Source organism: Scomber scombrus, chromosome 11 (genome assembly GCF_963691925.1).
Source record: "Scomber scombrus chromosome 11, fScoSco1.1, whole genome shotgun sequence".
NCBI lineage: Eukaryota > Metazoa > Chordata > Actinopteri > Scombriformes > Scombridae > Scomber > Scomber scombrus.
This window is the reverse complement of record NC_084980.1, coordinates 5,917,069-6,028,417: the sequence shown is the minus strand read 5'-3', so window position 1 is coordinate 6,028,417 and position 111,349 is coordinate 5,917,069. Positions and strand designations below refer to the sequence as shown.

Below are 111,349 nucleotides of genomic sequence, written 5' to 3'. Positions count from 1 at the left end.
CTATGTGACAGCTGAAGGTCTGTGTTTTCTGGGTTGACGTGTTGACGTCACTCCTGCTTACGTGTAACGTGCACCGGAAATACACATGACATAAATTACATACATTTTTGTTTTCAATGTTTTTTAAATAGTTTGCACGCAAGTTTACCATCAGGTTAGTTGTCTCATTTGGAATCACAGATATAACTGATAGACTGTCAGTATCGCACAAGTGCATCGTACAAGGCAGCTCTCGTGAACTGCTCCTTGTTACTCTGTTGATTTCTAATCCCAACACTCTTTTATCAAGCTTTGGCATTGTCAATTTTTAAACTGTAATGTTAATGTATACACACATCTATATCTGATTCTGTACCATTGTGTGTTAGGGAAGATTAATAGGCCTTCATTGGGCGCGCAAATAGTCGAGTGGTTAGAGCGCATGCCACATACGCAGCCGACCCCGGTTCGATTCCTGACCGTGGGTCCTTTGCTGCATGTCACAACCCACTCTCTCTCCCATGTTTCCTGTCTGTCTACTGCTAAATAAAGGTGTCTATGCCAGACAAAATCTTCACATATATGTAGCTTAAGACTCTAAACCTACCTGGTATCTCTTGTACAGTTTCCGAGTATTAAAAAGTAAGTCCGATATTGTTGCTTAAACTTCCTGTTAGTTGCTTCCATCGAAATTCCTTTTTTAGTAGATCTTAACTGTGTGTGATTTACGTATGGAAGAAGTATATAAAAACTGTCAAAGACTTTCCACAGTTTTCACTCTCTGGTTCCAATGAAGATGCAAAGCGATCCAGACAAGTAATCCAGGACATTGTGTTCTTTAATACTTCAGAGACTGGCAGTATCCACTTTTGTAGTCCAGTATCTGGCCCCATCTGGTAGAAAAGGAAGAAAACATAATTAGAAGTGAGTTTGAATAGGAAATTGTATTTTACTTACTTATTTCTAAAGCTGTCATGCCTGAAAATTTGAAATGATTTACCTTAGAGAAATCACATTGATAATGGCGCCGCATGTCTGACAAACAGTTGACTTTGGCTCAGTGAGGATAGTCAGTACAGATGCAGTACAGTTTTTGTAGTCCCAGGTGTTTCGACAACATGATTTCCTAAACAAATCCATGGGTGGGCTAGTCAGCAGGATGTTAGCCTGAAAATGACCGTAGACCATACAATGCTGATAAAGTGTCTTAATAAAGCTGATAAAGTCCCAGCTGTAACTTCCTGAGTTTCCTTGTTTGTCTGTCTTGTCTCTTCCCCTTGTGCTCCTCCCCTTGTGCTCCTCCCGTTTGTCTGTGTTTCATTGGCAGAGGCAGGGCTCAGTGGTGGAGGTTTGGCACACCTGAAATCAATCTCAATCAACAGCTGCAGCATAAAGACCTGGTTCACACTTCCATCCCCTGCCAGATAGTTCCGCTACTCATGTGGTAACGCTGGGCCGAATCTTTAGTGTTTGCTTGGTGAAGTTTATTGTTTTGTAACCGCTCTCTCCTGTTCCCTCTACAGTTTTTGTCTTCCCCACCTGCTGGTGCCCTGCCTCTGTCCCCTGGATCCCTCTCCCTGTGCACTGCCTTCCCGTCATGGACCTCACCTCACTTACCTTCCCTGGAACCCTACCCCAGACCCAGCCACTGCTCCCTCACTGCCCCACTCACCCTGTCATTAAAACCCTGCTTTTTGAGTTGCCTCCTGTGTGTTCGCTCATCTCTGGTCTGCTCTGGGGTCCTATTATTTCTGGTCGTGACATAAAGTTCATAATGCTTTATAATGCCTACAAAAATGTACTAATAAAGTAACATTTATATGGTGATTTGTCTGTAGTAGCTATTTGTTGGCTGATGTTGGTATTTATCCAGTTTGGATTATAAAAATTACAATCAAGCACACAACATTTATTCTATAAACTTCATAATAGATAGAATCAGAATCTTTACAAAAAATGAAGGCTTTCCATGAAACGCTGTGTTGTTGATCTGACACCTGAGCCAATCAGGTCTTTGATCAAAAGTGACAGCCAGGTGTCAAATCTAACCAGCCTGCATTGCCTTCCATTAGAGCCTTCCTGCCACAAATTATAGTCTCACACCCCTAATTTGTAACACCAGTTTTCTGTTGAGTGCAGACCGCACAGGATACGGCAGTCTTGGTAAAGGCAGTAACGAGGGTCAAAGAGAACCATTCGATAGATGAAGGGAAACACAGTTATTTTTTGTCAAAAGAGCTCATAGTGATCAGGGAAAAGTTAGTCCAGAGGGACTAGCGTGTCTTTGTGGTTTTGTCTTTTGTGTTGATCTCAGGCCTAAAGTAAGACAAGTAAAGTACAAACAAAATTGAAACAAACTAAATGTTCAATTAACAAGAGCTGAAGTAATAAAAGAAAATAACAAACCCAGCTGGGAATAAATAGAAATAGCATAAATAACAATGAAAAGAAATACATAAACAAAATTACTCCGTGCACACAAATTTGAATCAACCAATATAAATGATCAATTTCAAGACAGTGTTATAATTTTGTTCCAACAGTGTGAGAATGAAGGGGTATAAATGCTTTCTGTAATAAACAGTATGACTGTCTGCGGGCTGCTGTGTGACTGATGTGTATGAAAGTCTCTAGGCAAATCGCCAAGAGCACTGAGCGATGTGTGCGTAATCTTTAGTCGTAAAGCCAAGAGCACTGAGCAAAAGTGAAAAAGAGTTAACCCTTAGATAGCATCACACTAATGTCATAAAAGTTCTCATATATATAATAAGTGTGTAGGAAAAAGTGAGGAAAGTAAGATTTGTGATCAAAACTGAAGACGAGAGTTAGAAAAAGTGTTTTTTGTTGTGTAAAAAAGAGCTAAGCTTGTGTGAAAAGAAGTTGCAAAAATTGAAAAGAAGAACTAACCAACAGCTGTGAAACAACAGTGAGTCACAGGAAGTGGGATCGGGGCAGTGTAGGGGGAGGAGCCAAGGACAGAAGCCATTCTAAAAATAACTAGGTGCAGCTATAGTCCCTCCCAGCCCCTCCTTTCGAGCGCACAAAAAGAAGAGAGTGAAGTTTTCATTTTTTTCAAATCACAGTGGAGTTGTTTTTTCAAATTTCTAAAACGTAAGGGGCAACATTAAGGAGCTACAGAGCAACAATAAAAGAAAACACTTGAATCTGAACTAAACAAAAAAAAAACACTAGCTATAAAGCGACAATCTGAAACAATGCTTCCAACGCCGATAAGTACTGTGGGAAATAAGTATACCAAAGTACTAACAGACATTCAGAATACCTCAAAGAAATCTGAAAAACACACCATAAATCTGCAATATACAGTTTTGGCTGTCAGGTGAAAGGTAATGAGCTTGGAGTCTCTTTCCCTGTTGCCGGTGCTCTCTAATGTTTTGTAAATGGTCATTTAGGATACTGTCATACAGTGTCAGAAAACTGTCAGAAAATTTCCATTGTCTGGCTCATCTAGTGTACTTGTGCTGCCCCTGAATGGCAGATTCCTGAAGGCTAAGTACAGTGTTACATCCAGCAGCCGCTTCAGTAGTGCTTTGTTTTTTTCGGTTTCTGTCTCCATCAATTTCTGTTGTTGGCTGTCAATTCCAGCAGTCTGTAGGACAGAATGTTGTAGGTTCTTCCATTTCCAATAACAATGTTTGTGTGCACGGTTTCTTTCATGTTCTGTAAATCTCTCATAAAGCTTTCTATATTTTATATTCGATATTTTCATCCCACCTGTGGAATTTAGTGCACTAGTTGACTTTTTCTCTACTTCAAAGGAGAACAGCAAGCATGGTAGGCAAAATAAGGCCTTTTTTGAGCTGCTATATACTATGCAGTCCCTATCGATTTTTTCCCTTCCATTGTGGGATGTGGAATATGTCAAATAGTTTGGGAATTCCCTGCCCTCTGCATCTGCTGGCAATTCCTTTGCCCTCTCTGAGAAAGGCGTTCGTTTTGCCATCACACGTACAAGGTTCACTTTATCAGAGTCGGTCATTCTAGTTGGCCATAATGCAGGATCGCTGAAATGAAGTGTGTGATCAGTCTATGATCCATCCTGCTCAGACTCTCCGACGGGCAGCGGACACCTCTCGCTCCACTGTGACTCTCTCTCTCTCTCTTCTCTCCCTTCTCTCTCTCTTGATCGCCGTCTGCTTTCTTTCTCTCTTCCTCTTACTAACCACACATATTAACATCCCATACCACTCATAGGATACAAGCTAAGCTACATCCTAGCCTCATTCCCCACGTGTGCTGTTGAGCCGGTGTGTTTTGGAGCTTTGACCACGAGTGGGCTCTCTCGCCACTTTGTCCAGTGGAAGCAGTTCCCCGGACCTACTTCCTGTTCTTGTGTGACAACTGTGGAGTCAGTCACCTCCCCCCACGTTCCTGAACACCCCCTCTCACACACACTACGGATGGAACTGTTCACAAAATTCACGGTTTTGGGGTCACGGTTTTCGGTTAGGTTCGGTTTATGTTTTCTTTTCTTAGGGGGTTTTTACACTTCATTTCTCATATTTTTAGACTGGAAGACATCAAGGCAAGAGTGCAATACAGATTAATATCAGGTGCGATTTAAAAAGTGCATTTATTTATTTACAGCCACTGCATGTCTCCTGTTCAAACGAACCAATTTACCTCACAATGCTAAAATACAACAAGCCAACTCTAAAATAAAACGTGTAACTTATCCCAGGCTATATTATGTAGCCTATTTAAATAAGCACATTGCAGGATAAAAGAGAAAAACACAGAAGGAAACTATGGCACGTGGAATAATAATAATAATAATAATAATAATAATAATAATAATATCCTTAGGAGATCAAGGTCACACGTCAACATAAAATGAGATCATTCCTGTTCATACTTCCCACTGGGAGCACTAAACCACTGTGTCTCATATGCTCAGAAACCGAGCCACTTATTAAAAGTGCCAATGTTAAACACCATTATGAGACAAAACATAAAGGTTTTGAACAAACATACCCACTCAAGTCTGAAGTGAGATTACACAAAATAAGTAGTCTCAGAGTTCAATAAAACCAGTCCACCAGGATCCTGAGCCACACATTCACTGCCCAACAACATGCTCATGAGTGTTCCCTCAGAGTTGCTTGGATTTTGGGTCAACACAAAAAGCCATTTACTGATGGAGGGGTTGTCAAAGAATGCATGAGTGCAGTAGCTGAAACACTACTTGAGGGAAAACAAAAGCAAGAGCTTTGTGATAAAATAAAGCAAATACCCATGTCAGCATCATCTGCCACAAAGAAAAGTGAAATATTGACTGAGGACGTGCTAACCCAGCTAGATGAAGCCATGCATAATGCACCATGTGTAGGGTTAGCTGTGGATGAGTCCACTGACATGTGTGACAGTGGTCAGCTTTTAGTGTATGTCAGGTTTTTCAACACAGACCAGAAAGCATTCTGTGAAGACCTGTTAGGTGTCACTCCCCTTCAGACAAGTACAAGAGGAGAAGACATCTACCTGGCCATTAAGGAGATGTTATCAAAAAGAGGAATAGAGCCACAAAAAATGGGTTTCAATAACCACAGATGGAGCCCCTGCTATGATAGGGAGAGAGAAAGGAGCTGTAGCAAGACTGAAAGAGGACCATCCTGAGCTCATATCTTACCATTGCATCATTCATCAATCTGTCATCTGCGCCTCCCTGTCAGATGAGCATGCTGAGGTAATGAATACAATGATGAAAATGATCAATTTTCTCAGGGCATCCTCTTCCTACCAGCATCGCTTGCTTAGGGAATTCCTCAGAGAAGTTGATGCCAATGCTGATGATCTTTTGCTGCACAACAATGTGAGATGGCTCAGCAAAGGCAGGGTGCACATTTGGACCACTAGGAGGAAGGTAACAAGGAAGACCTGCAGGAAGATTGTGCACACTTCCCAGCAGTGCAGGAACAGGTTCAGGGACAGCTTTTTTTGTTGACTTTATTGATAAGCTGATTGTAAACTTCAGCAACCATTTTGACAGCTTCAGCTTTGGACAGAAGCTCACCATCTTCAATCAGAACCCATTTCTCATCACAGATATCAGGGGGTTCTCAAAGGAAGTGACACAGCACTTTAAATGGGTAAATGCTGGGCCTCTCCAGATGCAATTACTTGATCTCCAAGCAAATATGGCCCTGAAAGAGCAGTTTGTAAGAACTGACCCTTCCAAATGGTCACACATTTAAGCTGTTCTAGTGAACTGTTTTTGATGAGTAATGTAATAACTAGCTTTGAAAACCTCTGCTGTACATTGTTCGCTTTTTTCTAACCTAAACGATTGCATTGCCGTTCAAATGCATTTCAGTACATAGGCTACAGCACATCATTGAGCAAACACATCAGTGCTGATCGTGAGTGCATTTAGTTCAGTAGTAACTCAAGTCTCTTGCTGGTTCAAACTGTTACTCTCATTTCAGAAAAAAACAAACGGACTGTAACCAGGATTTTTATGTGGTTAACTGATTAGCAGCCAACTATTTGTGAGTATTTTGTGAGTAATTACATCATGATTGTTTCTGTCAATTAGGCAGTGTTTAAATATTCCCTCCACACATATTTTAAGACATATTTTTGAATAACAATCTGTATCTGATATGGTTTTCCATTCAAATAAGTTGAATTATTTCATTCAAATTTTGAAAAATAACATCTCCTCATTCTACCTAGTTGAAAATCCAGAGCCCATTACTATGCAAATATTGTTAATTTCAAAAGATGAAGTAAATGAGCACTGGAGGATTCAAGTTTGCATGTTGGACTAGTTGGCTTCAAACTAATTGTGATGTCACAACTCATGCTTGTAATCCCACCCCTTAAACTCCAGTTTTCAGTGAGCACAGGGAAACTTTCCACTTTCAGCAGATGGATATGAAAACAACCTTCTAGCGTCAAAATTTGCACATATATCATTCTGTACAGTGAAGCTCAAATATCTGGCTGTAAGAAGAAAAGAAAAAAAACATTTTTGAGTAGAAGGGGGCTTTATTAACTACACAAGCCAAAAATAGTGTTGTGTTTTCCTCTCTTTAAAGGTGCAAGTGTGTAGAATGTTGTAGCATCTAGCAAAACAGACTTAGCGGAAATGAAATATAATATTCATAAGTATGTTTTAATCAGTGTATGATCACCTGAAAATAAGAATAATTGTGTTTTTGTTACCATAGAATAAGCCCTTTATATCTACATATGGAACAGGTCCTTTTACATGGAGCCCACCATGTTGCACCGCCATGTTTCTACAGTAGCCCAGAATGGACAAACCAAACACTGGCTCTAGTGAAGAACTTTCATGAATTTTGCAACCACTGTACATTCTCTTACACACTTGGAACAGAGGGGGCGGGGGGATATTCAGTTGGCTGCAATCTATAAAGTCACCACGAGATACCATTAAATCTTACACACAGGTCCTTTAATGTTACAAACCATCTTCTTCTTTGTCAGCCATTTGGAAACAACTCTGTCAGTGTAGAAAGAATCATTTAATGTCACATATACATGGTATAAACAATACAACTTGCAATGTAACTTTCAAGACTTAATCAAGTTCTTCAATCATTCATGGCCGGTTCCCTTTTCCTATAAGGAATTTAAGCATCTTAAAACACATGTCAAATATGAAATATGTACCATCTTTCAACCCACATCTGCAGACATGGAGGAGGCTGTATTCTTCTCATCACAACCAGTGCTAGAGTCAATCAGGTACAATGTCTTGCCACATTTAACCTTACACTTGCAAGCTGACGTGTACTATTTATCTGTACATTTCCATAAAAAACATACAACTTTGAGATGCTTCAGGTCCACTCCTGGTCCAGAAAAGAAACAGCATGGATTTCAAATGTCAGTTCCTCCCCAGACTACAGTGTGTGATCACAAGAACTGTTAACCACACCTTAGTGTGTCTATTTATGTGTGTAAATTTGGCATGTCCCCATGTTCCGATGTTGTCTTCTATGTTGTTCCGTGTTGCTGGTCTGATTTAAATGTCTTGGCATCGTACACCCACACAGTGTCTATGCCCTCTCCGGCAGTGTGTTCAGGTACCCAGGTGGGGAAGGGAAATCGGCAGGCCACCACCTTGGCTGTGCTCGGTAACTCGCTTGCCAGCTTCAGCTCCAGCTGGTCCATCTGTACATACAACCAGACAGCAACAATTATGAGTGATACTGTTTACCAAATATAAATTAAGGCTTTCAGGTGGAGGTCGACAGCTCTTGATGCATATATGATCAGTCATACATGTATCTATTGTATGATTTGATCCTGTCCATTTTTAGCAGACATTGATTAAAACAGGAGTTAATAGTGCTACGACTACTGCTACAAGATGTTGTTGGCCAAACAGCAGAACTCACCATTTGAGGGACTCCAAAAATGACAACATTGGAATACTGTGCAAAACTGACCTGGGGAAAGATTGAGAAATATTGGGAATGAGACAGAGAAATGACACTTAGTTAACCAGTCACTGCTGCACATGAAGGTTAATATAAGGTTTAGCAAAATACTTCACTATCTTGTTGACAAGGGCAATGCATTTAACATTTTCTTATACTATGTGATGCCTGATTTTGTCTATAATGAGTAGAAGACATTGGGTGCAGTGTTTCATTCATTAAATCTTTCTCAGTTCCTAAAAACTGGGCTTGCTGTCACTGACCTTCCACAAGTCCGAGATGTGGAAGGAGGTGGAGTGGTGGACGCCCTCTCTCCAGGCCTTGTAGCGGGAGTAGCACACCAGCCAGGGGTTCAGCTCGAAGCCAGAGGCCTTAAAGCCGTGCTTTGCTGCTGCTATCACCTGCGAGAGGAGGACAGAAACAAAATACAATGTTTTAACAGTACGGAAGCAACTACAGCAACAAGTGGATGTAAAGCAAGTTTGGTAACACTTTTGAGTTTTTTCCAGTTGTGTTTCTCGCACATCTAGAAAAGATATCAAACTAATAATGAGAACATGTTAGAAGAAAAAGCGAAATTCAAAAAGGATGTTCATTTGTACAAGGTTTAGATAAAGTGACAATAACCTGCAGTATCAGTTTGGTACAATGTAAAGTAACAGTGTCAGTCACTCTCACAGAGCACACTGTCGTTGGGTTTTGTTGGCAGCTCAGTAACAATAAACACAGTTTCTAACTTATTGTTCCTCAAGGTCTGAAAAGCAACACTGAAGCTGAACCAAGACCCAGGATAACTCTGTATATACACACACATCAAGAAATAATTAGATAATAAACCATTCAGTATTATGAGTAGTATCAATGAATTTGGGGATTCAATTTGAAGATGTTGCTAAGCGATGATGGTAGAGGTAAGAACATACACATATATATGATGGATATTTATACTGATATGAGACTAGATATCGTCTTAGATTCTGAAAATCGTAATATCGCGACATTTCATCAGAGTTGTCTTTTCCTGGTTTTAAAGGCTGCATTACAGTTAAGTATATAATTTTCTTAACTTACCAGACTGTTCTAGCTGTTCTGTTATATACCTTTTTATCCACATTACTGATGATTATTTATAAAAAAATGTCATAGTGTAAATATTTTTGTGAAAGCATCAACAGTCATCTCTATAATATTGTTGCAATATCGATATCGAGGTATGTGGTCTAAAATATTGTGAAAGCACACAGTCACTTTACATTAACTGGCACTTCTCTTGATCTTACCTATCTTATTTTTTAACCTTTTTTTATATTTTAATATATTATTGTTGTATGCATCGTTTTACTATGTGTTTGTTGTGGGTATGTTGCGTGTAAGGAGAGCAGCAAAATAAGAATTTAATTGCATTGTCTGACCCGTTTTTTTTACCATGACAATACATTTCTTTATCTTTATCTTATTATATTTTATTTTGTCCATATCGCCCTCGCCCTATATAGGGCCTACTAACACTTAATGGCTCAAACAACTAATCAATTAATCGAGAAAATAACTGACAGAAAGAATAAAAAAATAAAAAATAAATAAAAACATCTTTAGTTGCAGTTCCATTCTTTAACGACAGGAGGAGACAGAACACTTACTATCCTCCCATCTCCACTGCCAATGTCCGCCAGCGTCCCTGTTCTGGCTCTCAACACCTTGAAGACGTTTTGAACCTGTTCGGTGGTCGCAGGGACAAACGGCAAACACACTTTTCTCAGCGCTGGAGCTACAAATGGCGCTGTGGCGGCGTACAGCCCGACTACCGCCCCACCCAGCAGCCCCGTAATCACCAGACCGACTCCACTGCTGCTCCTGCCGGTGCTGCTGTCACTGTGTGCGGCTGACTGCAGGATAACCTCCTCTTTAGACATGATGAGAGCGTTACGGAAACTAAAGCTGTCATAAATACAATGACATGGTAGTAAAATACACTGCACCTGCAAAAAAGAATTGAAACCAATAAAGTGACTAATGCTAAAAAAGTTGTAGTGCCCGAGCACCAATGATGACCTTTGCAACGCTGTTATACGTCCGACTGGACAACATGGCATGGGTAACAGAACAAAGGTTCCGCGCTGCTGCTGCTGCTGCTGCTGCTTCAGTTCAGTCACATTCAATTCAACGGGGCTTTACTGGCATGGGAAACAGACGTTTGTTGTCAAAGCAGGTGTGAAATAAAATAAAAAACAAACACAAAAACAACAAATATACATAAGCAGAAGAATTGTGATTTTGCTGTTAGAAACATGAGTAAAAAATAAAAACCTTAGAAAAATGCAGACTTGCCACTTAAAAAATATAAATAAGTGAAAGCTATATAAACACTGAACCAAATTTTTGTTTTTTGTTTGCTTCTTCTGTAACGTTTAACCAACGCTGGCATCCATGGGGTTGCAATACTGCCATCTTCTGGACGTAGTTGACTCCTTCAGTGTCCAGTTTGCCACACATTTTCCATCAGGTATCTGGTCAAGCACCTTCAGCCTAGTCCACCAATACCACTCTCCAGTATGTAATTTAATCCTGCTCCTGATGTCCCCAGTCTTTCCATTTGCTCCATCATGTCCTTTCTCTCTGATATATATAATAATTAAAGCTGATGATCAATGTTTCTAGTTTCTGGTACCTGACAATGTTCACAAAGAGTGGTTGGATGCCTCCCTGTAGCATGAAATGCTATATGCTATATGCTATATAAGTTTGCATCCTATTCTTATTCTGATTTTGAAAGTTTATTGCACTTGTGTTCATTGTTCTTGAATGTATTGCAATTACTTTGAATAGTAAGTCCTGATGATTACTGGACACACCTGACATAGGAGTGGACAGTGCAGAGACCTGATCACTACAGACCAGGACTTTGTTTGCTCATTTCTCAAGCCATAAAAATGGCGTTTGCTTTACTCACCAGTGCCTGATTGGACGAGTACTTAAAAATAAATTAAAAGCAAGTACAAATAAATACACAGATACTCACTAAAATGAAAAATGATAGCACTATGGAGTCGAGCACAATAAAGGAAAAGGGGAAATAACTATATTTAATGGAATAAATAAATAGACACAGCATATTATCAACCAAATTAAAATAATTCTGCCAAAAGTAAAATGGTGCAGCACAAGACAAACCAAGAACTGAAACTCAAACACACATAAATTAACATAAATACTTCCAAAAATAACCCAAAAAACCAAACAATAAATAAAATAATAAAATAATATATCCATTCACAGGGTGACAGAAAATGTAAGCTCCAGTTTCTGTCACAATTCCTTTCAGAGTTGATATGCTTCAAAATAATGTGACACCTTTCAAGTCCTCAATCCTATATTTGAAAATCATTATTTTCTTTGTGTGCTGACTAGTATGATAACAGTATTTAGTGTTTCCATGTTATATCTGGTTTAGTTATTCTTCATATCTGATATTCTGGAGCAGCACACAAGAAAAATCTCTTAGTGGATAATGTGTAGAAGGACAATGACGTTGAGTATTTTTACAACTTTCTCTCTTTGGTGGTGCACGTCCAAGCGTACTGTTACAAGAAACACAGCAACGCATCATCCATTCACAACCTCAAATATGATGCACTCATGAATATAGTCTAACCCAGAGTTATCATTTCAGGCTAAATGAGGAACAAAAGAGAAGTGTGATGTGTTAGAATGAGTAGGAACGCTCACTTCCCTGACACATCCATCCCATTATATCACATTATCATAGCAGATGTGTCACAGCTGCTTTTAAACTCTTTGGCTGAGTACATGTTTCACAAGCTCTTCTCCACCATTTCTGCTCGTACAGTGTCAAACCTGCACTTCACTTGGAATATATGGGACCAAGAAACTGTAACATGAGCTGTAAAGATCAGCTTCATGTGTATCATTTAAACTAAGATCTCATTTTTAAAAAGGGTTTACAAAGAGGAGAGGAGTTAGGCGCAATAGATCAAAAACTGAGGTTATGCTACTCTTTCATCCTTTCATCAAATCATTATCCCGTCTATTTACTCCTTCAGTCAGTTTGAGTACAGTTACATTCATGTCTTGATTCATACACAGCTTTTTGATAAGCATGTGGCCTTACATTAGAAGTCATTAGACAGTGTACGGTGGACAGTGTGGTCCAGCCCTGCCGTGCCGTGAGGGATCTGATGGTGGTGAATGTGGTGCCTGCTGGTGGTGGGACCATCGTCCATCATCAAATCATCCTCCTCCTCCGCTCTGTACCCCTCTCCCCCATCCTGAGAATAGCTATGTTTCATTACCAGGATGCTCCTTCGACTGGCTGGGGTAACGTGATGGGAGAGGCGTGGAGACTGCTGGCTCATCATCATTGGGGGCGGCGGCGGCGGAGGCACCATCCCCACACCATCCGATACAATGGTAGCCTCTCTCATGCTCAGGTTGCTGCGGCTACCGTGGACACTGCCATGCATGCTCCCGTGGTGCGAGCCACAGTGGTGCTCACGGATGCATTTGGAGGAGGAGCGGCGGAGCTTGTGAAACTTCTCGAAGTCTTCGGCCATGGCTGCGTCTGTCAGGTCGCCGGATGGAGCCCTGCGCAGAGTGCAGAGCTCGTAGTGGGGGGGCTCAAAGCCGGGGTGGAGGAGGGCAGGGTCGAAGTCATCTCTGAGGACACATAGAGGAAAGGGTCAGAGAGACAAGCACAAAAAAGCAAAGACAACTTGTCAAACTATTACTAAGTCCACTAATTTAAGAGTTTATTCTTCAGTACCCCAAATAGTGAGAAATATGTTATGTACTAATGCAATGTATCAGCACAAAAACTAAAATAACAACATACTCACACAGACCTGCCAATTATGTGCTGCTTAAACCTGCATCACTGAGAATAATGAACTTTAATAAAGGTCATTTTTAGTGAGGCTCATTCAGCAAAGGTTAGGGTTAGGGTTAGGGGATGGGGTCCTCACTACCCAGTAGCTATGGCGGACTTCCTATAAGCCTCCCCACAACGCAGTCAGCAAGTGAAGAGCCATGAAGAACCATAAAGAAAAATGCTCATCAATCATTTTTTCCTTATAAAGTGTTTAAGTGCATCTTGTTGTTGGCGTGGTTCTTGCTAGTGAAACAAACTAACACTTAAAATTTTCGACAGAGGTGACTTTTTCCTGACATTTGTGTAAGAGTAAGGTTGGAGTTCAACAGTATTTTACTGTATTTGAGTTCAGAATAAATTCTAATTCTCAAATCAGAATCCTTTTTTCTATAGTTGCTTTTTTTGTCTGTGTGAAATCAGTTAGCTGCAGATGCTGGAAATGAAGTTGATGAGAGCAAAGTTTGTGGCCTTAAAACCAAAATAATGACCTAAAAACCAAACTCTGAAAAAATTCACAGGGTCAGGTTTTAATTCTTTATGTAAAAGTATTACACTCGAAGCATTTAGATAAAACTGAAAATGTTATTTCATGGGTTGCATCACTGATGGATCTCAAAACGTATTTTGCCATGGAATCCTTGATTAATGATCCAACAGCACACAAGCAGTGAATGGCAGGACATCTGCTCACAAACAACTTCCCCATCAACTTAAAACTGGCTCACAGCTCATTAAACTGATGTATTATAGTGATTACAGTTACTCAGAAAGCGGAGAGAGACACATTTAATCTCTCTCCTTGCATGTTTGATTAGTTTCTTCTACAGCCTTTAATTTAGTCCGAAGGAACTGAGTGCAGACTTGTGTCGTGTTAAAAGTGATACGGAAATCTTACTAGGTCTGACATAAGATTGCTGTTGTGACATTTATGTAAAAGTGACCAAGGTGTTTATTCAGATTCAAAACTGACATGCTTTCCATCAGATTAATGTAAAGGGGTACATGTCTGAAATAATTCACAGGGTAACATACAGATAACATACAGTTATTTGATCATTTCTGTCTATAAAGATATTGATTAGTGCAGATTTCGGCAAGGGATGTACCATTCCAATCTTTATCGTGAGTACTACATGCCAAATGTTAACATCAGCATTTTTCTACTGACTTCAGTTAAGGTTTTCCTCATTTTGGACCATTTCATAAGCCAACCCAAAACCTACTGTATTAAAAACTGAAGGCCAGCATTATTTACGCATAGCAATGCGTTTTGTTTTCCATCATGCATTCTTTCCTATCTTACTCTACTATATGAATGAGAAACTCACTAAAAAGGTATTGTTAGCTACAGTGTTTAAAGTATTTAATGATAAGATAATAATTTAATTTTAAGTAAACTTTTGAGATGATCCAACCTGCGGATGATGTATTTCTTGCGAGGCTGTTTGACCTGGATGATGACTGAGATGACGAGTAAGATGACAACCAGGCCACAGGTGACTCCAATAATAGTGAGGTTAGTGTGATCCAGAGTGTCAAGGATGCTGGCTTTCCTCTTCTCTAATTGGGGACACAACATAGAAAGAACTTCAGGTTTGTTGCAAATACTTAGCTGGTGATGAGTTTCTCAGCCTGTGTGTCAGGGTACCTTTGCAGTGATTCTCATCCCACGGGTAAACACAGTTCTGGATACCATTGCATACCAGGGTTTGGTTGATGCACATGTTGCTATGGCAAAAGAAAGTGTCTCTTTCACATGGAGCTGAAAAATAAAAGACAAGAGTCATGCAGCTGTTGTATACACTAAACTGAAAAATATTCCACTTTTGACTAATAATTTGTGTCGAATGTGGTTTTTCCATAACAATAGATTCTTATAAGCACATCTACTCCCTGTCTGTCTCTGAAAAATCCAGAATCTATGAATGCACAAATAGTTTTGTTTTAAAAGATTAATTGTTGGACACAAATGTTACCACCAGATGGCACCAAATATAACATTTGCAATCATATTGTCTTAAAATCCAATATTGTCTGGCAACTTTGGAGGTGGCAGAACAAGCTGAAAGCAAAATAAAATTTGTTAAAAGTTGAAAAAACTGCAGAGTTGGTTAATAATGCTCATGGGCTCATCCCTACAATACTACTACAGTCAGTGTCCTTATATTTAGCTTATTTGGATTAATACATGTTCTTTAACTAACCCCTTTTCAAGTCCCAATATAGCAGCCATAAGTAAAAGGGAAGTAACAATAGGAGGTACTATCATTTTATTATTGTTTATTCTACACTTTACAGATACACACCTGTTAAAAAGAGCTTTCCCTCAGTCAGGTAAACAGAACAGGAATTGACAACTATTCACTCACGTTCATGGAAGGTTGTGAAGAGGATCTTAAATCTGCTTTTCCTGCTTCCCTCATCCGCCCACATCCTCACCACTCCCACAGAGGACACCAGCATGACATCGTTGGCCACCGTCGAGCAGAACTTATTTTTCAGGTGCTCCACTGAACTGCTGCCATCATAGATGGCAACAAAGTTACGCTTGCACTCGTTCGAGTTGTGCATCTCATACTCCAGAAAACGCATGTAGACCTGTGTGGGGATGAAAGGATGAGTACAATCAAGTTAAAGTGCGGTGAAGATATCGGGGTGTGGTGACATTTACTCATCCTGGCTCATGTGTCATACTTGTTTTTCTTTCTACTTCTAATTCCTTCTTTTTATGTTCTATTTTACTTTCATTTTTAAAAGAATGTACCAAGTGAATTAGTTTGTACTAATTCAGCAAAACTATCACCACTAAATTATTAGCCTCATGCTAACACTTTAGCACTTTAGCTAATATTACTATTGCCTTTTTGTAGGCCTCTGGGTTACCTGTCAGATGAGAAAATAAGAATGTGTAGCCACTCCTATGCCGAAAGGATAATCTAAAATCTTTGGAAATCAGCAATTTTTGAGAAGGAGATTATTAGAAAAAAATGCAAGAAGAAGTATAGCACTGGCCTGAACGGTAAAAAAGGCGGGAAAACATTTTTCTTTCTTACAAATGTCAAAAGCAGATCTCTTGTATAAAAAGTGAATGTTACTGGTTTATATATAAGAAAAAAAGACCATATAAGAACATAGAAATATATTACCCAACAATCCTATGTTTTTATAATCTAGAGATGTTGTTGCTAAGTGTTAGATCCTTTAAGGTTGTCTTGAGAAGGATATACCAGCATTTCATCATTCATCAGTTCTTTCAAAAATGTGTGTATTTTAAAGTTACTACTACTACGAGTAACAGTAACCAGCAAACAGCAAGATCAACAACAGTTTGACATATACAGACCCTAGCTCTTGGTGGAGCCCTGATGTACCACCTGCAGTCCACAGCCTCAGTCTGCAGGGCTCGGGCCTCTCTGGCTATCTGCGCTGATTCCACAAAACCCTCCGGACCACCCAGCTCGAAGTCACAATCTGTGGAGAACAGCAGCAGGTTTCTGTCCATAAAATTTAACTGACTTTGTAATTGTAGGGATTTTTTTTGAAACCTTTTGGTGATTGCTGCTTATTGGTTTGACTATTACAGTAATAAATGGGTAAATATATTTATATCATACTAGGTATTTCACACCACAACAGCTGTTTCCCTATTGGTTGCTATTTTACACGTCAGCATGTTGGCAGTTGCCAATAAAATTATGTTTAGGTAATTCTTAACTTCACAGAATATCCTCAATTTAATCTGTCGATGCATTTAATTTAACAATTTAACAGCTCCATAATGATGTTCAGGTGTATTTTCAATTACCAATTGCTGAACTGCTTTGTTTGATATTGTATTGTGTAGTGATCACATAGTTAAAATACTCACATGGCAGTGCTGGAAGTTCCCCAAGCTCTTTGAACTCAGGATCTAAAGCAGAAGACAAAGAAAAATATATTTATGTCACATTTAAAGAAATGTTTCCTCAAATAGGGGTCATGATTCAAAATGGGCTACCGGACTTGAGTCCTAATTAACAGTCCCAGGGTGTTTCCTGTATGGAAAAGAAAATGCATTTCACCAAAATCCCCTCCAGACATGTTTTTAAGATATATAAAATATTCATCTTGTCATGGTTTTATTTGGCTTTATGTTCCCAGTTGACATTATCCACTACGACTTCTTCCACGGTTGTCTGGTAATAAGTTGGGTTTCTACATGATGTAAACTAGTTGTGTACTTACAGTGGCAGGTTACTATAAACACAAGTATTTTGGCTTCTGTTATTTGGCTTTTATCTGATTTTGTTTTTCAGAGAAGTACAGGAGAATGTATACCATTATCTGCCTCATTGTGTTTTCTGGGTTTTCGGTTTTCTATTTGCTCTGTTTTGCATTTTCTCCTGTGTCACCATGCTTGCTTTCCCCTCCACACCCGCCCTACATCTGCATCTTTAGCCCTGCCTTGTTCCCAGAGTTTTCCTCGGCCAATGAGCTCCTTGCCAGTCCTCTGTCGAGTCACCTGTTCTCTATCCCCTCATAAACTCTGTCTGTATTTAAGCCCTGTTTTCAGTTCAGTCTTTTTGAATCATTTGTTCATTCTGCTCTGTTTGTACTGTGTTGTTCAGTTTTTTCTGAATAAATTGTTTCTAATATGGTTTTTCCATCAGAAAAAAAATCAACTACGTCTTAATTAACATCCACTATTCTCCCTCATTAAAAATCCAGAATCTATAAATATGCAAATATTATATAGAGGTTAAACTGCTGAATGTAAGATGTCTCCTACTTCAGGTCCATTTTGTCATTGTTTTTAAAGCGGAGGCTTCAAATTTCACGTCAAAAACACGTGTGTAAGTCATATATTGGATATACCATTAGACGCAGTGAAACTCAAATATCCAACTAATGGAACAGGAAGCAAAAGACCTTTTTAAGTGGAAGGCGACTTTAGGAACACGTTGTATGTGAGATGTGTTCCACATATTGTCACTGTCGGTGCAGATTTAGTCAAACGCTCTTTTTTAAATACTTTTCATTAGTTAAATACATAAAAGCTGACCAATAGCATTGACTTATAAAAAATTATAAAAATGGTCAAATATGGAGATATGAGGTTTCTGCCCGACAACAGTGGTAAAAAGAAAATAGACAGATGTAGTATCTGCATGTACTTTAAGTAACCATACTTACACAGCACCCTGTAGATATACTGTTTATTTTACAATGTATGCTCAAAATATATTTGGAGATATTTACAGGTGTGATTCAGCAAGAAAAGTAAAAGAGTAAAAAATGCAACAATCTCATCTGCAGAGATTTTTAAACACGTCTAATCTTATCTGGAGGATTAGAATAGTGTGCGTGCAATAGTTACAATAACACATTTTGTCTTTGAAAAGGGTGGAGATTAAAATAAAATCTATGATCTGAGATTTTTTTTAAGTACAATGAATAAAAAATGCCACAGAATAAAAATAACAATATGAAAGACATACTGTAAAATAAAATAAAAACACAGCAAGCTGAGGCTTATATAATCTGTGTACCAGCACATTTCCTACCCTCATTTAAACTCCCCTGAAACCCTGATGCCCTTCTGCAAAAAAAAAGAAAAAGAAAAAAAACACACTTAGCATCATGGTAAAGATATTGTGTCCTAAACCTTTGTGCTGATGAATCTACTTGCTAGGTGGATTATAAATCCAGATATAGCAGCTTAGTTCAGGACAGATTAGGTTCCACCAGCAGTGATAACCTGGTGATAAAAATGTCAAATCTGCAGCCGTTTTCATATTGTTTGGAGGAAAATCCATACATTGATTAAATATGGCTAAAAAATAAAATTGAAAACAGCATAAAAGCAAGTAAAAGCAAACGTGTATTCAAGGAGGCAGTGAGGACTTTTCAATTCAAATTTTTAAAAAGATTACGGCTGCACATTTGTCTGAGGTTGTGATATAAGAAGAGCAGGTGATGAACTCAATTGAGGCTCAAATCAACAAGGACTCTCATTAATCCTCTCGTGTTCCTTACCCGTTTCTGCTTCAGGCTTGGCCAGATTATTCAGTTTCATTCCTATGTGTGTGTGTGTGTGTGTGTGTGTGTGTGTGGTACAACAATATATTCCCAAAGGCTTTATAGCTCATGTGAGGGAAAAAAGAGTAAAATATAGATGAAGGAAAGATATAGGATGGTTTATGTATGTAAATCCTCTCCAAATATTGTTCAGCCTTAAAATGTGTGTAACACAACATTTTTTCCCCCACTCAACTAATGTGGAATAAAATAAAATGATTAGTATGTTAACTGATTACTGTATAAGTGAATTTTACAATGTCCACTGCTGTCAACAGTAAAAACTTAAAACAGAGCTAAATGCACTGGAATGTAAAACTGTAATCTCCGTTCATTTTTCACTATTTCTGCTCTTAAAACAGCTTTTTGTGAGGATTTGACAATATGATCACCCCTATACCTCAATGTTGGCAAAAATAGCTTTTTTCTCACTGCATGCAGCCAAAAATACACAACAACAGTAATTCACACAAAGAATTGTTCATATGCAAAGTTTGAGAATCCAAACACAGAAGAATCCTTAACTCAGAACTCACATGCAATTGATCACCACTGCAACATGAGAAAAATGCAACATGTATTCTTTAAAAAGGGCTGTGCATACCAGCCCTTAAATTAAATATTGTACGTGAGTGTATTGACTATGTATGACAATTTACTGAAATACAGGAAGATATGCCAATCAGTGCACAGCTTCCTGCTCTGTAAGGTAACAATACTTGAAACCATGTCACAACAAGTAAGAAAAGTAGACATTCATTTCCAGCACATGAATGAAGTGATGGCTGAATGAAAGGGGGCCGTCATATAGGAAGTCTGTTTGCTACAGCAGCAACACCATCAATTTGTCAAAAGTCACACAAAACCATGAGAAAGAGAAGTCTGAGTTTTAACAGGGACAGAGACTGGCAGAGTATTTTCAGAGAGGAAAGGAAATATCCAGGTATACAGAAAACAGTAGACAGAAATTAATACATCAATCAAATCAGATTTTCAGCACTGATTCATGTTACATTTTCAAACTGTAATTCATTAGCTTTTACTCTAGCAGACTAAATATAGACTATATTTTGACATTCACATGATATATTCAGCCCATTGAAACTTGCAATCTAAATGAAATAATAAATCTCAAACCTGAAATATGAAAATGGCTGAATTCGTGTGTAACTGTTGAAGGTAGTCTATAGGATTCCTATATTTAGGCTATATGAAGTGTATTATAGATTATAGACCTAATTATTTTGTTATTTCAGCTACATTTAAGTACACAAGCTGCTTTTAATAATAAAGTATCAGTGATTGAGTCCTGTATTACTTGATATTGGATCAAAACCAAATGTTGCTGCATAGTGCACCCTTACAAAGTAACACATAGCTTGGTTGGGCTTTTCAAGGGATTTATTGATGATGATGAAAAATATGAAATATATTTTAAAGGTTAAGTCTCAGTTTATGAAATGTGTAATTAAAAATTCTAGGTTTAGAAAATGTTGTGTGGGTATGTTTGAATGTGAATTCTCTCCTGCCACCCACAATGAGTGGAATTAGACAGGAGATTAGCATTTGGCATGAGAGACTCATTACATCTGATGTAAACAGACAGAAAACAGCGTCTCCTGATCTGTCAGTAATGAAAAGTATCTTCTTAAAGGGATAGTCCGTAGCATAGTTTATAGTATGTTGCAGAGTGTGTTGAAGAAGTTGCTGACACGGCGAAGTTAGGTGAATATAAGGTAAAATGTTATGAAATAATACAGAAATGGTGCCTGAAACTTTCAGAAAAATAGCTTTGAGCTCCCGACATGACCTCAGTCCCCCGGCAACTTCAGCAATTAGTGTGTGTGGGAAGGACTTGCTGAAATTTATAGTCTGAAACTGGAACATCCCTTGAGGAAAACAAAGATGATATAGGGGCACAAAATCATATTAAGAAAGAAAGAAAGAAATGTGGCGGGATGGCTGGATGGACAGGGGGATGCAGATTAATCTCTGCCCCTCGTCAGCGTAGGTGGCCTATAAAATCTGCTGTTAATAAAGCCTCGGCCTCCGATTGCCTTAAGCTGCTACTGCGGCTCAGCACTGACAAGCTGTATTCCCCTGAAGACAAGCTTTCATTAACTCTTGTGTGTGTGACTGAGGAAACAAGTGCCCATGTGTGTGTGTGTGTGTGTGTGTGTGTGCGCGTGTGCATGCGTGCGTGCGTTTGAAGAAATGCTGCCCTCCTCTTCCCCCGTCAGCTGCAGCTGGTGTGCCTGCACTGCAAATGGAAATGAGAGAACATCCCCAGCAGCATGCAACCAGACCACTATTAAAGTTGCAATACGCACATTTTTGACAACAATAAAGCAATAGCTTGTATTGTACATCGCTGCAGATCATTTAATGGAGTTGAAGGATTACAAGCTTTTTCTGTGGCCCGAGTAAGAATCATAACTCACACACTTTACTCTGTCTTTCCTTTTAAAAGCGCAAATTCTGAAAGATGCTGACCTACAGCTACAGCAGAGGTGTATACTGTATGTATGTGATATACTACATTGTGCCAATTGACATTTAAATGTCCAGTGTGCTTGCAAATGTGTGTTCATGTATGTTTTGATTGGCCCATATGACCAGTGAGAGAGGTACTGTTTTGGCATGTGGCAACTAATACAGCAGGGTACTGGATTGGGAGAATGCACCAAGGAAAGTAGTTGAAGGCTTAAAGGTGTAGTATTACCATCAACATCATACTGTATGAACATATGATATAAGCATAACAATATAGCAGAGATGCAAAATTATGTGAAATATGTATAAAATGTTCCTCTTTTTTTTTTGCCATAGAGAGAGGTTATAGTATTATATATACATTTGGTTATGAAAAAAAATCAGATAAACTGAGAGATATAGTATTACTTTATGATATGAGTAATGTCTCCTACGTCTTAATAAATAAACAATCTAGATGAAAAAATTTATGGTCAACCAGCATTTTTTTTTAGCTCATGAAAAGTTGACATGTTTGAAAATGCATGATTTTTACAGGACAGTGATAGGACAGATACAGAGCAGAATTGTCAATCATTTGGATTCATGTATATAGCCAGCATGTGAATGTAAGTCCAATATTCACTCTCCTTTTAGCTCTGTTTGGGTCTCCACCACCTCCTCCACTTATTCACTCACTTTTTCTATTTGGTGCTGGGCAGGTAGCATATACTGACTTATTAGAGCTTTATCAGAAAAAAAAATCCTGTTGCTGTCGGAAACAAGGCTGAGACTGAACCAAAACATTAAAGTGACGCTAAAGATGCTAACATGCTCAGTATCTACGACGAACTGGATAGGCGGGTGGTCATTTGTTACTACAAGCCACCACTTTTATATCACATGTGGCCATTTGAACTATTGTTGATATAAAAATATTTACTAGTGCACCTTTAAAGCTGTCTTAACATGAATATTAGCACTGTAAATTTAAAAAATAGCCCACCATTAGTCCTCTCTAGATAGTTGGACACACAGCATCACGCATTACTCACCTTGTGTGAAGTTATAGCGGGCAGAGAAACCAGTGGACTCCAGTTCTCCATCAGCCACAAACTTAATGTACAGGTACCTCCCACTGGAGCGGACATAGGCGGGGCTTTCCTGCCCACAGTAACGACCGATGATGGGCGAGAAACCAAAGGGTCCATCGCGGACCTCAATGTGGTCAAACTTGCACTCCCAGGACGGCTCGATGGAATACTTCTCATCGAAAAACAAGTCGATGCACTGGCGAGGAGCAGCTGAGAGGAGGAGGAGAGGTTGAGAGCAGGTGAGATAAATGTAGAAGAGGTGAAGCAGGAGTGGAGAGTATAAAAAGATAAAGATGAAAGCCTCACCTTCTATAATGTACACACATTCCCTCTCAGCAGGGTATTTCTCTGGGAAGTTGGGTGAGGTGAAATACCCTCCATCAGGCTCCTTTATCCAAGTCCCACACTGCCCAGCGGGTGTCACACCTGAGTTGTTCTTCACTGAGCAGATGGATAAAAGTTTTTAGCTCAACACAAGTTGTAAAGCTGTTTGTATTTTTTCTTTTTATTATTATCTTTAAACCCTGAAAATGCAGTTGATTTGTTGTTGTATAAATAGTATAACTGAGCAAATTATCTTCACTTTTGTGACTGAAAATGACTTGAAAGTGTGATTGTAGACAGCTGAATATGAGAGAGCATGTCCAACTTGCCCATTAGCTATGGCTTACACTAGAAAATGCAGTTTGAGTTTGATCTGTTTGATATATCACAGAATAAGAGCACTTAAGATACGACTCTAGATTCTAGAGAGTATGTCCAACTTGCCCATTAGTTGTGGTTTATGTTAGAAAACACAGTTTGAGTTTGATATATCACAGAATAATAGCACTTAAGATGTTATTCTAGATTATTTACACTATGTTCATTACTGAACAACCTACTGATTTTTTGGGGCTTTTTTGCCTTTATTTGACAGTTGGTGGCAGAGAGGCCCACAGGAAACAAGAGGAGAGAAACGGGTATGACATGCAACAAAGGTCCATTGCCAGACTCGAACCAGGGACATGCGGATAAATGGTATGCTCTTTTACCACTCGGCTGCTCCTATATAATAATTTATAAATATTTACTCTAAAAATTCCACAAAGCAGTGAAAAATGCTGATCAGTTTCATTTTTCAAATTTAAAGGAGGCATACACAAATGTGTAGTTCATAATGAGTCTTCCTACATCCTCCTGTGTTCCTCTACATAATTAACGAAGAGTTACAATATTTCTGGATGATACCTTGAGTTTTTGCTTTGGTGGCTGTAGCACCTGACAGCTCAGGTAGGATGAGGACTGCTGCTAAAGCTGAAAGAGAAGATTAAAGATGATTGTTTTGCTATTAGTCAGAAAAAACACAACACATAATGTAGTTGGAAGCACATGAAAACGAAATATGGACAACCAGCATACTATAGGATTACAAACATATACTGTTCATACACACATTTAATAACTTGAGTTTAAAAACATATGTAGGTAGATTATAAAACATGAAACTTACCGATGGGCAGCAGAAGTTTGTGCAGCATTTCTGTTCCCTGAGGATGAGTTGCTCTATCTCTAATATTGCCATTAAATTGTCTGAACTACACGGAGCCGTCAGGTCCCATTAGTGAGGGGAAAAACGTATTCTTCAGCTCATCAGTTCTTCCCAAAATGCTCCAAGTCCGACAGCAAAGAGTTCGTCATTTCCATCTCTGTCTGTCTCTCAAAGAGCTCAAAAGATTACACGCCCGTCCGACACAAACCTTCACATTTTTGCTCCACCTTTAGGCTGTATTAATCCTCTCCAAAGACTCAGTCACTGACAAAGCTGCGACCCGCTGCACAAGTGTGCCGACAACTACCCTGCTGTGCGTGTTCTTGTGCGTGTGTGCGCGCGCATCATTCAATTATAGAGCCCAAATTCCCCCTTCAGAAAGCTACACAATCATCACCATCATCACAACTACAATTCAATAAAGTCATGTTCAAAATGCATTTTTAATTATTTTTTATGTGTATATGTTTTAATCTGTATGCATTATTAAAGTTATAACAATGCATTCTTGGCATTAGGACTGTGCGCAGAAAAAGTATTTTTTTTTTTTTTTTTTTAATTTAAGTCAAAGTGCATTAGCATTATCATCAAAATACTTATTATTCAGCAGATTCATGTCAGTGTTATATTATTATTCATCATATTTTATTATGGCTGATGCATAAACATGTAAGCAGGATTTGAATCTTGTATCTAGTTGAGCTGGAGCCAATTTGAATTACTTTATATGCTGTTTGGCAGCATTAGCAGCAGGCTATGGTTGTTTACATGTTTTGCATGTAAATTCTTAATCTGCAAAAATAACAGCAGACAGAAAAATATGATAGAGTAAAAAAAAGTACAATATTTCCATAAAAGTAAATGTTATAATTACTGAGTTGCCTCATACTTCCTCACTACTAGTTACGCATGAGTCAGTTACATGTAGCCTATGTATGTTCAAGTTGAATATGAAAAACTTGAATATCCCATCAGAAAGATGATAATACTATAATAGTTAAAATAATAGTTTACTTTGGTGAATACATAATGTAATGAATAACTAAATTCATTTATTAGGTATCAAACCCTTTTTTATATTATGGTAGATAGCAGCAAACACAGAATGTTTGATTACTGATTATTTTATGTAAACCCAACATACCCAGTAAGACCTCAGCTAAGATATGGCTCATATTGGACTATTAATAAGCATGGCCTTTGGCTTTATGTACTGGCATGGTTTTCATGAGGGGAAAAAAAGTAAAATATACAGTCCACTTTGCATGTCAAGCCAATGTTTCAGAATTGTTTCTATGAGCTCAAATCAAAAACTTTGGGGTTATTTATTGTGTTTATTTGAGTGAAAGGCGAAAATAAGAAAATATAAGTCACCATGCTGCTGATTTATTTGATAAAATTCCTAAATAAAAATGAATCAGCAGGAAATGATGTGGGATAGGAGATGCTGGGGATCAAGCACTGAAGACCGATGGTACCAACCCGGCCTTGACCGACATGTGCTGCTGTTGACTGCCCTGAAGTGCTGTGGCTGTCTGCCAACAGCTAATTCGGCGAGCAGGAAATTATTTTCTCCCACAACAGCTTGCAGTGATGAGACACAAATTGTCTGTTTTCCCCAAATTTGTGCATAAGCTCACACAGTCCTACACATCCTCTAAGGCTCTGCTGTCATTGCCATTTACCAAGATATTAGTCTTGGAGGATATGGAGTCTTCAGGGCCAGCCAACATTCCTCCAGTGGACGAGATTCTGGCTGCCCACTTGACACCAAAATCAAGTAAATCTTACATGCTAATTAATTTTTATAGCATGTAGAAATTCCTATTAGGCATACAGCTGTGTTTATAAAATGTGCTAGTGAACTACTCAGACCAGTTTCCAAGTGCCTAGGCCTTCAGGTCAAAATCCTCTGTTTGAGCAATCACTGACTCAGTGGTATCTCCATTTTAAAGCATTCAACACAACGAGGTGGGTAACATGGTGCAGTCATGTCTTTGGTGCCTCTAGCCTTCTTGTCTTGCATCTTTCAAAAGCGTCTTGGGTGTGGTTGTCAGATTTTTGCATGTCAGCCAAAAATTCTTTGCTAGCTGCCTCTGGGTCACAGTTGGGATTCAAGATAACATCACAGGGTGGTTTTGCATCAGATTTAATTAACTCATTAGCCGTAGCATTTTTGATGCAAAGGAAGTGAAGCTGCAAAAAACTGCCCCAGTACCACTTTGACTAATGAAACGTCTTCCATCATGTGTAACCTGCCATTTGTTCCCAAGTTTCTCAAAGATTTGTCATCAATTATGAGTTGCTTTATGTACTTTTGTGAGATAAACAGACAATCAAATCACATCATCTGCCACTGAGTACACACATTCACTAATGGAAAACTAATACACATTGCCTATACCTTTCTGTCTTTTCCCTCGTTCTTGTTGGGTTGTTTGCAATGTTAGGCACCAGCCTCAGGTACTTGCTGACAATGTAAACATGTGCTGGCTAGTCCACTTTCATGTTTTTGATTAACAAACCTAGAATGGGCCCTGAATCTGACACACACTCTCCACTTGCCTGTCTAGCAAGGGTGTCAAACAGCACAACCAGGGCCACTTCCCCAAATCTACCAAAAGTGACCTTGCCCTCTCTGCCCAAAGTGGTCTTGAGACCCTAGGTGAAGTCCTTCAGCTGCCCAAACCACAATCCACAGATGATGCAGTTATGTGACATGCATCTTAACTAGTACTGGAGTGCCTGACCAGGTTAATAACTGAAGTTCCATACATTTTTTCTCTATGGATGGTAGAGACTGGAACTAAAGCAAAGATGAGTGAATATGTGAATTACCAGGTGTCCAAAAAGTCCAAGTGGATGCTTTTATTGCTCTGTTGGGTGTTGAAATAGGCAATTTGTTAACATAACCATGCTGGAAGCTTGGCTCTGTAGATGGCAATGTTGCTTGTGGAGTGCTAACTCATTTGTGGATCAGTGTGTGTGATCAGTGTGGATCAGCAGCCATAGTGTGTTAACTTTGTGTGTTATATTGCCATGGACAGTTTAGGGACTCCATTAACCAATACCTTGTTAAAAGATCTACCTTTCTTGTCTTTAACTCATTTCAGATTTTAAGGGGTTGACATGGTGACTGGATTGCATGGATCACCTCAAACATCACTGTTACATGGGAGGCATGCTCAAAGCTGAAGTTGTTTTTGACCAAAGAGTCTCTTCTTTCTCCAGTAGGGGGCAGCAGAGGCTTGTAAAAGAGAAATAACTTCATACTTGGACACTGTGTAGATGCTGAACAAGGATTAAAACTGCTAACCATATGCATACTGTGTAAGACTCCCACACGCCTCATTCCTGCCTAAAATTATCTTTAATGCCAATGTTGTAGATTACACATAAACGGTAAAATAAGGATAGTGTAAAAACACAGCATGCCAGACTGTGACTTGAAGGCAGTGCCAAAGGACCCCTCAATTCATCCGGCTTAACCAGAAACACTTCTGATGTTTTATGCACCAACAATGTAAGGGAGTGTTGCTTACTCACAATATACTTTTGTCATCAGGAAATGTCAGATTGATGCAAATGTCCCATTTCTAACACAACTTGGAGGTAGGTAAATTTGTGCCAGAAAACTCTCTTCAGATTGAAAGGAAGACATACTTGCAGACCTTTTTATGTTGCAGTAATTGGTAAATCACTCATTTTATAGCAAGTTATACATCTTAGAATGTTTAATTATGGACAGAATTAAAGCTTTAACACATTTATGTTTAACATCTATCCTAAACCATCCCTTCACCCAACTCTTTCTCAACATATTTTACTGTAGCAATTCATGTTCTGTTTTCTCTTAATAAATGATTAGATCTATGTTTACTTTGGTGTGGTAAAGAATGAGACAGATGGAATATATATTTACTAGAGCCCGACCGATATATCAGTCAGCCGATATTATCAGCCTATATCGGCCTATCAGATACATTGGTATTGGTGTATATGCTGTCCATTACACACTTTTTTTTTTTTTTAAAGGTTATATAGGCAGAATTTTATGTACATTTGATCATTATTTATTAATTCAAGTTTGATTTATGCATACTTTTTTCCCCCTGTGTTTTTTTATACATAGTTATTTATAATTATTAAATTCCCAGTGACGTTTACTAAGATTATCAACCGATATATTGATATCAGAATTTTTCTACTCCCTAATATCGGTAACGGTATCTGCCCCAAAAATCAGTTGGGCCTTAATAATTACGTAGTAGTAGTAGTGTTTAACATACAGTGTCTTTAATTTATTATTATTTAGCTCATATTACTTCCACTTCAGCCTAAGCAAACATTTTGTATGGTGTAGGCTGTGACTTATTGTTGGAGGCAATATATCAATATTATATTAATATGAGGATATGAAACTGGATATCGTCTCAGATTTTGGGAATTGTAATATCATTATATCACTAGTAAATGCTGCATTACAGTAAAGGGATGTCATTTTCTGAACTAACTAGACTGTTCTAGCTGCTCTATTTGTCTTTATCTACTCAGTCATTATATCCACTTTACTTATGATCATCTATCAAAAATCTCATCGTGTAAAGAGTTTGTGACAGCAGCAAGTCATTCTTACAATATTATCGCAATATCGATTTTGAGCTATTTTTCTTTTATTTTCATTATTTTGCAATACATTTTTCTTTAAAATTGAAAAGAAACTGTTTACTATGTGCTGATGTCAGCACAGATCATGTTGCATGAGCTTGAATGGAGGAAGCAGAGAGAGAGAGAGAGAGAGAGAGAGAGAGAGAGAGAGAGAGAGAGAGAGAGAGAGAGAGAGAGAGAGAGAGAGAGAGAGAGCACATACACACATACACTCACAAGCCACAAACGTTCACAAATGTTCTAGTGTATGTAAAGGCAGATGAATCAGTGCTTTGTGGTTGTGTGACAGGGGGGATACTGGCCACCCTGCTGGCTGCTGCTGTTTCTGCTGCCATTCCTGTAGACAGCAGCAACCCAATGTTATCTATGACAAGTTCAACCCTCAGGAACAAAGAAATACACCAGACAGGGGCCCAAAAATTACTATTATTAGTATTATTATTATAACCACTCATTGTCTTTTAGATACTGTACATATATGACTTCAAATTAAAAGATGACTTTAGGTATGAGACAAATGGAAATGTCATAACTGCAAGTTGGCTTCTTAAGCCTTGTGGGTATTGTGGTTTCTCATTAGGGGGGCTGATAGCTCTCATAGTATTTCCTTGGATATTTACACTGCATATTAAGGTTTCAGCCTTCTTTTTAGCGACCAATAACTAGTTTTGACCGTGTCTTCCTGTCAAATAAAAACATCTGGAAACAGCAAAATGTGCAATATTTGTAACACTAGTGGGCTGCTCTCATAACATCCACAAGTTTACCTTCACGTCACTTTGAGTGCGATCAGGTCCGCTCCACAAATAGATCAAGTTCCACCAGATCCCTGCCGGCGTGTGTGCGTGTGTGCGTGTTTGTGTGTGTAGGGTGTGGGTGCGGTAAAAGGGGGAGCAAGAGGGGTTTTGTGGAGGCGTGGTCGGCTAAGCGCAAATTTGGCATATAAGCGCAAAATGAGCAGCGGTCCCAAGCAGCCAGCAGCGCACTGTGCGACCCTGAGGAATTCAGCAGGTACCTATAGACATTTCTGAGCTCTCTGTCTTCCAGCGTGGATGTACAGCCTGGAAGAGACCCCACTCCGTGCCCCGCACTCATTTTGTGTGATGGATGGTATTGAAGGCTCCCTGGATTGGAAAATTGTCATTCTGCAGTAATCTCAAAGCGTTTTGGCATCTGGAATATTGCACCTGGAAGATATTTCTGATCAGTCTGAGGGAATTTACAGGTAATCTTTCACTATACTTTATCAGATGTACCCAATAAAATGACTACAATATCATTAAGGACTTGCAGTGACTCACAAGGAGTTTATGGGGACCTTATTTTACTTTAGGGGTTTTAAAAATTAACTATCTAGGCTATTTTTTTATTTTATTTTACAATATTCTTTATCATAAAACATTTTGTTTAATTTTATGTAAAATATTAGTGGAGTATTTAAATTCTTAAAGAGTCCATAAAAGAAATGATCATGTTTTTTGTTTTACAACTTTAAATTCTGCAAGCCTCCCTGGATGTTACACTGAGCATACAGTACAGTAGCTCGCTCATGCGCACTAAATCTTACCTTGTGGTCTGTAACATAACGTGTGAAAGCTTAGTTTACACTGGTCCCACTGTGTGTAGTGATGCAGTGACCTGCAGATGCACTCAGTTCATTCAGAGCTGTATTGGACTCACTGTTTGAAGAGAAGTTCCCTATAATTACTGCATTATGAGGCAGAGACAGTTATAAATTCAAGGTGCCCTTGGCCTCCTTCATTGAGATGCTTGACCAAAGAGAAGGGACAAGAATAACATAAAAACTCATGTAAAACTGTTTCTTTTTTAATGAAGAAAATGCCACAAAAGGGAAATGCATATTCTCTAATGGGCCGTGCATTGGTGCAACATCACATATGAAATAAATGCTTGTTTTCAACAAGTTAAGCCTGCCTGAATGAACTCAAACTATTTTCCCTCAACATGCACTTTCTCTATTTTGCAGGCATCAAAGATTACTCTTGATTGAGCAGCTGTATTTACCTCAACATGAATCAGCCTCTTCAGTTTCCGGGCTGGTTTAGAGCAGTGAGCTTGTTCCTGTGTTTGACCCAGACCGTCATGTCCATGGTCCTCACCAACTCCACACGACTCGAGTCCATCCTGGACAAGTACAGGGACCGGGATGAGGAGTGGTGGAAGGCCAGGGCGAGAGGGAAGAGGGCCATCAGCGAAGGAGACATGCACCTCATCCTGGACCTTCACAACAAGCTGCGGGGTCAGGTCCATCCTCCGGCCTCCAACATGGAGTACATGGTAAGTGCTGAGGACCCTGGTTGTCTGTCTGGTCCTGTTGGTAAGTCTGTTAAATGATGCTGGAATACGTATCATTCCAAAAGATTCAAGCCTGCAAACTGATGAACAGTACCAGCATCAGCTACCCTCTTGTGAAATGTCATTACTGGAGATATTTGGAGGCGATTTAGATAGATAGATAGATAGATAGATAGATAGATAGATAGATAGATAGATAGATAGATAGATAGATAGATAGATAGATAGATAGATAGACAGATAGATAGATAGATAGGTATTTTATTTGTTTTAGATAAGAGTCACAGAAAATTATAGTGTAAGGAATCTACTGTATTAACCAGTTTGTTTATCTGCTGTAAGGTAAGCTGTAATAGTTAGCATGTACGGCTTAGCTTAGCAAGTTACTAGTTGTAACCTAACTCAGCCTAAATTCCAAGACCAATGAGCATATTGTTAACTAACTCATTATATTACAGGTTATGTTCAGGAAAACCCCACAAATAAATATAGCACACTATCACTTTTGCCGAACATATCATATATTTTTCCTTGTCATACTTTTAACACTACTAGTAAGTAGCTCTAGACTGCATTACAAGAGCAATTCTAGTTTTTTATTTCCATGTCCTCTACATGGATAATTAACTGGCAAGGATGCTGACTGGGTACAAGCAGCTTTAGCCTCAGCCTTAGCTTGTAGCCATTAAATGACAGGGTTCACGTGATTTTTGTATTAAAATGAGAGAGCGGGAAATATTAAAAAGTCAGTGGTGACAGTGGTTTCAACTAATTTGTAGAGCTAACATTAGCTTAATTAGCTTTCTAGCTAACAACATATTGTAACAGTACTGGTCATTTAAGGCAGTTGTAAACCGGCTAGAAATGAAAAGTCTGCTTTTGTCTACATCTGTTTGAACTCAAGAAGCTATTGTTTCAAAAATGACTAAATTACTCATTAAAACTAAGAATTTTAAGTGTAGAATTTGCCATCATTATCATTACCTGTGTATTTACCTTGTGACAATTAAAAGCTTAAGAGGCAAAGCAACAGCAACTAGGTGTAAATAAGAGGTTCAAGGCTGTATCAATGGTCAGTTTTATTCTGTATAGATGTTTTACATCCTTGAAACAACTGGCCAAATCAGTGAGGTTTGACACTAAGGTCACCTCTCTCTCCCTCTGTGAGAAAAGTACTTTCCTGCCAGTGTTTCTCTACCAGCTAAAGAAAGAGAAGTAAGGAAGGAAAGACAGAGAAAATGAGCTCTGCAAACCAAAGCCACTGTCTGGCTACCTCCAGCCTCCTGCTTGCCCGCCCTCACTGACCCTGGCTCGGATCCAGCTTTCACCCCCGCAGTGTTGTCCTGCCCTCTACCTCAACCATACTGGCCTCCCTCCCTCTCTTCCTGCCCCGCGTCTCTCACTCTATCGCTCCATTTCTCTTCTTTCTGACTCTTTTTCTCCTTGCCTTGCTCTTTTGCCTTCTTGATCTTCGGCCTCAGAAGCTCTCCCTCAGGCTTTTCTTCACCCTCCTTCGCTTTCGCGCTCTCGCTCGCCTCCTCTCACTCCCCATCCATCGCTGCTCACTCGAACCCTGGCCCACGCCAATGTTATCTTTTATTTGATCCTCCACGCATCTCATTTTGGGTGCCATGCCATGGCGGTGAATCTATTTCAAACATGTTCAGCCCTGCCGTTTGAAATGCGGGGCACGGTAGTGTAAATGTATGTTATGTACACTAATCCAGTGTTTCTTTAGCGAGGGATACTATTACTGATGATAATGATGTGGTAAGGCAGAGTACTGATGAGGACTGAGTATTTGGTTTTCAGATTGCAGGATTTGGAGGCCAAGGGGGGCTGCATGCACCTCATTGCAGCTTTGACTTAATTTAGCCATTCAGCACATGCCTTTAAAGCACTGTTGCGTCCTTTAATCTAAAACACGTCACATCTTGCCTGGCAGATTTTCCCAAGTAATATAACCTCTTTAAAGGTTCCCATAATCACAACCACTTTCTATACCGTATATTAAATTACAAGTATTTTCGTGACGCATTTTGCATACTTGGAATTATAAAAACAAAGGATGGCTTCTTGTTTTCTTCCTCAATATTTTTCTTTGCAAAGAGCTACCTCTAGAACACGTCCTAAATCCACCGCTGCCAGACTGCACATTTTGCACTTACTTCTGTAGCAGAGGTGGTCTGGGCAGATGGCTGGAAACAGTTCTGTATTTTGGGAACTTAATGCTCTTTGGAATGCAAAAGGAGATTGGTAGTTGTTACCGTGACCTTTCTCCAAAGGCTGGCGGGCAGTCCATCTTCCTCTCTGCTGGATAATTGAGGGTGAAGAATAACAAGAGCTTGGAGAGAATAATGAGCTGGCAAAGACCATTAGTATCTACTGGAGATTGTTTGCAGTGAAAGCTTCATGCAGACCTCAGATTTCATTATAACCCGTGGCAGTATTGATGCATGGCCTCTGCAGGTGGACAGTACTGCTTTATAAGGAGGGTGTTCCAAATGACTACACTCAGAGACAGGGAAACGTCTGCCTTCTTAGAAAGGGGTGAGACACAGTTCGATAATAACACATACTTTTGGGCAGACTTTCATTGGGTTGCACTCGGGTTGTACACATTAAAAGTGAAGGCTTCTGCACAGCTGGTCAACCACAGCTTGTTGGGATGTCTGCTTCAGAAAGCTACAAAAATTGTTGGATGCAGCCCCCATAATTCCATTGTTAGAAATCAGTGGAGGGAGAAGGTTTCAGACACTCTTCAACGATCTGAAACACTCCTCCTTTTAAAGCATACTGAATCCTTAAGGATTATAATAGGACTTAGTAGTGTACTTTTAGGTCCAAACATGACTCTTATGTGTGAAATTGTCACACGACCTCTCCAAAAACAACATTTATGAAAGTTCTTTGAGCTGCCACCCCTATGTTTAAGGTTTTGTTGGGGTAAGGCAAATAAAAGACTGTCTTCATGGTTAGATGAGACCAACCTTGACTTTTGGTACAAGTCCGAATAACTGCAATCTCCACTGTTGAAGTCACACAGCTTTTACACCCAACAATCAACCATGACGTCCTTCCTAAAGCTGCATTCAGACCAATTTTAACCCTGCTTGAAAAACGTTTCAAGGAGTATATTCCTCCTATGGGCAAAAAACACAAACCTGAATTTGGCTCAACTTTTGCTGGATCACATCTCAACAGTGTTTGAGTGCAGTCCTTGTGTTTTATTAATCTTGTGATGTTTTTGGTCTGAATGTCCATTAAGAGGTATGGTTTAAGGTCATAGTCATTATTCACATGACCACAAGCAGTCATTTGTCAGCAGCATCTAACCATCAGTTGGTGTTTTTGGTTGCACAACAGAGTCAAGGAATAGTCCGGTTACCCCCATTGGAAAAATAAAATATTACTTCTGTGTTGATATCTCAATCATATCTGGGTCGCAGCCATAGAAGCAGAGTCCAAATATTTTACCTCTCCAATCAGGCCTGAACAGTAAGCAGCACCACAGTAAATGGGCAACAGTGTACTCAGTGTGTTAACCTTACCAAACATATGGAACGCATTATGATGGTAAATCAGAGCAGTTACAACTCCACACTTAAACATTATCCTATTACTTTTGACGAGAGATAGCTGTAATGCAACCAAACAGTATGCCAACAGCAGTGCACAGTGCACCTATTCTTCTCCCTCCCCAGCAGAGTCAACAGTAAATTAACTTTTCCGCAACATTTGAATTGCTCGGTCCCATAACCAAGGTCTGGTTTTCTGCTTTGTTCAAAACAAGAGGTGTGTGAATACTTTACAGGTATTTTGACTTCAACTATGTTTAATTTTGTTGAGTTTCCACAGCAAAAATGTCATCAAGCACCCCAAACAGAGACTCACTGTTTTTTGGTAGATTTATTTTCTCTATGTTCTCAGCTTGTTTTATGTGACCAGAACTTACTGGAAACAAGCTATGAAACAACCACACTGAAGTAGTAGCACAAAGCTGCCAGTTGCTGTGGTGGTAGTGATACCTCTCCGTTTCTCATCCTCACTCTCATGTGTGTGACTGTGTACGAGAGAGTGTGTGTGTGTTTAATAGGAGAGGCCTAGTTTTGACAATACTGTGTTAAATTTGCGAGAGGTATGCCACAGAACTTTAAAGTAAAGAGCAGGTTCATCTTTCAGGTTCATTTTGCCACAAGTGTGTTTGGTTACTTTTAGATGAGTTTTCAGTGGAATTTATGGTAGTTAAATTTCCTCTAAGAGAATGATGAGATATCTGAAAAATGTAATGAGTAGCAATTAAAGCCACAGCGACGGTAAGTGGCCACTTAGCCCACTTAAATAACGAGGGTGATCCAGAGTGGAGTTTCAGGTCTGCAAACATCTGTTGCGGGCAGAGCTGCTCCGGACTCAGAAATAATGTAATTTTCTGAGTTTAACCTTAATGGGTGGTGCCCAATATCCCCCTGTTTGTTTGACTTAGTAACCTTCGCCTGAGGCCAAATGAGGTGAAAACTAATATCAAATCTAGTGCTCTCGCTGCTGAATGGAAAAGTTATTATCTCCTTACCTAAGCTGACCTTCCAAGTTCATCTCTCTTGAGGCAAATACCTTTTTAACTGAGAACCATTACAGTGTGTCTTTCTTCTGTGTGCATGTGTGCTTTGCAGGTATGGGATTCTGAGTTAGAGAGGAGCGCAGAGCACTGGGCACATACCTGTCGATGGGAACATGGACCGAGCCACATGTTGACACAAATAGGCCAAAACCTTGGAGCGCACTGGGGCAGGTGTGTATGTACAAATATAGGCGTGCAGAGAAAGTCAATATAATACAAGTCAATACAAGAATAATAGTGTTTTTTTACTGTATGCACCATTCCTTTCCACATCAGTAGAGATGATAACACTAATCATTCTCACTAATGTTATTTTCAGACTCAGCAGGCAGCAGCTTTCAGCAAAAACCCACTGCATGCCACCTGCCTAACACCAGTTGGCAGGCAGGCAGAGTTAGTTACTACCTGATGAATGTAGTGAAGCATCTAGTAGCTGAAAAGCCAAATATTTCCCTTAGGAAGAGGTGGAGAACAAAAAAGCTAATAGCAGAATGAATATTTTACTTTGTCGAAACATGACTCCAAATAATGCTCATGTAGGGCTGTGCTGAATGCTTCGAAGTTTTTTGCTGTTTGTTCAGACTTGATTGAACTTTTTGATTGCTAGTACATGGTGTCTGGTGATCTGATGTAATTGCCATCATAGCTCATCACAGCGTCAACCTTTGTGGAGGTCATCATCCTGAATACCTGAGAACACCTGTGTGTTTGTGCCTCTAATTAAATGTTTATAACTTGATCAGTCTCAGTGTTTTATATGTAGACATTACCATCAAATTAGATGAGATACCACATGATTCTAATATATTTATTGTATGTTTGGTGACATAATGCAAGTATACACTGGAACACCTTCTCCATCACTTTAGGGACCGTCCCCCTACCTACCATGTCCAAGCCTGGTATGATGAGGTGAGGTATTACAGCTATCCCTACTCCCAGGAGTGTAACCCACACTGCCCATTCAGATGTTCAGGACCTGTTTGCACTCACTACACTCAGGTAAGGGCTGTCATACGTGTTTTAAAGGCAAAACGATGTGTAATTATTCATTCACTGCATTCAATATTCATTTGGATTACAGAGACACAATTAAAAAGGCTGAACACAGAATTTAGAAAGTCTGCATGTTGTACCCCTTATACCCCCCTTCTCTCCACTGTCAGCTCCAAATGCCAAATGCCAAAATGTACTTTATTCAAAACAGCTTTCTAATAAAGCATATCCTGAGTTGTGTTATCTACCAGAGGACCTTTTTACTGACTCCTCTTTTGGATGCATGGGATCAAAATTCATCAAATATTTAATAGCTCTGTTTACCCTCTCAGGTGCTTTTAGTTATTTTGCTTGTCCAGACCTCTCAGGTTGAATTGGGATGGAGCTGCTGTGTACTGGCAGATAAACAAAACAGGAGACTGTGCCAAAGCTGCAGAATTCAGATACTCGATAGATCCATATATCGGGAAATCCATGTTGGATACTGTCCTTGTAGCATTGTCACTATCTTCTATCTTGTCTGTCAAAAACATGTTTAGGAACCTTACTTGTACTTTGCTTGGCAGTAATACCTCGTGAAAATAACGGTTGTAATACAAATACATTGTGATCCACCAGTTCAAAGGCTCTGTCATTTTGGAATGCCACATTTAATTTAGAGAGGCAACTGTAGTGTGTGAATGAGCTTACAAAGACGTAAATCTGTACCTAATCTTTTTCTCTAGTTGCTAGTTGCTAATGTAACTGTGAGAGCAGGGTGAACCAAGTGCCACCTGTGTCTGTAGAAACTCATGCTGTACAGAAGGTTTTTCAACCCCAGTAGTGACTGATTGACTGCAGGTTTTTGATCATTCAAAAACAAGCACATGAGAGTAGTAAAGTAAAATAAATATCACTGAACATTTTCCTCTATTTTTATGTTAATTTTAATTTTCAGTTGGTGTGGGCTACAAGCAATCGTATTGGCTGTGCCATCAATGTGTGTTACAACATGAACGTGTGGGGAATGATCTGGGCTAAAGCTGTTTATTTGGTCTGCAACTACTCTCCACCGTAAGTTTTTAACACGATGACACAATGTGATACAAAGATCGTGACTAAAATCAGTGTGCATCTCTTATTCGAATACTTTAATACTAAAACTCATTATTTAAGATCTGAATAAATCTCTATCATTTTTATAATATGAAAAAATCCCTGTTGTTCTTTCAGGGGTAACTGGTGGGGTCATGCTCCATACAAATATGGAGCGCCATGCTCGGCCTGTCCAGCCAGCTATGCTGGAGGCTGCAGGGACAATCTCTGCTACAAAGGTGGGTTAGAGATGGATTTGTGGTGTTCTGGAAAGCGTTTTTCAAAGCACATCATCTTAATAAAAGAGACTACACAATGGTTACACAATGACAAAACCTCAAGCTAACGTAGTATCCTTGTGTTCAGATGGGGGTGTTGACAGGCGTCCAGCTCCTGAGCTCGAGGAGACCAACTACATCGAACCTGAGCCAGATCCAGTGAGAGACAGGGAGCCACAACCCAGGGCCCAGACACCAAACCCCTCACCTAATGAAAACCTAGAGAGAAACCAAGTTGTCAGCACAGAGCAGATGTGTAAGTACGGCTACCACAAAACTACACCTCACCGAATGGGACGGTTACAAACATTACAAGCATTACCAAGAGTTTGAAAATCTATCGTTTGTTTTCGGTTTTAGCTCAACAGGTCAACTGTGAGACTAAGCTGAGAGATCAATGCAAGGGAACAACTTGTAACAGGTAAATGCTAATGACGCCATAGCAGACCTCCATCAAATAATATATGAAAAGCCTGGGAACTAATGTGCTTATAATACAGTGATGGGTGGGTATGATCAGGGCAGATTAGATTGCATGCAATGAAGTTAGTTTAAACAATTTGCACCTATTGCCAAGTAAAGCAGCATTGACACTGTGTTGTTCACTTTACTGTCAATTCTATTATTATCCTAGATATGAGTGTCCACCTGGCTGCCTTGACGGGCCTGGAAAAGTAGTTGGGACTGGATATTATGACATGGTAAATGCTCACCAACAAGTCTAATGTATTTATTGTATTGCATGGTATACAAATGTTAAGACTCTTTAATCATATGCATGTCTAAAAGAGCAAACAATTAGCATGTATAATAATAGTATTTGTTTGAAGACACAGTGTGCTGGACATTTATTTGCTTGTCTTTGTCAATTATCCAGCAATCCAGTGTGTGTGGAGCTGGGATACACTCTGGTGTTATAGACAATGATGGAGGATGGCTGGATGTAACCAGACTGGGCAGAAAACAACAATTCAACAAATCATACAAGAATGGTATTCAATCAATTGGGTATGATTCAGCCTCTGTATTTAGTTTATATATTAAAAAATGTGTTGTTTTAATAATATATATGTATGATAAATATACGTACCCTCTGTATATGGTCTGTTTGACTATGAAGAATGGGTATTCAGCATGCAGTATAACTTTAATGAGTTTTGTTTCATTTCACAGGAAAAACAGAAGTGCTAATTCCTTCAAAGTAGAGACAGTGCCTGGTAAGAAACACACAATCACTTTTCACATTTAAGATACAAATGTCATGTAGAAACACTGTAGTATTTTTTTTTTCTTCCCAGTGAAGGCAGTAACATGTGATACTACCGTGGCCCTTTTCTGCCCTTTCAAGAAACCTGTACGACACTGTCCCAGGTAACTGCTGCTTCAAATTTGCTCACTGAAAAAAGTGGACGAGAATCATCTTAATGGCCTAATTAAATCACAACAGGCTGAGCCAAAGAGTCCCAGTCATTCAAAGTAACCAAGGTTTGCTCTTTAACTCAGGTGATCCTCCAAATTCACAGTGAAGTAGCCAGCTGACCTACTATCCTGCCAATCCATCTATATGATCATTTGAATGTACATTTAATAATAACAATCATTCAATTTATTTTTATATACTCCAAGAGCCTGTGTTTATCAACTCTGTTTGAATTTGCATGTCCTTATCTACTAGACAGCTATCCTGAAAATCACTTGCTTGATTAATATGATATAACACACACATTCAACAGTAAGAACATATACAGTACAGTCAATGTTTTGTAATATAAATCTCCTAAAGTGACCCATGGCTTTTTCCTCAGGTTATATTGTCCCAGGAACTGTATGCGTGACAGTCGAATCAGAGTCATTGGGACAAATTACTACTCAGATGTAAGTTCTTACATGACTTTCACCACCTGCCAGTACTCATTTTGAAGCAATAGCCCTTTTTCACAATGAACAGTTTGACACATCAAAGCAAGCAAATCATTTTTTAATATAACTAATTTGCATTAACGCTGCCCTCAGTAGCCCATATCATCAGTTCCACATGCTGTGTCAGCATGCACAATATCAGACTTCAAACTGTAAAACCTAAATGAAATTCTGCCTGAATTATCATTATTAGGTGTCATTAACATTCATGATGACTATTTTTAATTTGACTGTTACAGTAAGTCAAACCAGAGAACCAGTTTGTAGTATGCATCATACCTGGAGTCTGACTTATTAAGATCATCATTTATACATGATGATATTTCAAAGTGTCAAACAAAGTTTTTTAATGCTGCTTCAAACAGCACAAATTGTAGAGGGATTCAACCACCAAGTGCACCATTATACTATAAAGTCAAAAAAACATAGTCTTCTCTCTTTGTTCTTACCATAACTAGAGGCACCATTTGAATTGTTCATATGGTTTGAACATGATATGTCAATCACCAGCCAGATGCATTCTTTTTCTTGATTGATTTGCTGTGACAGCATGTTAACACGTAGTGGCCTGTTTTATTCAGAAATCCAGTATCTGCCGAGCAGCCGTTCACGCAGGAGTAATCCAGAATGAGTCTGGAGGTTACCTTGATGTGATGCCTGTGGACAGAAGGAGGCAGTACAGTGGCAGTTACCAGAATGGCATCACCTCAGAGAGGTAAGTAAAGAAGTATACAGACAGGAGGAAACAAATTAAAGGAAAAAACAACATAAAGTGTGTTAGGATGGTGTTGGACCACCACATGTTGCCATTGGTTCAGTCTCTGAACCCTACTGGAGGGATTAACGCCATTCTTCCAAAAGATATTTTCTCATTAGTTGTTTGATGATGGTGGTGGAGAGCGTACATTGGTCCAAAATCTTCTATAGGTGTTAAATTGGGTTGAGTTCTGGTGACTGTAAAGGTCATAACTTATGATTCACATCCTTTTCATATTCATCAAACCATTCAGTGACCCTCCTTGCTCTATGGACATTGTCATCCTGGCAGAGGCCACTCACATTAGGATAGAACTGTTTCATCATAGGATAAAGCTCATCACTTAGAACAACTTTGTATTAATTTGCAGTGACCCCTCCATCTAAAGGGACAAGTGGACCCAAACCATGCCAGCAAAATGTCCCCCACAGCATAACTGAAGGGGTCAAGCATTCACCCCTGTACCAGTTTTTCCTTTGTCACCCTACTGTATACAATATAAATATACAGGTTTAAATATGCCAACATAAACAATATATTTGGGCTAATTGGGCTAATTTCATGGATTCCAGACATAACTTGCGAAAAACACTATATGGAGTTGAGTTGTATGCACATTTAGTTTTATATTGAGCTAGATATTATTTTGAGCTCTAATTCTAATCTGCACTTTCATCAATGCGATTATCAGATTTCTGTGACTATATCAATATTCAGACACATTTTTACATCATGACCTTGTCCTTGCTGTGACTGGAAAACAAACCACACACGTACCACATCTCTGTCTTCTCCCCGCTCTTCTCCTTCCAGCTTACTGAACCCGACGGGAGGAAAAGCCTTCAGAGTGTTTGCAGTCATCTGAAAAACCACTTTCAAAGGACAGAGTACCGTCAAACCTGGCCACTTCACGTCCAGCGAACCCACTCATTACCATCTCACAACCTGTAATTACAGTCATTCTTACAGTAAATAATTCAGCTGTTCAGTGTCTGTAACCAGTGTAACCAGACTTTACTCAAGGCTTCCCTTTTAAGTTCGGATCAGAGTGAATCAGTTTCCAATAATAGCAAAAGATGTTTGGTGAATGATGATCTTGGATGTTTTCTGCCTTACGTCTTCCTTAAATTTCTAACCCGTAATTATCACATTGGGCTGGCATGTATCTTTCGCTGCCATGATATCATGACATCATGTTTTTGAACACTTATACATAACCAGATTTAGCACCAGTCCAATGACTTCCCATAATTTAAGAAAGTGAAGGTAAAAATATAATGTCACAGGTTTTTTCATCTGTTAAAAGTATAGATACACATGGTAAATTACAGGGCAGTGTAGATGGTACAGCTGCCAGCAACTGGCACCAAAGTGAGACAGACTCATAAATCTGTTTAGACAGCGATTAGATGAATTCTTTGGGCATTATTGCTCATCACACTCACCTCAAATAGTGTAGCGTATTTATATGGAAGGCCAAACCGGACATATAGGGAAAATATAAGAATGAATGACAGGATAAAATGGATGAATAAATTACTAATAAATTAATAAAAGAGGATGAACAATTCAATTTGTAATAATTAATAAATCCATATCATTAGTGTATGCTGACTTTCACCTCAGATTTGATCAGCAGGGTCTTTTTTGTGAAGCCAGGATTTATTTTAATTTATGGCGCTCCCATGACACCTGATTTATTTTACCTTGAATATGCACATCAAGTATGGCCTTATTTATTTCCCTTTAATATACAATCAAAGGAAGTTTCAAACCATCCCATATTCCTGATTGGCCATCTAGTCATTTCTATCTATTTATACTACTAATCACACCACAGAAATACTACATTGGGCGGTGTTCCACCTATCCACCTTTATCAAATTATTAATTTAATTGAAATACTACAACATAACAGAAATACAAGCATAATAGCAATAAGGCACCACTGCAATTCATATCTTTTAATTTGATATTCTCCTGTAGTGTAGAAAAGATCAGTGCGCCCAACCCTGTTGCCAGGAAGAATATTGCTATTGCATTATTCTCCAAAAGCCTTGATTATGTTCCCTGAACAAGAACAAGAGTTCAATGCCAAATTTTGGTATGGTTAAGGTAAAGTTGTAAGGTCTTTGTAGATAAACCCTGGTTAATGTACAGTTAAATGTTGGGGAAGATTAAAAGGTTAAAAGATTTGGTTAATTCAGGGAAACATCAAGCTATGTTAACCTATTAAATTAGCTTTAACTCCGTAAATTGGTTGAAAACTCTGTATTCGGCTGACTTTTACATTTTTCAACTGACTCATTTTAAACCTCATTTTGATATGCAACATATGCTTGCAACATACTTTTGTGTGACATATAGTAAATCATTTTGTGCTTTTAGTCTGAGGTTAACTACAGGTGCCAGACAAGACATCAGGATTGTCATCAGTTTATGATCCACGAGAAAAAACACAAAGACACACTGTTGTTTGTGTACTGCAGTACAGAAATAGGTACTCCTAATATTATAGAATGATAATGACAAATGTAAGATCTGATTGGCTGCTTAGCTTACACAATGAGGACTCACCTGAGCTGTCTGGCAGCAGCAGTAATGTATCTGCAACAACCCATGTGGGCTTATATGACTTCCACAAGATATAATTGATTATTTAATGCTTTTGTTGAAGTATTGAATTTCATTCCTTAATATGTCTGGTTTGGGCCTCCATACATTGCGTGTCTGGTCAGAGTATTACTAGACTGTACAGTATAGCTACAATGAGGCAGTGAAAATATAGATTGTATATTTTTGTATATATTACATAATAATGTTGTAAATAATGTTGAACACTCTATGCTATCAAATGCTGAATTGCTTTTGCTGCTTTTTCATTTTCATTTCTAACACATTGCCAGCTGACAAACACTAAATAGACGGATAAAACACGCTCTGCATGGAAGGCATATACTGGACTGTATTTGTCCCCCCCCCCCCCCTTTTTTTTATAAAGGACTAATTTTACCATCATTTCAATATATTCATATGTTTGTAAATATTGTTTATGTAACATATTGTTGTGTTTTATGCTCCCCAGCTTTTGTTTTATAGATTTATATATATGAACCCTGGCTGGCCAGGTATGTGCATGGCAGAATTACAATTAAAAGACTTGGAGAAAAAGATTCAAATGTTTACTTGTTTGTGTCATTTGTCATTTTATCAATAAATATATAAGCTGTGTTGGAAGGTCTCAGAAAATACAGTTTCCAAGTAATGCAGCAACAACATCTGTGTAATCCTGCTGACTCTGCACTTTAGTTTGCACTGTATTACATTACACTTGTTTCCAGTTTTTGCAGACATATGGTTGCCACACTTCTTTTAATATCAGTCCCTACAGCGTCCATATAGCCTGAGCAATCTGGGCATTAACATTTCAACAGCTTCTCAAATTCAGCTGCGGATCAAACTTTCAAGTAAAATCTCTCTCTAGAAAGCTGCGGGTGTTTCCAGGAACCGAGGGGGAACACAGAGGAAGAGAAAACTGCTTGTTTCAGGTTCCAGGGAGGAGATCTTATCTACAGCTTGGTTTAGCATGTTTCAAATAAAGGGCAGACAAGTTGCCAGTTCAGTCAGAACAGCTGATGTCATTACAGTTTACCAACTCAACTAAAAACATAAACTATTCATGTTCTGTCAGTCCAATATAAGATTTCTGCTGTAGCAACTGCCTAAAATAATACCTCTAAGTTCATGAGTGCTGACTTTGGATTCAAGATTTATGACATTTTGCATTCAAGGAATAAAAAATGTCTTAAAAAGCATAGTTCCAAAGTCCATTGGAAAAATAAGTAATAATAAAACAGCACCACCAGCCTTATCTGCACACTGTGTTAAAGGTGTGACGTTTCATTTTTCACCTCACACTGTATCATACTTGTATTTTTAAAGTGAAAGTTCGATGTCCGTGCAGAGAGTTCGCTGATGTTGAAGTGCTCGGGCCCACTTGCTGTGCCAGCAGCCGGACAGACAAAGACTAACTTTGTGTTTTCTTGATCCCAATCTCTCAACTTCCCTGGGATGCATTTCCGTTCCTTCCTCTGCTCGGGCACAGATGTGGTCGGACTCCAGCCGAAAAGTCCCCGTCGGTCACCCCTTAACACACACGAAGAGCCACACACGTACGTGGAGACACATAAGGCAGTCACATAAAAGCGGTGCACTGTTACTTTTAAACAAGGTGCTGAGTTTAACCGATTCTGAGAAGGAATTTGGAGGCCGATACCGAAATTTGGTTGAAACTGTTTCATTTTGGAGCTTTTTGACAAACAGATTAAAAACTGAACAGTTCACCAAGAATTTTGATCTTCACAGCTTCTGAAACAACTTCTTGACATTCAAATATTAATTGAAAAACTGATATTGGCCCATTTTGCTTAAACTGGCCAGTTAAGGTAAGTGATATGGGTCTGAAGTGGATATAACCTCTTTCCTGAATGCATATCACATTTAAAAAAACTATGAACCAAGATTAAATACGCTAACTGGGTTTGGGCCAGGTCTCCTGGAGAAAAGAGGCAAACATTGCAGTGTTGTCAAAATTCACAGGACCATGCTGCAGAGTCAGCCACTGGCACAAAACATCTGTGAACTGCCCTGGTCAGTTAGCCAGCCTGTCAGTCAGAAAACAGTCAGTCAGCCATCATGCCAGTCATGTAGAAGCTTATCTGAGCATTTAGAACAGGTGGGCAGGCAGGAGTCTATCAGCAAAGATTACAGTTCATGTGTCATAACTGCATCTGTCAGACAGGCAGCTAGTTTGGTCAAATAGAAGCTCACCATGCCAAGCAGTCCATTACAGCAGAGAGGCAGGTTTTTCGGTCAGTCAACGGGGCTGTCAATCAAACAAATGTGTTACAGTGGTTTTCAGGATTCTGGTTTCTCACTTAAAGTACTAGCTCAACATTTTGGTGACTATAACTATTCCTTTTCCAGTCGGGAGATAGATGAGAGGATTGATACCACTGAAGAAAGTTGACCCTGATGAAGGTTGCAAGCCGAAACACGTTGGTCTATTAATAAAGTTCTCCTATACTACAAGTTTTACTGGAGCTTCGACTTTCTTCAGACTTTTTTACCTTCTCTGTGCACCTTGGAAGTAAGTGAAGTGGCGCCAGAAACCTCCACCCTGTTTCTACAAGATTGATACCACTGTCAAGCAAAAGAGTGGTATTCATTTTCTCATTTCATTCTCATTCAAGAAGGCATAGATCCCAAAATGTCAAATAAAATCATCAGAAACCAATCTGATCTGTAGCGGACATTTAAAAAAAGTTATCTATCAGAAGTTAAATCATTACCATTTTGAGTAATCGCTTACAGGTTGTAAGCAGAAGTGGGGTTTTCAGGGCACTATATTGTGTACATTTCAGAATCAGGATAAAAGAATCAAAGGGTGGACAGTAAATATAGTGCACTATATAAATAGGGAGTGGTTTTAAAACACAGATCCCAAATTTTCACAAAGGTATTTATGCCAGATACAACAACACATTAAAGGGTGGCTTAACCACATTACAGAAAAACATATTCTCTCATTGACTTTGTGGAGTCTAACCGTGCAAGTCACTTCTATTATTTATTTTCAAGGGTTCAGCTCTGAGATTTCCAACCACGCCTCATTAAGATGGAAGTATATGGACTTGTTGCACTCTCCGCTTTTGTTTGAAATATACCACGAAAGAAATTCAACAGCATCTCCCTCCAGAAACACTGTCCTGGTTACCCTGGAAAATTCACTGTTCTGTAGAAAGTAGCTTCTATGGATTATCCAGAGACCACCCAGGACATTATTTCTAGAAATACACATTGCTGCTGTTCGGATAATACCCCCACGGTACTTCATTTTACTAATTTTTCAATCAGCCCGCCTGCCTCATTAAATGTGTTGCCTCAGTGCTGTGAATACTACTTACTTAGTTTCCATCTCAACCCATAGCCAAATAAAACCAAAACTATCTTCATGGCTAGATACAGTACAACCACATGTGAGTGTAGTTTGTGTGAACTCACCCTTTAATGTTAAGGTTAACACAGAGGGCAGAATCCTTGCTGCTGTAAACATTGATTGATAATGTATTTGCATTGAATGATGGTAAAAATGATTAATAGTATTTGTATGTGCTAATACCATCAGAAAAATCTACAGTAAAGGTGTTTCTCTGTAATACTGTGAGTTGCAGTATTTGAAGGGGACCAGGTGTACTAAATTCTGGGCCCCCTGACAATAAAAGGAAACGTGGCCCCTTGACCTTGATGTGTTGAACTTAGCAGAGTATAACCTGGCATCTGTGAAAGGGCCCCCACGGAGATTGTGAGCCACACTTCTCAGCAAGCCACTGCATAGATTTGAATGCCTCAGTAAATCTGCAGCGGGGCCAAAGCTTTCAAAATGTTCACTCTCAAACCAAACTAAACTGAGTCACCCTACTTTGGTTCTATATTTTGCACCTATAGTCATCACTGTCACCTCATGACTCTTTAAATAATGTTAGTTACAGGCCTGGAACACTTAATCCACAACATTTAACTGTAAGGGAAAGTAGGAGTCTTTTCATAGCAAATGAATAAATAGTCCTGGCTGGTATTTGTGTAAGTCTAACAACACACTCCTGTGTTGCCAGTTTTAGCGATAAAACCTTTTTGATTGTGTGTGTTGGTCAGTAAAATACAGAAACGTCAAACGGACGTAGCAATTATGAGGGTTTTTGAGATATGTTTGAAATTTGGACACAGCTGGCAGTGTCTGAAACACACTGGTGTGTGTGTGTGTGTGTGTGTGTGTGCGTGCGTGTGTGTGAATACACCTCCATGGATGAATGTGTGTAGCTCTGCATGTGCCCGGCATGTGTAGAAGTGAGGCACTTTCTAAATATGACTCGTGCAATCACTCTCATGCTTTATAGCCAGCTTCTCAGGCGGTTAACTCCTGGGCGGACACACACCGTGCATGTGGGCTAACAATCACTGCGGACAGGATGACAAGTAATGTGTGTGTGCGTTAGCGTTTGAGTGTGTGGTTGGACTTCCTTCTCTCAGCCCTCCACCACTCATAGATTTAGACGTTGTTATTATTTTAACATAGTTAGCAGCTGTGTTTTGGTGGCGAAACATGATAATTATCTTCCATTGCTGGGTTTTCTCTTGGTTGAGGTGTATTTATAACTGTGGACTGTTTCAATCTACTTTCTCATGACACAAGAGATTTGGAAGCTTCTCAAAGTCATAAAGTCTTATTTGGTTAATCCAAGGTCCTTTTGACCTAATATTCTTACTCATTACATGTAAAAACAGACTTCTTTTTTTTTAATAGTGAGTAATGTAAGTCTGCAATTCCCACGGCAGACTAGATCACTTAGTATATTTCTGATATTCTGGATTTTTCAAAGAGGGAAGTACTTTTTAACAAGGCAATAGAACTTTTTTTTTTTTTGGGGGGGGGGTATATATATGTGTGTGTCTGATATATATATATATATATATATATATATATATATATATATATATATATATATATATATATATATATATATATAGACACACATTATCTTTCAAATCAGTACTTCTATGTGTTTTACAACATGTCTGGAGAGGGACTTTAAATAAGTCCCTAATCCAGAACACCCTGTTTTCATTTTTACATCTACAGGTTGTATTGGTGGGGAAAAGGGTTGCCAGTCCTCTGTGTCCCAGATATATATCCAAGACAGCTATCTCACTCAGGCTTTTTCTAAACTCTAAATAGAACACACACTTCTAATATAATATATATTTTGCTCACAGTTTGAAGCAGGGACATCTTAAAGCCTGCCTACAGACTGGCACAATCTCCCCGCCCCTCTATTGTCGCTTAATAACGCATCTCCCTTATTCTTATTTGCCCCTACACATGGTTCCTGCACCCATTACACTTACTAATAACCATCTGAGGTGACTGATTGCAGATGGAATGAGAATTGCACTGCCTGAGGTGTGAATTCCCAGCTCCTCCAATCCACATGTCAATGTGTCTTTGGGCAAGATACTTAACCCCAGATTGCTCCCAATTGCTGCGCCAATGGTGTGTGAATGTGTGTGAATGTTAGATTCCACTTGATGAGCAGGTTGGCACCCTGCGTGTCAGCCCCTGCCATCAGTGTGTGAATGGGTGAAAGTGACATGTAGTGTAAAAGTGCTTTGAGTAGTCGAAAGACTAGAAAAGCACTATATAAATACAGTCAATTTACCAAAGGTTTTTACTCTGAAATCCCCAAATGTTTGATATTTATAGTTATGATGTTGCTTGTTTGTCTAATAGGTGGAACTAGAGTTAACAGTTCGCCTTCTTTCAAGGCTACTCTCCTCATGTCTCATTTTCCACCGACAGATTTCCTCTGCCTCCATCCTTCATTCCCTTTGCAAGCAGCCCCTTTCTTTTCTCCTACATCCATCTATTCTTCACTTTTCAAGGGACAATATTTGAATTTGGAGCAGTGGTCTTTCTTATTTCAACATGCTGCCACTCAGAAATATTATTAAAGAAGTAATAGCTGTGAGAAAGTGATACAAGCTCACCTTTACAGGTTTAATTGAAAATGTATTTATTGCAGGTTAAACATGTTTTGAGGACGGTGCCTCATTCAGCGTATTTTGGCTTTGCCAGAACTCCACACCTCCCACATGCCAAAAACACTCACACACACACACACACATATATATACTGACCCCAAATTCAAATTATGGGCTTGGCATCTCTCCCTCCCCTTCTGTTTTGTTGGTAACCCACACTCAGACCTCCAGTGCCAGCAGAGTGTGGCAAAGGGTCGCTGTTTCCCACAGTCCCATAAGATTCACTGACTTTCTTCTTACCCCCTGATCCTCTGCTGTTGCCCCCCCAACACACACACACACACACACACACACACACACCCTAGAATCCCCATCAAAATTTTCCACTTATACCAAAAATAGTTGTCTGACTGCTGGCCACGCTCGCCTGGTGCCCTCCTGTCGCTTACAGTAGGTTGAGTACACACACCGATGACGAGTCTATTTCCATCTTAATATATACAATATATATATAATATATATTAAATATTATTATAAATCATATATATATATATGTATAATCAAATTTTATTATTAAATTCATGAATGTGTTGTTTTATAATGTGTTGTTATATAAAATTCATGAATGTGTTGTTTTTGTTTTTTCTTCACTATGACGAAAGAACATTCAGTTTTTGTGAGGGTGTCTATGTGTGTGTGAAAGGAAGAGAAAGTTTGAGAAAGTGGGAGATGAAATAAATAAAAATACTCCTGGGTGTTCTGGGCATCGCTGCATGTAGAGTGGGCATGTCCCTAAAAAAGACCAGAGAAGGGGACAAGGTAGGCACTGTGTATGATCTTCACTGCTACTTTACAGTACATGACTTGAACGAAATACCCAATTTAATATTTAATGAAAAGCTCAAATTCAAAAATGTTTTGATATGAGGATATGAGAATTATATTCGCCTATACTGGTAAGCACTGTTCATAAATACTACATTCAGAAACATACTCGCGTTAAAGTCATCCTCCAAATCAAATAATCTTTTTAAATAAAAGGGTTTCTGTAGCATTAATTTAACAAAAGATATGTGCATAAATCATATTAAGCTCTGACATATCAGTAAGCATTAGATATTAGTTAAATAAGGCGCATAATGCTAACTGTTAGCCAGGTAGCTAAACTTATGAGTAACATTCATCGTCAACTGAAAACGCTTCCTGTAATGTTGACGTAAATTTATTTAATGTTGACGTAAAATATTTGGCAGTTCTGCAAGCTGCATATATGGTAAGTAAAAAAGAAATGTCTCCACAATCTTTGCCTCTGTTTTTATAACAGAGGTATTACTCTTTTACTCGTGAACTAACATTAATGCTAGCTAATATTAGCTATACTGGTAAGCCAGTGAAGCATGTAGGTTATTTCTTTATTCACTAATATTATTAGAGTTATTAGTCAGAGTTATTAGTCAGAGGTTGACAAAACTAACTTTAAATAGCATTCATTTAACAAAAGGTACATAAATCAAATTAAACTCTAACGTGTCAGTATGCGTTACATATCAGCTAAACAGGTCTAGTAAGGCTAACTGTTAGCCAATTAGCTAAACTTCTAAGTCTGTATAGTTAACGTAATTTAATCCTTGGCAGTTCTACAAGCTTCATATATGGTAAGTAACAAAGACATGTCTCTACAAGTTTTCTCTCATAAATTATTCCGGGACATTTGCTTATTAAATAATGTTAATGCTAGCTAACGTTACCTATACTGGGAAGTCAGTGAAGTTGGACGCTATGTAGGTTATTCCTTATTTTACCAATTTTACATGTGTAACGTTATTCAGAGTTATTAGTCAGAGCTTGACAAAACTAACTTTCAAGTTAGTAAATGTGGCTTTTCAGTGTCTTTTACTGAAATGATATAATAATATAAAATATTAAAATTACAAATATGCTCAACATTTTATTGTTGCCTTTAGGACAGGGTACAAATTTAGCACCAGCCACCAGCCGGCAAAATATGTAAGCGGCTGGTAGATTTGCTTCATTCATCATTGAGCAATGATTATGATGACTTAATGGAAACTTTTTCTGTGAATTTGTAGAACTTTTTAATACTAATAAAGATCAATTTAAGGTCTTCATATACACTGTATAAACCTACACCAAGATACAAAACCTAAAAAGGTTAAATCTGGAACTATTTGATATAATAGCTTGTAAGTATAATGCTCAACCTGTAATCTCAGCAAAGCAATTCAATCTTGACTCATTTTAAAGGAAATAGTTAATTTGCTATCAGTATTAATAATTACAAGTTGCATTCCTGTATCAAATGATTTCAGAAGTTAGGACACTAAAACCAGACCACTGACTGAATGAAAAGTGAACCCCAGGCCCTATATACATGAGTCCTTTTGCCCTGTTATTGCGTTTTGTGGTCTGACAGCACAGTGCAGGCAGTTGAAATTTATCCCCCATGTGATGACACAAGAGGTCGTCCAAACCCTCCAGCATGTTTGCGCAGCTACCTGGTTTTGGAGTGGGGGAGTCTGTAAACAGGTAAAAATGCTACAAATAGAATCTAGCCACTTAAGAATATAGTCTTGAGGGAGGGCAGCCTGTTCCCAGGTCTGCGTCAGCACTGACCTTTTTGCTGTTTGCTAAAGGGATTTGATTTCACCTCTACCTCTCTCGCTTTTTTTTTCAACATTCCCCCGTAAGCCACCTGAGGAGTATAAAATAGCAGTTTTGTGCAAGAAGGAGAAGCTGTAGTAGTTTTATCATGGGCCAACTGATATCACACCAACGATAAGCTGATTCCAGCGAAGAAGTGTTTGGCATTTTTGTGTAACACATGCAAACATTACACACATGACATATTCACACATGCACACACTCACACAAGCACACAGTGTTTTGACAGAGCAGTTGTGGACCAAGTTGAAGAACAATGACATAACCAAAAGCAGTAGTAGATTATTATCAGTAGTCATACATCTCCGACACTATTCCAAAGTGAGGTCAGAGATGAGTGCCTCAGAGACAGTTCAAGAGAGTAGCTACTTGCTATTACAAGACCTTAAAACACTAAAATAAGTATCTCTGCACTGTACTACCTCCTGCTGTGCACCAGTGCTTAAACCTGTTGGAATTCTTCCTCCTGGTTGCTTACAAACTATAAATATCATTCCCTGTGAGTTGTGCATTGACCTAAAATGTTTTCAGTTTCTACTACTAATTTGATTTTTAGCCATCATGAACCTACAGCACCCTCTGCTGGCCTTACCTGGGTAAAGCTGGGCCCCAGGAGCAAGAGTGAGTCTTTCCTTCTATCGCTTTTTGACATTAATATGTAATAAAGAAGATTTATTACTTCTTAAACCCTGAGGAGCTGGATCTGAATAATGACAGTCAAAAGTTCAGGCAAAGGAAAACTTGAGTGTAGACTCAGCTCTTTGCCTTTTAAGAATGCAGCTGGGATGAAAAAGAAAAGGAAAGATGATATGCACCGCTTCATTTAAAACCACTTCCTAAACAAAGCTGAAAAAATAGCAGTTTTCTTATGTGATATCCAATTTTGCTTTTGTGGCTGGGAGATGATCAGATATCAGGCCAGCTGTAGAAGCCATGTCTGCAGGTTAAACATGGGAAGTGTTTGCTTTCACTCCCATTCCAATTGCCAGTTCTGTTTATCATTGTCTACATTTCACAGCACACTATATTCCATACTAAACTATTATACGCTTCAGCAGTTTTGAAAGACTGTGGAGGCCTGGGGACGAATATTCAGTCTTCAAGACAAACATCTGGCAAAACATTTGGACAGCCTGTATTTTAAACATGCAAGAAATAGTTAGATTCCAGTTATATGCTACTTAGTTTAGTTTAGTGTAGTTTATTTTAGCTTAGTCAAAAAACCTTAGTGGGGACATGAGCGCCATATGATGCAGTTTTAAACTATATCCTGATTCTTAAGTCATACCAATAGGTTTAAAGACAAAAACATTTTACAAAGTAAAGTAAGTATTAAGGACCAAGTAAAAAAAAACTTTAAACAAATCTAAATAATCCTGAGCCTGGCACATATACCTTCAAACACAGAAGGTCACTCCTCTGTGAGAGTTATAAATTCACAGACTGAACTACAGCATCAATCACAGTAATTATGCAGGAATGTGACTTGTGCTATGTGGCCTACAGTTCGGACTGACAAACCAAAATTATAGTGATGGTATGGTAAGTCCTTATTGAATTCTAATGACTATTTATGTCTTAATTGATGATTAGCCTACTTTCAGATAGGCCATTTGTGATTATCAAGATTCATTTTAGACATTGCAGTCACCAGTTTAACACAAAAGTAATAGTCCAAGCCATAAAAATGGGAGCTTTCAATATGCTGTAGGTAGGGTTAAGCTACACTAAACTAAACTACATTCCAATAAACTAAGATAAGCTGAGGGAGAATAACATAAAGCAAGCTAAGCTTGGCTATTGTTTTACTAAGCTCAATGACAGGGCCTATGTACTGTATGCCTGCTCAAAGATAAGAAAAGGAAGATAAGGTAAGGTAGAATAAACTCAAATATGCTAAGCTAAGGCAAGCTAGGATATGTTAAGATATGTCTGTCAGTGGAGCAAAGAACAAGAAAAGTATTATTTGTTAGCCAGCTTCTTCAAGAAAAATGTGATGTTGTAGCTGTGAAATAAATAGAAACACAAAGATATAATGCCTAAATCTAAAGACAACCCAAAGAAGAAAAGAAACTTATTATTGAAACTTTTTGGACCTCCAGGTATCATACTTTTATTGATTTTTTCAATTTTATTTGAGATTTTCCATTGTGTTCAAGAAAAAGCACTGAGATGAAAAGTTTAAACAACTCACAACACAGTCATTGAGACATGTACTGCATGGTGAAACAGTTCTTTAAAAAGTGGAACTTGGTGTAGTAACTATTCTAATTACTACTCTCTGAACCATATACAAAGGAAGAAATGAAGTACAATACATAACAGTGACCTAAATTATTAAGGTTAATTGTATTCAATAAGTTTAAACACAAAAATGACATTTCAAATTAAGTCTGGTCATATCTGCCAAAACCACTTCATATGTGTCCAAAAGAAATGCTACTTAGAAAATACAGATGGATAAAGACACTAAACTGATGGCTACATGCAAAATGCATTCATACTGTTTACATCACTCAACACTGCTTTTTATTTGACTGAATATTCCTCTAAAGGAAGCTTGCAGCACGTCAAGATAAAATAAAAATAATATATATATCAACAATAAAATATATCAACTGTTTATGACAGCTTTGCGTCAGAGTGAGAGTAAAATGATCGTTCCCACAAACTAAAAACAATTCATTTTTACTTTTGGCCATTGTTATTCAAAGCTTAGCCCTTTCCCCTCTGTGGACGTCTATTGTCATCTATTCTGGTACTCAGAATTCAGAGGAAAGTGTTCAAGGCTTTCAAGGTGTTTCCTTTGTTGGCACAATGTGTGTGCGCATGTGAGAGCATAGCGCCTTTCTGTGCTAAATATCAGCACTTCACCCATACCCATAATGCACTGTGGGAAAGGGAACGCCCATTTTGTTTACCTGAAGGAAACCAGAGACGGAAACTACCAGCCTGAAGGGAGAAGAGGAAAGAAAACCAAAGCCAAAAGAGCAGAAAAGACCTTGACTTATATTACCTTCAACAAGTGAGCTCGTTGCTTCTTTTTTGTTCAAGGTGGATCTTACACACAGTTTGGAGTTTTTATTGTGGTTTGTTTCCTTACCTTTTGGCAATACAGACAAGGTGTGAGTGTGAGTGAAGTGGGACTGCTAGAGTAGAGGGAGGAGCTGCAGGGTTCTCCATGTATGGACTTCAACCTTATTCATATGGTAAACAGAGGGTCACATGGGGCAATAGTCTTGGAGCAGTGAGGAAAAAAAGGGAGGGAAAGGAACAAGGAGAGAGAGGAAAGATATACACAGGAGGACTTTGGCCTGCCTCATGGGCAGGAGTCTGCACTTTCACCCTGAGTTTTAAATAACACTATAGATCACACCGCAAAGAGAAAGGAAACACAATATATGTCAAGTTTTGGTCAAACTGAAACTATGACTGCCTCTCCTGGGGCTCTATTCCTTTGCCCTTTGGATACCTTTTTCACTTTCCTGTGAAGGGGGATGGTTCAACAGCCTAGTGTCAACCTGATTCCTGTCACTGGAAACCTTTTCATACTTTCTTCCGGGCAAGTAAAGAACCAAGATGCCTACTAACTTCACCGTAGTGCCAGTGGAGGATGCGGAAAGAGACAACAAAAGCGCGGCTGCTGCTGGAACCAGTAAACCCATCAGCCTAGGCAACATTTTTGGGGAGGAAGATAATGAGGACAACTTGGAAGGACTTAACTCAGGTAGGAATATGCAGCAAACAAGATATCTGCTTTGGCTTTTGGGCATGCTCAGGGAGGGGAGGTCCAGTTTCAATATTCTTGTATTACTGCTCAGGGTCATGTGGGAGCTATCCCAGCATACACTGGGCAAAGGTTAGGGGTTAAAATATGCAAGTTTAATAGACTGTGTGCGTCATAGTATAACTGTACAATCGGAAGCATGCTGACACACACAGTCAGATGCATGTTATGGCAGGTCAATATACACATAAACAACCACACAGAGTTTTTAAGTGACGCCATTTAACTAGCTAGAACTTGCAGAGCAGCTTGATAAGTGTGGTAGAGGGAGGTACTATGTTGTTACTTACATCTTTGCAATGCTGATTTATGTTTGGGGCTCTTCACTATATGGCTGTAACGCTGGGCTCTGTGTCTATTGTAAAAGAACACAACCTATGAAATGAATGAACGAATGAAGTGCAGTTGATAAGAAATGCAAGGGAAAATGCAGTATCTACGAACACACTTTCAGCATTCCTGTCCATTTTAAGTGCTTTATCTAAGAGAAAACTTTTGTCTTGTGCAGACTTCTATGAAGGTTAGAGGGAGAGGGACATAAAAATGCTCCATCCCTTCACTCTGAATATTTGAATGTTTGCCTTCTGGCCAATGGTTTTAGTGATCCAAAATGCAGCCTGAACTGTTATAAAAACTCATTTGTTCCATCTGCCATTAAGTGAGTTTAAATAGCAGCCATTAAATGTTGGTGGAAAATTGCATGGTCACAGAACACAAGTAAATGATGCAACCCCCCAAATATCATAATACCATATAGTATATCTTATCTTAATTAAGTTCAGTAAAACTCAATTTAAGTGTTTTTGGTCAGATTTCCTAGAAGGGTTGTGTTTGCTGTTTGAAAGCATGTGTAGTAACTTACTGTAGCTTTATCTGACCTGATAATTATCACAGAATCTGGTACGTTTTCTTGTCAAGTTGCTACACCTGTTACATTCCACAGTGTGTTGACCACATGCTTTTGTTCTAGGATTAAATACCTAAAAACCTCCACAGACACATGTTAACAAGACAATTCCTGTTGAACTGGAAGCGACGGCTCATTTCATGTTGCACCAGCCTTCCCTGAGGTTATCTGTACACGTAACATAGTTTGAACATAAGGTTTGCTCAGAGGCTTGTTGGAATGTTCAATCAATCCAACTGTTCAGGAAAGCAATAGCTAGATAGATAGGGAGCCATTCATTCAGCCAAATTTCCTCAAAACACTATGTGACCTGTGTGTACATGTGGTCTGAATCAGAGCATTGAGGACTGCTGCCATGGAGTATGACAAAGTTGCCCTTGGGCAAAGCTTAATGCATTTTAGTTAAAAGGTTGGGATCTCAGTGTGTTAGTATCATGCACTGTTTAGCTAAATTATGATTTTGCATGGCAACGCTTGAAAATGCAATTAATAAATTAATCCTAGAACATTTTTAATAACAAGAAAGCCTTTGTTAAGAACCCAAATGTTTGTCTCCTTTCCTCTAGGGGAAAGGCTTTTGTGAGTGGAAAGGGTGTTTTGGGGTATATTATCATATCAAGACCCCACTTTCAGGTTTGCTACAACCAGTCATCTCAGTATAAGTTAAACTACACTTCAGCTTTAAAGGATAGCTTCACATTTTTTACAGTCTACCTTAAATGTCAAGTGCCCAAACAAACAAAAAGTTTTTCTTTCTTAATCATTTCTCCTGACCTTAAGAGATTTCTTTAAATAGAGCACTTACAACACAAGTGATAGTGGGACAAAATAATCCTTGTTTTGCGCAAAAATGCATTTAAAGTTTATCTAATGTTAATATGAAACTTCCGCAGATTGGTTTGTGTTTCCCCAGACTGTTCCTGTTGAGCTTCAGTGGAAAGATCGTAACAAAAAGAGGAAATTGGCAGTGTGAAAGTCCACACCATTTGTCCCTGTTACACTTTGATATATTTCTTTCCATACTGGTCATTTTGTAGCCAGTATAACATCTGTACTGTAGAACCACTTTCACATGGGTTTGTTTATGTTTAACTTTGTTTGGTTACATTTACATCTACATTTATGGTTTCATCATTAGCAACAAGGATTTAATTTAAAGCTAATTGATTTAAGTCCTGAGTTTCTTGAGTTCATTCAACTTGCTTTGTTACTTACCGTATTCACCATGCCTCCCAAGAGATAAAAGGGAGAGGCATCCAACCACTTCCTGCTTTTAAGCTCTTACTGATATTATCAGTGATGATAGTACATGGGGATTTATTGTATTCAGTTAAATGTTTAGATTTAGTATTTAGTTTATTTGTACTTATTTTGGCTTACGGTGAGGACTATGCTGTGGATGACGTGTGTGTAAACAATGTTAACTGATATACGGCCTAGATAGATTGGAGGGCCTATTTAAGGAGAGAGTTGTTGATTTGTGGGGAGCATAAAGGAAGGGGATGTCTGTTTGCATGTGAGCATGCCTAAACTTGAGCTTTCCTGAGGTCAGCCAGTTAAGATAAATTTGATTTGTTCTTTTCATTGACTCTTGTCTAGACTTCTTTGTTTTTCTGAATAAATCACCTTTCTTTGTCATTGATCCCAAAGACCTGCATGTTCACACTAGTTCTGCTTGACAAACATAATAAAGGTGTACTCCAGAGATTTTGTATAACTCTCCCCATAAGGTCAAGGGTTGTGTGAGACAAATTAAAAATAGGATGGTCAAATTTAATGCAGAGATATTATAGCTTTTAGTCACTAGTGTGTGTTAAGCTCCAAAAAGCACTGAATCCTACATTCCACATAATGCAACTTGACAGTAAGTTTCATTAGACCCCTTCCTGGTATATTTTGAGCTCCACCCCTCCTGTTGGCAATAATGGGTCTTTAATAATTTAAACTCTGTTAAATTGGTGCCTGTAAACAGACAGAACAGACTGTTGGATAACCCCCACCCCCCATAACAAAAGCATCTCTCCTTACTGAGAGATCTAAAATAATGAACAGGAAAACCTTTACTTGGTGGCAGTCCAAAGGTTATCTCTACCATTTATGTCTTTTGCTGTAAAGACAGATCTTCATGAACATGCAGCACACAGAAGTGCCCACTACCACATATGCACACACATGTGCTGACTAGACAAGATGCCATCTGTATACACAATAATATGTCAGTACCATCATTTTCCAAAGCAGTGTTGTGTTTCATATTGTCCCACTTTCTGCTTGTATGATTATTCCATATAGGCTGCACACAACACATATGGAGGTTTGGTAGGTCTCAAAGAGATTTGTATAAGTTGTTAATGAAGTCAAACCAAAAAGTGTAAACCTGAACCCTTTGTTTAAAGCCAGTGGCTGCAGAGTGAAATGCAATCTTACATTTTCCATTAGGCCTCTTGTAATGCCTGAGGAGCACGGCCAGTGCCACCTAGTTGTGTGTGCGCTGTCTCTGTTAGCACACACACCTTTCAGTTTCCTGGTCTCCGCAAAGGGCTATGATGACTTCATAATCCTATCAGATAAAGCAATCAATGAGAGAGACATTAGTTTCACTCCTACATCATGGCCTTTCCTCTTGGCAACAAGATTCAACACTTCTGGTAATTTTTCGCTGGAAAGGAGTTTAATCATCATTCGTAGTATTGTTTCCCATGTCTCATGAGTGGAGGGTTGGGCTAATTGCCCATACTATCTGCCATCCTGCTGTAAAACTTCTCCCTCGCAGTGATTCTAAAGGAAGTTTATTTCTATTTAAATCTCCTGTGACTTTCGTTTGTTTGGATTGTGACTGATCAAGCCGGTTTGACTCTAAGAATTGTAAGTATTTTTAGGCCGAGCATGGTTAGGGTTATGGGTTGGTTACAGCATACATCCTCTATGACCTTTGAGTTGCTTCCATTACTTTTACTAGACCCTTTATACAACAGAGACATGCTTCTTTGAATCTACTGACTATGCAGCACACCTTTTGGACTTAACCACTTATGCTGATAATTCAAAATGGCAGCGATAAAGAACTTCAATACACTCAAATTCCTGCAAGATGACTTCAATATACTGATCACCAACCGAGCTGGTTTATTTGGATAAGAGAGACAAAAGAACCTACCTTTATGACTCAGCTGTTCTCATGAAAAGAGCTTTTTCTGTGTTGTATTTTAGTTTGCTATATTCTATCATATGAAATGGCAAGTACTGCTTCATACTGCATTATTTGCACTTAATAAATGCTCCAGTACACAGCAATCTAGCCAAAATTAAAGTCAATACACATCAACACATCTGCTTATTGCACAAACTCATGCCAAAAAGTAGCTTAATATCTCAATAAACCCATTAGATGAGAAGATTAACTAGATGGGTAGTTTTAGTTCCAATATTTTATGATGATGTAGGCTGCCGTTCACACTGCTTACCTTACTGGGTATTTCAAGAGCAATTTGCTGAGTTGTCTGGGGAATATACAGCGCAACATCATCATTTAGTGGTTTGTTTAGGCTACTGCCTTACACTAATACACTAACTATAATATCTCTTTTTACCCCTTGTGATATACATGATAAACGTCAGCAATGTGGACATCTACTGGTTAACATGTTTATTGCATGGGAAGGAGCTCATATCTTGTCATTTGTTGTGTGTGTGTGTGTGTGTGCGTGTGTGTGTGTGAGAGAGAGAGAGAGATGAATGGATTAATTAATAAATAAATCCAATAACCAAGGCTTCCTGTACAGTCGACTAATCTGTTGATCAAATACCGAGGTTGGGATCAGTTTCATACAGCAGTACATAATTATGTGTTTGCTTGATATGAAGATGCAGGATTTGAAAAAAGAGGAAAATTAAAGGAGACAGACAGACAGTCCAACCAACAGATTTATACTTGTCTGCTAAATCAGTGTGTGTATGTCAATAGGTAGGTCAATGTATGGTCTTCGTATTAAACAAACATTGTAAGAGCTGCAACACTTTCCTTTTAAAATAATACCATAGAAAAGTACTTGCAATGTTCTAATAAGACTAAGTCTGTGTGTGCATGTGTACTAATACTACTTATGTTGTGCAAATATGAATCTATTTACAGTCACATTCTATATAGGGAACAAAAAGCAAGTACCCATAATGTTAATCATTCAATTCAAGGTCAAAGAACAGGTAAGGGTTAGTTTAAGTTGAGGGTAAGGCTTACACAAGTAGTGGTTAGGGTTAGGTTATGTCTGCAGGTAAAGAATGTGTGTGTGTGTGTGTGTGTGTGTGTGTGTGTGTGTGTGTGTGTGTGTGTGTGTGTGTGTGTGTGTGTGTGTGTGTGTGTGTGTGTGTGTGTGTGTGTGTGTGTGTGTGTGTGTGTGTGTGTGTGTCTGCTAATTTGATTTGTAGACCTTGGTGGTGAGGACATTTTAACCAGTCCTCACTTTGGGACAGACTTTCTGATTCATGGTTAGGTTTAGAATTGAGTTCAGGTTCAGTTTAGGGTTAGGGTTGTGTTAATGTGTGTGTGTTTGTTTGTGTGTGTGTGGTCTGTCACAGGCTACTTTTGGAAACAAATTAGGACCAGTTAATTGGGGGCTGCTTGTCCAATTGGGGACAAAAGCTGTGTCCCCAACTGGGAAGAGGCTGATTTTTGGGTCAGGTTAGGTTAAGTTAGGATAAGGGTTAGGGCTAGGATTTGTCTCCAGGACATTAAGTAAGTCTATGAAATGTCCCCAAAAGTGTGTGTGTGTGTGTGTGTGTGTGTGTGTGTGTGTGTGTGTGTGTGTGTGTGTGTGTGTGTGTGTGTGTGTGTGTGTGTGTGTGTGTGTGTGTGTGTGTGTGTGTGTGTGTGTGTGTGTGTGTGTGTGTGTATTTTAATAATTACTACATTACTGTAATTTTCACACCACTCCTGGTGGTACTACATCACTGGGGTGGACATTCAAAGGTATTACATGTTGTCTAATACCTCTATTTCAGATACCACATGAGTTATGAAATATGGATTAATGTTACAAGATCAAGATCCGTCGCAAGCTATCTATGAAATAGTCTGTTGAGATAATATGACTAAATATTCGCCACTGCCTATGCAAAGGAGGTTAGACCAGTTGTCCTAATTCCCTGTTTCCAGTGTGGAGTCCAATGCATTCTATTACGCCATTAACACTCCCAGAACAATAAGATCAACAGTTTAGGATGGAGACAAAGTGGCAGCAGAATGCCGCAAAACTAACACATTACACGATTACAAATCTAACCCTGCTGTAACCTCTGCACACTAGGCTTTAGATTCTCCAGAAAGACCCCCTCAACCAAGGATATGGCTAAGAGCTTTGACAATGGGTTTACCCAGTGTTGGCATGAATGTATTAAAAATAAGCAGTTCTACTTAAATAATCTTCCCAGCTCATCAATGCATGCTGCATTTTCTTACAATCTTCACCATGTCATGTGCATCCACAGTACACTGTTCTTCTTATTAACTGCTCTTCAGTGATCTCTAAACCACTGTTAGACCATGGGTTCTTCAAGGCAAAAAAGATGAGCCAACAACAGAGTGATCTAGTGTGATAATATACCAAATCTAATAGGCTGAGACCACTGCATGACAACCAGGGGCAAGAGAAACCAAAATGAGAAGCAGCTTGAAAGGCACATCTCAACGTTAGTCTATGCTTCTTTGTTTTTACAAGACTTGAGAGCTTAATTTGTTTGCCAAAAAATGAAACAATTCACCTCTGACTGTGTATTGATGGAGACATCAATACACAATACTGGGCCATCTTATCATGAAGTTAGGGAGGAAACTGCTACTGTGCCATAAATGCGTTTTTTTTATTATGGAGTGCTCACTTCTCACTCAGGGTGGTACAGGTGTAGCCAGATGTCAGATTGTTTACTGGTCCCAAGCCTCATGCTGCTTTTACATGGGCAAAAACAAATACATCCTAAATCAGATCAGTGATTAACAGAGCCAAGTGCAATGGTATCTTTTGATACCACCCATATTAATTTTGGTACTATTACTGTTTGCATAATTTATTGACAAGGACCTCATAGCTAACAAGATGGTAATTGTAGTGTGCCAGAATGTCACGAATTAAACAACGTTGGGAATTAAACCAATGCTACAACACTAGCACTAGCTCGGATAATGTTGCTAATGTTCTTTTAACTCTATATTCTGATAAAGAATAGCTGAAATAATAAAATAACACTGGCAATATCTGTTTTCTGTTACTAGGATATTAATTACTATTATTCCTTTTTTTTTTTTTTTTTTTTTTTACAGATATAGTATACAGTTTTCCATGAGTATAGTCACAAAAAGCAGTAGGCTAGGTCCAAAAATATGGCTAATAATCAGCAAAGACACTAGGTAGCGGCTAGTTATCTGGTGGTGTTTCCATACGTATTTGTCAATTAAAAATATGTACATTTTTGTTCATTCAAAAATAATTATGTAGTTACTAATAAGAACAACATGTTCTAGAGGATACGATTGGGCTTGGTTTACTGACTATATTAACTGCATGTTTAAACGTTTAACTGAGATTTTCCTTGTTAGTGCTACCTGCTGGGGCCATTTAGATTCAAAATATTATAGTAAACAAATTGCCTCGCTAGCTGCTAACTTAACCTATCTTCCTGAAAATTACGGTATACAATCACCAAACGGTTGGTTTCATGAAAGATTCATTGCTCTCTGTTGATGCCTACATACTTTCATTTGTATTATTTTCATTCCCAACGATTAACCTATACAATAAAGATGCTTTCTGACGGTGTACCAACAAGACAACAGCAATGAGTTTCATTGCGCCTGCAAATAGTTGATCAGTTAAGGAAATTCAATGTTTTCAGTTATCGTGAATATCTTGGCAGTCCTTCCAAATTTTCAGTCAGGTCCAAGTGGAGATGAATTGCAAATAAAAACAAAATATAATGCTTCTTGAAACAGTTATAATCCATTGTGCATTATCGCCCTACTTATGTGTCCTGTCCACTACTACTGCTGTAACTACAGGTGATGAAAGCCAGAGAGAATCCAGTCCATTCATCCACTCAGACGATGACCGTGAACAGTACGATGGCAAGAACATGGCCCTGTTTGAGGTAAGACTTGAAAAAGAAGTCATTTCTATACTGAAGTCAAAGTTCTGTATGATATGATCTATGATACAGATAGATAATATAATCATATTGTGTGCCATAACATTTATGAATAACTAACAAGTGACTATTAAGTAATTTGATGCTCCTGACTCAGAGATCAGAGAAGTAGGTCTTAGACGATAAGGTTCCTGGTCCAGATAGAAGAATGTACATGTGGACTTACAGTAATGTTCTCTTATCCACAGGTATGAAGGTGTTGATAAAAAAGGAATGTGCATGTTTTCATAGCTTATTTTACTCATGATTTATGTTTTTTGTGTCCCTCTGCAGGAAGAAATGGACAGTAATCCCATGGTTTCATCTCTTCTCAGCAAACTGGCCAACTACACCAACCTGTCCCAAGGTGTTCGAGAGCACGAGGAGTATGATTACGAGGATGGGGTCAGGAGGGTCACTGTCACAGTACGGACTTCTTTTTTTAATCAACCTTTCGATTTTTGACTCTATGTGATCTTTAAGTAGGGATTGTAAGAAGTAGGGTTGGTCCGAGGGTTGGGTCCAAGGGTTGGCTGTCAGGCATCGGCGATGGACACCACATGGCGATGTGCCGCCCCCCCCACCGTGCGCGGCAGTTTCCCGCATATTGATAGCGTTTCCATGACGCCCGCAAATTAGACGCATTCTGGAATCTGGAGTGAACAAGCAAGAGCGCGCACTAGAGTGACAGCGCGTGTGTGTTTGTGTGACTATAAATGCAGCGAGTGCGAGAGCAAAGCTCTGTGTTGCCGCTTATAAGATAGATCGCATGTTTGGATTTGTTACTTTTAGTCAGACAAACCAAGTAATGTGAAATTGTTATCTTGCGTTTGGGCTAATAATGTAAATTTCTCTCATTTTATGACCATTTTTATCAAACTCTGGTCTTTGAAGTCCAATAGTGGGGCTGAAACTAGTGATTAGTGTTTAATATATAAAATACCCATGAAGTCTTGAAATTGTTCTTTTGTTTCCCCAACCAACGGTCCAAAATACAATTATATTTGTGTTTTCTATCATAGAAGATGAAGAAAACCATCAAATATTCACATTTGAGAAGCTGGAACCACCATTTTCGATGGCTGATTTAATGGTGGTGGTTGATGATTTGAACAATTAATTCATTCTCAAAGATTTTGAGATTAAAGATGATTATTTTTTTAAAACTTTAATCGACTAATTGAATAGCTTTTTTAGTTCGAGACAGAAGCATAAAGTAGCAAAATAGTATAGCACACAGTAAGCACACAGTAATTTTTTGCTGTCAGTGTTCAAAAAATCTATGTATTTTTGTATTAACATAAAGTAATATAATACATGCAATGATATTTTCTTTGTGCATTGAATTGTGGGACAGTAGTGTACATCAACAGCACACATTTTCATCAAACCTTGTTAACTTAAATACTGACTTTTTTGAGTGTATGTACTCAGTTTACTAAGAATGAAACATACTGTTGGTTAGTGTTACCAGCCTGGATATATTGTTTATAACTGGAAGTCATGGATGTATCTATATGAACCATTAATCTGGTATGCGATGTGGTTGGTGTGTTGGCAAAACTTGAATATGAAGTGTTGTTTTCCAGTTTCTTCAATGATATCAGCTGGCTGAGGATGTGTGAAAGGTTTGCTGAATGAAACAAAGAGAGCTAAGAAGAAGAGGAAGTGAGTCAGATAAGAGGAAAAGAGAAGACAGAGGTGAATTCAGGCAGGAAGTGAGAGATCTATCCATATTGAACCACTTGAGGCTCATGTGACAGAAGAGGGGATTGTGTGGGCAGCCTATTAAAAAAAACAACTAACCCTCAAGGAATGCAGAATACATTACCAGCTAAAGTAAACATCCCTCAACTGATTAATGACGTAACAGATTCTGTTGGCATAAGAACAGTTGATCTTACGCGTCCCGCTTTTCAAACAGCCTAATATTGTTTCTTTGATAGTACCTCAATAACTGTAGTTGTTATCAACCCTTGAACAAAGTCACAAGAGGAGTAATATCTCTTTGTGCAGGGTAGATAGCCTGCTCAGCGTGGGAAAAAGACTCAGTAACAGGTACATGAAGGTCATGATCAAAAAGGACACTTTTCCTCTGCTTAAAGTGCAGAGCACAGCTGTGAGAGTTACTAGAAGACAGATAACCCTCCTCTCAGCCATAATAGTGAATATAACTGTGTATGCAGGGTGGGAGGTTGCGTTTGAGCGCCAGCTGGAGGTGGAAAGTGGAGGTGGTTCCTTCCTACTGTGCCAGCTGCCGCACCTCTTTCTGAAAGTGTTAAAACTGACACAGAGAGGGAAAGAGCAACCTTGTTATATGCACACAAGGCAGCTCGTTTTTACAGTTTCTTTTTTCCAGTGCAGGATGATGTGCAAAGTTTATATGTGTGTTTGGATAATTATTGAGTTGTGTATGATTTAAATGTCATCTGGTCTGTAACATCTGTTATGTGTGGGAATAGATGGACTGTCTGTGTGTGTCATCAGTGTCACAGATCTCTGTGAAAGACGGCCTTTCAGTTGCACTGTTGGTCATGAAAGATAAAAATGAAAAACAATTTAAGAAATGCTGTCGTGTGACGTTTTGGGCTTATTCATTATTATGCCAAGTGCTAGATGCCAAGTGTCATTTATTTTCTGTCAAATATAAGGCCACAGCCAGCTCTAGCAGAGAGGTTAGCTTAGCTTAGTAAAGCACCATATTTAACATGAAAATCTTGTTTGTTTTGTTGTGGTTGTACAGGAGGTTATGTGCTGGACTATTCCATGGCTGGCCTCAGTCACTTTAAAATATTACTTTAAGTACAATCTAAAAAAAGTTTTTTTTCCCATACTGAAAACCTCTCTACATTGTAGCACCAATATGTGTCAAGCTAAATGGAGTAGGGCTGTTATTGTATCTTATGCCCTAAACTAAAATGTTAGCTGAGAAGATCGATACCACTCTTATTTTCTTCTGTGAAATATAAGGCTACAGTCAGCACCAGCAGAAAGCTTAGCTTAGCTTAGCATCAAAACTGGAAACGTGGAAACAGCTAGCCTGGCTCTCTGTAAATGTCCATAATTAACTTGAAAATCTTGTTTGTTTTGTTGTGATTGTGGTTTTATAGGAGGTTATATTCTGGACTATTATATGGCAGACCTCAGTCACTTTAAAATATTTCTTTAAGGGTTTCTTCCACACTGAAAACCCCTCTACATTGTAGCACCAATATGCGTCAAGCTAAGTGGAGTAGCGCAGTTATTGTATCTTATGCCCTACACTTAAGCGTATATAAAAATTAAGAAAACTGCCTGGTCAAGACAAAAAAAAAAGACTTCTGACTTTTTTTCCTAATAGTTTGGAGGGTGTAAAAGAGAGATAGAACCTTTCATTTCTCAGTCGGCTAAGCTGTGGAAACCAGAAATTCTCCTTAAAGAAGTACTGAGACCTTTATTTCTTGTTTGTTGGTCATTGTGAATATGCTCAGACAAAGACAGTAGCTGCCTTCTCAGTAGTGTTGCGGACACTGCACTTTGTAAATTGGTTGGGAGGTTGACCGTGTGGGACCTTGGACTGTTGCTCTGTACAGAGGCTTTAATGATGTCTTACTAAAACCCGCCCCCTGAATGATAGCTGTGTTTTTTTAAGAGTACACTGAAGGAGTGTTGAGATCTGAAGCTAGAGACTCAAAAGAAGAAGACAGGCACTGCAGAGAGAGTGAGGGGGAGAAAAAAAAGAGAGAGAACGATAGAGTAACATAAGAGGAAAGATGTGGGAGATTTGGAAAGGCACATCAGGCGCATCGCAGTATGTTGACAGACAACTGAGTGCAGTGGAGAAAGCAAGGGACAATGTGTTTATAACTCGAAAAATGGTACGTACATTTATGGTTTTGGGGAGGGAAGTAGAAGTAGGGGTGTTTGTATGGTGTCATGTGGAGTATAGATATTATAGAAGCAGAGCGACAGGAGCTCATGCACAGCAACACTCCAATACTCCACAGCTAGAGCCACAGAATGGCAATATTACCCAAGCATCATGCACTATGTTAAAGGTGACAGTAATAACTTTATGATGTTGTTCTGATTACATTGATAATGGTTATACAATTCCGCAATCGTACTATCATGAAACATGCTGCATCTCAAATGACTGGCAGTCAAATCAATTCTTTCTGTTCTCTAATTTGAGTCAGGACAGTGATAACAATCCTGGTCCGTGTCTGTGAAGTACTATGCTATTGTCATTTGAGCTTTTTGCTCTTTTCTTCTTTTTTTTTTATCTTTTCAATTTACATTTCTTTTGATCTGCATCATTTTTGTGCATGCATGAAACTAAAACATTTAGTGGATAATTTTTGCCAATCCTAATTTATTCCTATTTAGTCCAAAGAGCATAGAGAACTACTCCTCCAGTTCAGTCTGAAAGATACAGTACTGCCATGGATGACAAGTTTTGTTCAAAAGTTGTATAAACTCCAACATTTTGAAGAAATTCTAACAGAGCAGCTTATGTGTTACTTGTTTTCATTGGAACATGTAGGTCACCGGAAATTGTTTATTAATATGTTGTATTATTTTGTGTAACCCCTTGTGGCATAAACCAATTTAATATGGCATGATAATAAAGATTAATTCATTTATTCATTCATTTTAGTCAAAGCAATGTGCGTCTACTATAAAATGTAATGAAATTCACTCAAGCTTTAAATAACTGCAGACTAAAAATTGCACTTTAAAATAAAAGCACTGTGAAATGGAGCTGAAAGTATTAGTTTATTAATTAATTAGTCAGAAAATTCATCGGCAACTGTTTTGATAATTGATTAATTGTAATAAAGATGTTAAAATGATAAACATTTCCTGGTTCCAGCTTCTCAGTTGTGAGTATTTGCTGCTTGTCTTCTTTTATAAGTTGTAACAGCAACATCGAGCATTACAATTTGACACGACAGACATTTGTTTCATGTCATATTTTCTCTTTTTTTGGTGTTGCTATACATTTTCACTTGATCAATAAATGTAAAATGCCGAAAAAATATGTGCCATAGTGCAGGTTTGGTATGTGGAGAGTTTGATTAGTCACATGTTTTTGGGTTTCAATGGAAACGTCTCTTCTTGTCTCTCACCTGTGTACATATGTGTCTTTATCCATCCCCAGGGCCCCCAAATGGGAACGTTCATTGGGGTGTACCTGCCCTGCATGCAGAACATCCTGGGTGTCATCCTCTTCCTGCGTCTCACGTGGATCGTCGGTACGGCAGGAATCCTGGGCACCTTTGCCATTGTCTCCATGTGCTGCATGTGTGTAAGTAATTGACGGCCACGACAAGTAAAGAAAGAGAGGAGATCCATCATGTCGCTACTTTTTGTCAAAAATGAAAGTAGTGTTAGGCATCTGAGATACTGTGAACGATGGATAGACAAACAAGTGTCCCTCTTGGCTATTTTGTATAATTCTATAAATGCCTGAAACGGAACCGCATGTCTGAGATTTATGGCATGGCAGACAAACCTGGGGGCCAATCAATAAACAGACACTCCATCGCTGATTGACGATGTCAAATATATCCACCCATAAACTCATAGCAGGGTCTTTAAGACAAGCATAACAATAATGTCTTATCTACAACTCTGATTAATACGTCAGTTGCTCCAGATGGTCAAACAGAGAGCTAACTGTTTGAAAAGTTTGAACTTAAATGCTCAGTGGTCATGTGATGTGACACACAACACCCTCCTATCCTACAATATGTACTTAGCCTGGCTGGCAGACTGTGACGTCTAATATCAGAGATAAGACAGGCTACAGATCAAATGCCTCTTACGTTTGGATCTGACAATGTGTTCACAGTATTGATTATTTATATCAAGTACCGTAATCTTCTTTGATGTATTGTCATCAAGGGTGTAGATTACCAAAATTTTTACCAATAGTATTTCCAGTTTAAATATTTAAAATTTCATAGAATTGAAAATGTCTTCACAGGACAAAACTAACATCAGTCAGTTGATGTTCAGGTATGAAGTGTTGTTAGCTAATCTGTGATCATTGGTCACACATCTCATTTAATTGAAGAACAACTGTTAGTAAAAATGTCTTCCGAAAGTGAATCTGGTCTATTTTTTAAAGAAAACACAAATGCCAGCAACAGTTGAGCTTAGTGAACAAGAATGTTCTGGAATCAATCCAAACATTTATCTTCCAAATTAGAAATGAGGAGAAATGCTTTCGATGAGTGCATCAGGAGCAGAGTTATTATTGTATATGTCATTAAGACATGAAAACTATTAATAAGGTAAAGTTACTGTCCTACCAAAAAAGTCAAAGTTGAAACCAAACCTACACCTTTGCCTGTCATTGATTTAATGTCAAAGGCTTCATTGCCCCAACTAGTTTTAAATGTGTATAAAAGGTTTCAATCAATCAATCAATCAATCTTTATTTATATAGCACCAAATCACAACAAAAGGGGTTTGGGGTAGATATTTTTGTTGCTTTTTTGTAACTGTAAAGCAAAAGTGCTTAAAGTGCTATATAAATAAAAATGTACTTACGCTGATCAGATAGGTTCCAGATCTAAACTGAAATGTTGCCTATTGCAGATCATTTAAAGTAAACAAAGCTCTTGCTGTCTCCTCCTTGCTCATCTCTTATACAAATGACAGAGGGATAGAGGATTTGCAATCTGATTTGCAATACATACTATTTTAGTTAAAGAAAAGGGTCTCATATTTTAGTTCTGCAAAATATGAGACCCTTTTTTTCCCATTTAAAAAATAAAATAAAAAATAGTACAGAAAATATTTGATATGATTATTATTAATATGCTTTTGGTATCAGTCCTAAAATGGAGGCATCTGCACTAGGATCAAATCGTTTCAACAAAAAAGCAGCATGTTTTTTATTATGTGCCCAAATAATACAACACGCCCTGCACTTTTTATTTCCATCTTTAACTTCCTGTAACAATTACCCTCTCTCTCTCCTTTCAGACTTTGCTCACAGCTATATCAATGAGTGCCATAGCAACGAACGGAGTTGTCCCAGGTACATTGTTTGTTTGTATTTTCCAACAGCAAAATGTGATATGCAGCTGCAGTTTTGAGAGAGAAACAGAGCACTGCTTTTTCATTCACTACAGACCTGCAGTCATTCACATTTGATCAACAACCTTACAAAAGCTTCTTGCTTTTCGTTGTTATTTATATTGCACAGTGTTTCAAATAGGGAAAAGGCTAACCAATTATTCACGTTTAATAAAATCAGTTAAAACATCTAACCTCTCACTTCACAGCATTTCATTGGTCGAACAAAAAAATGTAAAAAATGTTGGTAAAACTTTATTTTATGTACCGCTTATTGTTTAGATTGTTTAAAAAGATGCAATTTCACATTATTATAGGGAAAACAGAGGCAATGTTTTAAGGCAGCACACATATTTAGTGCCTGAGTTTTAAAGAAAGAAACAGGAAATTATATAGTAATTAAATTGATACATACTATTTATAAGCAGGAGTTGATTCCCAAGAATTCCAATTTTCACATTTCCTTGAAAGAATCGCCTAAAGCTTAATAACTAGAAAAACAGGCAGACATCCATTTAAACCAAAGATAAAATGTTTTATTTATTTTCAAAAACATTACACTCCATATTTGTAGAACTGCATGCTTGTATTTAATATACTGTAGAACTGCAGAGAAAGACCATTTGTACACTGATGTCCTGTGCACTGAACGGAAGATGCTCTAGGTTACACAAGCTATTAATTACAATGATGTATTTATTATCAGTTGGTTTTGGCCAATGTTTTATCAAAACAAGTGTTAAAGTCTAATCTGGGTACATTTTTTTCAAAGCTGGCGGCTCCTACTACATGATCTCTAGATCTCTGGGTCCAGAGTTTGGAGGAGCAGTGGGTCTCTGTTTCTACCTGGGAACCACCTTTGCAGGATCCATGTACATACTGGGCACCATAGAGATTCTGCTGGTATGTTACTTCTCTTGTAGACAAGAATCCAGCCTTTCATACCTTTATTTATGACACCTGCACTGTCTCTCTGATGTCTCTCTACTGCCAGACGTACATTGTTCCAACGGCAACAGTGTTTGTAGCTCAAAGTAAAGAAGGTGAAGGCTTAGCAATGGCCAACAATATGCGTGTCTACGGAACGTGCTGCCTGATCCTGATGGCACTGGTTGTGTTTGTCGGGGTGAAGTAAGTATCCACACACAAACAAACACACACAAGAACAACAACGCACAAGACTCGCATTTATTCTCCTCTCTATCTGCAGGTATGTTAACAAGCTGGCCCTGGTTTTTCTGGCCTGTGTGGTGCTCTCCATCATGGCCACGTATGCAGGAGTCATCAAGACGGTCATTGAACCGCCAGAGTTTAAGTGAGTTACAAACAGCCTAATAAACATCTTGCATTAGGCATTGACATATTTTCTCAAAAAAGTACTCGGGTCACTTAAAAGACTGAAGTAAGTATTTTGTTACCATTATCTAGAATGAGCCAGAATGAGTTTCATGTCCACCATAAGTTCTTCTTTAGGCTTTGAGGGGGACCCCTCACTTGTCCTTTAGTGAACACTTGTTGAGACAGTAAAATATCAAATATAGTTTATTTTTGTTTGACCAACAAACCAAACCTTCTGTTTTCTGTCAATATGTCAAGAAAAAGTAGCAAATTCTCACAAATGAGTTGATGGAGTTGGACATGTTTGGCCGTTTTGCTTGAAAAAAGACTTTAACCCAAATTATGAATGTATTTCTCAGAGAAGTCAAGATCCATCTACCATAAGCTTTCATGTACTATACTACACTTTTTGTCTGTCCTCTACAGTGTTTGTCTACTGGGGAACCGTTCTCTGAAGAACGAAAAGTTTGAAACGTGTGCAAAGACGCAAATCGTGAAAAACAACACTGTGACCACCGAGCTCTGGAACCTTTTCTGCGACAGTGAATATCTCAACGCCACCTGTGATGAATACTTCGCCTTAAACAATCTGACAGAGATAAAGGCCATACCTGGGCTCCTTAGTGGAGTTATCAAAGGTGAGAAGGACTCAAGTAACCATTCTTAGCTTTACTCTACCTCCATCAATCCAAAAGCCAGTTTCAGGCCAATGTATCCTGATTATCCACAAGGAACTGAAGACTATATGACCAGATTTCCATGAAGTTTTAATCCTAATTTTTATCTGTCTTTCTTTCGATTAGACAATCTGTGGGGTGACTATGGTCCAGCTGGTATGGTAATAGAGAAGGAAAACCAGCCTTCAGTACCAGCCCAAGATAATGATAATGATATCAAAATGCCCTACGTCTTCAATGACATCACCACCTTCTTCACTCTACTGGTGGGAATATACTTCCCCTCTGTCACAGGTAAATGATGCTGAAGATCAGAAAGAAACTGAAACATCAAAGATTAAAGTTACAATGAATAAGTTTGATGGCTTTATGTGTGCAATTTGTAGTGACTGACTCTAATTTGTACGCATTTGTGTTTACTTCAGGTATAATGGCAGGCTCTAATAGGTCTGGTGATCTGAGAGATGCCCAGAGGTCGATACCAATAGGAACCATAATGGCTATCCTCACCACGTCTTTCATCTGTATCCTCTAGACTCTCTCTGTATTTTGATTTGTGTGTGCTATGATGTCACAGATGACTGTTAATAAGAAGTATCTACATTGTGCAAGCGTTTCCATCTTAACTGCAGTGTCAGACATTTCCTGTGTGATCATGTTTGGAGCCTGTATTGAAGGAGTGGTGCTCAGAGACAAGTATGTAAATGTTTAATTGACTTCCTACTAGGGCTGGGTATCGATAAAAAAATTACGATACCAGTACTATTCCAAGTACCCTTAAAGTGATACTGATACCAACTGTATCAATATCCATCGCATTAAATCGAAGAATGCTTCCATTGATTGGCTGTGACCAAGTCACTGAGACAAATGGTGACATACTGGTATTCTACAGCTTATAATGGTTGATCAGAAGTTTAAAAAAACAATTAAAAGGTATAATTTCAGGACACATTATGACATAGTAGAGAAATGTACGTTGTATAAAAAATGCTGTGTAGACATAGAGTATGCAAAATGTTTCAGGTTTGGAGAGTCCATAAAGACGAATCCAGTAATTGGTATCCTCGCCTGGCCGTCACCTTCAGTGATTGTGATTGGCTCATTTTTCTCCTGCTGTGGGGCAGGGCTTCAGAGCCTCACTGGCGCCCCCCGGCTGCTACAGGCCATTGCTCGTGATGGCATTATCCCATTCTTACAGGTATGTGTCACCCAAATATAAACTGTAAGTGTTTTTTTCTTTTTCTTTACTTTTTCACTTGCCTCTCTCACCTTGCCTCAAAGGATTCTTTGCAGCTTCTTCACATGCATCCTGTCAGTTTAGTTTAATTACTGTTTACGTAAATATGAAGCTATGGTAATACAGTATACACTGATTACAGCTCAAGACAATCTGCAGCTGCTACCAAGTAAAAGAATAATCAGTTATCTTTACTGCCACGCCTTAATTAACAGCCTACTAAAGATAAACTATGCTTGGTTGTTCACTGTAAAAACTTTACTGGAATGATCAATGAACAGTTATTGAATAACTTTCTGTGTGTCATCAGACTGTCATAAATATACCAACGTATACCAGCTATGTTTTTTCAAAACATGCAATGTTAAGATCCAAACCAAAAAGTCATCAATCAGTGCAACATTATAGACACTTTTTTTTTATCAGGTAAGAGGAATTACAGGACAGTATCTAGCAGCTACTGTTTGGCCCTTGATGACCTTGTTGTGTTTGTGCCAGTTATTTGAGTCCTCGATCATACCTTCTCTCTGCATCTCTTGTCATTGTCAGGTCTTTGGTCATGGGAAGGCTAATGGGGAGCCCACCTGGGCTTTACTACTGACAGTTGGGATCTGTGAGATAGGAATCCTCATCGCATCTCTGGATAACGTGGCCCCCATCCTCTCCATGTATGTTGTTAACTGTAGAAAACACAAATAACCCCCAAAACTCTTCATCCCTTTCAGTCTGTGTTACTTTTCTTGCTACTTTTTGCATAAATGTTGCACATTTCATCACAGTTCTTCCTCTCTTTCACTCAGATTTTTCCTCATGTGCTATCTATTTGTCAACCTGGCCTGTGCTGTTCAGACTTTGCTCCGAACCCCCAACTGGAGACCTCGCTTCAAGTTTTATCACTGGTAAGAACTGAACTCTACAACCAAATAAACCCAGCTAATTTTAGTCGTTATCTCTGTAATTATGTAAAACTTTATGTTGGCGTGCTGTTACACTCACGGACATTAGTCTATATAGGTAAAAATAATAAGACAAACTTTCCAAAGTTTTGAGTAATATGTGTGTGTGTGTGTCCTGCAGGACTCTGTCTTTCTTAGGGATGAGTCTGTGTCTCTCGCTCATGTTTATCTCCTCCTGGTACTATGCCCTGGTTGCCATGGCGATAGCCGGCTGTATCTACAAGTACATTGAGTATAAAGGGTGAGTCTAAGTGCTTTAGGTCACGAGAGAGAGGTCAAGTTAAAACTGCTTTCAACTCTCCATTTGTGCTACTGTCCCAGAGAAAATAGCCACTCTTTTTGATGTGTGAAAATACAGTAAAGTTTTGTTTCTGAAGTAAATAAATGAAGCATTAGTGAGTCCAAGGTAAGAAGTGAAACTGACCTTTTGGCTGCAGGGCAGTGACGGAGTGGGGAGACGGTATCCGAGGTCTGTCCTTAAATGCTGCACGGTACGCGCTCATCCGCCTGGAGGAAGCACCGCCACACACCAAAAACTGGAGGTGAGTGTTGTGATCCCTTTCAATCACAAGTCCTCCTGTTTTTTTTTTAAAAATTCAGAAAATAGTGAGAAATAGTCCAAATAGCTTGTTTTCTCTGTTTCTTATTGTATGTATTTTATATTTCCATTATACTAAATACAGAGCTATGCTTTTTATGATTTCCACCTGCTTCAAATATAGGTGGTTTGGATTTCAATGATAAATATTTCATTACTGATGCTTATATATCATTACTTGGACTGTGTCTCCCCTCAGGCCTCAGCTGCTGGTGTTGTGTAAGCTGGACTCGGACCTGGCGGTGAAACATCCTCGTCTGCTGTCCTTCACCTCGCAGCTCAAAGCAGGGAAAGGACTGACCATCGTCTGCTCAGTGCTGGAGGGAACCTACATGACCCGAGGGAATGACGCCAAGACTGGAGAGCAGGTTTGTATATATACATACACTGTTGCCAAGTGCTTGCTCATGGGGGAGTGTTGGGTTTCTTTAAATTAAAGAGTACGGTTTAGACCTGCTCTATGTGTAAAGTGCCTTGAGATTACTTTTGTTGTGATTTGGCGCTATATCAATAAAGATTGACATACACAACACTACTTTACATCTCAAATGCACCTGTTTAACCATTTAACCTGTGTATTCTTACAAAATCCTGAAAAAAGATCCTGAAAAGTCAGCATATGTATTTAAAAGCTAATATGATGTTAAATTAGCATAATGTTAGCTAATATAGTACTATAAGTATTGCATAGGGTGATGCATTTCACATAAGACTCACTTAGAGTGGATCACATTGAGTTTAGAGTTTGAAATTATGTATGCTGTGTAAAATCAAGTCATCATTGGTTTTGCTTGCATTTGTTCACACCATTAGTAAAGTAATCAGCAGTCAGTAAACTTCACATATTCACATTATGTTTCATACCTTGAATGTATACTCATTTACACTAGTTACAAGCAAGTAGACTAAAAGCTGCCAAATTGAATGAATGACAGCCCCACAAAATGATGTCCACATTTCATCACTGGAAACTATTCTCTTGTTTATTGTCCTCTCCTTGCAGAAACTGAAAGCAGCCATGGCTGCAGAGAAGACCAAAGGTTTCTCCCACGTGGTTGTGTCGTCTAACCTGCGAGATGGTTTCTCCCTGCTCATCCAGTCTGCAGGACTGGGAGGAATGAAGCACAATGCCGTCCTGATGGCTTGGCCAGCAGGTTGGACAGAAGCCCGGGACGCCTCCGCAAGAAGGAACTTCATAGGTAAACTACGCAGGAGCATGTGGTGAAATAAAATCGTTGTATTTTCGGTGCATTCATTTAGTCTCACCTTAGTAATTTAAAAATCCCATCAGTGGGGCTGATCATTTTACACACTACAATGCAGTTTCACTTATGTATGGAAGTTTACCAGAATCAGGTGTCATAATTAATCCTCAAACAAGACACAATAAACCAGTTAAGTCTCCATTATTAAGAAAATTATACTAAATGAGATGGTATGTATACCTTTCATATATCCCATACATATTACACACATTCCTTTTGAAAGATTTTCAGATATTAATTTCAAATGGGAACTTTCCTCAAATCTTCCTGAATAACTTCCCTGTTAAGCTTTATCATTTTAAACAAGATTTCAGGAGTTTGAGGAGAATGACTTTGAAAGGAGTTGTAGCCTGAGTAGTTGCAGAGGACATCTTTCTCTCCACAAGAGAAAAAACACAAGGCAGAGACTGCAGAGGGACATAGAACATAGAACTAGTGTGACTGTGTCCATGACATAGAAGCAGCTGAAACATGCCCCATCTCTCTCTCTCTCTCTCTCCCTTCAGAAACAGTGAGGGAGACGACTGAAGCCCATCAGGCTCTGCTGGTTGCTAAGAACATCGACCATTTCCCTGGCAACCAGGAGCGTCTGAAAGGGGGAACCATCGATGTGTGGTGGATCGTACATGACGGTGGAATGCTAATGCTGCTGCCGTTTTTAATAATTCAACACAAGGTGTGACCCATCTTTACTTTGTTTACTTAAAGATTATCTGTACTGAACGACACCTGCTATTAAAGAAAACCCGTAACTGATAGAACATCTCCTATCTCTGCAGGTATGGAGAAAATGTCAAATGCGAATCTTCACGGTGGCCCAGATGGATGACAACTCCATCCAGATGAAGAAAGATCTCCAGATGTTCCTCTACCAGCTACGCCTAGATGCAGTGGTGGAGGTGGTGGAGATGGTGAGACTGTCTGCAATGAATCATTCAATCGCTCATTCTTCTACGTAGATAAGTTGATGAGCCACAGGGAACATGAAATATGACAATATTTGTATAACTTAATGACGTTGAAATCATTATATGTATTTTATCTGCCCCCAGCATGACAGTGACATCTCAGCGTTCACCTATGAGAAGACACTGGTGATGGAGCAGAGGTCTCAAATGCTCAAACAGATGCAGCTGTCCCGCACTGAGAGGGAGAGAGAGGTACAGTGGCGCTCACATGAGAACTAATGTCATGCACTGAAAAAAAAAAAAAAGTACATATTAAGTCAATATAACGTGAAATAAATTAAAGGTAAGAAGAAAAGGTCTGAAGAAGTATAATTTACTCTATAAAAACTGCTTACTGCTGTCTGTGGTCTACTGTGCTGCTGTTGACCTTTGAACTCTTCCCATGACCTAATGCTCGTGTTGCAATTGGACCACGTGGTCAGATTCAGAGCATCACAGATGTATCGCGCGGCTCCATAAAGAGGAAAAAACCATCAAGTGTCGCCACTTCTTCCCTCCACATCCTACAGCCCACCAGGATGTGCATACCAGAGAATGAGGTAGCCACGGCAACCCAATGAGGCTATCGCTTCATCCATTTATCATGCCATCCTTTTCCCGACATCATCATCATCATCCTCCTCTCATGACGACTACGGTGTTTAAAGACAATGAGCTCTTTATTTAACTCCACGTTTCAAGTTCATGTAGATGCCACTAGAGGAAGACAAACTCCTCACTGACTGATTTTAAATGTGCTTCAGAATCGAGTCTGATGTTTTTCAGCCCACATGCTGGTGCAGGATTACTGACCGTGACCATTCACTCTCTGGGACAGTAGTATTTTCTGATGAAAATCTTTCTGCTCCATTCAGTAGGAGAATTAAGAATATGGTTTCTTCTTGACAGAGCTGGAACTGAACATAGATAATAATGTTATGGATCATGTTCCTCTCTCTGATTCAGACTTTTGCAGTTTGTTTTGGGTCCTTCAGGATCATCATCCCGTTGCTGCCATCCGTTAGCATTTCATCATCTTTTCTTCGGTTTGGGTTTGGGGTTTGTGGTTTTGTCTTTTAACACTGGAAAGTTTAATATTAATGATAAATAATAATAATAACTTTATTTGTATAAGATAAGATAAGATAAGGTGCTCCGTTATTAGTCCCACAATGGGAAAATTTACATTATTGCAAATGCAAAGTGGGGAGTAAAAATAGAAGAACGTCAACAAAAACAAATAAGAATATAGATCAATAAAAATAAGTAAGAACAAAGGCAAATAGTAGGAAAAATATAGTAAAAAAAACAGTAACATTTTGTACTAATAAGAGTAATATTGTTGTTGAGTGATAATATACCTGAGTTTGATATTGCTGTTGCACAGATTTAAGGTGCAGTTTATCAAATTTGGGGGGGGGGGGGGGGGTCCTAGAAGCAGTGCTGATTGTACAGTCTGACAATCAGCACTATAGCAACTTTCATACAATAAATGCAGCTCAATGTGCTTTAAAACAAAATAACTTACATACACCAAGTATTAGACAAGAGAACAGGCAGTGCAGTTTCTGAAATGTGTGTTTTTTGCTACATAGTTCATGCTAATATAATCAGTGATTGGATTGACATTTTTCTTAATTGAAGTTAAAGTCACATGGAGTAAAAATTCCACTGATTTGACACATCAAAATGTATTTGGAGTTGTTGAGTACTGTGAAAGAAAGTTGTAGAAAGTCTTTGGTGGGTACAGAATGAACTGTGCGTGATCTGATAAATTGCCTGAAGTGATGTCACTTGAGTCAGCGTTGGTTGGGGCTGAAGAGTAAAAAATGTTTGTGGATTGGAAAGAAGTGGTTAACAGGTCTTTGTAGCTCCTCATCTCTGCTTGAGGCGAAACATTTGAGGCTCCATTAGCCACTACTAGCATAACAGACCCACATTTCTGGTCAATGAAGGCAGCAGATTTTGGCAAGGGAGAAGAGCGTGTGGAATAAAACAAGATGATATTATGATGTTGCTGCTGTGTTTTTCCAACTGACTTGTACTGTCATCACCATAAACCTGCCTCTCACCTCACCTGACCCTCATAACATCCACGAGTCCTCCTTTTCTCCTCATATTTTCATGTCTTTCAGCAATAAAGGAATATTTGATGCCTCAATGACATATTAAAGCTTGAGCTTCATGTAATATTAATTAGACATCACTCAGCGTGGTGAAGCTAACCTTGTGGAGTTTTTTTTTGTTAAGGCCCAGCTGATCCATGACCGGAACACAGCGTCTCACTCTACAAATGACAAAGCTTCAGGGACCACGCCAGATCGCGTCCACATGACCTGGACCAAAGACAAACTGATCAATGAGAGGAACAGACACAGAGAAGGCATAGGAGTTAAAGACATGTTCAATATGAGACCGTAAGTAAATACAGCCCTGGACCTCATTTCCTGTTTATTTATTCTTACAGTCGATAACATGTTGAACCTGTTTGTTTCACCTGAATGAGAAAGTTCATCATCGTCATTATTACCTGTTTTATGTGTTCATAGATGCTGCAATTGTGCTACATGACTACAAGATGCATTAGTGATAGATGTGCAGTTGTAGCATGATGGTCTCATTACAGTATGGAAATCTCAAATTTGACCTTTTAGAATATTTTAGTCTCTAAATAAGTAGATATAAATAATACAGTTGTATCCACTCCCCTCAGATGGGTATACACTACATGTACAAACAAACTGATCTGCTCCATCTCAGGAATTTAAGCACTTACTTTGTCCCCTTAAGTCCATTAAATCATTTTCCCATTTGCCTGCATATTTTGCATATTTGAAATACGACTTGTAAACAATGTTTGATGGCAGAAGAGTGCCGGAGCCCATGCAGTGCTTATTTTGCAAGAACCGACTGCATCTAGATCAGGGGGTGTCAAACACATGGCCAGAACCGGCCCACCTAGAGGTCCAATCCAGCCCACCGGATAGGTTTGGAAAGTATAAAAATTGCAGAGTCACTCCAATTTTTCTGCTGCTTTAGAGGTTTTTTTTCCATACTGGCCAGGATACAGTTCTGTTTTTGTTAACAGTGTCAAAAAAGTAATAATTCTACTTTATGTTTATTACTGAGGTTGTACTACTGTAAGTGGTGGTGGTGTACTAGGGTGCATAATATTAACTGGTGTTCCTAATATTTTGCCCCTCTCATGTATGTTAATGGAGAGGACAAAATATTAGAACACCATTCTATATAATGCACCCTGGTGCACCACCATCACCCACCATGACCTCAGTAATATACACAAAAGTAGAATTATCACCTTCTTGACAATGTCAACAAAAACTGAAAATGTATAAACTTCATAAATGTAGAATTTATAGCAGAGCTGTTGTATGGGATTGCATTAGATTGCACAGGTGTACCTAATAAAGAGCCCAATGAGCGTATGTTGAACATTGTGCAAAATATTGTCAATCAGCAGCTTCGGTGCAAAATAATCTGAAAAAAAACTGAGACATAATATTGTTAAAATTGCACTCATTTTCCATCTGTTATGTAAATAGATGGTTTATTATAGTAAAGTTGTAATATGTATATTATATATTATTTATAGGTTATTATGAAATGGCTTTACTGGTCCACATGAGCTCAAATTGGGCTGTATGTGTCCCCTGAAGTAAAATGAGTTTGACACCCCTGATCTAGAGTGAAGATTCCAAGACAATAAAATCATCAAATCAGCTGACTGCCACCTATCTTATCTTTGCATTGACGTTGGATATGTTGTTGTTTTTTTCTCCTTCAATCTAGTGAGTGGGAGAATCTGTAAGTGACTTTACTTTGCACTTGCTTGCTTGCATGTGCATGAACCCGCTCTATGCATGTGTATAAAGAATCATCACGCCAGGCTGCATGATAAAAAAAATACAGAAGCAGCGATCATGTGTCTACTGTGCTTGACTACCAGATCATCAGATTGCTCATCACTCATACTGCGCTTCCTGTAGATGAATGATTCAGATTATACTGAAACTGCCCCGATTTGGTCACGCATGGCAGGATGCTGTTCAGAACTCATTTCATTCTTTTTTTCATGTTATTAATCTAGCTCCCAGTCCAACGTGCGCAGGATGCACACCGCTGTGAGGCTGAATGAGGTGGTGGTCAAGAAATCCCAGAATTCACAGCTGGTGTTGCTCAACATGCCGGGACCACCGAAGAACATGAAAGGGGACGAGAACTGTATCCTTTTAAAGCTTGTCAGTCAGTCAGTCAGTCAGTCAGTCAGTCAGTCAGTCAGTCAGTCAGTCAGTCAGTCAGTCAGTCAGTCAGTCAGTCAGTCAGTCAGTCAGTCAGTCAGTCACTCACTCACTCACTCACTCACTCACTCACTCACTCACTCACTCACTCACTCACTCACTCACTCACTCACTCACTCACTCACTCAATTAAATGTTGGCAGATTAAAGGACAGGTTTGCAGTTTTTCAAGTCTTTCATAAAACAGTACTCACATACATTGACAGAGTTTTCTTTGTTCCTCTTGTCCATATTGACTAGGAATGAATCTCTACCTAAAGACATTTAAATGTAAGAGAGATTAGATCCACAGTCATTGTTCTGTGTAAATGTAAGTTCAACCAAAGCTAATAAGATGCTTTAGCAGTCAGTTTGACAAACCTCAATCTTTAATATCTTCATTATGAGGTAGTACGAAGGAATTTCATACTAAAAACATAGTCATGTTTAGGGCTGGTTATCGATACTCAATATCATACCAATTACTGGGTTCATCTTTTTGGACTCTCCAAACCTGAAACATTTTGCATACTCTATGTCTACACAGCATTTTTATACAACATACATTTCTCTACTGTGTCATAATGTGTCCTGAAATTATATCTTTTAATTGTTTTTTTTAAAACTTCTGATCAACCATTATAAGCTGTAGAATACCAGTATGTCACCATGTGTCTCTCTTCGCAGTTACAATGAGTAGAAAGTAGGGCTGGGTATAGGCACTCAATGCCTTTAAGGTATCGATCAAAATAAATCTATACCAAGTAGTATCGAAACGTCTCCCGTCAAACGATACCTGTAATCAATCCTTTTTGCACCTAGAACTAGAAAATATGACTATGATTTGTATGGACTTGCTCACAGCTAATCAACGCAAGCATTGACCCACTGCCACAGCAGCTACAACCCATCTGTGGTAGTGAAGTTGCTGTGAATATGAATTAGAGCACATAGCAGTTCAGCAGCCTAGCAGCAAGTGTGTGTGAAGTATGCTGTGAACCACATGATGATTTTAAGTATTTTGTGTGAATGAAGTACTCAATTGGTATCAGTATCACTCTAAGGGTACTTGGATTGGTACTGAACTGGTATCTGTCCCCCATCACTGACATCAAAATCACCTAAATATTATTTTTTAAAGGGATTGTTGTATAGTTGGCTTGAAAATATGCAAACCCATTCTTTAAATTCACTTGCTTAAATTAGACTGTTTTTGGTACAGTTTATTTTGATACAAAAACTGTGCATTGAGCATGTCTAGAATAAGCAAAAGCAGCTACTTTTAGAGCTAAAATGTGTCTTGAATTACTCTTACAGCACATACAGGTTTTTAAAGTTACTTATTTTTAAGAGCTTCTCCTTAGTCAAACAGTTTGGAGCTACTTTTAGCCTCAGGATGTTTTTTTTATGTATCCCTAATGTACACGCTGTATGTACTTAACGTCTCTCTCAGACATGGAGTTTCTGGAAGTTCTAATGGAAGGGCTAGACCGTGTCCTGTTGGTTCGAGGAGGAGGCAGGGAGGTCATCACCATCTACTCCTAGCACCAAGAGGTTCCTAATGTTCCTTTGTGATGGCACTTGAGGAAAACATGGTTGAACAGTGGGACCCCAGAAGACCTGGGGGTGGGGGGTTGACAGAGGAAGGCATGGCTTCATCAAGGCAGGACATGGGTAATGGTGTCAGACAAAGGAAGCACAGAATAAGCCCTCAGTGAAAGTTCATGCTTTGGAGGACCGCGATTCCTGTGAAGGACAGGGGAGTCTGCCTGCAACACAGCCTGAGCTCAGTGCATCATCTGGGGGCACGGAGGGCTCAACACACCCCATCTACCTGGGGCTACTTAGCTTCGCCACATCTTTACATTGTAAGATGACTTACTGTGGAGATACTCTTTCCTCACATAACCTGTGTTTTCTGAAAGGCATGTCATTTCCATTTAACACGTTTTATCGCTTCACCTGGCACTTGTTGAAAAAAAAAAAAAAAAGAACACTACAATCAGCTTGTTGTCATTTTCAGCATTTCACTGAATTTGGTAGGAATTTGAATATAGCTGACAGTGTCTTATTCATGTCAGTGCTGCTAATGACAAGCACTAACTCTGGAATCATGGGATCAGTGGAGCATCTTTTTAAGAAATTTTATTTCACAGAATATCACATTTGCCTCACATCGCTGCATTGGAAGTCGCTTACTATTAGACACTTTAAAAGGCAACGGTGGCAGTATTGATTGCATATAGTTTCGATAATTTTGACCATTGCCTATCAGATGTTTGTCACAGATAACATTAATGTGCCAAGTATGATCACAAAAGAAGAGATTGCATAAATGTAACAGAGGAACAGCAACGGCTATAATTTTAGTCAATTTTAGTTGAGTTAATGATGTATTTGATGAACTGTTTTTGTATTGAGTCTGTACTGTATAGTATTGTTTCATTTAATTTAACTGTTTTTTAACTCCAGCTGAGATACATTCATCTACACTGTGTCATGTGTTAGTTCAACAAGAACAAAATGCATATTAAACAAACAAAAAGAGTGCACTTGAAGAGTCTTGAAGTCTGATTCTTTAGTCTATTATAAATGATATTGTTTCATATGTTTTAATATGATTAATAGAAATGAAACTGTTGGAAATGGGACACTTGGTAAGACATTAACTTCACCCGTCCATCCACCACAACCTACTGTCCAATACTTTTTTGCAGTAAGAACAACATACTCCCAAGAAAGACTTGGTTTTGATACTCAACACACATTTTACATTACAGGTACAATTAAAGTCCCCCTCCAAGCATGATTTGTGACATCACAACTAGTTTGGAGCCAATCATGTTCCAGAATGAAACCTATACAAATGTGATGTGCATAGTAAACCTGAAGCCTCCAATGCACAGACTCAGACACTCACACTTTTAAAGACAAGGTTTGAAAGAGTCTATAATGATTTTACAATGAATGGATGCTGTTTTACTACAGTGGCCAAAATCAGAGACGAAGATACAGTATATTCATCTCTATCAGAGCCTTAAAAAGATCATTTGTGTTTATAAATTATAACTCACATAAAGAGCTTGAGATCTTAGCGTGTTTGCTGGATCTGGAAGGAACCTCCCATGACGTGACACGAAACGTCTACATACACATACAGACAAAAGGCAGGAAACATCAAGGCAGGGAGTGGGTGTACAGGGGAAATGAAGCTGACTGACTGTATTTAATCAGTGTGATTTCTCTGATTACTCTCTTTCTCCTCTAGCCTTAATTTGCCTTTCTGTTTGTTGATCCACATTGTAATGAGAGGGTTTTTAAAAAACATTTCACTCTGGCATGTTCAGTTAGTAGCTGAAATTTAAATCTGGGGGGAAAATGAAAACATGTCATCTTTTTCATTTTAGTACTGGTAATGCATGCCTAATAAATTAAACATTATAGATTTCTAACATACATTAAATTAATTTGGTAACCATTTATTTTACAGGTCCTTTAATTTTATAGTTTCTTAAGTTAATTTCTAAGACATTTTACAAAGTGAGTGGTGCAATTTGGTACAAATTATAAGAAAAAACTGAAGATGTTGGCTCATATTTGTTCATTTGCAAAAACTCTTAATGAATTATTTTGGGTAGTTTTGTCGCTATTAGCATATTACTTCTAAAAAACTGTATGATGAGCATATTTCCTCTATAATACCAGATTATAAAACCTTTTCATTTTAGTAGTGGTAACTGCATGCATAATAAGTGTAGCCCTGTGGCTCTTATTTCATTTATTTACAGAGATTAAAATGTTTTAAGTTGATAATAAATAACAGTTCATAAGGCATAAATATGTTTTAAAAAAATGTTGGATTATAACATGTAAAACGTCATTCTATGTACAGTTAAAAAGTCAGAGATACAAGTGTGTTGTTAGTTTAAAAGCAATTCATAGTTGGTTGTTGGCACAGTGAGCAGGAAAGTGTTTATTTTTGGGGCAGTGGAGCATATTCTCCTTCTCTCATCTTTGTACCCTCAGTCCTTAGCCAATCCTGTCCTCACCTTGATCAGGTAGGAGGTGTTTAGCGTCAACTACGGCGCATCAAAGATAGTTACGGCAGAGCCATTTTATCGGCGTCAAGCATAAGAGCTAAATTGTATATTAAAAAATAAAGTAAAACACTCTAAGCTCCCAAGACTGACGAAGAGTCGTCGCGTGGTGGAAGTGTGTGTACTCTGAGAAGCTGTCAGAGGTAAATACATGTGTTTTATGTACTCACTTTTATGTGAAATGTGTAAATACGAGCTAAAATGCTAATCGCTGCTAGCCGTTAGCTCAACATGCTCATAGCCTTACACTGCTACTTTTGCATTGCGACTAGCAATTGCTAATTTGTGTAGTTTGTATACTGTGGGGTTTCGCCATGAGGTAGCCTGTAGTTTTGATATGAAAAGGAGTTATTTGATTCAGGACTGGACATTTGCCATAAGGGAGAGAGTGAGGACCGGGAAAGCCCTGGACCGTTAGAGAGACTGTAGCTGCTGTACTTGAGCGTGTGGTTTCTGCATCGTGTTGCCGCTAGCTTCACTCTGGCTGCTGAAACCTCGTGCCCTCTGCCCTTTTCCCCCATCCTCCACTCTGACTGTTGGATCTGTAAGTACTTGTGCACGTGCCTTTTAGTTGTGCTGGTTAAACCCAGTGAAGCGGCCTTTCGTTTTTGGCCTCACCGCTCACGAGCATCGACCGGGCCTGCAACGTGTTAACTTAATTTGCATTTATTTTATAAGCCCGGTGTGAATGTGTGTGTGAGTGTGGGCTGTGGGCATTTTAGCTTATGGTCATTTTCACCTTCTTGTGGGTTATAACTGATTGATTGAAGGTCACAACTGTGAGATCAGCATATTGTTTTGAACATTGTTACCAATACACATCTAAAGGTCAACAGTGAATCAGTTAATTGTGTAATAAATAATTGTTATTGTTGAAACTACATCTGTGTTTTAATTATAAGGTTTATACTTTGTGGTCATTTAAAATACAGGTTAGTTGTTTACTTAAAGGGAAGTACCTACATTTGTTACTTCTTACATATTATTGGAGGCACCGCCAAATTATTTCATATTCATATTTAGTTCTTTGCAAGCATACTGCGCCAAAACCAGACGAACTCAGGCCCCGTTCCAGTGTACTACAACACCCCAACAATTGTCAAATAATACTCATTAGCTACCTGGGGCTGGGGTTACATAAGCAAAAAATATATATTTTACAGGTCCTTCAATTTTATAGTAATTTCCTGGAAAAGTATTTTGCAGGTTTTTAACACTTTCAGGACATTTTACAAAGTGAGTGGTGCCATTTTTAAAAACAAATTATAAGAAATAAACTGATGATGTTGGTTTTACATAGTTGTAAATTTGCAAAAACTCTCGTGTAGCTTTGTGTCTTATTAGCATATTACATTTCCAGCATACTACCAGATTATATAACCCTTTCAAAGAAATTTACTAAGAATTAAAAGTTACACAGCATCCACCTTTAAGAAATCATTGAAAACACATATGTTAGTATATCATTTGGCACACAAAACTAATGTCTAATTTATTAAGATCTGCTTTATTTAGAATACATTTTCTTCCTATTATTTGTACCAATTTGCAACACCCTCTCTGTAAAATGTCCTTAAAATTAACTGTTACATTACAGTAAATTATACTCAGAAGATTTCCAGGAAATTAATATAAAATGAAGCAAGCTGTATAATAGAGCCTTGCCATGCACTCTTGTCAGACGTAACATGTTACTGTCTGACCCAGATGAGATTTGGTTTGGGTTGTTGTCATCTCTTACATAACTGGCCTGGGCTCACTTTCCAAAAATCAATTTAATCCTAAAATCATCATTATCTCTTGGCTCACAAAAGAACAAAGACAATCTTGGTGCTGCAGTTAGACGCTTTGGGGGAAATTTGGCCCTGGATAAATGGCTTCCTGTTTGTGCCACAGAGTGGTTAGCTGAGTCAGCACGCACAGAAGAACAACAAAAACAATCCCGGTCTGATGCCCTGATCGCTGTCTGAACTACAACTCTGCTCCACTCTCTGCTGTCTGTAATCCTCACTCTCTGCTCAGTGTAAAGTACAGGCTGTCTCGTCCTAATATGCACACCACTTGGCTTAATTTGACACTTTATTGTTTCCTCAATGGGGACCTTGTCCTGTGGTCAGGATCCACATATAAAAGACAATGAAAGTGTCACTGAATAAAAAAGAAATAAATCACAGGGCTCAGGAAAAACAAGAATGGAAAACGATGGGTTCGCTTTATTTTTGCAAATGTGGGAAGTTTTTTATTACCCAGGATTTTTTGCCATCCAGAAATTCTTGCTTGTAAATTGCTTTAGACATGCAGCCTATAACATTAATCCTGCCAAACTGGCTCAAAAGTAGATCTCTACACAGTATAAGGATGTAAATTGCACAAACATGTGCATGGTGTATGTTCATTATGAGAGCCTACGGATGTGTTTTCTCAGTGAGATGAACCTCAAAGTTAAAAACATGACTGGCAATTTTATTCACAGCAGACAAGCACAAGACAAGCCTCCTGATCAGCTCTGTACACAGGCTCTTTGGTTGGAGGGCTTCATGTAGGCTACCATTTATCAGAATGTTACAGCAGCACAAAAACACACTCAATGTGTGTCAGTAACCAGGCTGATTTAGGTCATGTTGAATATTCTTCACAGTCAGTGTTAGAGTGCTGTTAATTAGTGTTTCATCACGTGTTAGTGTGTTACAGTAGTAGGTCAGATTTAAAGCAATAATTCACAACAGCTTAAATGAAAGTGTGAAATTTGCAGTACTGTGCATCCTCTGGGTTGCAAGAAGTGATGTGCTTTACATATTAGTAACATTTTATTGTATAAAAGTTGGCTCTATAGGCCACCTATCTTATTCATGCACATTAGGGCTGCTACCATATTTTAATTATAGATTAATTTGCCACTAGTTGTTTTGTCTGAACAAAAGTCCAAAAACTAAACTGAAAGGAAAACTGAAAGCTGGAACTAGGTAATGATTTGTCATTTTAACTTGAAAATGACTTAAATCCAGAATAAAGTTGATGAATAATTTCCTGTCAGATGACTAATTGAATAACGAATTGTTTCAGTTGTAACATAGGCTACTTTTGGCCATCCCCACTGAAGTGAAAGCCTTTAACATTATCATTTGTTTTGCGCATGAGATTTTATATTACAATAGTGAATTACTGTAGTTATATATTTATTTAGGTTTTATTTCTGTGTCATGCCAAACATTTGGACCATCCTACATGAGAATAGAGACTGTTCAACAGCAGCCATCACAAATATAACACAGTATCCTCTGGTAACACATACAAAAGCAAAGGTATGATATCACGTAACTAGCTAACTAAAATGTTTCATATGTGAGTAACTCAATCTGCAGCTAGGCTAGCAGCTTTGCGAAGATTTATGTAGGCACAACAATGTTTTAACTCAATGCTAACAGATTTTCCCATTTACAAACATTCAAAGATGCGCACGCGGGGGGGGGGGGGGGGGGGCTGAAAAGACGTAGCCACATGTCAGGTTAGCATGTGGACATTTTCTGTATTCACAAATAAAGCAAAAAAACAAAATAAAACTGTAAAATTACTGGTTAGAGGTGAATTTACGATGTGTTTTTTTTTTAAGGTTTGTTTTATTTTGTTATCCTTTAACCACACAGTCACATTTCAAAGGCATCTGACAGCTCTGGCTTCACACCATGGGGTCGTCCCTATGTTCCCACAGCCCTATGTTTCCTCAAGGATTTTCCACCAAATTAGGCCCTATGTTCCCTCAGGGATTTTCTACCAAATTAGGCCCTATGTTCCCTCAGGCCTGCATTCTCACAGCACAGGTATGGCCATTCCCTAATGCACATAACATGGTGCAATTTAGAAATGCAATTTGTTCAATACTGGTAAACTTTGACCTTTGGCCACCAAAATTCATCAGTTCATCATATCCCAGTGGACGTTGGTACCAAATTTGAAGCAATTATATCAATATGTTGCTGAGATATCACGCTAGCGAGAATCGGCGAGATGGACATACTGTACAGTACATACATAGAGACAGCTGAAAACATAATGCCTCCAGCCACGGCTATCGCTGGCAGAGGAGGGTCATTTTTCTAAGCTACTTGTTTTTTCCATATATGAAAATGCGGATGGGAACTTAGGGCTGTGGGAACATAGGGCTGAGGGAACTTAGGGCTGAGGGAACATAGGGATGTGGGAACTTAGGGCTGTGGGAACATAGGGCTGAGGGAACATAGGGCTGTGGGAACTTAGGGCTGTGGGAACTTAGGGGCTGAGGGAACATGGGGCTGTGGGAACATAGGGCTGTGGGAACATAGACATGCTTTTGTAGCAGTGATAACGCTAACACAGACAACACAAAGTTAGCTCCAGCGGGAAATAAACTGAGTGACCCAAACCATCAACTAGGATCATGGGTTAAAAGCATAGAGGCTCCCCCTGCTCAATAATGTTAGCATAAAAATATTCAAAAGTCACGTTAGCATAAAATTACTGCTGTTAGACTACTGCACAGCACAGACACTCATCCTGGTTATTATACTCGTAGCATTAACAATTCCTACTATGTCTATACCAGACATACTTGGCTGCAGCCAGCGGTTGAATCTTATTTTCTTTGAAAAATTGTGCATAGCTGTCAATGAGCCACACACTGAAACTCTACACACAAACCATTCAGTGAAGAATTTATCACAGTCTGACAAACTTACCTATAGACTCTTTATACAGTCTGTGGTCTTACTGTAATGATTTCTGTCAAGCTTGTATTTGCTTCATGTTTAATTTTGTTTTTGTTTGTTTGTTTATGTTGATTGAAACAAACTGTTTTGATTTGTATTTTATTTTATTATTTATCATTTATGTATTGTTCTGACAGATATCAGAACAATACATAAATACAGCTGTTCTGTTTTTGAATGAAGGGGTGGAATCATCAAGCTAATTAGCAATAGCCACAAACTACAGCCAGGACTAATAATGTCATTAGTCTGATTTCCTTTTTTCAGCTTACACAATATTACATGATTCAGTGCAATAGGACATGAAACTTATTTTCTATGTCATTGTAATGGAACGATGAACAAACCCTCCTTTCTTCGTCTACACTAGTCTTAAAATTGAGTGGTAAAACATGTCAACTGGGCACATTGTTTTTTAGATGAATCATGTACAATATAAAGTTCTGTACCATACTGATATTTTATCAGCCTAAACATATGCAGTTTTTGTTTAGTTTTTCTTTACTCTCTGCAATGACAGTTTCTCCTGAACAACATATTGAGCAACCTCAGCCATCATCTTCCCATAGCCGCCACTGAGCTACCACCAACATCTGCCTATCTGAGAACTAAATCTGTGAAGAGCTAGAGGGAAATCACAAGTGGCTTAGGGAGGGAATGTAGTCTGCAAAGAGGGAGACGGAGGATGAAGGGGGGAAGAGGAGGAAAGGGAGGGTACATTTCTTTTCTGTGTGCCATTATTATCATTCCAACATCCGCTAATAGTCGGGTGTTAACATCACAACGTGGACAATTTCACTGAGACTCCCTCTGACCTTGTTGACCCTCAAAGCTTTGTTTCTGTGACTTGGGAGTGAAAGTGGACTAGTTTTTCAGTGGTCTGTTTACTATGTGATTTCTAACTTATTCAAGAACAAAGATTTTTCTTCTGGGAAAGTCTTGAGAGAATTATGTCAGCCTGAGGCCACACATACTGATGATCATTATCTGGTGGCTGGTCTGTCCTCAGTTGTACCTCAAATGACTTTTGATACTGAGGACAAGGTAATAACTGATAGCCAGGTCATTTTTTCAGTCACTTAGCCTTGCGCTGAATTTTACAATCTTTTCAGGAAATTCTTAAATCTTACAATAAAAAGCATTTTTTAAACGTCTTGATCTGTCTCTGCACATTCATCCATCATTATTCGTGTGCTTTTTGAATTAAGGAACTTAAACTTCTGACTGCTCCATCAGCTATACTTATTGTCATGGGGGGGAAAATGTATCTCCAATATATTGACTTAGCATAAACAGCAAATCTCTATTTACCAAGACTGGAATACCAACTGGGAAAATGGACCAAAGGCCCCCCAAATCACTGTGGATCACTTTGCTTTTGGTTGTTTAATTAATAGCTTATTTATAACACAATGTAGCTTCAGCCTATACTGTTTTCAGACTTCAGAAATATTGATTTTGTGTTATTTTGTTGTATTGTTTTGAACTGTGAGATTTGAGTAACTGCAAAAACAGTTATTTTTGTGTTAGGCTAATTGCCTCTAGTATTGTTTACAGACCAAAGTATATATATATTTTTAAATGTCAAGATCTCCAGGTGGGTCTCGTTTCATTACTTAATGTTGTGGCCCTTCGTTGTGGAGGAGCCTAATATCAAAATCTAACTAGCGAAATTATGCATCATTTGAAGGGGGAGAATGACTCAGTTTTCCTCTAACAAATGAAAAGTTTAATTTATAAAACACACTCTTGCTTAGTTCAACACAATCAAGGGTTTTGCAGTTCCAGCTTTACTTGATCTGGTATTAACAGATGCTTATGTTAAGGTTAGCAAATGTGGAATAGATATTGCTGTTTAACTGACATTACCCAGTTGACTGACTTCATGACTCTTCTTTACTGTGTTACACGATGAACATTTCACAACCTGCCAACCTGTGTAATGTATTTGCCAATTGCGGCCACAGTTAAGCAAACGTTCATCGTTTTCCGTTCTTCTCTATATTGTATCGTCACATGGTACATATCCCTAAATAAAGTTGGGTTTAATTTGGGACTGAAACTACTCATTAATTTCATTACTGATTAGTTGTTTTCTCATAGTCATTTATACAATTAAAAGCATGAAAATAGTGGGAAAATCGGGGGCCCAACAGCAACTTTTTGCCCCAGGGCCACATAACAATTGAATCTGGCTGTGTTTAATTTTTTCATTGACTTATTATCTTTTTTTTTTGTTGAATTCATCCTAGTTACACTTATGAACTTAAATGACCTGAGCAGAACTGGGCATTAACATACGTTCAATCACATAGACTAATGTTAAAAGAGAAAAGAGAGCCATACATGCACATAAACGTCATAATATCATTAATGAAAGGAAATTGACTCAAGCAGCAGGTTAGCAGAGAGGGTCCTCTGACTGAGTTAAGGGAGGGACCTTTTTTTTTCTCCAGGGGAGTCAAATTTCCCAACTCTGTGGGCCTGAGAGTCACTGAGCCCAGAACTGAGAGAGCCTTTGTACTGCAGAGAGAGAGACAGAGAGGGAGCGAGAGAGAGAGAGAGAGCAGTGTGGCTTCAGGTCTGCGTGGTGAAGCACAGGGACCACGGAGTCTGTAGGAATTTCATCACACACATGCACTCGGAGTTCTTCTGAAATTGGATTTGTATTTATTTTCTCGCTAAAATGTTTCAAGGGTAAGACATTTTGAATATAACATCCATTGAGTTTTGCATGTAAAGAAAGTACATTGCATTAAATTGACTTGACCTCACATTAATACCTTCATAAAGCACTTCAGTTACACCTCAGAGTAGACCTGTGATGCAATAATATTCTCCTTTATGTGACGTTTTTATGTGCAAATCATAATAATAACAGCTCTAAATTGAAACTAATTTCAATTGAAAAAGAATCTTTTTTAAATGAATATTGTCATTATTCATTAATACACTTTTAACAACTATTTTAAATGTTTTGAAGTCTACTTAAAACACGACAAAGTGCAGCTTATGTGACTGCTGTGTCTCCTCAGGTGGTCTCTCGCCCTGTACCTCATCCTGCTGAGCCGTCTGGCAGCTGCCCTGCAGGTTATAGAAGGTAAGATTCATGCTGACGTTCTCAACACTGCAGCTGTAAATAAATATACAGCTGGAATGGATCCCTGAGAGGATAAAAGGGGGGGGAGAAGAACAGTTTGGAACTGACCCAACAAAGTTTTATTAAAGTAGTGAATTTTAAACTCTATTGAAGTTCTACGCTTGAAGTTCTGATTTATAACCATGGACCACAATTTGTCACCATGTGTCACAGATCATCATATGTTTCAAAGTGCTCCCCTTTTATTTCTTTGATGATACTGTTTCTTACCTCATATGACTGCCCCGCATCATCTTAGAGGTCAGTAAAGTCTCTTCTTTAATTAAGAACGATTGTCTTTTTGTGGAAATACATATTTAAGATGAAGGCTACACCGTCAATCATGTAGAACCTTCAGACTGAGGTCTAACAAATCTTCCAGACATCTCTAAGCTGTAGTTCCTCATGTGATTGCTTCACACACAGTCACAGCCATTCTCAATGCTGTTATTAGATTTCATAATACATGAGCGACATGAAGTTGTCCTCAGATGACAGCTGGACAGACAAGGGGAGATATCTGCAAACATATCTAACTTGAAAAGCCTAAAAAATAAATCATAGATTATACAGTTAAAGAAAATATGATGCTGACTTATCAATATCAGTTTATATTGTATGTACAGAAACAGGTTACATTTGTGGGGAATGTGTCAGATTGCTTTTAAGAGTAAATTGCTTCGAGGTAGAAAACATCAAAGTTTGTCCTCTGTGAGTCATGCTTTTTCATTATAATGGTGTATTTTTATTATCACATTAACTTTTAATATCTTAGCTGTTATTGACACCATTATGGGTCCCTTGTCTGGCTTCTTAAAACAAACAGTGAGTGGGTTTTTTTTAATGAGGATGCAGCAGAAACTCATAGCGCACTTCACTGAAGACCTATTTGACTTTGTGAATTTAAATGACAACATGGAACAAGTTCAAAATGGACCAATCCCAACTAATGGTGTCCAGTCGTCTTGTGTGATACACATTATTTCAGCACTTTACTACCTCTAAATGCTATTTCAATTCTATAAAGTTGGGGATTAACAAGAGACAGGTTCAAGAATGGTCACTCAAACTCCAAAAACACCAGATCCTACATATCCCATAGGGCAACTCTATTGCTTTTTCATTAGACATCCTCTACCTTCATACTGCCCACTTCTTTCAAATCCAACCTACCATTTGTAACGCAGGCTTTCTAAGTTACTAAAAAGTCTCAACGTCAAGCCAAGATAGCCCTCATGACATCATCAGAGCTGGGGGGGGGCAACTTTGGAAAGCTGCTTCAGAGCCACTTAAGACACTACACAACTGTTTTCACAAGAAAACCGAACGTCATGTGTTTAAAAAGTAAGGTCAACCATGCAAGGTGCCCATTTCCTCCAAATGTCGTCTCACACTCACCTATTATCAGATTATCAGATACACGATACACCATTTTCACACCTCTGCTGTTGTGATTTTCATTTAGTTCCTCCCTGCTGTGAGGCTCTTCTTATACAGCTCTGCAGGAGAGAGAGAGTTTGTTTGTTTAGCAATTGACCAAGCTTCCTCTGCCCTCCTCATCCTGTGTGTGTGTGTGTGTACAATAAGGTAGCTGGAAGTGGCAGACAAGTCAAACGCTGCACCATGGTGAGAAATGAAGTGTTCAGTTTGTATGGTAATGATGTGAGGGGTCTCCTTTGTGGTGAAGTCGCTGTTATGTGAGAAAATCAGCGACAATGAGGACAGTAGGGTGGTGGTGGTGGTGGGTTGGAGGTTCATGGTGAGCTTTGAAGCGGAAGGTCTGGAACACACTCGTTCCCGTGCCAGCTTAATATCAGCATGCGTAGGTGTGTGGGTGGGTGTTTGTGCAGGACGCTATGTAAGCATTCGTGTTGTTTGTGTCCCAGTTAGTTCTTATTCCCACACAGCTCATCACATTGTGGACTGCCAGAGGCTTGATGGTTACAGGGGCCATCTTGTGACTTCAAAATCATATGTTCAATTCCATCAGAACAGCTCGGAATAGAGTGAAGTACCAGTGTTCCCTTGAGCAAACACCTTGGTATTACTTTGATCTGTATATGAGACAGTGGTGTTTGTTCAAATTCAGCATTCACTGTGTCATATATGCTTTAGTCTGCCAAGTATCCCTTTGATTTACATCTATATTGGGCAATTCCATGATAAACTCACAGTTTTGTCAAATTCCAGTGTTCATTACCAATATGTGAAGTAGTATGTCTCATACGTAGCAACACAGAAGGTCATCTGACAAAGTACGAAGGCTACGTGTGTATAGCTCCTCCAAACTGCCCTACTGTATGTGAAGCTGGGACGAAAAGTCTGCTGTCATGGAAAGGGGCAAGATGCTATAATTGTTCAAATATGGGGATAACAGCAATGACTCTCAGACGAGCTAGACATTCATATGTTGCGTTTGTTTTTATGCATTAAAATTTGGTGGAAGTAAAAAATGAAAGAAACACAATGAGAGAGAAATCCTTGCTACACTTTCACCTTCGTATACCTGACCAATATCTCTACCATGTGATTGTCGGATTGTCAATTTCAGAAAGTTATAAAAACATTTTACAAGCAGCCTCATCAGTTCTAACATAAGAGAGATGTTACAGACCAATTAATGTTTGACTCTTTCTTTAGTAATTAAGGATATCTTGGTTAAAGACAGACTTAAAGTTAAAGTCTGCTGAAGGTCTTGTCCCTTGAGTTAATAACACTGGTATCAAACTACTGTATAAAAATACACAATTTAACAGACCTTGTTTATAGGTGTAAGGAAAGCAATATGGATGTCACTTTTAACATAAAGTAATATTAGGAGATACTGTTTAATTCAGTTTTTACTGTTTGTCAGTAAATGGTGACTAGTTACCAAGCAATCCATCACCAATCATTATGTTATGTTATGTAGTTTTCTTTAATGGAGTTTGAGGGGGTCATACTAGTAACCCCTCTACTGCACATCATCAAGCCACCATTTCATGTCCATCCGAAAAACAGTCTAACACTCTAATTCCACATTTCAGTCCTATACAGTTCAGTCTGTTCACGTGTTTACAGCAATTATCTTAGTGTTAGGGAAATATCTTAGTGTTTAAGATGCTAACCCAACCATGTCTTAACCATGTTTTAGCCAACTTTGGCTCTGGTTATAAAGAATGCATTGTCATTGGTTGTAATGTGGATTCATTCAATATCAACATTGTTATGTAGTGAAAGGATTGAGTTTAGTAGATCACAATAGAAATCTAATTTGCTATCCTGGCACAGCAGTTGCAGCATAACACTCAGACAGTGTCCAACACTCAGCTGGGTATCTTTTTCTCTTTTAGTTCTCCATCCACAGTAAGCTTGTGTTTTTGACACTGTTTCAAAATCACCTTCCAGTTGATTAAATTAGAAAAAAAACCCCAAAATGAATTAAAAAAACCTTGCATCCTTATTTTAAGCTATTTTCCTTTTATTTAGCAATGTCGGAATAGACTGACATCTTTAGAAAACCATCTGAAAACACAGGTGTGAAAGTCTGTTTTCACATTTATACAGGGTTTTCAGATTTATTTGGATTTAGTTTCAATAGGGCATCATCATCAGTGTGTACATTTCCAGATATCCTGCAACTATACCTGAAAAGAAGCATTTCTATCTTGTTTTTCTACCCTCAAAAACTCTGTGCCCCCCAAAAAACACTCTTATTCCTGCCTCCAGGAACCTTCACTTTCCATTTGCCATTGGTTGAGTTGCTCTGAAAGGATTCCATGTTTAGCCAATATAAATGATTGTGAGGTGAGCCCAGTAGGAGTCTGTTTTGGACAAAACTTCCCTCTCTGTACAGTAAAATGTACTGTTGACAATGTCAGTCCAATTACAGTTGAAACCCACAGGTTTCAAACATTTGCTTCATGAACCGTAGTCAACCCGAGAAAACTCATTTCAGCTTTTGAAATCACATCATATTCTAGTTTGTACCTTTTTTTCCACGTTCAGTTTCCCTCCATATTAGCTGTTCTTCAGTTTTACGTATGAGCCTGTCAAGTATTTACACTCTTGACCTTATTTGGTCTCTGATGTTCTTTGAATAAAACTCCCACCAAACTCTGTTTAGTGTTTTATGAGTCTGAAACCTGGCAAGTGAACATGTCATAAAATTGTATGAAAGAGCCTGTACCTAAATGTCTTCAGTATATTAGAGGGCAGAACGCCCTCGCTGCTACAGCGGCGTCCTGTCTGGAATGTGCTCATTCAGCCAGAGTGACTTTGATTTGAACACAGTTGGGCACAATGGGCCAACTGTAAAAGGTGTCATTGCTGTACATTTGTAACGGTCAGCTCTATGGAGTTTTAATGGGAAAAAAATCAGTCATTGGAAACTTGAAAAATAAGAATGGGTGTTTCTTCGGGGGTCTTTTGACTTTCCGTTGAAAATGGTCTAGCATTTTCCATGATGTGATGCTCACTGAGATGATGTACGTCTCTAACTTTGGTTCCCGGCACTGTAAATAGAAAAATAGAGTGTGCTTGGATTGAAAATGAGGAGAAAAAAACGAGAGGAAATGAAACCAACGTCTATAAGCCTTTATTGTATTGACTGCAGGATTTTTTTTGAAGATAAAAAACTTTCACTCTTACAGCTCTTACTGTAATGTCCTGTAAAAAGGAAACATTGAAGTCATTGGTTGGCTGTTGTTTGTGTATATATTCCCATGGTTACTGTTTAAATCGACTATGAATCATTATCATTGTGTATCTGTTCCGCACTGTCTATGCTTTGGGGCAGGAACAAAAAGTCTTTTTACCAAGTGGGAGAATCTGTAAAACTTCATTTACTTGAAGAGAACATTTTGTTTATGAGCACTTTCAGCTGTTGTTTCAGATGTATTTATGCAGCGTTATCACCTAGTGGACAGGTAAATATACAGAATATTGTTACCAAATAAAACAAAACACAAATTTAAAGCAAATACAACTTATTTACCTCCCATATGTTACTGATGTATATAAGGTGTCTTTGCTTCTTTCTTTTTTTTAATTCCTGATTATTGTTGTTGTATCAATTAATCTTCTAACCCTAACCCTGATAATAAAATGTCAGAAGACTCTTCAAATGATTTGCTTGTCTCAAAACAAACTGATATTCAGTAAACTTTTAGATAAGACAAAGCAGCAAATCATTTTATTTAGAAAGCAAAAAAGGACACGTATTTAGCTGAAACGTGATTAAAACAATTAATAGAAAATAGAATAATTGCTGAAAAAGTTTCTGTCAATCAATTAATGAATAGTTTCAGCTGTATTTCAGTTTAATTGTGTTGTAGAAAGTCGTGTTGTTCATGTCAAGACTTAATTCCTCAACAGTTTAAAGCAAAGTTGATAATTTCTCTAATTAGAATGAATAATAGAATTGAATAGTTAAATGTTTTAATGTCTTAAACTAATCAAGTGCAGTTCTACCAGGTACACATTAGTATTTTTACAACTTACTTACTACAAACTAGGGGTGTAACACAAAGCTATTGTACTGTATGTTCATATACACAGAAGTGCAGCTCCTCAGCCTACTATCATCTACAACATCAGGACTCTGTCTGCTGCTCAGTCAGTTAAGGGATCTCACTAACTGCTGAACACCACCACACAGAGATAAAAGTGAATCTGATGAGATGGCATCAGCCTGTAATTACCTGGCAGACCAACAATAACAACCTCACCTGTGAGGAGCACAGGGAAACACATGCAGTATGTTTCAGGAGATATAATACTGATAGTACCTGCTTTCCTTTTTTTACTGAGATTCTTCCTCCTCCTCCTAATCTTGAATTAAATGGAATTTTAAATGGAAAACAGACTAAATCAGTGCGGAAACCGGACTCACAAGGACAACTCTGTCTTTTAGGTTTGGTGACTTCACCCACAATGTGACAGGAAGACTGTCAATAGAATCAATTTAAACATCTATTTTTGATTCTCGAATCATGTGATAAGAAGGTTTGCTGATACTCCTTGTCTGAAATGACAGGAAACTGAATATTAGAGTTTTATGGGACAAAACAAGTCATTTGAAAACGTCACAATGGGCTGTGCGATCTGAGCTTTTTTTTGTTTAAAAAAAAATTACTTAATCAGCATATGAATTGATAATGAAAATATGCTTTCAGCTCTATCTTGAATAATAATTTAAGTAAATATATGTTGTAGCGTTTCTATTTGTTTGTACATTTATACCTAAAGTTAATATGCAGTATAAGATTATACATACAGTTATCATGTAATTCAACAGCCAGAGAAAGTACCTTCTTTTATTGGACCAATATCTACAGGTAGGTCATTTAAACAAAACATCTTCTGCCATTAAATAGGCACTGTTTTTATTGAAATGTATGGCTGTTTCATCAATCAGTATCATTAAGAGGCAATCAGGCTTCATACCTGATACATCTCTAAATCAAAGCACATTCAGTATCATGTAATAAAAACATTCAAATGTCTGATTTGATGTGACTAAACTGCTCAGCTGACATGTAGAACATCACATACTGTACACTGTTCATTTCAAGTTGACCTTGAATAACCTCCTCTGTTTCCGAGTAAAGTTGAGAGTACACAGTCAGTTTTTCTGTAAGTGTATTTATGCTCAGATCTGGTTTTGAAGTTATGACGTTCCTGCTGCTTGAATACAGAGACTACAACTAAACTACTAATAGTACACTTACCTACCCTTTGCCCTTTGTCTGTCATATCTTTATGAAATAACATGCCAGCATGCCCAACATTTCCGCAATTCCTGCCTAACCCAATTGGGGAATAATCTCTATTTATAACCTAAATTTGGCTGAACCCAGACCTCCATATGTGGCTTATCATTCCAACAGCAACTCATAGAGAACAGAAATAAGTAGGAACTTCATTAGAAGTACTTGATGTATGGTGACTCCAGTTTAACTTAATTTAATTGAATTACTGTCACGGAGGGTACAGTCTGGCTTGTTGTGGTTTGTTAATGACAGGCAGACAGAGAGGGCCGGTAAAAAACGGAAATGTTCTGATGGTTCACCAGCCCATCGGGATTTGTCCCAGAATACCTGCTGACCAGTACACCACTTGCCGTAATCTACTGTTGCGGCTGTAAAACAGTAGGTAAATTGTTTTGAGCGTCACACAACCACCATGATAATGACTTTCATTATCAGAATTTGATCCATTTGGTCCGATAACATTTGGAAAGTCTAGAAGAACCGCATGATTAACGTCCACATAGCCAGCCTGGCATTCATTCATTCATTTCCATCCCACTTATCTTCTAGAACAGTGGTCACCAACACTACTCCTGGAGAGATTTTAATAATGATCTCGTTATCCAGCCCTTGACAAGCTTCAGCTGCTTGATAATGAGCTAATTATTAGAATCAGGTTTGTTAGAGTGGGGAGATACCTAAAACATGCAGGGAAGTAGCTCTCCAGGAGCAGGGTTGGAGACCACTCATCTAGTCCATCACAGGGCTCACATATAGCAGACGAGCAACCATTCACACTCATATTCACATCTACGGGCAATTTAGAGTGACCAATTAACCTAAGACCAAAAACATGACGTGAACTGTGAAATACAGAGAGATTTACCTGGCAGTGATAGTATTAATCAGCATTGTATGAACTCATTTGGCAAGAGCTTGAATCTAATAGACGTTCATTTATACATAAAAGTTCCACACTGCAGGTTAAATTCCTTTTTAGCCATGCAGTGTTGGTCAGTCCAACACTTTTGGATGGATCGCGATGAAATTTTGTACAGACATCCATGTTCCCCACAAGGAAAAAATCTTGCTAACTGTAGTGATCCAAGACTTTCACTCTAGTGCCACCAGCAGGTTGAGATTTTTAGTTCTAACTGAAATGTCGTAACTATTAAACTATTGACTGGAATGCATGCATGATAACCCACTAGTGATCAAAGTAAACCATAGGCTCTGCACATCAGCACCTCCACATGTGCTGTCTTTTGACAGTGTGTGCCACAGCTGCCCTAGCCTTGTTATTTACCTTTGGATTAGACATGGCTGCTCGAATCCTTCCCCTTCACTTAGGGTCTGTGCTTCCCTGAGGCAGTGTGGACGTGTTGCTGAGTCCGGCCTCTTAAATGGCCATTTAGGGTGTCAGAGGTCCTAATGAGTAAGGTATATCACAGCTGACCAAACCTGTGGAAAATGTGTAGTGAGAATGATTTTGGTCAAACATCAACAGCAATGGTGCAAACAGTGCAAAAAGATATTAAATGGAAGTAGGCAGCAAAAACACTTATTTCATACTGGATTAATATATAAACATGACCCAGAAGTATTTGAACAATAAACATGAAGAAATATAGTGCATGCCACTTCTTTCTGTGGACAAAACCATACTCCTTTCACAACTGTATGACCAAAGATTGGTGATAGTTAATAAAATGCTCTTACTCCAGTGACTAATATTAGGCCAGAATGTGCTCAGGGCACTTAGGACCATTTACCACTTTGAGATGTAAGATGAATGATAGTTGGTTTGACAGGAATTTTTGACCTCCAGCATACTGTATAAACTAGTATTTTAGAGAAATCAGACTACAGCAACACATGTAAATGAATTGGCAGGCGTCTTTTTATATTAATGTTGTGTTTGCACGTACACATACCATTCTAGGTTGAGGGAGCAGTTTGAAACTGTGACGGAAACTTGAAGAAAGGCACAGGGGGGTCTTTCTTTTCTGCCGTTCTTTCTCCTTTCACTCAACCAGTCAAGTCAGATGGTCGCCCACCTACAGCCTGGTTCTGCTTGAGGTTTCTTCCTGTTAAAAGGGAGTTTTTCCTTGCCACTGTTGCCAAGTGCTCGCTCATGGAGGGAATGTTGGTTCTCTGTAAAATAAAGAGTACAGTCTATGAGAAAAGTGCTCTGAGATAACTTCTGTTGTGATTTGACTCTATATAAATAAAATTGACAACGTATTCTAAGTATTTGTCTAAGGACCTATAGGATCTATGCTTGAAAAGAACTAGTCTGCACAACATTTCATCCAACCATCTTGTTTATCCCTGTTTCAGACTGGCATACTCAAGGCGCCAATCATTAGCCAGGTTTCCATCAAAATGTAGAACAAATTTTAACTGAATCTCCAGACTTCTGGCAAAAGAAAATGCAACTGAATATGTTACTGTGATGTGAATATTAGGGGTTGGGCTCATCAAGATGGTGTCGTTAACTCTCCAGTTTGGCGTCATCACAGTAGAAGAGGGCGCAATGAGATGATGCCAGTCAGACCTGAAACGATGGAAAACCATGTGGACAACATGAAGGAAATATTTTATTTCATTTCAATTTTATGCGTGAATCTGAGGAACGTTATGGTCTTCATCAGTTTACACAGCCCTACGCAGATGTTTTCCATCTCTTCATGGAGCTTGAGTGACATTTAAGTCACATGCTTCATTTATACCATGAATTATTCATTATATCTGTTCCCATTCCTTTTAATCAATATGCCAACTTTTCCTTTATGCAATATTTCGCCTTTTTGGAATTAGTGGTGGTTCCACTCATGTTTTTTATATGCAATTTGAAAGAAAACATTGTACAGAAATGCATTTATAGAAAAGGGAAAGATGCAGTAATGTTTAAGTGTGTGGATGGCTGCTTAAAGAATGAAAAAAGAGAATCCTACAGACTTTCTCACCTCCACACATCTGAACAATCACTGCATGAAGTGGGCATCAATGTTGGATTGGGCGATTTGGGAAAGTCACCCAAAATATCAGACTCAGCTTTTCCCAATTCCAACGTCAGAAAGGTGTGGGTAGAGGGGGTTTCCAAAGCTGTTCAACCATCCAACAGTGAGGTCTGTTGAAGCATACTGGCCCCTGCAGAGAGTCTCCACAGACAGATAAAAAATCAACACTGCACAGCATTTTACTTCTGTAGATCTGAACAATAGTGAATTTTGTGGTGCGACTACAGTGGGTGGATGTCAATAGATGGTACTGTGTCGGTGGCTCTGCAGAGCAACTATGAGATAATATTTTCCTGTCACATTTCTCTGAAGGTTGCCCTTCATTCCAGACAGTTCGCAACAAATGTCACAATAAACAATGTGCAGCACTTCCAAAACACAACCTAGAGTGACATCATTGACCTGCAGGACCTCACGGTGCATACATGCAAAGTTCAAAGCTCTGTACAGTACCATGAATGCATCTGAATTACATTGTGTCAGAGGGAATCACACCTTACACATGTCCCCGTTACTGTGCCTCCTTTGTGTTTCATTAACATTCGTATTGGAGGAGGAAGAGGAGATGAGTCGAGAGCTTGTTTGCTCTGACAACGACACTTGCAGCTGAGCAAACACCCCCAGCACCCAACATGCATACGCATACACACACACACACACACACACACACACACACACACACACACACACACACACACACACACACACACACACACACACACACACACACATCTGGGAGAAACTGTCTCACATTCACTGCCCTGAGCCTTATACATGTATAATCAGGACATAAGCGGATGCAAATAGTCTAGCAGCTTGTATCTATGATACCACACAATTGGAGAAACTGACTGATCGACTGGCTTGGCTGGTTTGATATGAATTAGTTTATCTTGAATTATCTTTGTTTGCCCTCTGTAGGAATTGTACAGGAATTTCACTTTACAATATTATTATAGTAATTATAAAGAAATTGTTCATATTTATGCTTATCAAGACGACATGAAGACATTAGTAAAGCATTAACAGGTAATCTTCTATAATAATAAAAAAAGTGCCTAAAATTGTGATTAGGCAACTTTTTCTGATACATTTACCAGGTTTCATGTACTATAAAGAAATTAGGTATAGTATATAGTATATATAACTTTCAACTACTATTATTGATTGGATCTGAATAAATAATCTTGGTCAGTATAATTACAATACATCATGATTCACTAAATCCATTCTGATATAATGTAAGACACACTCATGGGCTGGCAGTGGACTTTAAGTGATGGCCTTGTTTGTGTAGCATTTACATACATTTTTCAAATTTAGTGTGGTATGATTATCACAAATAAAATGTATTGAAAATATGGATTTTTATAGGATTGGAGCAAAATGAGCCTTTAAAGCTGAGGACTGAGGTTTATCAAATGATAATACAAACTTAAATGAAAAAGAGCAAATGGGGTTAGATATGGTGAACACCAAATCTGACCAAGTTTTGTAGTTGACGTCAATTCATTTCCACTTGTCTGTCTGTCTGTCTGTCTGTCTGTCTGTCTGTCTGTCTGTCTGTCTGTCTGTCTGTCTGTCTGTCTGTCTGTCTGTCTGTCTGTCTGTCTGTCTGTCTGTCTGTCTGTCTGTCTGCCTGCCTGCCTGTCTGCCTGTCTGCCTGTCTGCCTGTCTGCCTGTCCGCCTGCCCGTCCCATCACACTGTCTCTCTGTGTCCAGCTGGCCTACTTATCTCAGCAGGCACATGCACGTGGAAAAAAACCCATCGCTGAGCTTCAAACTAGATGACCTCCATCTCTCTGTGTCTATCCATGTATGATTGTGTATTTGAAGGGGTGAAGTGAGGGTGAGAGGATGGTAGAGAATCGGGGGAGGCGGGATGGGGTTGAAGCCAGGGATACTTGATGTAATGGAAACTGTCCTTTCTGCAGATGTCCACCTCTGACCTCCCCAACAAGTCCAAACAATGCATTCTTTTATCGGAAATATGCTGTAGGCCTTACAGTGTGGCATTGAGCGAACGTGGGGGTGTGTGTGTGTGATATGTGTGCTTGGAAATCAGAAGTTCATCTGTAGCATCAGCCCAGTCAATTGGTTATTGTCTAATCAGCAGGCAGCCTGTAAGCCATTAAACCAATCAGCCCCCATTACAGACTGCAATCACATGCTACCTACCATAAGACTTTCATTTATTTTTATGAGTAAGATTATAAAATGCTTCAGTTTTTTGCACAACCAAACCAAATCAGTAGGCAAAACTTTACTTTCATGCTGTTCAAAGTTTCACTAATCAATATTTTTATATATATAAAAATGAATCGAGTCCCTGAGCATCACTGTGCAGAATGATGTATGTGCAGAGCTTGACTTTAGCAGGCTGTTTTCACATTCATCTGCTGAAAGTGGAAAGCTTCTCTGTGTTCATTTAAATCTAATTTTAAGTGGTGGGCCTACGAGCAGGATTTGTGACATCACAACTATTTTGGAGCCAATCGTTGTCAAATATATGACATATGACAAATATATTACATAATTTGAAGCCTTTAGGACGGTGGCCGACCGGGGCCAACCGCTTCATTTGGGGGAGAACAGCTGCAAGTACAGAAACGATGCAAACAAATACAACTACAAAATCGCACTGCAAATAAAAAACACGCTGCAAGAAACAAAAACAAATGCATAAACGTCAAACACGCTGCAAATAAGGAAATGATGCAAAGCCAGAAACGATGCAAATCAAGAAAACACCTGCATTAAGAGAAACGCTGCATAACCACTCACTACAACGGAAGTGCCCCAAACCTACAGGGGGCGCTCTAGGTTTTCTCAACTAAACGTTACAGACACTTTCATTCACAGCAGCATGGGCATTGCACTTTTTTTTCTTCAGAACTTTATTGAACATATAGACATATAGACTGAAAATATAGACTCTCAAAGAAGATATTAATAACAGATCAAAGTTAAATACAATAAAGTGCACATAAGTTTCCATGTATTAGGCATTTAAATCAACATATCGGAGCAGAGACAAGAAAGGAAAGTCAAAAATTAAAATAACAAATAGGGAGCAATGTCCAGACTTATTTTTCTTGCAGTTTTGTTGGTTTAAATTTTTTTGAGACATGAACAGAAAATCTTAAAAGTAGTAATGTTTAAGTGTGGGGATGGCTGCTTAAAGAATGAAAAAAGAGAATCCTACTAACTTTCTCACCTCCACATTTTTGAACAATCACTGCATGAAGTGGGCATCAATGTTGGATTGGTCGATTTTGGACGTTTGACGTTTATGCATTTGTTTTTGTTTCTTGCAGCGTGTTTTTTATTTGCAGCGCGATTTTGTAGTTGTATTTGTTTTGACTTTTGTTTGTGTTTTGAAAGAAACTGTTTACACTACACCTTTAAGAGAAACTTCTTTTAGCGTATTCATGTGCCAGCCAAGCAATAACTTATTGGACTGAATGGGTGCCATTTTCAGTCTGGTATCCAGCTCTAATACACACATGGCTGTAAACCCAATACTGATAATGCTTAACACTTAACACTAGTGTTAAGTTGACATGGTGAACATGTTAGCGAACAGGTGTCTATTCACACATCCATACAGCAGATGCAGAACAACATTAGCATTTATGTGAAATTCTGTTTGTGGGCATCTGGCAAATGTAAAGCAAGTATTTCACTGTACTTTTAACTAAGGTGTTGTTATATACTCCATTGTGTTGACTAGCTAGCCTGAGGAAATTAGTTAAATTTGCCAGCTATAACACATAACTAAGAATAGGGTTTCTGTGGGTTCGTCTCACTGTGAGTGACACCTTTCACATAACATATGTTAGTTTTTTCCACCTAAATATATTGATGAGAGCAAGTATAATTTTTAATGGTCATAAATATTTACATAGCACTGTACTTGAGTAAAGATGTCTCTATAATGACCTTCCTAAAGGGACGTCAGAAGTCAGGGTCAGGACAAATAATCCCAGACCTGGCAGCAGATCCAAGACACTTCAACATAGTGGATAGTTAACAACAGAAGGCATTTTAATATTTGAGTAATCTAGTTAACGTAAGATTTAGATGAAATGTAGGAAACCTTTTTAAGGTAATTAAAGTCAGATAAAACTGAATTTACCTTAGACCACATTCCTAATTTGTCTTGTCAGCTGTGTGTACTATAAACTGTGTTATGTTGGCCTCATGACTTCTCTAATGTTATTGGCTGGATGCCGGCCCCAGTCATTATCCAAAAATGTAAGTGATGCAGGCTTTCATCAAAGGCACACAGGTTGGAAATTGAGTTAAAAGTTGGGCAAATAGAGGAGATGTAATCTCTGATATGCTTGAGTAACACAGTCAACTCTAAAAGCTGCTTCACGGCAATAATACATTTACAACAAGTAAATTAAATGAAACTGTAACAATGACAAAGACAGTATCTCACTGTGGCCCTTCTGTCTAATATCCAAACTGTCAGTAGAGGCTTATCTGCTTTCAGATAACCCAGACTTTGTTTTGAATCAGCTGTTTGATAGCATCAAGCCAATACAGAGTATAACATGATTTGTCTTTCAGCGCAAGGCAATCTAGATTCTACTTACACATGCTCAATTGGCTCTGAATGGGAGCTGTGATTTACAAAGGCACACACACACACACACACACACACACACACACACACACACACACACACACACACACACACATACACATACATTTGTATGGTCAAATACAGGACCTCAAATACAAGATCCTGTCTAGAGAGAGTTCAAGTACTTACACATTATTAAAGTTTCGGTCTACAGCATCCAAGTCTTTCATTACTCTTTGTATGTGTGCTTGGGTGTGTGCGTGGTGGGTGGGTGGGTCAGATGTTTGGGTTAATCCTACCCTAGGGTCAGACTCTCCCTCTGATAACCTCTCTGACTCCCAATTTTCTCCTGTTTTATCCTCTCCTCTTATTATCCTTTCTCTCTTTGTCCTCCGTCTTAAAGAAGCTCTGTGTTTGTTCTCCTTTTTTCTGCACAGTCTCCCACACTTTTCCCATGCTAAGGGTGGCATTGAGCATATTTCAGTGATACACATGGCTATTGCTTAAACCACTACTAGGATAATGGTGATAACACTGATATGTTACTGCCGACAACAGCAACAGTGTGAACTGTACTGTATGTGTATATGTTTATGTAGTCAGATATTGAGTCTTCCTAGGTCAGCTGTTGTATTTGCTGTGTCTGTAACAGTATTTGGACAGCAACAATCTCTAGTTTGTTCTTTCATTGTAGACAGAGCTGATGGAGATTGATAGATTCTAATTCACACACCCCACACACATACACACCTCTTTGCCCCGCAGGTAGTTCCTTTGTGTCTTCACTGAGGTTGGAGGTCGACCTGGACTTTCAGAGTGTTTTTGTGTGTGCGTGTGTGTGTGCGCGTGTGCGTGTGCGTGTGCGTGTGTGTGTGTGTGTGTGTGAAGGTGCACATCTAACATCATCTTTGACATTCCACACATTCTTTTGTCTCCCACCTGCCGTCCCGGACACAAAAGAGATTTGCACAGACAGACAGGCAGACGAACAGAGGAGACAGACAGATCCTGTTCCACTGTGACAATCACCTCTGAATGATCTACCTTACCTGTGTGAATAGCCACACAAATAAAGTGCTGCTGCCAGTGATATAGTTATAAATTATAGTTAGGTGTGTGAGATCTCCAGCTGATAGGTTGTATCATCATTCTGGTTGACAAAATTGTGAAACAATTAATCAATGTTTTTGTCTCCTTTATACAACTAACATTAGCGATACGTTTCTTGCACAATGACTAATGTCAGCTTAAAAAAAGTTAAGGATAAGCTGTATTTTACATTAGTTTGGTTTTGTACATCATCCATTTAGTTTGTGTTGTCCTAACATTACAGCTGCTGCATTCATTTCATTGAAATTTTAGGATAAAATACCTACAAAACTGCCATTCTGTCAATTGTTTTTCACTTAACAAGTTAAGAATCCAAATGAGTTTTGTTTCTTTCCTTTGTATCCCTATTTTTTTATTCATTTTATCATGTATACATTTATCTTAGCATCAGTCACAGGTCACATCCAGATTGTAGCCAAAAGGATATTTGAAAGACTTTACTGAAGCAGTTTGATTAAAAGTGTCTAAATTGACAAGTTGACTTTTTTTTGTCCCAGGTTCATTTTATGCCATTGTACTGCCTGCATTAGTCCTTTTTATTGATGCATACCAGTGACTCTGTTGGCCTGACTGACTGAATGTAGATAATGACTCTTTACTCCACATGTTGACGTATTTTCTTGGCTGACCTTTCCCATAAGAGCTTATAAATTTACTGCAACATTTCCTGACTGAACATGGCCTAGAAATATGAAATGAAAACACATCGTAGGAGGAGCGGAAGAAGGGTGAGGGACGAAGGAGTGGTTGAGGGGGAGGTGCATGAGAAAAACACACTTTGCAACACTGGCTTCATTGATTACTTGCCGAGTGGCTACAGTGTTTGAATATGTTTATGTGTGGTATACCATTACCTGAGAACAGGTCTTCTCTGTTGGCCTTTGTAGCCCGCCCACCCATGTTTCTGCTTTACGGTTGGTTGAGAAGATGGGTCAATCAAATCTGCTGGGGAATAGCTGCATGGAAAAACAAAATGATTCCTCTGGCATCACACAGATGATTTTATGCCTGTGTGACAGAAATTTTCATGACATCAGTGAAAAATGTTCCAAGCAAAGAGCCTAATTTGAATTCATCTTATGAGCGTTACTGGTATGATCAATTAGTCATTTGGGGAATTAGAGAAAAGACCTTTGTTTTAAGAGGTTTTTTTGTTTTTGTTTTTTTTTTAAAAACATTGTTCGTAGCAGTTGTGCAGACTAAATAAGTTCTTGTTTTGTCCTGGCACCAAAAAGACTGGCCAGTGAGCCAAAACCTCTTTCGCTCTAATTAGCAGAGTGGACCAACTTGGACAGTCAATCA

The 111,349-nt window shown here is 38.6% G+C and overlaps 4 protein-coding genes across 4 annotated transcripts; 2 read left to right on the top strand and 2 right to left on the bottom strand.

The window, feature by feature from the left end:
- Window positions 1-7,418: 7,418 nt before the first annotated feature.
- atpsckmt (fATP synthase c subunit lysine N-methyltransferase) lies at window positions 7,419-10,474 on the bottom strand. The gene is made up of 4 exons (XM_062429270.1): window positions 10,049-10,474; window positions 8,672-8,809; window positions 8,367-8,417; window positions 7,419-8,139 (listed from the first exon to the last, which is right to left on the bottom strand). Exons 1-4 carry the CDS (start codon window positions 10,319-10,321, stop codon window positions 7,963-7,965), a joined length of 639 nt encoding a protein of 212 aa, XP_062285254.1. The 5' UTR covers window positions 10,322-10,474; the 3' UTR covers window positions 7,419-7,962.
- Window positions 10,475-12,538: 2,064 nt separating this feature from the next.
- On the bottom strand, window positions 12,539-24,436 carry LOC133990685 (neuropilin and tolloid-like protein 1). Its single transcript, XM_062429081.1, has 10 exons — window positions 24,409-24,436; window positions 24,147-24,212; window positions 23,223-23,357; window positions 22,878-23,126; window positions 17,162-17,203; window positions 16,637-16,764; window positions 15,663-15,891; window positions 14,942-15,055; window positions 14,709-14,853; window positions 12,539-13,082 (listed from the first exon to the last, which is right to left on the bottom strand). The coding sequence occupies exons 1-10, from the start codon at window positions 24,434-24,436 to the stop codon at window positions 12,539-12,541; spliced, it is 1,680 nt and encodes a 559-aa protein (XP_062285065.1).
- Window positions 24,437-31,146: 6,710 nt separating this feature from the next.
- Window positions 31,147-41,939, top strand: LOC133990738 (cysteine-rich secretory protein LCCL domain-containing 1-like). The gene is made up of 14 exons (XM_062429140.1): window positions 31,147-31,413; window positions 36,102-36,220; window positions 36,919-37,051; window positions 37,983-38,098; window positions 38,258-38,358; window positions 38,486-38,653; window positions 38,758-38,818; window positions 39,032-39,098; window positions 39,275-39,405; window positions 39,571-39,614; window positions 39,696-39,768; window positions 40,203-40,272; window positions 40,899-41,032; window positions 41,888-41,939. The coding sequence occupies exons 1-14, from the start codon at window positions 31,147-31,149 to the stop codon at window positions 41,937-41,939; spliced, it is 1,536 nt and encodes a 511-aa protein (XP_062285124.1).
- Window positions 41,940-55,933: 13,994 nt separating this feature from the next.
- On the top strand, window positions 55,934-85,141 carry LOC133991234 (solute carrier family 12 member 7-like). Its single transcript, XM_062429728.1, has 26 exons — window positions 55,934-56,081; window positions 64,097-64,185; window positions 64,516-64,647; window positions 69,365-69,511; window positions 71,200-71,254; window positions 72,065-72,195; window positions 72,287-72,423; window positions 72,503-72,607; window positions 73,057-73,268; window positions 73,434-73,601; window positions 73,733-73,831; window positions 73,946-74,003; window positions 74,334-74,508; window positions 75,097-75,215; window positions 75,348-75,446; window positions 75,625-75,744; window positions 75,941-76,045; window positions 76,301-76,469; window positions 77,105-77,300; window positions 77,873-78,042; window positions 78,146-78,277; window positions 78,419-78,526; window positions 80,564-80,730; window positions 82,124-82,138; window positions 82,422-82,555; window positions 84,065-85,141. The coding sequence occupies exons 1-26, from the start codon at window positions 55,934-55,936 to the stop codon at window positions 84,154-84,156; spliced, it is 3,282 nt and encodes a 1,093-aa protein (XP_062285712.1). The 3' UTR covers window positions 84,157-85,141.
- The last annotated feature ends 26,208 nt before the right edge of the window (window positions 85,142-111,349 follow it).

Excerpts from the sequence above, each read along its gene's own strand:
- LOC133990738 (XM_062429140.1), top strand. The coding sequence starts at position 31,147 with ATGAATCAGCCTCTTCAGTTTCCGGGCTGGTTTAGAGCAGTGAGCTTG. Across the intron at positions 38,359-38,485 it reads GGACAATCTCTGCTACAAAG|ATGGGGGTGTTGACAGGCGT; the intron begins GTGGGTTAGAGA and ends CCTTGTGTTCAG. Across the intron at positions 39,406-39,570 it reads AATGGTATTCAATCAATTGG|GAAAAACAGAAGTGCTAATT; the intron begins GTATGATTCAGC and ends TTCATTTCACAG.
- LOC133991234 (XM_062429728.1), top strand. The coding sequence starts at position 55,934 with ATGCCTACTAACTTCACCGTAGTGCCAGTGGAGGATGCGGAAAGAGAC. Across the intron at positions 73,269-73,433 it reads CCTTAGTGGAGTTATCAAAG|ACAATCTGTGGGGTGACTAT; the intron begins GTGAGAAGGACT and ends TCTTTCGATTAG. Across the intron at positions 74,004-74,333 it reads GGAGTGGTGCTCAGAGACAA|GTTTGGAGAGTCCATAAAGA; the intron begins GTATGTAAATGT and ends AAAATGTTTCAG.
- LOC133990685 (XM_062429081.1), bottom strand. The coding sequence starts at position 24,436 with ATGCTGCACAAACTTCTGCTGCCCATCG. Across the intron at positions 24,213-24,408 it reads CAAACTTCTGCTGCCCATCG|CTTTAGCAGCAGTCCTCATC; the intron begins GTAAGTTTCATG and ends CTTCTCTTTCAG. Across the intron at positions 16,765-17,161 it reads GGAACTTCCAGCACTGCCAT|ATTGTGACTTCGAGCTGGGT; the intron begins GTGAGTATTTTA and ends TGTTCTCCACAG.
- atpsckmt (XM_062429270.1), bottom strand. The coding sequence starts at position 10,321 with ATGTCTAAAGAGGAGGTTATCCTGCAGTCAGCCGCACACAGTGACAGC. Across the intron at positions 8,810-10,048 it reads GCAGTGGAGATGGGAGGATA|GTGATAGCAGCAGCAAAGCA; the intron begins GTAAGTGTTCTG and ends CTCCTCTCGCAG. Across the intron at positions 8,140-8,366 it reads TTTTTGGAGTCCCTCAAATG|ATGGACCAGCTGGAGCTGAA; the intron begins GTGAGTTCTGCT and ends TTGTATGTACAG.